General features: G+C 42.6%; 8 protein-coding genes and 1 long non-coding RNA gene across 12 annotated transcripts in view; 5 read left to right on the forward strand and 4 right to left on the reverse strand.

Moving 5' to 3' along the window:
• Positions 1–737: 737 nt before the first annotated feature.
• Positions 738–77,214, reverse strand: adgrl1a (adhesion G protein-coupled receptor L1a). 2 transcript variants are annotated; one of them, XM_029836342.1, is made up of 26 exons: positions 76,561–77,214; positions 45,898–46,076; positions 36,166–36,379; positions 35,098–35,207; positions 30,146–30,160; positions 23,250–23,457; positions 22,791–23,055; positions 21,891–22,218; positions 20,265–20,558; positions 19,033–19,136; positions 18,072–18,266; positions 17,909–17,947; positions 16,330–16,510; positions 16,072–16,194; positions 14,991–15,199; positions 14,742–14,915; positions 13,982–14,191; positions 13,472–13,692; positions 13,090–13,156; positions 12,870–12,961; positions 12,602–12,770; positions 10,832–10,987; positions 9,781–9,877; positions 7,736–7,858; positions 6,425–6,442; positions 738–6,301 (listed from the first exon to the last, which is right to left on the reverse strand). In XM_029836342.1, the coding sequence occupies exons 2-26, from the start codon at positions 45,965–45,967 to the stop codon at positions 5,415–5,417; spliced, it is 4,569 nt and encodes a 1,522-aa protein (XP_029692202.1). In that variant the 5' UTR covers positions 45,968–46,076; positions 76,561–77,214; the 3' UTR covers positions 738–5,414. The 2 variants fall into 2 exon arrangements, with proteins under 2 accessions (XP_029692202.1, XP_011602376.2); XM_011604074.2 differs by lacking the exon at positions 30,146–30,160 and having other exon boundaries at positions 76,561–77,213.
• LOC115249866 (uncharacterized) lies at positions 12,612–59,710 on the forward strand. Its single transcript, XR_003888494.1, has 3 exons — positions 12,612–12,670; positions 49,113–49,186; positions 59,249–59,710. It is a non-coding gene; the product is annotated as an uncharacterized lncRNA (long non-coding RNA).
• Positions 77,215–116,535: 39,321 nt separating the features above from the next.
• On the forward strand, positions 116,536–122,358 carry adgre5a (adhesion G protein-coupled receptor E5a). The gene is made up of 19 exons (XM_011604052.2): positions 116,536–116,754; positions 117,439–117,522; positions 117,671–117,841; positions 117,924–118,076; positions 118,192–118,338; positions 118,732–118,839; positions 118,964–119,004; positions 119,106–119,210; positions 119,388–119,541; positions 119,717–119,839; positions 119,964–120,154; positions 120,226–120,390; positions 120,482–120,676; positions 120,919–121,136; positions 121,219–121,279; positions 121,365–121,456; positions 121,621–121,789; positions 121,855–121,950; positions 122,128–122,358. The coding sequence occupies exons 1-19, from the start codon at positions 116,727–116,729 to the stop codon at positions 122,167–122,169; spliced, it is 2,343 nt and encodes a 780-aa protein (XP_011602354.2). The 5' UTR covers positions 116,536–116,726; the 3' UTR covers positions 122,170–122,358.
• A 1,291-nt stretch (positions 122,359–123,649) lies between these two features.
• slc27a1a (solute carrier family 27 member 1a) lies at positions 123,650–129,451 on the forward strand. Its single transcript, XM_003964742.3, has 13 exons — positions 123,650–124,080; positions 124,431–124,598; positions 124,690–125,084; positions 125,641–125,805; positions 126,648–126,717; positions 126,799–126,890; positions 126,968–127,077; positions 127,162–127,371; positions 127,445–127,571; positions 127,675–127,812; positions 128,037–128,201; positions 128,299–128,445; positions 128,552–129,451. The coding sequence occupies exons 2-13, from the start codon at positions 124,432–124,434 to the stop codon at positions 128,707–128,709; spliced, it is 1,944 nt and encodes a 647-aa protein (XP_003964791.1). The 5' UTR covers positions 123,650–124,080; position 124,431; the 3' UTR covers positions 128,710–129,451.
• A 35-nt stretch (positions 129,452–129,486) lies between these two features.
• trim35-13 (tripartite motif containing 35-13) lies at positions 129,487–132,064 on the reverse strand. The gene is made up of 6 exons (XM_003964743.3): positions 131,649–132,064; positions 130,805–130,900; positions 130,493–130,723; positions 130,384–130,406; positions 130,156–130,274; positions 129,487–130,091 (listed from the first exon to the last, which is right to left on the reverse strand). Exons 1-6 carry the CDS (start codon positions 132,048–132,050, stop codon positions 129,553–129,555), a joined length of 1,410 nt encoding a protein of 469 aa, XP_003964792.3. The 5' UTR covers positions 132,051–132,064; the 3' UTR covers positions 129,487–129,552.
• Positions 132,065–133,127: 1,063 nt separating this feature from the next.
• Positions 133,128–136,316, reverse strand: vac14 (vac14 homolog (S. cerevisiae)). Its single transcript, XM_003964713.3, has one exon. The coding sequence runs from the start codon at positions 136,162–136,164 to the stop codon at positions 133,807–133,809; it is 2,358 nt and encodes a 785-aa protein (XP_003964762.2). The 5' UTR covers positions 136,165–136,316; the 3' UTR covers positions 133,128–133,806.
• Positions 136,317–136,334: 18 nt separating this feature from the next.
• Positions 136,335–138,342, forward strand: LOC105416463 (zinc finger protein 239-like). Of its 3 annotated transcripts, none has more exons than XM_011604053.2 (4): positions 136,335–136,768; positions 136,874–136,992; positions 137,179–137,233; positions 137,331–138,342. In XM_011604053.2, exons 1-4 carry the CDS (start codon positions 136,477–136,479, stop codon positions 138,131–138,133), a joined length of 1,269 nt encoding a protein of 422 aa, XP_011602355.1. In that variant the 5' UTR covers positions 136,335–136,476; the 3' UTR covers positions 138,134–138,342. The 3 variants fall into 3 exon arrangements, with proteins under 3 accessions (XP_011602355.1, XP_029692389.1, XP_029692390.1); XM_029836529.1 differs by having other exon boundaries at positions 137,445–138,342; XM_029836530.1 differs by lacking the exon at positions 137,331–138,342 and having other exon boundaries at positions 137,158–137,219.
• A 546-nt stretch (positions 138,343–138,888) lies between these two features.
• LOC101078753 (zinc finger protein 26) lies at positions 138,889–143,041 on the reverse strand. Its single transcript, XM_011604075.2, has 8 exons — positions 142,688–143,041; positions 142,515–142,587; positions 142,319–142,409; positions 141,595–142,206; positions 140,642–140,941; positions 140,309–140,436; positions 140,115–140,220; positions 138,889–140,030 (listed from the first exon to the last, which is right to left on the reverse strand). The coding sequence occupies exons 1-8, from the start codon at positions 142,984–142,986 to the stop codon at positions 139,423–139,425; spliced, it is 2,217 nt and encodes a 738-aa protein (XP_011602377.2). The 5' UTR covers positions 142,987–143,041; the 3' UTR covers positions 138,889–139,422.
• A 173-nt stretch (positions 143,042–143,214) lies between these two features.
• Positions 143,215–143,379, forward strand: part of pgls (6-phosphogluconolactonase) — a 3,120-nt gene continuing 2,955 nt past the window's right edge. Inside the window, exon 1 of the mRNA XM_003964714.3 lies at positions 143,215–143,350. The gene's annotated coding sequence lies outside the window, so the exon portion shown is untranslated. The remainder of the gene's footprint in view (positions 143,351–143,379) is intronic.

The following is a 143,379-nucleotide window of genomic DNA, read 5'->3' on the forward strand; positions in this document are numbered from 1 at the left end:
ATTAGTAACCAATCAGATTCTAACGGTAATATGAGCAGGCAGGAAAACAAAACGCTGCAGCAGTGTGAGCGCTGATAGAACAGGGAAGCTGGTCGGACTGTCATAATGCGGATATGTACATTTTCCCTGTCTGATGTGGATTTCCTTTGTGAGCGACTCCGGAGTGTTCTGAACGTTGCCCTCTGTCATATACGGCTGTGGTTCCACAGACAGCTGCGAGCGGCGTTGTGATTGAACGTCAGTATGCTGTATTCCTTTGGCAGTTGCTCTTCCAGGGATCCCAACACACCATATGATTAATTAAGATACACGTGACATGGTTGAGAGCATCACTGCTGGTCTCCGAAGTATAACAACGAACACGAGCCCCGGCGTCTCAAACCCAGCAGCGTGTAACCCTCTAACATTCAGTAAATACTAGCGATATTGTAGACTGGTGCTGGACAGTATGTACCAGACAGTATGATCCTCACACACGTGCGCGGTGTGGTTCAGATCTGCGCACACGTGCAGTGTATGGCTCAGAGGGGATGCATTGTTTGTTTTTAGGCGCCTGCTGTAACCTGGATGGTCCATTAATATAAGATGGCGGTGCTTAAAAATAGGCTTTATTTTCTGTTTGAATCAGGAACATGTACGGTGTATTTGCCTTCACCACACAGCGACCGTGGCGTACAACCGCACAAAACCACCTCAGTAGCAACTGTTCGATCCAGAGAAACCCTGAAGGCATGGTGTATGTTTTCAATGCTTTTCTTTATTCATATGTGCTGATACAAGGTTGCTCTGACCTGCCATGACGCAAACACTCACAGTAAATCACGCCCTTTGGCCCAGACAGCTGTCAAAGCAACAACTGTGAGAAGAAAATAAATCAACTGAAACATATGAACACCATCTCTTTTTTTTAAAGAAAAAAATTAGAACAGGAGTGAGATGCATATGTTGCTGTTTCTAAATACAAGATGACTCATCCATTTAATAGAAAAATCACATAAGGCTTCAGCAAGGGCATTACTAACAGTGGTTACAGCTTTCTATGGAAAAACACACCCAATTATTTATTCCCCTATATTCTAAATTTCAGGCAGGTGCCACTCTGACCAGGTCCTACTGTACCGAGCTGATGAATACAACGTTTAGCCCAATATCCCAGTCACTCCTATTCCACACTGGACCTGGAGCCTTGCAGGTTTGTCCCACCTTGTGATTTAAAGCCTGAATTACTGATGTAGCTCCTGCATGAACATACCCGCCAACTTTTAATTCTCTCTCTCTATATATATATATATTTAATTTAATGGTTGTGAGCACCAACAAGAAACTGTTAACAAAATAGAACCACTTTTTCATTTTATACATTAGCTTTAACAAATCTGTTTAGGAAAATTAATTTGCATTTGTTAGTCGTGACAGAAAATGTGTTGACTGATTGATGTGGCAAAACAAAAGCCCAAATCCCAATCCTATAAATTCCTTATGCAGCAGATGATTTCTTCCACTAACGTTCTCATTTCCAACAGCCCAGCAGAAAGGCCTGTGAATCATCTATTCCTTCATCAGTAACCATGTTGGCAGCCGTAAGCACTCTTTCACCATGGAAAGGGATGATGTGGGACATCCGGGACGCCGCTGCCCTGTTCTTTCACCACTTGGAGCTTAAGTAAGTGTAAGTGAGTAGTGTGTTCACTCCAACCACACACCTGGTATAATATTTGAAACAAAACCTAAAAACTGGACTATGTCATGGAGTCAACTGTGAAAAACGGACCAAAGGTCTGCTGGGCCTTCTGCTGTCTGATGATGGGCTAAACAAGGCCACAGCTCACGTTCCGCTGACACGAAGCTGCAGGGCTGATGCGCTCCTGCTGAGGAAGTCAAAGGCTGTGCAACATATCATTAAACCAGCTTCCCACCTGACTGCGGGCTGGCGCACAGGTCGGTGGAACAGAACAGAGAAATGTGCGAAACGATTAGAACTAGACAGGAAAAAGGGCAGGATGTAGAGTCAGGGTGAGCTCACAACAGCAAATTAGTACCCACAGTGTTATTATTGTAATCAGAGGGTGTTTGGGGGGTTTCAAACAGGGAAGAAAACCCTATTGTTTGAGTCCCTGTCTACCAGCATTGACTTCAACAGTGTAATCAGAATCATTTACCACAGCCCAGCGCTGCTCTGTTTATTGGGATATTAATCTGGGATAAACAAAGCTTTTGACAAAACAAATTAACACTCTCAAAGATGTGCATCACTAATGGTGTCCGCTGAGATTGATATTAAAATCTGGTTAACACAGGAAGTGGGGGGGGGGGGGGGGGAGCCACTGGAAAAATGGACCTAAGGTGACGCACATGCACCCCCTCATGGGAGTGTCAGTCTAAACAGCACGTCTCCCTGGGGCGGGGCCCAGCTGAACAGTGCAGATCAGCATCAGCACATTGTGTCAAATGCAATAAGGGAAGGATGGAGGTAATGATGATGGTGATGAGGATAAAGATGATGATGGCCCTCTTGTGTTTCCCATTAACACTTCTACCCTGGGGTATTTTGTTTAGTATAATACATTCAACTGTCCTTAGATGACCACCGAGTGCTGCTACGCTACAGTGCCCCACCGATGAGCCATGAAATCTGCAGTTCACACTTTGTCCAGCACTGCAGTGGAGCGGAGTATATAATAACTATGTTGTCTTTTCCCTTTTCAGCCCAGCCTGCTCCCAGTGTCAGCTGTAATCCAAGTCTCCTAACATTAAAACTTTCCTGCCTGTTATCTCAATAGCTCAAGCAGCGATACTTATTTCTGAGCCTCATTGTGCTCCACGTCCCATACAAAGTTATTTGGAGAAGTGATTTGAATAACAAGAACGAATCATGAAAAAAAAAAAAAATCCATGTAATCCCTGTCTTTTATCAGCCTTTAACCCTCTTTCTTTCAGCCTCGGGAGCCTCAGCTAAAAGCTGTCCTTCGGGTTCTATTCAAAGGGGGACAGTCGGGCCCCGGTAAAATGTCACACTGCGGTAGATGCATTTATTTTCTGCTCACGTATTGTCCACATGCCCACCTCTTCTGCTGGGTGCAGGTTACCAGGAACACGTGCAAAGAAATAAAAATAAAAATCCAGTGTTATAAATAAATAAGTGTGCAACATATTCGAATGATACAAAAAAAGAATAGATATTAACAAATACAAATACAGCATCAAAGAAGGCAGACTCAGTCGGATTTGTAGGATAAAAGAGGCATCATTAACATCTATGTAGACAGCTCGGTTCTCAAATGTAGCACTTGCATAACTCGGCACACTATAGACGCTGCTGAGTGGGCTGCTTGTCACTTTCTGAGTATGGAGCTACCCCACTGCTCCCACTGCTCCCAGTGCTCCCACAGCGGTCCCATTTCTGCTGCCCTCCTTGTACCTGAACAACATTCGAGGCAGAGGAAGAATGGCAGCGCTCTCAGGTGAGCGTCCCCTTTGTCTGGTGTTCACCTCATATCACAAAAAAGCTGCACCACTCACACACACACAGACACACACACACACACACACACACACACACACACACACACACACACACACACACACACACACCACACATGCACACACGCCTATTATACACACCCATCCTCTCATAGCTACATTCATGCACACAAGAAATAATAAACCAGTCCATTTAAACTCTGAGGTGATGCTGAAACTGTCTTTAAGAAACAGTAAAATACAAATTTCAAAACAGATTTCATTATACATGCCAGAACCCATGTTTTTAAAAGTACTGTTTGTCATCTGGTTATATCTGCCAAGAAACAAAAAAACAAAGCAACCAAATCAGTCTCTCGTTGCTGTCCTCCCACAGTATTTTACTGGGCCTCTGAGGTCCAGTTTCCCGCTCTCCACCCCTGCTCTCTTTAGCAATTCCACCCGCAAAGGTCAAACATCAACAACATTTAAGGGGTTATATAACCAAAGAAAAAGTGCACCAGGATTTTTTTTCTTCTGTTTTCACGGGTGTGAATAACATCTATACATTCTAATCTGCATTTGTCTCTGCCTTTCTCTCTCCATTGACTGGCTATGGACTTCCCACCGAATGGTGCAGTGCTGGGGCACGAGAGGAGATATGGAGGAGAGAGATTCAGCATTCAGGTCATTCAGGTGGCAAAGTCTAAAACATTTTATTATTTTTTTTCTTTGTTGGATGTTTGCAGTACAAGAAGTCATCTTTCATAGTGTCTGTCACTTTTGTTGCTTTTGATCATCTGGTGTCTATTTACACAGTAGGAATAAAGCCGTTTCATGGGTGGTTCATATGTACACAGTTATATCAAAATGGCTGACCAGTCATTTTCCACATTTACATTTACGTTTTGCTCGTCACAACCGTATGCAGAAAGGTCCAACTGGCTAGGTTCTAACAGCAAAGTATAGAGGAGGGGGGCACTTGACTCATGTTGCCGCCCAACAGGATGTGAACTCTCTCTTCATAACAATAGCAACACAGTCATTTCACTTTTGAAATGGCAACAGCAAATGACCGTAGAGCGCCGGGGGGACTGGTCAGTCTTATGGATGCAGGCTTTGGAGGTCTGGAGTAAGGGGTGCAGCGCCTCCTCTGTCTCCATCTCTGCCTTTGTCCCAGTTCTGTTCACAGTCTTTGATTCACAGCAAGAGAAAATGAAGGCAACTACACTGAATCCCACTGCCTGCAAAGAACAAAAGCTCCTACTTCCTCGAACATGAACGGAGTTCTGTTTTCACCTCTGATGTTCAGTAATGAGCACTTCTGGATACGTGAGTGTATATATGTGTGAACGCATATGTGTGTCAGTGCTTGTGAATGTTCTAGTTTCTGTTCTGGCTCAACAATAGATATTTTTTGGCAACAATAAGAGCTATCAGACATTTTTAGGTTATAATAGTTTACTATAGCGTACTATCCCTGTCCCCATAGCAAAAGTTCTATCAAATGATGAGAGACTACTGATGGTATGACAAAGTAGAATGAAATAAAATATAAAATGATACACTCATCTCCAGAGGCTAGTCCGATGAGCGGTTACTTAAAGACCTCAAGAAAGTTGTAAAATATCTGAAGGAAAATGGGCTGTATTAGTACATTCAGAGTGCTGGACTTGACCACAAGGTAGCAAAAGAACCAGAGGGGACAGGGGCTTTGAGGAGCCAAAATGCTCTGCTGAAACACGCCCGTCACGCATCTCCAGGACAGGGAAGGGCTGAACATCCAGCCTGACTCTGCTGACCTCTCTTCGAAGGTCATCATGTTTACCGAACTGTCAGTTGACCAAAAGTCAAGAGGATGGAAGGCAACCGAACAAGCAACAAGTGAAGAGGTGCAAGAACTAGGCAGGCTAGGAGGTGGTGCTAAGTCCCTCTCTGTGTCCTTCATGTTCCAGTCACAGGCTGGTAACCAGCTGCATCTGTCCATCTCCCTCACTGTGGGCAGGCTCCTGAGGCTGGTGTACTTCCCCACTTGGCCTTTGTAGTTGGGCCTGGTAAAAGGTTTGCATGGGGGCTCCGCGAGAACCCAGGGCAGGTCTCCCAGAGCTATAGTACAGCTCCTCAGGGGGCTGAGCTGACCGGGGCACCACTTCGAGGGGCTCAGGACTACTGTCTGGGTATGGAGAGTCTCGTAGGTTGGTGATGCTGGTATACAGGGAGTCACGAGCAGGGGAGTCGGGTGCTCTGCTGCCCCCCTGCCCAGCAGCGCTCTGACCACTGTGGCCAAGGCTCTCTGTGAGATCAACCGTGTAGCTCTCTGAATCCTCTGGGTCGCTTTGGTACAGGACCGACTGAGCGCGCTGCAGCAGCAAGGGTTCTTCCAGAGCTTTATAAAGCAGCTCCACATCCTGTGGGGTCCGTTGGGCTCTATCTCTCAGAAAGTCCTCGTCTTCATCCACACAAAAAGATTGCTCTGGCCCAGCTGCAGCCGTGCCCCGCCCAACTCCACCGTGAGGACGCCCTCCTACGTCGCCTCCGCCTCCTCCTCCTCCTCCTCCCACGACGCCACCTCTCAGGTTGTTGTGAACAAGCTCAGAGATGATCATCTTCTCAAAGGCCGCAGCATCAGGGATGTTGCGTCGGGTGCCCCCAGCCAGGGTTTCTGAAGATCGAGGGTTGAGCATCGACGGCGGACTGTCTCTGCCCCCACCACTGAGGAAGTCACAGCTGCTCCCCCCACCACCTGCTGGGCCGCTGCGTAGGGAATAGCTGTTGTTGAAGTTACCGTTCAAGGGGAGAGTTTCCATCCCACAGGGATCTCGGGCCTTGGATAATGTACTCTCTGGACACAAACATAAACAGACAACTAAATGTTTCTAGCTTTACACAAGCAGCTTCAAATGCCAGAAGAATAAGCGTTGGATTTTAGTTTGCACTGATGCGACGTGAAGTGAATTACACTTACTTGGGTCACGAAATGTTCCTTTTAAAACCAGAGAAAGTCATGCGGCGCAAATGACAAGAAAAAACAACAGTAAGTGTTTTTTAATGACGTAACATTAACTTGATGAATTAGTTTTCAAAATATTTCAATAGGGAGACATTAACAGAATTAAAAACAACACTTGTCCATATGCTATATATTTTTGTCTCCGTGTCTTTCTCTCCTTGTCACCTTCAACCTTCCACACTTTCAACATCTCATTTACTTTGACTTATGCAGATTTACAGTCCTGCTTATTTGGCGTAAAAGTCCTCCAACATTTACATTCGATGGAAGGAAAATGCAAAATAGTTCTTTTAACTATTGTCACTAATGCCTACATAATTTATGCAGAGTCCCACACTTTAGCACTAATTCACTAAGATTTCATGTTGCCCCCCACAAATTACCACTAAAAAGTAAAGTAAATGTCACAGATGTCCAAAAAGTGGTTACTGTGTCTTTTTAATTAAATATGTAGCAGTAGGAACCTTGATACCTAATTGCCCATACTGCCTCGTTTTAAACAGGGGTGTGGATAATTACACATTCTAATGAAGAGCTCTCCAAACTTAGTCCCTTCTAAAAATGTCCTGGCTGCCAGGCCTGTGGCACATCATGCATGACACTTGGTGCAGAGAGTCTTTAAAATATTTAAGAGAAACGTTGTCTCAGATATCAGTTTAAGACGCAGGGCTGATCAATGGCATTCCATTCAAAAAAGAGTCGTCGTTGTTGCTTACAAAGCCAATAATACATTGGACGTAGTATAGAAACGGAGGAAGCAGCCATAAAAGGGTCTAAAAGCCCCGATCTGAGCTAAATGCAAGAGAAAACAAAAAGGCCCTGAGTGCTTCCTCAAACCCTGACCGACTGAGCTCCCTGGTCTGTCTCTAGGTCCCTCGTGATTTCAGCAGACTTTCTGATGTCTGGCTGTTGTGTTTCAGAAGTCTGGGAATAGGAAGTCTGTCCTCGACATTTCTGGCAGACGCAGCTGTTGCTAAACTCCTAATCAATTTGTGGCTGATTTCATGAAAATTCAGGATCTGACCAGATGGCTAGTTAGGCTAGGTGCTGTTTGGCTCAGTTTTGCTCAGCCTAGTGAGTCTGTCTGACAGTTACGCAGTCTGAAAAAACACAACACAGACAGCCATATGTGCAGGCACTCAAATGCACTGATGAATTTGTGAACATAGTGTTAGAGAAACATAAGGCCTGCCTGGTGACAGTATACAAACATGTGTTCTGTCAAGGGTGCATGCACACAGAAGGAACCATGTATGTGAAGCTAACCTGTAGAGTTAAAGACGCCAGGCGATGGCGGGGTGAAGCTCTCAGCCAGCAGGGTGTTGTAAGGAGATGTTCCCCCACGGGTCTGTAACACCGGGTTGGTCAGAAGATGGTTGCCCATGGTTGCTGCCAAACAAAAGAATGATCATGGACTCAAATAGGTTCCGAATGAAGCTTTAAATGGCTGCAAAGCAAGAACAGCTTTGCCGCTTTCCAGCCTTTCATAACATCTGAAATCATAATATTTCCTATTTATTCAAAGGAGGCTGTTCTGTTATGTTTGAAAGAGTAATGCATTTCACAGCGTTCTCTGAAATGTTCATGTCAGCTGATTGTAACCTTTGAGTAAAAACAAAAATGCAGTGAAACGCCTTTTTTTTCTTTCTTTCGGCTTCTTGCATTGTTTTCAGATGGGGAAGAACAGTAATGGATGCCATAATGTAGTCTAGGTTGCAGCCATTGAAACACAGTTAATTTTCTGGAGAAATGTGAATGCGGCTACAAAGTCAAATATAATTCAACGAAACGACGCGCTAAAAATGTTGTATAATGCCCAAGCATGGCTCCGGCCTGAGGCAACCCAAACAGAAATGCCATGAAATTAAAAAGAGGCCAGCATGACGAAGAGTAGACCACGGTAAAGTGCAACCTCCAGGTCTCACGCCTATCATTCATCACACAGCGGGAGAGCAGGGAATAAAGAAGGAAATAGAAATGCACTCACACGCAGCTATTTGTTTGTCAATTCTCCTATTTTTCTCTTTCTCTCTCTCTCTCACACACACACACACACACACATTTTCAGGTTTGCTCAACTGAACAATGATATTTTCTCTGTTGATGAATGATATTTTATATGGGCGCTGTCTTTCTGTTCTGTGTCTGTGTGTGTGTGTGTGTGTTTTGTTGCTGTGCTCTTCTTCAGAACATAGTATTCTGTGCCCTGTGAGTGGAAAAATTAGAGGGATGCCAGATGTCAGTGATCCAGTGATAACGACACAGCATCCCCCTCCCAAATTTTCCCTAATTAATGGCTCTGATTCTCTTCTCTTGCTCCATCCTGTGCTCCTCTTTGTCTTTTTCATTCTGCCAATGAGAAACTTTTTTCAGAAGCCCAGAAATAAAAAGCCCCACGTCACAGATGCTTGTGTTTGACATCGAGCTACACGCTTGTCATTCATCCAGTTCATTCATAGCACCCTCTTTCTCAATCTCTGCCTTCCTCCTGTCACTTTCACAAATTATAATAATTATTAGTTGTTTCTTCACACACTAATCAGTTTATTACAACAAAATAGATGAAATGAGCAGGGAGAATGATAGCTGATATTGCTCCTGTGGCACCTACAACAATCAACTTTACTCCCCCAAAATTCAGTCACCCTTCATCATGTCAGTGCTGCTGATGAATCTGTGGTGATGTAACTAGTCCCTGCGGATGAGACATCCAGTCACTACAAATACACTTTTCACTGCTTCAGGTCTGAAATAATTGCTACTGCACTATTAATGCACTCTATTTCTCTCTGTGTGTGTGTTCTGTGTGTGTGTGTGCGTGTATGTGTTTGTCTGTGTGTGTGAGAGAGTGTGTTTTTAAATAGTTGCGTCTAAAATAATCTAAAATAAGTGCTAAGTTTCCTAGTTATGAAACATCAATGACAACAACAATATTATTAGTATTATTATTAATAACATGGAAGTAATTCTGGTAGTAGGGGAGCACCTCCGAAGTACCCTTGAGCAAGTTACGGGACCCCCAAATGCTCACATAGGGCCCCGCAATGAACTGGTGACTCATTCAGGGGTGGACCCTGACTGGGACGGTCAAGAAAAGAAGTATTCTAATAATAATAATTATAGAATAAAACAATGATTCATTTCAATACAAAATAAGGACCCCCATCTAGGAAATGAAACCCGCCACCTAACAGTCACCATCCAAACATGTTGTTTATTGCTTTTCCTTTCTGCCATAGAGAGAGCACAGCAACCCACATCGATGTGTATTTATGTGCTCTCAATCACGTAAACCTAGAGGGAGGCCTCACCACGGTTGAGGGTCGGAGTGTTGTTGATATCTCCCGCCATGAAGGAAGATTCCGTCTGCTTCCGAACCGTGTCGTTCCACATCCTGCGGATCCGACTCTGGAAGAGGGAGCACAGCGCAGTTAGCTGCAGCATGAAGACAACAAGTTAAATATAGAAACATCGCAGTGGGTCGACTCTGTAACTCAGTGGGACTCCTCTGATCAAAACGGCGTGGCCCGCTCTAAGCTGCCGAAGAACAACAGGCCAACACGCCACACCACGGTTGGATTACGCCGCTACGTCAGCTTTTATTAGAAGCTCTAGTAACTTCCAGATATGGACAGCGTGACTGCAACTAGCTGAACCCTTTTTCATTTGGAACATGATTATTATGTGAAGGAGGGGCTTCATTTTGTTGTGTTGGTGCTGACACATCATCACAGAGTAACCACACTATAAAGCACTGTATTGCTCCATATGGTGCTAGCATCTGTTTAATGTAGGTTTAACTGACTGGCTCAACTATTCAGCTGTTAGTCATAAAATATGGAAGTGAACAGCAAAGTGGTGGTAATGGTGGTGGGGGGGTTCTGCAGGTTCACAGCAGGAACACTGAAAGGTCATAAAACGTGTGATCATTTAACTCTCTCACTGAGAACAGGAAGGACGTTTCAATCAGTTTGCAAATTAAAAAAATGTTGGGCTGAAAGGAACAAGTCCTTTCAGATGTGAAATGTTTGTTTTGCACCAAGGTTATTTGACAATAATAAAACATTTCATTTTTAAGTGCCTTTTGAGACACGCAAGGCCACTTTCCAAAGGCAGAATAAAACCCGTGCAAAGCAGCAGGTAGAAAAACAACATAAAATGTACACAACACATAAATGTACGTATAAATCAAGATGTCTTGTAAAATAAGCTGTTTTGAGGAGGTGGAGTTTGAGTTGGGATTTGAAACGAGGGAGGGAATCATATTTTAAAAAATGCTTCACAGCTAATATCCTTATGTGCTACACGTAATGTACGGAAAGAGAGTTTTGTGAAAAGGTTTGCAGAGGTGGGGTGCCGCACTTGTCTGTGGGCTGCTGCGTGGCGAGTTTGGCTGCTGCTGTAGTAGCGGTTGTTGGTACGTAGGCCAGAGTTTTTCAGGGAACCGTGGGAGCTGCTGGTGGAGGTGCGGCTGCAGCAGTAGGAGTGACGGAGACACTTGCTGTACTCCTTATGGACCTGTGAAACACAACAGCAGTAGTGGTAGGAAGGTGTTACAGCCATAAATACAAACAGTGCTTCAACGGCCCATTGTCTAACACATCAGTGTCTTGTTGCCAAACTTATTAGTCCTGGAAAAGGGCTTTGCTTGAAAATGTAACAATTCAAAATTAATAATCTGATTCAAATCTTCTCTGGGCTCATGTCAGTCTTGTAGGAACCCATGATTATCTCCAACATCTAAGCAAAAAAACCCAAAAACAACCCAGCACAAGGGTAATAGTTCCCACAGGACCTTGGTGCATCAAAGATAAAAAAATTGCATCTGAAAATGTACAATAATCAGTTTTGAAAGCCAAGGTTTGAGTCGGAAACCTGTAACAACTCCACCTCTCTGCTGTGGCCCACGTGGTTTAAAGGGGACGGGGTAATTTTGGGAGAAAATAATGAATAGTGAATTCATAGCGGACATTTTGTTGTTTTTCCTCATTTGATTACAGTCATTACTATGGAGATTGAGGTGTTCTTGTGAGATTAAAATAACATTTGTTTTTATTATTTTGCTACTCAAAACATGTGACACCTCAATATGTCATGGATGGATTCATTTGCTTTCACAGCTGACAAAACTGGCTCAAGGTATACTCGAAGGAAGGGAACAGCAGAACATTTCCAGAATAAACACACTGCTTTCGTTTGCATTTGGAGTCTGGCAGATCTTTGGATCCACATACTTGTGCAAGCAGGTTTTTCCATTTATTCACAAATGTGCAAGCAGTCACACATTCCATACTGGTGTATTTACAGCGCCACCCTTTTGAAGCAAGATAAACTAAGCATGTTCCCTTCATTTTAATCCTTAACATAGGCAAACGTGTCATCCACGACAAACTCCCCTGCACTCCTGGGCCAATTGGTTTGCTCCCCATTAATGGGGTTTGAACCCTTCCACTTCCTGTTTGCCATTTTCAGGAACTGCAGATATAAGGTGAGTGAATGAAAGGTTTATTTAGAACATTAAAGTAAATGCAATAAATGTGTTTAATCTGTCCATTCCTTTTCTTTTAGCATTAGGGGGAATACTGTATTTACTAATGACCTGATTTTTGTCAATTGATGTGAAAATAAATGAAACCAGTAAGCCTCTTAACTTTAGCTGGCAGAAAATCATTAGTATTTTCACAACAGTCGACAAATGAATCAACAATGAGAAAACACTTTAATGCTGAAAGCAGAAGTATTAAATGGAAAATGATTAAGTCTGGAGAATGCACGTGTGTGAATTAGACAAACTGACATAGACTGGTTAATAAACTTGTTTGCCCTTATAAATGAATGTGAATATGCTCCACCTTTCCTTTCCCAGTTTCAGAGTATGTTGCTTTATTTAAATTGTAAATTAATTAATTTTTTAGTTTACTTTATTGATTTCTTAAAGGTAACAGCCTGTAGTTCTCATATACAGCAGGTGTTTAAGGAAACTATATGTGCAGTATTAAGTGGTCACATGGGTTTATGGAGAGGGGTTTTAATATGGTGGGAAACGGGCCCAAACGGCTCTTTCAATGCTCCCCCCTGGTAAAGAAACAACCATCCACTCCATACTGTCATCCATCCATCATGCATTTTTACCTTCTTCTGCAGAGCACAGTGGAAGATGAAGATAAACATGCCTTGGAACGCATTGAAGATGGTGAAGAGGTAAGCCATGATGACAGTGTTCTCATTGATAAACAGAAGGCCAAAAGCCCACGTCAGCCCCAGTAAAAACAACAAGGTGATGGCCCCAAGAGACCAGGACCTGTGAAAAAGGAAAATGGGGACGTAAAAAAAAACTAAATTCAATTAAGCTGCCGTTCTTACAGACACATTGTGTGTTTATTTTAAGATGTAGCCTTACTTAATGTTGTCTAAGCGGCTGGAGTCAGGTTTGAGCGCAGAGGAGTTGCATATCATCTTGTGTAAAGTGACCATCAGGAAAATTAGATTAAGCTGAGGAGAGAGGAAAAGAAAAGAAACCCACGTCTATTAAGAATCTTGCAAAATATTAAATACTGTTAGTGTGACTGGTGTTGAAAATTAAAATAGGCAAGAATAAGATGTGACACTGAAGCTAATACCATAATAACAAAGGAAACGGGTCCAATGAAGCTCCAGATGAAGTAGTTATCCACTCTCAGCCAGCATCTGGAGTGAGACAGAGGAGAAGAGTCTTATAGACATGTGGATAGAAGCACGCACGCACACACACACACACACACACACACACACACACACACACACACACACACACACACACACACACTCACTCACTATTTTCCTGTCTCAGCGGATTATCTTACAAAGGCTAATTGTCAGGATTTAGCTATGTGTTCAGAAATTCCCGTCAGCAGGGAGGTGCCAGAGCTGCTCTCACAGCACTGCATATTACACTTCCAGCTGGGGGAAAAGCATAATCCTACTTCTCAATCTGCAGGTGCAAAAGCCTGTCTTCACACGTACGCTTTCTTGGTCCCATAGCTCCTGTAGTCTATGGCTGCAGAGATGCCCACCACCAGTGCAGGAAAGCAGTAGCCACACAAATAGTAGTATTTTTTGCGGGAGTACTCGCTCTCGAAGACTTCCACCAGCATGAGATAGAGTTGCACACCCTCCAGACACATCCAGGAGAAGGCAGCCAGGAAGAAGAAATGCAAAAGGCCAGCAAAGATGGGACAGGCAATCTGAGAGTAACAGAAATGATAAAAACAAAAGGAGATGATAGAAGAAAGGGAAGTGAGAGAGCAAATTTACTACCAGCTATTTGTGCTGGACACCTGAAGAGGAAAATGGAAAAACCGCAGCAATACAGTGATATAAGAGCTGAATTCTAACCTGAGGATTAACCCTCGATCATTTGAAGTAGCCAAAATGTCCTCAGTATTATAGTTGGAATGCATATTCTGGTACTCACCATGCAGCACAAACACCACACAACCATGACCATAAGTATCAGATACCAGATCAACTCACTTGATTGTCCGTCTTATCAATACCGATGAGGAAGAGTAGCTCAGCAACGAAGAGGTTGATGCAGAGGTTCTTGTGGATTGTGTTGCGGTCGGTCTGCAGGCCTCGCAGGAAGCAGAAAGTGGAGATGCAGATGGCTAGGCACACCAAAGAGATGACGATGCCCACCCAGGTGATCACAAACAGGATCAATTCATGCATTCGTCCCTGGTACTGAGGTCCGGGAGGCATCAGGGCAAAGAGGAAGTTGAGAAATAGAGAAGAAAACAAGAGAGGGCAGAGGACCGGAGACACACAGCAGGGTCAGATAAATGGAGAGGGAAAGATATAGGACAAGACACCAGAATGAGAAATGGGGAGAACAGAGATAGGAGGGAGAAAAAAGCAGTGGCATAGATAGAACATGGGGGAGGGGAGAGAAGACCAAATTTGCTTCATTTAATATTTGTAAATATATGCAAGGCATTAAAGCGTAGAGACAATTGAAAAGATTTCCTGGAAAAAGGGAGAAAAACACGACATTCAAAATCATGTGAATGTCAGCTAGAAGTAGCAGGAGAAGCATGTGCCTTCCAGAAAGAAGGAAAAGAGACGATTCAAATCAAAGAGCTTGCCATCCTTGAGCGGCTACATTAATGTGCACGTGTGTGAGGGGGTGTGTGACTGAAAGGGAGCAAACGCTAACGCTCGCACCACTGAGCGCCTGCATAAATTACCCTACTGCCACGCCGGGCGTGCATCTGCCACGCCCTTATTGACTTACATCGGGCTCGTGGAGCGCCATGAGCACGGCAAAGTTGGTGAGGTGGCTGCAGGAGCAGGTGGTGTGTGTGCTGTTTGTGTGCAGCAGCCTGCAGCCCAGCGACGACCACTGGCCCGTCATCGAGCGCTCCGAGTAGTTCCAAAAGGAACAATTCGGAGTGTGGTAATTATCCAGCTGCGGAGGGAATAGGAATGTTAAAAACGTCCATCACAATTTATCAATTTACATATAACAAATGATTGAGGGCACCTGTAGGTGTTTGAGTGTGAAGACCACTGGTTCAGTCAGAAACACTCTACTGGACTCTTTGTTAATGGAGGCGGCAATTATATGGGAATTAACTGCAAGGTGCCGTTTTTCACTCATTGGCCCTTCCACCTCCATTTTCACAGTGGCGTTCTCGGTGGACAGGAAGGATCCCAAATTTTTATAGAGAACAAACACCACCTTGACTTGTCCTAGTGAGAAAAGATGAAACAATAAAGAGAGATAAATAAATCAGAGGATTAAAGAGAGCTTGATTAAAAGGAGGTTGGGGGGGGGGGCTAATGTTGTGAGACAAAGAGATACTGGGAGAAAAATAGAAGGAAAGTGGAAGCAAGCGGGAGGGAAAAATACCCGCTACAGAAAAGGGGACATAATATGGTAATAGCAGCAAGACTGACAGAGATAGAAAGTAGGAAATGACAGGGGGAGCGAAAAGGAGACAGAGAGAGAGAGTTAGTGAAGGTTAGAATGATGGTAAGGACCGTTTCATTTTGACTGGTGGAAGAGAGCGAGATTTAATGTGGAGGGCAATGGAACATTCATCCCTCAAGCATTCACAGATCTCTTATTATTCCATATGAATATTTCATGTGCGTTTGTTTCAATCATTCTAATCTCGTTCTCGCTGCAGAGCAGAGCGGAGACAGAAAACAGTAAAGGGTGTGGGATGAGGGGGCCACGGAGGGAGAAGAGGAGCGGTGGAGAGACAGAGGAAACAGTGGGGAGGGGGGCAAGAGAAATGAGAAAGAGGGAAACATGGTGGAGGGACAGAGCTGGGGATTGGAATAAGGAAGAGCAAAGAGAAGGAGTGCTGAGATTGCTCTGTCAGACTGGGACCTGATTGTAATCTACACGCCTCCCCAGCAATTCTATTAAAAACGCTGTTAAGAAACCATCAAGAAAAGAAATCGTCTCAGCACTTTTGCTAATCTGATTAGCCTATTATTATGAACCACTAAGTTGGTCAACTGTGCACCAAATTGTTTTAAGCACGCATGAAAATATGAGAATGGGGCGTCACAGGACAGTGGAGTTTGGGTGAGTTGGAGTAATAGCTGCTGACCGTTGCGGCTGTACTGTTTAATTGTTGATGCAGAGAGCTGGATGGTGCTTTCGCTGGAAGAGTTCTGTGGGAAGGACAAGTCCTGCTGGTCCAGCTCTGTGTTTAAAACGTGGACCTCGAGATCTGACAGAATAAGGGGGGAGAAAAACAACCAAAATCAAAAACCAGCCAACAGACACTGAGGTCCTCAGCTTGAATAAATTTAAAACCTTCTGTGGTCCAAACCGTTCAGATGATCAAATGAAACGCTGTTCTTACCTATATTGGCTGCACTGTCAGAAAAGCGAGTTCCATACATGTTGTTGGCCAACAAGAAGGCCCCCTCTTCCAGCACGTCCAAGAGCATGGTGGCGGTGTGCGCCTGCTCCGTGCTGTTCATGTCCTTCCATGACTCCAGGGCTTCAGGACGGAGCAGGTTGTTCACTGTCTGCACCACCGCCTGGAACATGGAGCACTTATTACCATGCAGCACACTATTACTGTTATTACCTATTACGTCTAATGTGGCTATTTACTGGGGGGAAAAAAACAACCTGGCAGTATATTTGTTATTTAAATTTGAATGCCTCTACAGTGAGTTTGTGCAATATTGTACAGGGTAAAACTGACTATATAAAATGTATGCTCTTTCTATATATATAAAAAAATCCTTAAAAATTTGTAAATTTGGAGCAATTCATTAAGAAAGCTGCTTAGAGTGCAGATTAACAGATGTCTGCTCATACAATCATTAAACAATGGCTCATTTATGCTATGACTTTCATTGCCATTAGCTATTAATTAGCTTTTCGGTAATTAATAGATATTTCCTGATCCCTTATTACCCAATCCTGGATAATAATTACTCTTTTTGCGCCACACAAGCATTACTTCACAATAATTTCCTAGAATCTCATCACTCCCCTGCGCTGCATTTATTATTGTGTGATGTCAGACATATCACCATTCTATTTCACACTTACAATTCATTTAATGGCAATTTTGATGGTTATATCAGCTATCCAATTTATTGGAGTAACCTGCTTGATGAATCATGTAATTCTCTTTCTCTGGCCCCTCAAAATGAAGGATTGACTGCTGTGTTGAATAAAGAGCAGCACTCCTAACAGAATACATTTTGCAAGGGAATATACTCTCTCCCTCTCTTCCCCTCTCAGATCAAAAGAACGGGGGATGTCTGACATGTCTGCCTTTAATATCAACGCTGTGTTGAGCTTCCTTGCTGGGAGTTGCTTAAAAGTTACAGTCAGTTGCTCGCAGAAGACTTTATGTTCATTTCCCACAAACAGAGATCATAAGATAGGACTTCATATCACAGAATGCTGCACTGAACCTGAACACACAGACTGGTGTTGCTGACTCCTACATTTCATCATTATTTACTTATGGAAATATATAAGCAGGGTACGGTGGCTCCAAACTAAAGATATTGCACAAATATTGAAAAAGCACAGAAGGGTTGGCAACGCAAACTGTTGAGTTTCATGCTGCTATCAAATTACTTTCTCTTCTGAGCCTCGATATTGGACCTTATTGAGCAACGCAATAACATCAGGCTATATTAAATAATGCACAAACAGCTGACTCTCATCTTTACAGCATCATATAGATTACAAGGAACCTTTTAGACCTTTTACTGCTCCAGATTGTAAATCCAAATTTCCTCCTGTGAATACTTTAATGTAAACAGATTACTGTGAAACAATTTTGTGTGGTGGATCCATTAAGATTTGAACCATGAACCCTGTTTGCTCAAGGACTTGTCATCACTCACTAAGTCAAGCTGCAGTTCTCTACAAAGGACACATAAAGCAGACAGCTGAAAGAAAAATATTACCTGAATATAAGCTCGGCAGGTTCGCTCGCGCCTCTGCAGCTGGAAGGCAGCAAACAAAACCAGTAGATATAGTGACAAAAACCTACCCAAACCTGATGGCGTGCTGAATCAGGGGTAAATTCCCAATTAACCTGCTTATTTCAACATCATGAACAGGAAATACCTTGTTGTAGTTGTTGTAGTTTCGTGGGACGGACTCTTTGCTCCCAGGCCTTAGAGACTGAAGCTGCGCGTCCAGAATGTCCAACAACTGTTCAATCAGCCGCACGGAAGAGCTGACGTCTCCAGCCTGGATCCGACTCTGCGTGTGGTTCACCAGTTCTGTGGCTATGTTGGCAGCATTTTCCCCACTCTTTATCTTTATCAACCACATAAAGAAGACCACACCTCTTTATCATCTTCATTTACTAATAGCGATAATAATAAGAGTCCATCACAAGGTTGTAATTCTCCATAATTGTGCTGGAAAATGTTACACTTAGCAACCATTTTGCCAATGAAATTTTGCAAAAAAGGATCAGTCCATTGCGTTTAAAAGTAACGTGATGTGAACGTAGATCTGCTACCAGGCAATACAAAGTGCTGGTCAAGTATATACTGTACACGGCTAATTCCGGTTTTCTCCTGCAGCAGTGCAGCCTGGTTTATTTGTATTTGACATTTTGAGCACTTTTCAGAATTACTGCCATTAATGGGAAATAATCTGATTACTGCAGTATGTGTAGTTATACATTTTATCAGCTTACACAAAAGTGAGAGTGGACAAAATCGCGTTAGAATCACTGAGAGCCTGATGATTGGCTACTTTGCCAACATAATGCACTGTCCAAGACTATGGAGGAGAAATTGGCAGTGCAGCTTGCAAGCTGTGAGATGCTAAGGCTGATTTTTAAAAACATTTAACCTAGCTGTGATTAAAATGCATTAGTGAAAAAAGAGAGTTAATTAAGTATCCAGAGCAGATGCCTTGTAATAAAGGGCCAGTTTAAATGAGTCTGTATTTTAATCAGGCCAAACCCTGGAGATATGTTAATATGTGTGATGGTCGACAGGGAGGATGGTGGGGGCACTCAGGCAGAGGAAGAGGACAGGCCCTTGGCTATTTCTATGGCTACAGGTCTCACCTTCTGGGCCACCTGGTTGACCCAAGGGGAGGTGCAGTTACTTAGGTCGGGACCTCGTGGGTTCCACATGACCTGCTCGGCCAAGCACCGGAACGAAGCGATACCTGAAGAAGATAAAGAGAGTGGGTGGGGGTTATGGCGGGATGCTAATTCTTCGGTATCTGCAATTTAAAGTAGGAAGAAATGGGTGACCAAAAAACTGGTCTGAAAGGAATTTTAAAAGGCATTATTACAGAGGTCTGTAGACAAAAAAGTGAAGAAAGAAAGAGGTAGAAAGTCAAAGAGAAAATAGGTCAGCTGTGCTGGATAATGGAGTGTAATGAAGTGAGGATAGAGGAGGGTGAGGCCAGACCACTCTTTCATGCTGTGAAATCAATGTTTTTATGAATATGGGCTGATGCAACATAACAAGACAGAAGCCTTCAGGTATGAGACCCTCCTGCCAAAAAGCCCTCCACCAAATCTAATTTCCAGTTATTACCAGTTATACATAGGTTTTCCACTTTGGTAATAATGGCTCACAGATGACATGAAAGGGGTAAAAACCAGCAAGAGGTCTGTTGCTGATATGGAAAATCACTGACATCCAGTCCAGAAGACAAGGCGGTGAAAGGCAAATAAGAAAAGAGCACAGATCATTTAGAAATGCTTCAAAGATCAGAGCAGATGTGTTGGTGTATTTCTTGCTCTTTTTCGATTTTTTTTCAGGGTTTTTTCCTCCTCCTACTTTTCTCCATCAACTACTGGTTGGGTTTAAAAGCTACGTCAACGCTTGATAATTAAACCAGCTGCTGAATCAAAATTACTACCATTTTGAAGGAGCACACAGACAGTGAAAGGCGCTGGAGAGGAAGATGAGGAAGATGGCTTTTTGTGGGCCTGCAGGGAGCTTTTTGTTGGCTGCATATTTAGTGTTTTAGAACCTAACATGAAGGGTGGCGATGCCTTTGTTGTCTAGCCTTTCATTTCATTATTCGTTACTTTCAATCAGCTCTGTTTTATGCGGGAGATGAGCCTTTGATTTGTGGAGGACAGGCTTTCATCTGTGAGTCCTCTGGGACAGCGTCTGCTGGGGGACTGATGCAGGGACAGATGAAGACAACAGCGGAAAAAAACAGTGGAAGCACAAACTGGTCAACTGGTCACATGCCCATAGTTATAATACATGCACAAATACAAACGCAAGTGAGCTTCTTTGCTACAAAATAAAATCGGTGACTTTTTGTCCTCACCTAGAGATCCTTTGGGACATGGTCGCTCCACTGTATCTCCTCTCTGCGTGGTGGGCCACTGGACCCCCCGGACGAGCTTGGTCTCACAGAAATAAGGCTCCAGGCTGTGAGGAGGGTAGTGTGGCCGACGGGTGACAGGCACTGTGGCTGTGATCGGCCGAAGATCGGGGTGTTTGTTGATGGAACCAACTGGGCGAGAAGTGGAGGCTAAAGGGCGAGCGGTGGTTGGGCTGGCACTGGAGGTGAAGGGCCTGGCTGGAAGAGTGGTTGTCACTTGGGTGGTGGTCTGAGGACCTGAGGTGACACAAGAAGGATACAGAGGAAAGTGTGGGAAGAACTAGTAAAAGACACTTGGAAAAGGCTGTAAGGCATCTGTCAGAGAGCGACCAAACCTGATCAAAAGCTACAGAAGGGAGATCAAGCGAGTGATGGACCTACACATATGAATGTACAACATCTCTGAAGTTCAGCTGAAGTTAGTCTGACAATAATTAGGGTGACAAATACTTTCGTCTCAAAGCCTGCCCTCCAGAGAGAGGAGGAAGAGCGAGGGAGGAGAGGTAAATAATAGATCAAATGTATCCGAGTCACCACCAGCACTAACAACAAAACCTAATGTGAAGATTAAAGAATCACGTCAGCACGACACAAATTAGTGATCTAAAGCACGCTCGGCGTGCACGTCTATGAGCGCCGTCGCCTCTTCTCTTCTGACCCTAATCCAAAGGTTTGAGCCTTGAGAAAGGCATTTAAATGACAATATGGACACGCCGTTCTCACAAATGCCAAAAATGCACCTCGTGTTCTAGTTCCACCTTTTCCGTATATTCTGGAATGACTTTCCTTTGGTCTATAAGGTCAGAGACAGAAAACCAGTATCTGATCTTAGACTCCTCAACGTCAGATAAGACACACAAAACAAAATGAAACTCACATTATTCTTCACGCCTGTTATGATTTCATGTTTGTATGTAATAAATTAAATGATGCACTGCGAGCTGGGTTATAGATGACAAAGAGGGGATGATAAACAACTGAGCAAAACCTGAAGATCTCAATAAAACATAAATGCTTCAACAAAAATGATCACCCGAAAATACCCCGAAGCTCCAGTTGACATGGTGTTATTTCTGACAATTAGAATGAATTTTCACAACTGTTCCCAACACTGATCACACTCAGCCGTGACTACAAATCCCGAAAATCCTGAGGAGACTTCACACATATTATGGTGTCAGTATAATATAATAGTTTCAGATTTATTACATGACGAAAAAGTTGTGTCCCATTTGTCTTGTGGTCCTGCGTACACTGTGTCCTGCCCTTTATATATTTGTCTGCTCCAACTGTGAGCTCTGCAAGTGATCATTATCAGGCTTGATTATGGCAGAGCATCCAAATCAGGGGAGCATCTAAAACATGCAGGGCAGACAGTCCCCTGCACAGTTCCGGGTAAAGTACAAGCTGTTCGTTCTGCATCACCTGGGGCAGAGATTCACCATTTCAGGCACAAAAGGCGATTAACAGTATGGGACAACACGAGGAACCTGCTGGCCTCACAGAATCAGGCAATCGGCGACATGAATCTATAACTGATAGGATGAAAAGACTCCCTGGACTCCTCACCTGTAGTCGGATCTGGGGGACCAAACTCCAGTTCGTATCGTAGCACATTGTAATTGTTCCATACGTAAAGCTGGTTGTCTCTCGGATTGTAGTCCACAGAGGAGATGTACTGATAGGGGTTGGGAAAAGCGATGTGGACGGGTTCCTCTTGGCCATGGTTGGTATTGTAGGCGTACAACACAAGGTCACCTCCTGCCTCGCTGTCATCATCCTGATAGACAGAGCGAACTGCGTAGAGGACTCCACAAGCCATGAAGGCGTTAGATGCCATTCTTTTGTCAAAACTGGTCTCCCAGGTGCCTTCAAACCGAAGCGTGTAAGGGTTCACCTACGGGAAAAGGACATGTTTTTATTAAGTCAGAACACATTCATTTATTAATGAGGGTTTTTGGAAACTGGAAGAATTTATTGTTTTAAAACAGAGATAAAATGTTAAAAAACAGTATTAAACCCTTCATATTTTCTGATTATGTTGTGAGTACTGGATATAACGTGATGGATTACCCACGACTAAATTTGGATCAATCTCCTATGCATGAGTTTGAAAAGGTTTCCACTAATAGTATTCAAGTGAACCCGTAGACTAATACTGGCACACAACTAGAATTTCAGGTCAGTAAAGAAAGAAGTAAAATGGCTGTAGTCCAGCTAAACAAAACAAACCAGATATTTATCTTAATAGTAAGGATTACAGTTTAAATATGATGTGGTTTGTCTTAACATTTTGATGGGATTTTTATGTGACCCCTTTCCTCCACCAAAAACATTTCTTTATCTCATTTGTATAATCTCAATGTTCGTGACGTTTGATTTTCTGCCTGACAGCTCGGATTAGATTTGCTATAATCCTGTCTTCACAATCCCCGTCTCATCCCCTTGTGCGCAGCGTTGCTCTCCCACCTGGCTGACCACGAGTCGCCCGTTGTTGGCCTCGGTGGCGTAGATCACCCACAGGCCATTCTCATCCACAGCCAGGTCAATATCTGACTTCCCTCCCCAGCGGTAGGGCGAGGTGTCATGGTAGTTGGCATTTGTGATAATGGCTTCGCCGCTCTTGATGCGGGTCCTCAGGTCATACTTGACTATGTTCCGCGTGCGTTCTTTGTTGTAAAACACCGCACCATCGTACACCACAAACCCGGTGCCGTCGACTCTGTTGGGTAATCTGTGATGTAGAACCAGACATAAGAGAAGTGCTTAAATAAAACTGCATCTGCTCTGCCTGACCAATTCTTACACGCTCCCAATGCGAATATTACCACCTCAGTGGCACCGCCACCTAAACCAACACGCGATACCGACAAACCAACCAGGTACAGATCTTGTTTGATCAAGCAAGACAATGGGAGGAGCTCTCACTTGTAGCTGGTGGTGGCTCGGCTCTGTTTGAAGTCCTCCCAGGAGGCATATTCATACAGCATATCTGTGCGATAGGGGGTCCACGGCATAACATACAGTCGATCCCCCGACTGCAGTGGGTCCTTACACCACGCTCCTGCCTGGTGCTCGGCCTCCTGCAGAGAGCTGGCTGCCTGCACCCGCAGCAGCTTCCCAGGGCACACAAAGACTGGCAGGAGCGATGGGTTGGCGCAGGGAAGAAAAGGAGGGGGGGAAGAGGAAATACAAAATGAAAACAAAGCATTGCAAGAGCGAAAGATGTCATGGAGATGACAGGAAAGGGTGGATGGAAACGAGATAAGTTAAACTACCATGGAATTTAGACCAGGATGGAGGGAACAGACAAGAGATGGGAGGAGATAAAAGTAAGTTCAGGACTGAAAAGGAAACAGAATGAGAGTAGAATGGGGGTGAGCTAGAGAGGAGGGGGGGTAAGGTGAGGTACAATATCAGATTTAAAATGAAGGAACACATAATAGCTCATTTGTTCTCAGCACTGTGGTCGGAAAGTGTCTCGATATGATAAATGGGAGATTTCTGGCTGCCGCCACAGCTTGGATGTACCCTCTAATCTAATTCATCTTGGCTTTTGCATTTTCTGTTTCAGAGTCCTCAGGTTCTCTTTTCTACTAAATTGTAAAACAATTATTGAGGAGCTTGTTTTATTTGGAGTCAAATTTGCCTCTCAGTCAAGAGTATTGCTTTAAATTAAAAAAACAAAACCCCAAAAACACAGCCCTGGGGCAACAGTAAATGGGGAGGTGGGCTGAGCCTTGCCTTCCTTTGCAGTTGTAATATATTTTCACACAACCAACACAAACACAAAGGCCATACAAACACACATATGGCGAAGCACAAAAAAAACATATGGAACACCTTGAAACACAACATATAGCAGAGGATGGGGGAGGGGAAGCGAGAACTGGGGCTATTTTAAGAAGGTGGAGGTCATTCACTGGGGAGTTGTGTAAATTGGCTGGCTGACAGTGTGTCCCATTCTGACAGAGAAGATGCCAAAGGAACACTGGGGTGTCAGGTGATGTGTGAGGGATACCACTCTGACATCATCTGACGTCACAGGTACTGTGTGGGTGGGTCGGTGGTAGGACAAAGGAGAAAGTGAGAGCAACAGAAACAGAGCCATCCCTGCATATCCTCTGCCAGTAAATGTGTGCAAGGACCTATTGATTTTCATTTGCAACAGAAGAAGAATCACACAACACATGGATGAACATACACACACTGATTTGCCATCATAAGACTGTCCACAGCCAACGATGTGAGCATTATCGTCACTTGGTGACTGACTAATGAGTCTGGGTTCAAACCCTCTTGAACAGGGAGGAAGAGAGACACGTTGGAGTCATTTCAGGCCTTTGAAAATCCAGGTTTATCTTTTTCTCCTGCCTGCTGCATGGAGTATAGTTGGTGATCTGTGATGCTGGGCCACTTAGGAATTAGCGTGTTCTGTTTGAAGGGGTCCAAGCGGAATTGAGACTGGCAGTTTAACAGGAATCTAATCAAGCTCCGATATAAACAAACACTGTGAATACCAGCTCTTCAGAGGAAGCTTGTCATACATGAGTGTAAGACAAAACTGCTCTCTGGAAAGCCTGAGGTGTTTGTTTTGTAAATAAAAATATGGGGTGACTAAAATATTCAAAATTATTCAGGTGTAATTTTGGCTGTTTTTGACAGCTGTAAAATGAATATCTATATTCATAACAATATGAACTTAAAACTCCATTAAATGGCATCAATCTCTGTCACCTACGAGCATCTTTTAGTATTCTGTAGATTAACTCTGAGCTTCTAAAAATGCAGTCGGTGATGTACTAGCAGGACATGAAAATTGAACTATTGATGTATAAAGCAATGCCGATGCTTTTCATATAGATGGCTCAAAAACAAACAAATAAAAAAATGTATTAATATACTCCTGTGTCATTTTAACACTATTGTTGCAAAAACAAAGCCGTATTGGAATTTCCATGTTTTTCCTTCTATACCCAGTAATGGGGGTAGCCCAGAAACCTGGTATTATTATTGTTATTGTTATTATTATCGTTGTTGTTGTTATCACTTTAATATCACTGCAATCCATTATCTCTCAAAAACAAACCATTTCCATGATTAATTAGGTGTAATTCTGTTCATTATAACCTTCCAGTCTTGTACTGTTTTACACCATACTCCAGAGTTGGGCACAACACTCCACCAGCCCAATGCTGTCTTCTCCTCCTCTCCCAGACGTCCTGCCACACTTTATTTTAATGAACTGGGCCTTGGTTGGGCCCAGGGTCAAAGGGGCCCATCAGTGGCCTCCAGGCTGTCGACACACAGGCCATGAAAACATAGACATTCATACACGAAACGCACATTCAAGGGCCAAACAACAAGAGTAGCCAGCCTTTACACTGAACATAAAGTGCCTGGGGGGCTTAATTAACTTTGACCCGTGCACCCCATCTTTTCTCAGCCGCCTTTCTGTTTACCAGCTCTTTCTGTCCTCTCCTTGGTTCTGGCTGCGTCTCTGTCCCTCTGACTGTGAGGAGTGATTAGAGCAATGGGAAGCTCGAGGAGCCGAACTCTATAGTGGATTCTATAGTACAAGAGGCTGTTATGACCACAGTATGAATGAGGTATTAGGCATCAGGCATTAAGCATTAGGAGTAAATCTGGAGATTAGGCATTATCCTATTCTGGCTGAGCAGGTTAGTAGGAGAAAAGACCATCTGATTACATGAAATAGATTAATTCCTTCTTGGGGTTGGATGGAAATCTTGTCTCTAGTCTCAGTGAATTCACCAGGCAGCACTGACATGACACTCCTTTACCCTACAAAGTAGCCAGATGGCTAATGAAACTTACCTTATCAGGGATTAAAAACCAGGCTGTTGCTATCATATTCTAGCGTGCCAATTACTGCCACACATACAGGAATGCACTGCTATAATAATTGACTATTTATCGCTATAATCCCTTTTCCTAACCAGAGGTCAGTTTATACTTGTCAATATAAGACTGCAGTACAAAATGATAAAGGAAAAAGTGCTTCCCTGGAAACAATAATATATGCTGTCTCTCCCATTACTGTCTATAGCAGCAATTTGTGATCGACTGGTAATACAATTAAAAGAGAGCGCTGACAGCTTGGAGCTAATTTTAAACTTTTCATCTTGGTTGTCTCCTGCAATCCATGATGTTCTACTGTTTGATGTGACAGCGTCGTGGTGATGGGTGTTACACAACTTTGATTATCTAAAAACCACCTGTCAGTGGTTGTCAGATGTCCAGATGTGCTGCCTTATGGACTTCTTTTTTAATTGAATCTTTTACATACTACAGGGGTCTCAGAGTTATGTTACCCCAGGCCTTTGCCCAGTCCCCTGTCACAGCCAGTTCTCAGGAATCACTGCTGAGCACAAGCTGCTATAATTGAATACCACACCTGTTATTGGCTGGTACAGCATTTCGGCAGCAGGGGGCAGCCTAGAGTGGAATAGACCCTCTTGTCCTCTGGGCAGCTAACAAGCGTACACTTATAAGCATAAGTGTGCAGGGCTTCCCCAACTAAAAGCATTTCTTGGCATGTATTTCCTGTGAGGATATGAGCCTGTTGTGTGTAGGTATGCATGTGTGCAGCTCAGACAGACTGAGGAAGGACTGAAGGAAAAGCGAGGAAAGCATCTGCAGGGATGTGTGGTCTGTGAGTGCAAACAAGAAGGGAAAGAGGAGTATAGTAATATAGATTAAGTAGGTTATTTCCTGTGAAATGAGAATTCGGAGTGAGTTAATCTGTTTGGAAGTGACATAGTGACATTAAGAAGAAAGAAATATGGAAGAAAATGGAGAGGCTCCCAGTGTGTTTCCGCTTCCTCAACACTATAAGGGGTCAAATCATGGAAGAAAAATAAACAATACAGTTCACAGACATATACACGCAGACATATACCCTCAGGACACACAAACTCTGGCAATGCACACAAGAACAAACTGTCAAGTGGATGAGGCAGGTGTCAAACTGGCAGATTTTCAACCAAAACATTCACCCCAGAGAATACCCTTCACTGAGACCAACACCTGTCAATGAACTGATAGTATCCATTAAAAAAAAAGAAAAAGAAAGTGTATCAAACTGGGAGTGCAGTTGAAGCTGAGTGTTGGGAAAATTGGTCAAGACATGGCTGCTGAGCATACAGGAAGCCGATATAGTAGCCAAAAAGGGACAAATCCTGCTCTGAACAATTACTGTAGCTCATGGACAGTCGCTAAGTCTCCCTGCATGGCTGGAATATTAGCCTAGCAAATTTTGCCATCGTTTTGCATGTTACTGTCCTTCTTCCCTAACGAAATTAGGCCAAGAACGCTCCTGAAACCAGAAGTTGTGCTTTATATTCATGGCCAACTGTGCTTCTCACTGAGCATTCTGTTCTTTAGGAATAATAATGTAGGACGCCTGTATATGCAGGCAGTCCTCAGACTTTTCTCTATGAATGCTTCACTGAATATGCTGTCTGCACTGTCCTCGCCACATGACTGTAACTGAGTGTGGCAGGTCATCTGTAATTAGCTAATGTCACCTAAATTGTCGTGTTTATAGCAAGCACTTTCCCAATTATCTATTTCCAGTATTTTTTTTGGAGCATTTCCTGTCACATTACACCAATTTCCCAATTATCCATGCAAATTTTATTAAGTTAGGTGCTAATTTTTGTGAGCAAACAGTTTTGGCCTCGAAGGCTCCCTGTCATATAGGAGTTTTATATATATATATATAGCTAGAATATTAGCTAGAATATTTTGCTTTGGATGCGATCAACTGGAAATGTATGCCTGCTTGTGCTTGTCAACAGTAAATAATGCAGCCCAGTGTGTAACGTACTCGGGTTAATTTATCATTGAAACAGGTGGAAAAAAGAGACAGAGAGAAATGGGACACGTATAAAGAGCAGGCGGACAATGTGCAGGAAAAATCATTCAAGCTCTACTTCATCAATGCATACTGCACATCATCCAAATGCAAATTAGTCGATTAGCTGATCAATTAATGAGGGTTAATTAACAAAACATAAATCTGGAATGTTAATTCTGCCATGTACAAAGGAGAAGTGTATTTGGCAGAAGTGGGTAGATGGATTAAAGTGGGAAATGGCAGGAGCACAGACAGAGGACAGAGGGATTCATCTTCGTGTTGGTTGGAGGAAGAGTAGTAAATGATAATGACTATATGGGTAAGGCAAGAAGAGGACAGAGATGAAGATGGTTGCTTTTTAGCTTGTTATTTCAAAGCACACATGGAGGAAAATAAAATATCATCTTGTGTTGGGAACAAAATGTGACAATGTTCAGTGGTAAACAAAAGTAATGGACACATCTACAAAGGAATCCGTAAACCAGTTTGTAACCTGTATACAGGTTATATCCTCCAGAGGTCGTGACATATGACAGGTAGATAGGACAGATGGGTGGCTGAGCAAGGCTATAGAGAAGAAGTTGAAGCTCACTGGGAAGCTGCCTGATTTTCAGTGTGACCCCTGATATGGGCCAGGTCTCAGGAAGAGACTAGTGATTCAAGTGCCTAGCCATACTGATTGGAGCTCTTTAAGGGTGCTTGTGGGGACACCCTGCTGTATCTGAGACAACATTCCAGGAGGCTGGATCCATCCTTACAGGACTCACACCTCCCATCATCATTCACACCTCTCCTCACCCCTTCCCTTGGAATTGACTAATTTTGGTGGGTACAGAGCGGCACAAGCTGATTGCTTGTGCCTCAAAGAAAACAGAGGCATCGAAGTGGCAAAATGGAAAAGGAGAATGGAAAGAGAAGAGAGGGAGGAGAAGGATAAGAGATGTTCAAAAGAGCCTGCAGCAGTGATGGCCAGATGTGATCTGAGAGATAAACCAATCCGCGTGAGGTGAGAGAAACACAGCAGAGGAAAAACAAGGAAGAAAAGTAAACACACAGTGAAAGAAAATGAGTTAAATGGAAGTGTGAAGTTCATTAAAGAATCAAAAGAAAAAAGGACAGTGACACACCTAAAAATGGACCGCTGTAAAAATGTTTCTGGGAGCAATGTAGCCCGTTGCTGAGCTGTTGGAACACAATGTTTGCTTTGAGATTACAGCAGCAATAAACGCTGAACCAGTCCTGAGAAACTCAAAAACAGAAGAAAAGAGATATGGAGTATGGAGGAAAGGAGGAGCTGAAGAGCACAGAACGAGAGAGGTGTTTTTTCTTATATCTGGAGGGACAGATACTGTAAAGTGAAGAAGCAAAATGAATGGAGTGTTGTATTGACTGGTGTTAATTATCACATCTTTGGTTGATGTAATGGTGTGATGAAGAGGAGTTAGATGGACAGCAGACCTCTTAGCTTCTATGGGATGATATGAAAACACTTCTTAGTACTATGCTGTGAAGATGGTGTAGTCTTACTCAGAAAAAGAATGGAGGTAACTCATCATCTATCACTCCACTCACACCTCTAATAAATCCTTAGTGCGGCGTGTGTGTGTGTGTGTTTGTGTGTGTGCGTGCGCGTGTGTGTGTGTGCGTGCGCGTGTGTGTGTGTGTGTGTGTGTGTTGGTCAAATTCAGGCATCAGAACCAAGAACAAAATCTAGAAGGATTTCAGAGTTTTGGTTATAGTTGAAAGAGAGGTAGAAAGAGACGGGCAGAGAAGGCGATTAGAAAACAAGAGAGAAAAGGAGGGATATCGACATCAAACATGACCACTACACAAGGTGCTGGGTTAAGGGTTAGGGGTATGGGGGGAGGAAGGGAGACAAAGGAGGAGGAGAGGAAGGGAGGAAGGGGCGAGCTGTGGTTGTTATGTTCATTTTGGTCTTTACCTTTTTGATCCACTTCTATTCAAGCATCGGAAAAGGGAAAAGAAGGAGATAGAGAGATAAGAGTAAGACAGCAAGGTAGAGAAGGAGAGAAGGGGAAATAAAGAGAATCAAAGAAAAACAGGTGCAAGAAAAAAGAGAAAATTGAGATTAAATAAAATGTCCTTCCTCTCTCTCTTTTCATATAGCAACTTATCTGTCTGTGTTATGGTTGGCTACTCAGAGAAAGGATGGCTCTAATGGAAAATGAGGAGGGGGGATGGCCTGACTTAGGTTTGAATCCATTTCTGTTTCGTTTTAACTTTTTCAATAATCCCCAAACAACAGTTCACCCATAACCACATACACTCACCCCCCCACCCCCCACTCCACCCCTTCCTCCTTCCCACTTTCCCTCAGGCCCGGCTCCAGGAACCTGCTAGAGAGAGGACTGGTGAGAAGAATTCTTTTCACTGCCATCCACTTCATCTCTGTGGAAAAAAAGGTTGAGAATAATGGAGAAATACATGGAGGCATGGGGGTGGGGGGGGGGTGGGGGGGGTTGGTGGTAATTAAGCTGTCTCTGCAGCTCGTTGTAGGGGTCATGGGATCCTTCTCCTTCACTATGTTCCACTAAAACTGCATGAGAACTATTCCTTGATCAAGAAAATTTACTTAACCTTTAAGCTTTGTCCTATTTAGGGAGTCATGCCGCTCGATGTGTAACCATCAAAGGGAGCTCATCAAAAAAACGAATGGAGTGGAGCCACAGCAAGAAACGGTTTCGAGTAAAAGAGATAGGGGAGTAATAGCTCAGCACGTTTACATAAACAGGATGCTGTGTTGAGTCACACCATAATCTCCGCTGACATAAAACAGGTGAGGCACACTTGATGCCCGTGGCACTGCCATGCTTAGGGAGATTTATGAACAGCTGGGACTCGATGGAAACTAGAAGGGATTCAAGCTCCACTTTGCACATTACATCCCTGGCACAAGTCTTTTCTCTCCGTTTACTAAAGCCCAGGAAGTGTGCATGTGGATCGTCATGTCTCTGGGCGGGGACGTGTCAAAAGGCACATGGCTGGTGAATTCCCGCTGTGGCTGCGATTGTCTCATGTGTCGTAGGAGGTCTGTTTTGCCAGGGGAACTCTGGAAATTGATACCTTAGATAACTGGGTGTCAGAGACAAAAAGGAAATAAAAGGAGCAGGAGAAAGAACTAGACAAATGGCAAGCACTGGGAGAGGGGGAGCAGATCGTGGCCTGATATGTGTGGGGGACGGTTTAGCATCTTGGCAGCAGTACAGCACAGGCAGCATTGAACGCTGATAATTTATCATCTTAAGCCAAGATCAAACTGGACAAACAACATCGCTGAAGACCAGGGGAATGGTAGCCACATTCAGCCAAGGGGTAAATATGGCAAATGTGTGTCCTGTCGAGTTGTGGTAGGGCATTGCATAATCGCCAACTGCGAGTGCAATCACTAACACCGAGCTTAGGGAATAAGGGAGCTACCAGAGAGCATCTAGAGCCGTAACCCCTGAGAAAGCAAAGAGGGAAAAAGGATTTTATCAGCAAAAACCTCAGTCTGGTGTGAGGGTAAAAAAAAATGAAGAGGAAGATGTGTGTTGTGCAGAGCAATGTTATGAAGAGGGTGAGGAATGGAAGGAGAAAATGGCCGCCTTCGTTGCTGCAGAAAGGAGAACGGGGAAGGTCTAAGACTTCTGCTGCCTCCATTTATTGTGATCTGAGCTTCCCTGAAAAAGAGACACTGAGTTAAGACACCAATCATCACATAGACAAACACAAACACGGAGAAAAGAGACAGAAACTCATCAAATGTGTCCTCACAGCGAGCTGCTTATTTTAGAGCCACCTTAGTTGTTTGTCTGATTCATTCAGCAATTCTTTTTCAGGGGCCTTTTGAGAAATAAGCCCCTGCCCTCTCTCCTCTTAATCACTCTGCTCAGCACTCTAGACAACCCTATCAATTACTCCCACACTAATGAATACAGCTGCAGAACACACAAATACACACCCTGCATCTACACACATTTACTGTTCAGAGAGCAGTTGGACGACAAATTCTGCCTAAAGATTCTGAGAGTTACTGTGTCCTTGCGTCTTTTCAGTTTTGTCCCCTCAGATTTTTGGTTTTTGATTTACCCTCTTCTTACATTTTTTATAAAATATGATCTCATATGAAAACTTGTGATCACTGTTGGAATGTGATGATTCTATCGTATTAACACGCTATTAAAGCCATGTGATTTGAGACAGTGTGGGGAGATAAAATGGCTCTTCTGTTACTTGTTTTACACATTACCACCTGAAATCACAGCTATAGAAGGAGCAGAGGAACATCAGTGATTGAACTGATCTAGTGTTGCTAATATGGATGGCTTAAATTCAGAACATTAGCCCTTTATGATCGTCACTAAATAATGAGATCCTGCTAGTTTCCCTTGCACAGTTAGGACTACCGTCCAACGTGCTTGGATCTGTGGTCCCCTAATGGAATCTGAGCAGGTTTATTTTCCTCTATAAAGCCTGGCAACATTAATCATAGGTGACAGTAAGGACCTTTCAAGGTTTATTTTTTGTTTTATGCTCAATCAGATATGATTTGACATTTTATTGGTTGTATTTTACTATCCACAGATACAATTTATGCATGTGTGTATATGAGAAGTGTTCTATATCAGCTGTGCTCCAGCTGCCACTTTGCTGGCTTTGTGACTGGTAAAATGACAAAGAATCCACATGACGTTACAGAATCTCCCCTGTTATTACATGTTATGGTTATTTAACATCAATCTAGATTCACCTTTTCATGTGGACATGCCTCAGGTGATGCCAGAGTGACCGGCATTCCTATCCAGATGAAAATAATGGGACATCACCAGAGCGATTAGAGACATCAAATTCAATTAATCTCAACAAATCTCCACTGGGCCAGAACTGAAAAGAGCAACACACCCGCTATCCTGGTAATTAAATGTGGCCATGATGAGTGGAGTGTGGTGCGTCTGTGACTGTTACAGTTCTGAGACTGAACGTGTCAGGTTATATTTATTCTGTCTAATGATGGCAAATGAACAGGGGCAAGCAACAGGATGAGCTCTCACATCCAAACCCATTTCCTTTTCTATACAAGTGTGTGAGATTGGAAGGAGTGATCTGGTTTCCACAGCAGAGGAGAGCAGCAGGACAAGAATAACAAGCTATTCTTTGTCACCTCAAACAGGGATCAGCTTCCAATTTTCTAATATTTTAGAAACATCGTTGTGGTTTTTTTTTCTGAAGTGCAGGAGGAGGGAAAAAATACAATTCAGCATATATTTAATTAAATTGGTATGTGGAGAGAGAATGTGCCCTATTGCACTGTAGGAAAAAAGAAATCTTTGGTTACAATCGTTCATTAAGAGTCACATAGAACTTAAAATGGCACATTACAAATTACAGCCCATACCAAGTAGAGGACTAACAATTGTACTTATATGAATGGAGAAGGTCAATCTGACTGCAAATACTGATTGAAATACAGGTGGAGAGCAACAACTTTACTGCCATTTATGTATAATCTCTAATATTCCTGATACCACTAATCTGTGACTGTGCCTGTGACCTGACTCACTATAGCTGCTCAAAAGCCACTGAGCAGAGTTGATGGAAAAGAGAGAGGTGGAGTTTTTCCCCCCACATAAGAATATTTGTTGTGTAAAAAGGCAGTATTTCCCGAGAACATACTGTAGAGATCAATAAGAATAATTGCAGGTGTGTATTTCTAAAAAGTGGCAAATAGGAACAAGTAGTAGACACAAAGAGAGTGGTGAAGAGGTGAGACCTTTGTGTGAAACCTGAAACCTGAGACTGAGAAGGAAGTAGGTCAGGGAAAGGAGAAATGGAGAAAAGTAAGTTAATATTCTGGCATCGAGGTGTGATCAGATCCGATCTGTGACTGGCCAGCTCCGACCCTGAAGAAAAAAGAATCACACCAAGTCCCAGACAACGAGAAAGCCTGCGTACCCAAAGATCCAAACCACTAACCCTCAAAGCTGAGAGTAATAACATGAGAGGGAGGAGACTGAGCAGAGATTTTCACATGAACAAGGGTCAAACCAGAACCCCCAACCCCAAAACTGATCTGTCCTTGTTCCTTTCTCCATTTTGTGAGTGTGTGCGAGTGTCACACCAGTGAAACCCTTGAGCAGTTAGCTGTTTCCATGAGGATGCTTAAATGTGTGGCATTCCAGGTCACATGGTCAAACCTAAGCCCTTTGCTGTTTGCATTAACATTGCTGTTGTGGTGCAGCATACTCACAATGACCCCTGCCTCCAAATCTCACTGCACCCAATTTTAATTTTTATTGGAAATCAGAGGGATAGCAAAGGTGTTTGGTACCAGATAAAGGCAGTGGCATGCCCCTGGGTCAATCATTGTGCTTGTGTGTGTAGGTGCGGGTAGGTATGGGTGGGCGTATGGGGCAGGGAAAGTGCTACACCTCTGTGATTGCCAATAAAGGCTGGCCTTGCATTTGCAATGGGAGTGCAGTGCTTATCGGACCATGTGTTTGTGAAGCACCTTCTCCCATGTGAAAATCCCTCTCAGCTGTTGGTGCATTGCTCTGTCAGTGGCAAAAAAAAGCCCAAACAGTTTAGAGCTTGTTGTTGCAGTGTGCAGGTGTGTCTGTGCCATGGAAGTGTACATGAAAAAAAAATAAGTGAAGAGAGATGGAGAGAAAGAAGAATGCTACTTCGGGGTAGCTCTAATGTTTTACTTGTGTTGAAAAATCCAGAAAGAAAGTGCATAGATGTCATTGGGTGGAGATTTTTGTTGTTGTTGCGAGACTTCAAAAGTGGGTGGGATGTTCATGTGCACTCGGGGAGGGTAAGAGGAGGGATGTGAAACAGGCAATAAATGGATGACTGGGACTGGAGGCGAGAACAGGTGACACTGTTGGTACTCACTGTAGGGGACACACTCATACTGGATCTCCAGATACTTGTAGGTCCCCGGGCATGGGTCTGGAAACACGTCAGACCCGGCTACGACCACACACTGCGTGCGGTTATTACACCTGAAGGAGGAAACAAGCAGAGGAGAGAGAGGGAAGGAAGGAAGTAAGCGATAAAAAATGACAAGTGCCTTAGTAAGAAAGACAAAGAGGAGTGGTTTCAAAAAAATATCTTCAGGCTCTGAAAGATGGAGAGAATAATACAGAGGAGAGTAATTTCACACTAGACTAGATCATGTGACAGCTGCACCCGGGGGTTGCTGGGAATTTGGTGTGTGTGTGTCTGTGTGTGTGTGTGTGTGTGCGCGTGTGTGTGTGCGTGCGTGCGTGGTAAGAGAATGGGTGAATGACGTAAAAGCCTCCTCTCCTGGGTTACTCTGAGTGGGAGCAATTAGAGGTGAGACAACATGTAAGGATGAAGTGGGGGGGGGTGTCAAATACTCTTGATCACACGGGGGAGGACGTCATACAAGACCTACGTCCATCTATCCGTTTTCTGATAATCGCCCCATCCCAGCAGTTACAAGATTGAGAGTACGTCTGAAATTTGTTGCCGCGGACACTCTGCATTCCGAGTTCCGAGACCCTGCGGAGCACAGACGCACGTGTGCACGGGACATACACTCACTAATTTTCCCTTTCTACCGTGATTTTAGGATTTCTCCTTGTTCATTCTCCCAATACATTCATGCTGCACATTTATGCGCCCCCTCTATTATTCTTCTCATCATTTTAGTTGCCTTCCGGCTCTTCTTAACCCCTGAAAGCTCTTCTTCATCCCATGCTATTTCTTCATCCTCTCGCACTCTGTTCCCAAGATTATTCCTTGAGCTTCCATTACACAGATGATAGATTGCCGAGAAAGAGATTCCATTGATTTAAGCTTGAGAAAGCAAATGCTGAATACAAAACACTGAGAGGAGTTACAGGAACAGTGTTTGAGATGAATTCATTTCAGAAATAATGTGCTTTTAAGACAATAACATCTGCCAGACATGAGCTCTAAAAAGCTAAAAGTTACCTTTGTGACATAATTTTGAATGCGTCTGGCAGGTAGCACTGAACGTTCTCCATCTGGAACGGATCTGCATCACAGATCTTGTCATCTGTGCGGCCGTAGTTGGCTGTCTCTACCATGATGACGTCGCTTCCAGGACATCTCAGCTCGATCGGGTAGCCTTCACATGCAAGCTCTCGCCGCATTAAGCCAAAGGGCATCATTGACCGGCTCAGAGCTGGAGTGGAGAGAGGAAAGAAGAGAGGTGGATATTATAGACAATTCAATAAACTTTAGTGCTTTAAGTGGGCAATTTATTACTGGATCACACTGTAAATATTGCATATTAGCTGACAAAACCAGGAGTGGAAGTGGTTCTTTTTGTCTGATTGTGAAATGGGGAGAAACCGCAATAAGATAACATCATTTTTTATTCAAACCAACCATTTATGTTAATAGCAGTGTGCTTTAACAATTGCTGAGATCATCTATAGTAAGTAAAAAAAAAAACTGTTGGCCCCTTTTTGCTTCCGTAATTTGAAATTCCAGATCACCTCTGGAGTTTCCATACTTGTATTATTGTTCATCAGAGTCTAAGAAGCTCATCAATGATTTGCTCTGGAAAGCAGCAATGATCTGTGTGGAGACGGGTCAGTAGGGCGAGCCTCGTGTCCAGGGTTAATCACTCAGCCTGGCTGAGAGGCTGGAAAGAGGACTGCAAAGAGGAGCCAAGAGAAGCACTCCTTCCCTCTCCAGCTCTCTTCATGTGCACAGGCCTTTTCTGCTGCCGGCACATCCAGCTCGCAAAGAAAATAACCAAACAACATGGCTGCCAACTTCATTTGAAACATTGGAAACATGGCAAAATGCTCTGAGTAAAGTTTTCTGCTGAGTTAAAGAACATTTTGGGAGTCTTCTGCCAACAGCTGTGAGTTGCAGTTTGCTTGCGCCTGGATGTGAAGTAAAAGGCCCTTCGTGATTCATCCTCAAATGATGATAAATAAACGATGAATTAAATAATGATAAAAGTGAGGGCTTTGGAAACTGCAGCATCAAAAGGTCTCGATGCAGAGAGCATGTTGTCTTGACCCTGCAACAGGGGCAGTACGTTAGACGAGTCAAGGGCAGCAGATCAGTCCCTATCCACCCCTGCTGTTTGTGTTTCCTGATGCAGACCAAGGCTTGGTAAGGTTTCAGCCACTGTCTATTCAGATGGAGTGCACATCTGGGTCAATGTCAATGCCAGTCTTTACAGTCGTGCAGCGCAGAGACGTGCTATGTGATTCACTGCCACTGGACTTGCTCATATTTCTCAGTGCCATCCATTTATTCAGGAGGGATTTGAGTTCAGTTGTGTAACGAGTGCCATTAAGGCTGAATTACTTGTACAGACAGATTTGAAATCTTTTATGCCTTGCCGGAATGTAGTTCCACTGCCAAATCACAAAGCCGTGCTTTCAAAAATGCATACTAATTAAAATACTGAGTTCCCGACAACAGGCAAGGGCAGTCAAACAAATCCACATGCAAAAACACCACCCAAGCAAATTATTACAGAGCCGTGTTTACCATGTAGGCAAATGTGTATATTTACATTTACTCATGCCTCACACAGATGCAGAGAGTTGTGGTGTCTCCGTGGGATACCATTGCGTTGTGTCAGTGTGTGTCCTTGTTTCTGACCGCCCTGCAGTGTAAGAAGGGTGCAGCTGGTCAACAATTACCCACAGAGAGCCAAAAGGAGTGGAAATGTAAACCAGGCCTCTGGGCATAATCACATTTTGTCCACTTAAACTGTGGACCAATGCTACAACAGCATTAACTTGACTGATGTAATATAGATCGCAGCGTGACGGGAAAAATAAAGATTTGGATTTTTATTGACTGACAATAACTTAAAGTTATTTTTTTTCCATGCACCTGCCCAGGTGAGCATATATTTAGTGCATTAAGTTCCAGTTTAAGGAGGGATTCATCATGTAAACAGATGCTGCACCTCTCACATCATTTTAAATGTTTATAAGAGCATATTCATAAATAACTGTGGAATGAGTGTTTGTGTGAGTGTGTGTGCCTGTCAGTGTGCTTGAGACAACGTGTGTTTGTGGTGTGTGTCAGCCAGACAGCCTGGAGCTGGTGGGCTCTGAGCTGAGCTGAGCCGAGGATAAGACTGGACTGGCTGTGGGCTACGATTGTCCTTCACTCCGCAGGAATCCATTAAGGTTTCAGGGTCTCTTCAGCTAACACACACACACACACACACACACAGATACTCATAAACACATATTTTGTCATTTGCCATTTTGTCACACTCATAACAGCAGGAAGAAAAGGGTCTTTCTGCCTTGCACCCGTATGGGTGGTTCTGACTGGGCCTCATCACTAATATACTGTATGAAACTAAATTAAAATCTTACATCTAGAAGAAATATTAAAAGCAATAAAAACTTTATTAAATGGTTGCTTCAATATGCTTTAGTATGCTTTAGCATTCATATATCATACATATCTTAATAAAGCAGAACCAACACACATACAGACACGTAGAGGATCAAATGACCCTCCAGGACTTTCGGCATCAGTATCTGAAGCACTTTGCTTCCTAATAAAAGCTTCACACAAATTAAGAGGTGGAGGAAGAGTTGATTGGATTTGACTCATTATGTTAACTCAGTAATGAAGATCTGAGGGTGGGGTAATGCCCAAGACCCTGGAACAAGAACATTCTTATACTTACACATCAACTCCATACACCCACACCCTCATATCTTGTACATTATATACGATTCAACAGCTTAATTGTGCCAAGAACCACAAAGAGAACCTACATTTATAAATCTGGTAATAGAAACAGTTTCTCCTTGGGTAAACATACATATTTTCAGCATTTAGCTTTCAAATACAGAAACACAAAAACAAATACAAAAAGAGAACTTTCAGTGTACCTGAATCCTTGATGTGGTTTCGTCTTTTCAGATATTATGTTTGTGAGTTTTCACACAAATATTTGAGCTAGGTGGGTTGACCTTGCAGGTATCTGGGGACTGCAGTACCGACTCACAATAGGATATTAGACCAGTGGTGTTCTGTGCCCCTAAGGCAGGCTTGTTAGCTGGATGGTCGACTGTCTTTTGGGGGCCAAAATATGATCTTCTTTTAGCTTCTCAACCTGATACTAATGCTACTCATTAGCAATGCACTGAAGCACAACAGCAGAGTAAAATTGCTAAGCAGCAATATTGCTTGAGAAACCAAGCATGTTGCAGTGGAATTGGACATTAATACGCCACCTATGGTATTAAAGCTAATAGATTAACATAATGTTCCTCAGTGTGGAATATAAATACTTCATAGATTAGGATTTTCAGGTTAGTTGTGTCGTAAAACTGGCAAAGAAGAACAAGTAATTTTACACTTGTTGGAGAGAACTAAGAGGTCTGAGTGATGTAAATCCCTGTCTAGCAGATTCATCGTGAACAATTTCTCCAGCACTTTATCAGCTTAGTGTTGTATCTTAGCAACTCATTTAGCTGTGTGAGTTAGCATAATGACTCGCTGGAGCATGGCCTGTCACCGCGAACGAGCTGAGGCGATGTGGCCAGAACTGTCACGTTGAGGCAGCCTTCAAGCTGAGGGGTTGTGATAAAGTGACATCCAAAGATAAACTTAAAGGCCTGGCAGGAGGAAAGGAGGGGCTGCTAGTGGGCTGTGTGAGTGTATGCGTGTATGAGTGAAAGGGGAGTAAGTCTCGCCTCCAAGCTCAAATGCTATCTCATCTCCACTGATTCCAACAAAGATTAGATGTAGACTGAGTGTATGGGGAGTCACCAGACATGTCAAAAGACCAAAACAGGACCAGAATGACATATAAACGGTGATGGAACAGAGCTACTTTAACCCACATTGAGGCAGAAATGGGATGATAGAAAAGGGGGAATGTTATTTTGATCTGCTAAAGAAAAATAATCCTTCTTCTCAGCAGCCAATTTCTCAAGCTGAACTGAGTAACAGGACAGCCCAAAACATCAAGTCATTAGACAAATAAGTGCACTCCCTTTGGAACAGGGACACAGACAGCCTCATTCAACATAAACAGACCTGCATTTTAGATACTGAGAGGGAGAGAATAACCACACTTTTTGAGACCGAAACGAGTGTGCCCAAACAGTACCACCCTCAAGAACAGTCAGTCAGTGTGTGCTGACAAACTTTGCTTTTGAGAAAGGCATAGAATAGAATAAGACAAGCAGTTAAATAGCATTGAGACAAAGAGCCTCACACACACACAGAGACACACACGGAGGCAAGACAAGACGTGCTCTTACTGTCAAACTACTTCATTGCTGGTCTTGGAATCTAATTATGCTACAATGGGGGAAAACGGCATTGCCCAAAATAAAAATCAGCCTGTCTGAAAAGGAGATACACAGTGTAAAATATTCTTCCCCCCGCCCCACCCCACCCCCACGGGATGGCGGCTGAGCTTCACCCCCACCACAACTCTGTTTAGCTTTCGGACAGACAGTGAAGCACACCAAGATTCGTTTGAACACTTTGGCGTACTGAAACTAGAGGCGATCCAGGAACCAACCACAGGGATGTAGAAGAAATGGAGACAGGAATGCAGCAGAGGTGGTGAGACAATAGACAAGATTAAACGTGAAAGGATAAAAGATAAAGAAGGGGTGGACTGACTGTGCTATACAAAGCCAATTTGCTTAGAAAGTGTGTGTGTGTTTGGAAGAGAGTTGTAAAGACACATGCGTGCCAAAGCATAGCCCTGCTGTTGCATTAAACACTTAATTAACCCCCCCATTCGCCAGCCAAAACGCCTGGGCGTGTGGTCTGAGGGTGCTGGTGTGTATTTTGTCTGTGTGCATTTGACAACTTCTGTATGAGCGTGCAGCGTGCAGCACTGCTGAGAGCAGAACAACATCATCACCACATTGTTATTCACAGCCGACAGCTGCGTAGGGAGAGTGCCCCGGGAAACCAGGGACAGCTGAAGGAAATCAAGATTTTAGTGAAAGAATATGCATCTTTTTGTTTTTGAAAAGAAAGGTTGTACTAAATAAAATATGCACATTGTGCACCTGCGCTCCTGTTTACTAAAGATTACTTTTTACCCACACAGCTCATATCAAGCTCGAGCTTTTATCCTTGTGTTATGAAGGGAATTTATAATCCATTCCTTTATTTAGTGAACAATCGGCATTATTCCTCCACATCCTCTTCACCTTCCTCATCGTTTCTCTCCTTGGTTCTGCACTCCCGTTCTGACCCTCCAATGCTCCATTTTCCTTCCTTCTCTTAAGCCTCTTCATCCTTTTCTTCCCCCGTTTCTCTGCTTTATGTAGGATTTCTGCCATTAGTGGCTGATTTATCTGGAACCTGCTGCTACGGATTATCAACCTGCGTCCACAAGAGGTGCAAACGCTCACATCCTCGAGCTCATGCCACATATAACGTGCTCAGCATACCCGCATGAATGCGAAGCATCACGTGTGGCTTGTGGGTTCAAATGTGACCGCCCCAACAGCAGCTTACCCTAACACACATCCCTTCAAATAAACTCCCATTTAAGAGGCGGTGCGCATTTAATCAGCACTTAAATATAAAACATTGTAAATGAGTCAGTACAAGGGTGCATGTGAGCACTGTGCATCGTCCTAAGGCTTGAAAAAACACACCACCTCTGTGCTGTAACACCCCCGCCGACCACCCCCAACTTCCAATATATGTTCAAACAGCCATCCATTAACCTTTGACTCAGGTGGGCTTCTCTGTAATCTACTGCTCTCTGCCACAGGCTTTGAAGCAGAGCAAGCAGGGAGTCAGCCAGCAAGCAAAATGCAGAGTGGTACAAGAGGGTGAAGGAAAAATGGCAACGACAAGTAAGATGCAGTTTTAATGGTCACTATCCAAAGAGAATGAACACAGAAAAACTGAGGGAGGAGAGAGCCTGGAAATGAGCCTGCGAAGCTTCTCTGAGGCGGCAGGTCCGAGAAGGAAGGTTTCAGGGAAAGGATATGGCCAGGCAGAGAGGAGGTTTAATAGCTGTCAGACAGAAACTATCAGATGAAAGAAGGAGTGAATTTTGGAGGTGAATGATGAGAGGAACTCAATGAAACATGGAATAAAAAGGCACAGAGAGAGGAACACTAATATGTCTTTGATATTCAGCAAGCAGAGACTGTTGAGTCCATAAATTGCAGCTTAATGGCACAGAGAAAACCATAATAAGGTAATTTTCAGACAAAATGATTTTGGGTGGCTTTTATGAAAACAGAAACTTATTAGTAACATCAAATCTGTACAGTAGAGTAGGTGCCTATTATTGTAATAGGTGGGCATGTTGATTTTCATTTTAAAAATCAGTCACAACAGTGTCAACAATGATAAATAAAGGATAACTCAACATACAGTATGTTAATGATAACGAGTTTAAGCCTAACTGCATTCTCGACCTTTCATGTTTCTGTAGGTATGTTGAACCTTGATAATCCAGACACTCTGTGTTGTGCTGATTTCTCTCTGAAAACTCTCCTCACAGTGAATTTAAGTGAGATTTAAACTCTCAAGGACATTTGAGAAATGCCAGCGCTTCAGAAAAACAGGATGTCTTCAGAGATGTTTCCTGGTCCCCACCATCATATCGGCACCTTGCCTGCATGACCACAGAAGTCACGTTACACTGGAGTCATCGGTCATGCTAATTTGCTCTCATAAACACATTTCAAAGCGTTAAGCACCAAAGGGTAAAGTAAATATAATGCGTGGGTTTATAGTGGAGTAGAGGGAAACATTAGTGGTTAATGTGTCCAAGTAGATGCTCATAAACATTACCATTCCCAACTCCCTAAGATGGGAAACCACCATTTATTGTGATGACAATTTTGAATAGATAAATGTCAATTTTACATGATTTATATGTATCATTTTCATAAACATTCTGGCATCAGTATTTTAGAAATGTAATAACTCTTAAGGTCAGGCTAAAACCCTGAGATGCAGCTTCTTATTGGTATAAAACAAACTGAAAGCTTAACATGGAAGTGGCTTTAATATTTTCTGTTTGAAAATCCAAGGACGCATGTGTTTTAAAGGTTTTTGAGGTCTCTACAATATTTTTCGTTGATCGATTCCTCACTAGATCAACTATTATGTTAAATAACCGTAGTAATGTTGCGGTGATTTCTCTATCAAGTCCAAACCTCATTGTTTCGCTGCCCAATGTCGATGCTACATTTGTATAAAAGCTCTGATCCTGAACCAAACCACCAGTCAGTCGAAAAATAGCTCAGAGATTTAGTCTACAGTATACGCAGCACATTAAAGCATTAAACAATATGCTGCGCAGCCCATTAAACAAGAATTAATTAATGCATAGCTGCTTTAGTGGCAGTGTAACTTTATTGCTTCCCTCTGAAATTTTATTACTTCGAATAAGAGGAGTCAGCTCTTGTGAATGAGTAAATAAGTCATTGTTTAAGTGAAGTTATTTTTTGGTTGTTTTATTCTGATATTAAGAAACTGAGGCTCATTTCTCTTCCAAACTATTAAAAAGGTTATTGGAAAAAGGGATCCACTAATTTGAAACCAGACCTAACGCGCATACATTTCAGTTGAAAAGATACAATTTAAACAAATGCCCGTGTAAAGATCTGAGGGGATTCGACCTAAGAGCAGAGGGTTAAATATTATGAGAACTGAAAAGAGATCCCACCAGTTAAATGCCGGCGACCTTCTGTGAGTGGCACAACAAATGTACAATGTAACACAAGAAGCCATTCAGACTGTTAATGGTACACAGCACACTGGGAATATCACACCAGTTCGTACACAATTCACAGCGACCTACAGGAGCATCAAGTAACCTTTTGGAGTGTGACTCTGTGTTGCTGTGGATAAATGCACACATAAACATACACTCTGCGCTCAATGAAAGGCCTTCATCATGCACAGCGCAGTTGGCCGGAATGCCTCTATGAGGCAAACCTAATGGGCTTCCAGAGCAGCACTGTATGGAGGTTTATGCTTTCACATTCTGCAGAGGTTCATCACAGAGCAAAACAACTATTTTGTACATGGGGCCACATACATTTATGCTTTTTATTAGCTTTCATATACATTTACATTTCAAAGTCAAACAGGAAATTGCACATTAGCGTCACCAGATAAATAATAATGGTGTGAAATGGATGTGAACTGTGGACCAGAGCAGGAATGAATGTCTCCAGAGCTCATGCTGGCTGAAATTTGTTAAGGAGCTGTTTCCTGCCGAGTACAAATGTGTGTTTTAGGGATAAATATTATAATTTGCAGTTAGGAGTGGGGGGAGGTTGAAATATGTTAGAATAGTAGGGACAGCGAGGAGGAAGGGTGTGTGTTCGAGTGTGAAGCCATGTGTGATGATCCTGCAGGTTTCCAAATGAACTCTGATTAGCCTGGGAGTCATCCTAGCAGCTCTTGTTACATTTATACTTGGTCGGCACCTTTCAAACTTGTCTTTGTTCTATTTTTTCCTCGGAAAAAAAAGTTTCATCCGGAAACTCTGGCTTCCAGAATTAGCACCAGAATGTCTTTTGTGTCACAGCCTAATTGATCTTTTTTTTATTATTTTTTATTTTATCACACCAAATGGCACTTGTGCTTTCAGTATGAACACATAAATTGATTATTAATGCATCATTAATAAATGCCAGATAGTCACAGGCTTGTTTTCTTACAAACACACACACCCACACACAAAAACAAATAACTCGCCAGGGGCCTCCACTGGAAGAGAAGATACACCAGATAAATCCAGTTTTACAAAATAATCCAAGTTAAATTTGGAGGAAAAAGAGACTCCCAATCCAATTAGAAATGCATTTGCCATGCAGACGTTTCTGTTACCAGGCCTACACCAACAGCTCCTTCATCATTCATCGGTTCCTCCTGCACCATTGGTAACACATCCCAGTGGTGACTTTGTCTCTCTCTCTGGTGCTTCGCCACCTCCTCCTCCACCTCCTCCTCCTAGCTGTCCATCACGCAGCACCTCATTGGCACAGACTTGACTGAGAACATACAGCAGATGGTGGGCTGCACTCTGTGTAGAAGGCCACTAGCAGGACACCCAACAACCCCTCCTTTTCCTTATCAGCACTCCACCTTCCTCTGCAGTCCCTGCTGCTTCCTCCCTTACACATCCTTTAGCACACACACCCTCCAGCATCACTCCAGCCCAACCAGGTCACCTACTGCCAGGCCTAAAGCAGCTAACACACACACAAGGACACACAAATGTAAAAATGAAAGATCTTATGCTACATGGCACATTCAAGGAGGTCACACATATGGCATCATTACATGCACGGATTCCCCCTTATACTCTCGCTACGCTCCAACTAACAGCAACATGTATTGACATTCACATAGTCCCTCTGCACATCCGCCATATGCACTCGCTCTCCTGGAGAGACAGTTTGGTTAATCAAACATAGGTTTAGCCTGGTCAGCAGGTTTAAATGCTTATACCCTCTATTCTGTACCCAACACACACACAGACAGTTTGTCTTCATTTACAATAATAACTGAGGAGTGTGTGCAGGAAAAACAATAGTCACTTTAATGCAAAATTACCCAGTTAGGCAAAGCCATAAACCGTCTGCAGCACTGTATTTACATGAAGTATAAAAGCAAGTGCAGGTGAGCGTGTCACTCATGCAGAAATACGGCAAATACTGCACAGCATAGATGTTTGTTACGTACCTTGTGATGATGGAGAAATATTACAGAGAGACACAGCAAATGTGAAGATTATCCAGACTGCCAGAGACATTTTGGAGGCTGATGGCAGACGAGGGGTGGGACCAAAGTGTAAAGGTGGTGTGCAGGCACAGGAGACCGGGGCAGCACTTCCCCAGCTTCCACGCTTTCTGAGGGGAATTCTAAATCAAAAATAAGAATGGGATTTATATATTAGACATGGTTTACATCACAGAAACGCAGAAACTTGACTCTTGCTTTTTCGATTGTTTTCTCTCACGACGTCTGCATGTTCAGGCAGCATCAAGAATATGTCGCTTGCATGTGATAACTGTCTGATTGGCAAACATTTACTTTGTTTTTTAAAAGAATGAGAGAAAATAGCAGCATGATTTCCTGAGTGAATCTGCTGTGTCATCCTACAGTTTGTGTAGGATGACACAGCAACAGCTGTTAACCATCATTCCTGAGTGTTTGCGATGCCAGTCAGACACTCAGACATATGTTTTGGGGCTAGGGGCTGTATACAGCACGTAAAAAGCGTACAGGCATTTTATACGCGCACCCTTCACTTTCACATACAAGCACACACAACGGGAGACGGTTAAAAGTGATGTGATGTCAGTGGGCTGTGCTGCGGGCCTTACGCAGCTTATTTAGTTAATGGAATAAATCACAATCTGGATCTTTAGCTCTGTGTCAGAGACAGACAGACAGCAAACCAGAGACAGTGTGTTGGAGTTAATATGTCTCCAAATGAGCCCTGATAAAACACACAAATAACATCACTCAGCTCTAAGCCTTCTTGATTCGATTGGGCTTACAAAGTAGCTGGGTCATGTCGGAGGTCGTAGCTTGAGCACGCGGCCCTCACATACAGAGCGGCAGCACGCGACAGAGATTCTTAACGATGTGTTTAACTTTCGGAGTGATGAGATGAACTGAGTTTAACCCCGATGGGTGCGTTTGCTCAGCAAGTCAAAACACATCGCTGTGACCGAGCTGTGATCTCCTGGCAACAAAGAGTCCAAGTGCAATGTAGCATCATCCTTTCTCATCACTATTTTGGCATTTCTTCCTACCAGGCAGCCCCTCCTGTTTTTGACCTTCTCTGATATTTACCCTACTCCCCTGTGGCCACATTTGGTCCACAACCACCAACCTGCTTGGGTGTCACTGTGTGGATAAATATGTCAGTATAGTAAAAGATTGAGAGCGGGGGAGAAGGCTAACAAGCTTCAATAGCGGCATCTATTTCTACCAAATATATCACTATCTATTCTTTACTATATTAATAGCAACACAGCACCAGCGTACATTTACGCCTCCACTCTAGAGAGTCTACTTTTGTTCGAGATTGTTTGCGACCACCCTCTATCCACCCACAATAGAGAGAAAAGGACAAGCACGGAGGGGGGGCAGGTCAGGCAAGGGGAGATTGGAAAAGCAGTAAACAAATGTGAATCGACATGTGATGAGGAAGTAAAAAAAAAAAAAAAAAGTAAATCCTTGGACTGCCTTGTCTAAGGTTTTTCTCTCAAACATCCCTTTCCCCACTGCTAATGATCAAAATACAATATGTGCTGCAGAGAGACAGACTTTCAGCTTTTATTTCCTTCCAACTTTGTGGTTTTAATAAGACAAGTGTGTCTTTGCTAGCCTTTCTTTGAGCGTGCATATACATCCAATTTTCAAAACAGCTCTCCTGTGGACTCAGAAGATGAGGATGGCCAGAGAGAAGGATCCGGATGGCACGTTTTGGACTGAACAGTGTCAAGCTGCTATTTTTAAAATAAAGGACGTGATAAAAAATAGACATTAATAAGGAAAAACGAGTGAGGAAAACTAAGCAGCACAGCAAGGTAATCAAAAATGAAGTAGTGAACAAGGAAAGTGAGCGAAGTTGCTCCAAATAGGATGAGAATAAATTGAGTGTAGGAGGATAAACTGCTGAAAATAGCCAACTGAAGAGAGCAGGAGATTGTTTAAAAAAATAATGGCAAAGGAGAGTGTATTCTGTCTTCTTCTTGTGAGTGTGAGTCTGCCTCTGGGTGGAGGCGGATTAGGAGTTTTTGGAGTTATTCAGATGGGTGTCCTCACCCTTTTCACCCTTCCTGCTTGGAGGATGTTACATGCCAGAGGGCAGTGGATGACCTTTTGTACTGATCACATCCACACTTATTATCATCACTGTTTGTCTTCTAATAGAGCAGAGCATTATATCCATGTGAGACACAAGCCTGCAAAAAATGGATGGCAATTTCAGTGCACTAGCAAGGTGGAAAGTGGACTGAAAACAGACAAGTGTGTTGTCTGCAGATTCATTTAAATTTGTGATTTAAACTGAAAAAATAATCGATGTGCCCATTTTCTAAGTCTCTACGGTCACTTCAGTGACCGTGGGAATGCCCATCATCTTCAGGCATTCCCACGGTCACTAAAGGGAACAGAATGCTGCCAAGAAAAGAAACAATATTTAGAAATGAGATGCTGGTTTTTTTGCTGGGTTCTGTAATGTGAGACCTCAACAAAATGCTGCAGCTTCATATCATCCTTTTAATGGAATGTCAAATGTATGTGCTTCCTGTAAATTTGCAAACCAAAGCTCGATTTTGTGCTCAAACAGGATCATTATGCAAATCGATATTAAGTCCTTTTTAAACGGGTCTATTGGAGTTGGGGGCGGTTGGTGCGTGTGTGTCTGTTATTCCAGTTTGTCCCATCATACAAATCATGGCTCTACAGAAAGAGGCATTTAGGGAAGATTACCCAGCAAAAGAAAGTAGAACAAAGGATTTACAGCCATTTTTTTCCAGCATAATTACAAAAGTGTGACTCATACGTGCTGCAGCTCCAGACTTTCTTTTTTTATTTCCAGAAGAAACGAATGTGTATGCGTAGATGGCTCTAGATGCACACTGGCTGGACCAGTGCTGCAATATTAGAATTACCTTTCCTATGCTTCTTCGATGATTTTTTGACATATATAATGCAAACAGTGATTTAGGATTTCAACATATTTACATAAAGACAAGGTTTGTTGTACAAGGTGTCTTCATGCAAGATGATGAGGCTGGAGCAGGAAAATACAAACTCGCAATTTCCTTCAGTCAGGAAAGATTTGATGGTCATTACTTCATGCATTTCTTTGCATCGTGTGATGTCGCACTACCGTTCCGCTATTAGGATTGATGTTTATGTCTCACATGTTTCAACAGGAAACGCTGGTTCGCTATGCTGAAGGTGATTGCCTCCTGGAAACCAACACAGTGGGACTGTGCTAAGCTGAACGGTAATCACACCTCATTCACCAATCATAGAGCGACAGAGTCGACTGCTTTAAATATTTAGAATCAAGGGGAAACCTCACAACACCTGCTTCAATTGAAAATAACTGCAATCCTCTCCCCACCTTTGGGATTCGGTGGGAAGCAAGTCTGACATTTTATTTCTGAAAAGAAAGCTTCTCGGGACCTTGTCAGGACCAGTAATACAGTCCTAAAGTTTGATCAGACAGCAGAAAATGACATAAAGATATGCTGTGCCTGAGGGTCCCTCAGCAATTCTCACTCTGACTCATCGCTGCCGAGGATTTGTCGCACTCTTTTGTACTTGTTGAAGTAGACAAGCCGAGCAATACAAGGACGTGTAACAATCAACGAGAGCGGGTATTCATTAATTACTTCTTCACCTCCATAAAACGTATTATTCTCCAGGTGGAATATAATTACCCAAAATTTCCTTTTGAACATAGCAGACGTACCATGAAATATTGTACCATCAGCATCTGGGAGTGAGCTCTGCAGAGAGCAAAGCTAACCCCAGGATGTTGAAGGATCGCAATGGAATTTAATTTGGTGATTATTCAAATTAATAATACTCCCTCTTTCCCTGTGTGTGTGTGTGTGTGTGTGTGTGTGTGTGTGTGCGTGTGCGTGTGGGGCAAGATTCAATATTCAATTCAAATGCAAATGTTCGCGTTTAAACGGAAACATCACACAATTATTATCCCAAATAACTGAAATGTTGACTCTTACAAGGCCGAATGTACATTTTAAAGCTGCAAATATATAAAAGTCTCACTCATTGTTTGTGCAGGAAATCTGCAAGGATATCAGCTCATATACACCGTTTCCCTCCTAACCTAGATCACCGTTATCTTCCAGTTGGTCTGATCACTAATCTCCTTAATCCAGTTGGTGTGGTTATCATGACCTAAGTGGACACAATAGCATTAGCTGGTGCTCCTTCGTAACAATCTGATCACATTACAGTGATTCTCAACCGTCTATACAGATTTGGTCCTTTATAGGAAACCAACTGTTAACAGCAGAACATTGGCTTTATAAAAATAGTCCTGTTTATCTGTGGAGTGACGACAGATTATCCCTGCACTTCTCTATTTACTGAGCTGGGTCAGTTAAGGCCAGAATTCTGGTGTGCTTCTATCTCAGTGGCTCCAGCAAAAGGGCCATTAATGACACCATTGTGCCGACTATGTGCAGATGGAACATCAGAGCTCTTGTAATGGCTGTGTATTAGGGCCAATGTGTTTGATTACTGAATCAGGGAGAGTGGGAATACGCTATATAGTCAACAGGGAATAAGGCTCCCTCCAAAACAGCAACCCCAGGCATAAAAAGACCTATTTGAAGTGGCAGAAGGAAAAGGGAATAGGAAAAAAGACAGGGAGAGACTTAAATGGAATTGTGCTTTAAGGGAATGCAAATGAGACAAGGGAATCTGCAGAGTTGCAGAACACAGTGAGGGGATATCAAAAGAGGCTAGTGGGGCTGTCAAAGAGGTAAAGGCAAGGGAAGGAGAAGCGAGGGGGGAGCCCCTCTCAGTTTACACAATAAATACTGCAGAACTCTTTTTCTTCTGTTATTCTCTCCTCAGCCCAAGTCCCAGTCTTCCTCCTCTCTGGAGCTTTAATATGCTTCCCAAACAGTAGGTGTAAAAGAGTAGAGTATTCCTGAATGGCAGACTGTGATGGGAAGGGACCGTGCAGGGGATAACCGTGCCAGATCCGTGCATGAGTACAGCCTGTGTCCAGCTGCTCCTCTTGTTTGTGAGCAGTGAAACCGTACAGGAGAGGAAGCGTGCTCCCTCGCATGGTCTTCGGGGCTTTCAGTGTAGCTTGTGATTTATTGCAGTGACAGAGAAATTGTCACCGTTCATTATTACTGATGCAACAAGAGGCAATGCCACCGACCATCAGCGGTGCTCTGTGGAGCCAGCTACAGCTGCCAGGAGAAGCAATCTTTGCAGCCACCTGCCTCCTTAAACAAACAATGGCTGAACCTGCGCTCTAATGAGCTTCAATACCTCGCCGGGATGGAACTCCATGCAGCCACCTCTAATCAATTAATAATGACAGATGTAGCTGGTGGTTGAATCTGATGCTCAGGTCATCAATAGATCTGGTCTGATCGGCCCACCCAGTGTGTGACTGTCTGCACTCTGTCGTTCTTCACATTAAAGCAGAAAAGTTGTATTTTTGCTCTTTCAATTGAAACATATTTTTGTGGGAAAACATCCTGAAGACACAGGCTGTTGAGCAGTAAAATTTATGCCTCTTCTGTCTGCACGGAGACATGCTGTACATCTTTATTTTGTTTCTCTGCTTGACTTTTTTCCCCTCTCGCTTCAGACTTGCAGACATTTTTTTTTTGTTGTTGCCGCGGCTTCTCAACCTCATACTCAAATTAGACGTGCTGCAAATCAGTCAACCTGCGCCGTCAAGACTGTCAGCATGAGCCGCTTCGCAAATCAATAGTAGGAAATGAATAATTCGCTGTGACTATTAAGTCTACACAACAAGAGCGATTATTGCCAGCACTGACATTAATCTTACCAGCCACCAACAATAGATTATGATATAATATGATAATGTTATGAAATTACACTCTCTGGTGAATCACGTAACCTCCCACCCTTTGCACTGAGCCGTTCCCAGATGTCACTTGGATGTGACTGGCAGGCTGCCACCCCGAGTGCCTGTGTACCGCCAGGCCGGGCTAGATCCATCTTCATTAAGGACAGAACCACTGCGAGTTGTGTGTGTTATTATCGGTGTCTATTAATCTGTGAAGGCTCCAGCGGCTAACCCCTGCCTCAGCCGCATTACACCAGAGCCAGGCATATGCTACACACAACAGTTACACTACGGAGAGACAGAGGCCTCATCTTTGTGCTCTCCAGAACCTCAGCTTTGTCAAATAATAAGTAGAATTAGACTTATATGATAACTTGCACTCGCTCCAGATTGGGAAAGGTTTCAGTCATTGCTAATTGGAGTCATTTTAGATCACACAAGGCGAATGGATGCAAAGCTCCTCTGAAGTTTCGGAGGTGGTAAAACGTATAAAATCATGGCTCGAAGCCTCCGCTCCCATGTTCACACACATGCATACACTCGCACGCACGTGCATGGACAGAAGGGCCCAACGGGGCACCACATGTGATGTTGACCCAGTTTAGATCTGTGGCACAAAGTAGAGCAGGGATTCAGAACAAAAGAGAGTGACATTTAAAAATAGGTTGACATTCTTTTCATCTCATTGCTGAGACCCATACAATAGAGGTAGCCGTCTTTTGTGTCACTCACACCATCTACTAATTATTCCGTCACATCTTCAACTTGCCGCTGGAGAGCTCTGCTCTTTAAACAGCCACATGTTCGAGGATAGTTTTGCACAACTTTTAAATATTTGTTGTTGCTTTTTTTAAGATATCGATATTGACAATTCAATACTGTGTCATCAAGTGTGTAGGGATGATAAAAATATATCTTTCCTCTTCTTTACATCATCTTTTATACATGCTTGCATTAGGGCTAAGACATGCCTTGCAGGCCTTTCTGTAGAGGTACAACCATTGTTGCTGTTGCTTTGGTTTGGTATATTTAATATTTGCAAATTCACTTAGACAACAGTGAGATTTTTAACCCCTAAATAAAAAAAAATTCTCTGGGTTGTTTTCAGAATTACATTTTTCTAATATTGAAAGTAAAGCTTGAGGGGTTCCTTCATGTGCAACACTCTGAAGGTCAGTTGTTCACAAAAGCATATTAACAGAGGAGCCCAAATGTATTCAGAATAATCTATAAGCATCTTTTAAAGACCCTATGGCTAACATTAGAAGACTACACCACTACAGAAATATTAATATTAAAGACACTGACATTTAAACTCTGTATATTTTTTTAAAAAGCATAAACAAATCCAAATTATGCTCTTTATATAGTTTATTTTTCCATATCTGAATAAATTGCTACCACGGTGACCTGCTGAGTTGCATCTAATGCATACGGGTGAACGTGCGTATTTGTTGCAAAATTGTTTTTGAGTGTGTCTGTAATTTAGACCGTTTACATATCTTACAATATATTGATGAAGGTTCAAAACATTAATTCTCTCTTTGTCTGTGTGTGTGTGTGTGTGTGTGTGTGTGTGTGATGGGTGGGGATGCTGAGTGACAGCCATGTTTTAGAGTTGGGCATGTCAGTGAGGCCTGGCTGCTGTGTCAGAATATCCTGCTGCCGACGCTGGCCATTGTAAATCTAGATAACCTTTGCAGGCAGATTCGGGTCACAACCATCAAATTAGATGTATCACACACACACACACACACACACACACACACACACACACACGCACACACACACACACACACACACACACACGCACACACACGGCCCACCTCAAGAATGGCCAAAATGAAACCACAAAATTTATATTACATAAATGTAAGTATATAATTATGTAAAATAACAAAGGCTAAAATATACCTAACAAAAATCAATAGTTTGAGTAGAAATACTGTAATATGAGAGGCTTTTAATATGAATATCTCAAATCAAAGCAATAATTACTCATTAAAGTCAAATATTTATAGAAATATTTAGATAATGGTAGCCAACAGTGCCAGGGGATACCGACCGCTGTTTGAGACACTTCATCAATGCAGTTACCAGGAAAACCACAGGATTCCCAAAAATCAAGCTGTGATGATGGTGGAGGTCTCTGAGCTCTCTGGGTTTGTCCGTGTGTGCCATAACTGCATGGCCGAGCACTGCAGGGGCTGACAGAATGTGCACCTTTTGTTAAAGGACAAAGAGAGCCTCAAGTTCTTCACGGACATAAAGGCCTGGAAAGAAAATTCAGGGTTCCTATACAATATGTGCTCAATATGGTAATCTGACCCATGCGATCCCATTTATGTTTATTCTCTTTCCTGATTTAACTCTTGAAGCATTTAGCGACTGACAACACAGCAGATGGGTAAAATGGTAAAAAAAAATAATCTGTGTCTTGATCTGAGCTGTGCGTGTACCTGCACACACACACACACACACACACGCGCGCACACACACACACACACACACACACACACACACACACACACAGCCCAGAGCTTTGGTCCTCAGACTGTCACACTGTAGCAGGTGCTGCTTTCCGCTACCTGCATTCATTAATTACCAACAAAACCATGTTGGAAACATTGACAGAAGCCACAACAGGTGAACACCCTTCAGAGCATGGAGAAGCTCCAGACACTGGAGAGCACTGAGCTCAGGCAAAAAAAAAAGAAAATATGCACATGCGACTTGAAATTCTTATTTTCCTATTATGCAAATTGTTTTATATGCTAATTGCTTTCAAATAATAAATCTAAATACTTGTTTTTCCCTCAACCTCCTCCGGTCTCTGGCGACTCAAGTGCATCAGTTTGTCGACACATTTTGTTCTGCTCGGTGGTCTCCATGGAGCCTCCTGTTTCCTGTAACCTTTCGTACCCTCTGTTTTGTGAGTCTCAGGCGTCTGGTCATTCTGAATCACTCCCTCCATCTGCCTTTGTTCCGAGAAAGATTCAGCAGAAGTGAATAAAAGGATATGAATAAACACAGATCTCATGGCGCCTGCTGCTGCCGCTCAAGTGAAGGATAGTACTGTTTGTACTCAACCACCTTATCACCCCTTTTTCTCATCACATCAGCATTCATCCTCCCATCCAGGCAAAAGTAGAAGATACAATCTAATATAATTTTGCTTGCCAACAGGAAATAACCTCGAGTGGCTTAAGTGAGGTTAATAGGAAGTTTGTCCTTTTTTAATCACAGGAATTTTAACTGAATTTAGTCTTTTGCTGTGAATTCTGAAAAACTATAACAGTAACCAGTATGTTGAAGCATTTCCCCCACACCTTTATACTGGTGAACACAAGTAGGCAATGATTGACATAAGAACTTGTTCTCAGATATTAAAACACTTGTAATAATAACCCAAATATATGCAAACTGTATAGATGAATATGCAAATGACCCATTATTTGCAGAAGTCATTTAGATGATAATTGATAGCTCATTGTGTGTGCAGATATATAACACATAAAAACAGATAAGGTAGGCAGCAGGTAATTAATATCCATCAGTGAGATTCTTTCCCCCCACATTCACTAAAGGAACTGTCATTTTCAGTTCACGAGACTGAAAAGAGCTTTGAATATCCACGTTGAGAGGAGCTTCTGTCTCCACAAAGAATGAAACAATTTAGCATAAAAGATCTAGCGGATTCACTCTCCACTGTCTCTCACCCGCAGACTTCTGGCCCTCTGACGTACAGGGCTCATGTTCCTGATTCCTCTCTTGGCAAAAAAACAATCAATAGATGGATCCGACTCTGCCTTGGCTCGATAACCCCTCGTGCACGTCCCCCTTCTCCCAGGACGGAGTGGACTTGTACACATTTAAGTGTGTGTGCCAGTAGAGAGAGGGTGGGTCTGAATGTGTGAGACTGGACTTGCAAGGCATGGTTTGAGGGGCTTGGCAAAGCTCTGCATGTGCGTGTGTTTGTGCATGTGTCTGTCTGTTCCAATTTCTCACCCAAGGGCCCAGAAGTCACTGCAGTGAGAAAACAGATTGATTTCTCCCCTCCCACGCACAAACAATTAACTACATGGTGCTCAATTAGACACACCGTGCATGATTCTTTGCCTTGACCTGGTAGCTCTCTTCAGTAAACCAACCTATAGCTCTTCTTTATGTCTCCCTGCATCCGAGGATTGGAGTGACAAGAGCTGGTGAGATAAAGCAGGAAAATCCTTTGTATGTCCTGCTTTTACAAAATTAGCTCTTCCTGGTTTTCATTTTTGCAGCATTTTAGGATTATGTGTCCCATTATGGGATGAGCTGAGATGATCTATAATGATGTCACCAGCGTGCTGCCTCGTTATCAACATTATTCACACACAGCTCCCCACTTGGACAACTAGCTGAGTAAGCAAAGCCAAGGTACACATTTGAATGTAGAGGGATTCCTGTGAAGCATGCTATCCTTGTTGTCAGCCCTCCAGTACCCACCTTTGGGACCCATATCAACGTAACACATGTTGATCTTCCAGTAAAGGACAAACAAGGTTGTCATCCCCCTCTAAACTTTGTGTCTCCTTTTATTTTTCTATGCTAAACACTCCAGTGAACATGTCTTTTTCCTGTATTTCCATTTCCTTGAGCCATGACATGTTTATCAGCATTTCAACAATGTCCTGCTCTTTCACTAAAGCGTGCAAAGTATGTTGACTGGAAGAAGATGTCCACCCTCTATGTTATCTTGTGGACATAAAAAGCAACTGCCATTTACCATCCAGATTATACAAAGGCTGATCTCTTTCATTTTTTGCAACATTTTCTTTTTGTCAATAATGGAACATTTTAGCAATTGTACAAAATACTTTAGTGAAAAAAACTTTAGTGAACAAAGACAAGAAATTGCGCGGCTGTATATACAGACATTCATTTAAAAAGTTATTTTTATTTCATTTTAGACGTGATCTCAAGCCGCTCCCAGCTGTAAGGATATTGAGAGATGATTTAGTTTGAAGTTGTATATGTGTGCATGTAAATGTTGAAAATGACACAGAACAAATGAGTGGGAGAAAGAGAAGCTTTCTAATTATCCCACTCTCACATCTGAAAACAGTTACACCACACACACATAGACACACACACACTATCATACTGTAGCAACACCTTGGTCACTTATGATGTTGAGTGACAAGATCACCAGGAGGGAGAAATGATATCCATACCTTTTATATCTTCTACCTCTTTCGTCCCTCCTTGGTATATTTCGAGCTTCTTGCGCATTTCTTTGTTTTGACGTTGCTGTCAGTCTTTTGTCACATTTATCCTCACTATCATCACTTCTTCACTTGTTTGAACACAGGAGTGTCCTCCACACACTTACACACTTTCAACCACCTGACTTTCTAGTCATCCTTTCCAGTTTCTCCCGTAGTGTGATTCTGACAAGGTCGTTTTCTTTATCCTTCCTTATGTTTGCTTTACTTCTGTTACTCTCACAATCACCGTGTGAGAAACAAAGCCAGCATGTGCATGATATTGAAATTAAAACACAGTCTTATGTGCAAGAAGGGCCAACAATGTATTCCATCTTCCGACTGATCTTTATCCCTTTCTTGCCCACTGAACCCAACTTATGCCCTGTGTACGAGCTTAATTCCCATGTAGAAGGGCCTGCGAGTTGTTCCACTGATCAGGTAAGCACCAGAGAGGGGGTGGATTTAACTGATTTTAGTCACATGCATGCTACTGTACATATCAGGGGGATTTGCATTAATACTGTGGGCTTGTTCAGATTCTGCACACACATAAACGTAAAGCTCTCTTGCCTGAAACATAACATGGAATTCAGAATACATTGCTCGCTCTGTATCACTGGCTGCCACAGTGTTTCCTTGAGATATGATAAAATATTCACACATTTTTACAGCAATATCGGCTGCCATGATACTTTTTAAGGTCAATATTCACCGCGGCTTCCTCCGGTAAGGCTTTGCTGTTTCCCCCTGGATGCTCTGCAGATGGCCTACAGGTAGTCATTCTCCTGAGCATTGCTTCTCTCCATCACCTGGCCAACCACTTCCCTGATGGCCTGTTCAAATACTGTCAACCAGATGAGTTTTCCCAACCAGTGCTACTAAGGACAATAATAGTTTTCTGTCTTCAAGATTATTTAAAAAAAAAAAAAGTTCTTTCACACAAAAGATTCATTGTCATTTATGTTATAGGGTACATACCGGTAGTTACATTTGCAAAGTTAAAGAGAGAATGCCATTTTCAAGTTCAGCACACACAATGGACACCACCCTGGTTTACCCCCTCACAGCTCATCACCTAATCCGGTGACTCTCTAGATGCTGTGTGAGCTGATCATCTCCTGTCTCCAGCTACCTGAAGGTAACAGCAGTGCTTCGCTGCGGTTTGATTACCCCTCCCAGCTTCTGTGGAGCCCCGAGTTCTGTCGCTGTGACATCATAGTCAGACCCTGATTGGTCACCAGATGGCTGCCCTGGTTGGATTCTGGCCCAAACTGTGCAGGCTGAATCACTGGCTAAGCGCTGCTCTAGATACTCATCCAGCCCACCTGTGCAGCCTAGCAAATGTATACACAAACACACAGAATCCTATTTACAGCCCACCCTTGGAGACATGGTTAAATACCCGTAAGAAAAGACACACAGATCAAATTCTGAATCCATGACATCCAATTAAACATCTTGATTCATATAGAAAGCCGCTTAACTGGCAATAATGGTGTCTTGCTTTCAATCTGTCTTTACCTTTTCTACGTCTTGTCAATTGGTTTTAGAGAGCCCCTTTATGAAGATTATGGCCCTTTAAAATCTAAGTGCCCTTGTTTAACTTGGCTTAAATGACTGCTTCTCTTTGCTTCATGAGTTAGGCCCCATTTTACCATTTCTGAGCGCTGTCCTGGGAGACATAAAACAAATGAGAAAGCAAAGGTATTCAAAGGGGAGAAAGAGAGATGGGTTTACTGTATGATGCGTCAATCTTTGAGTATATCAAGGCTTTTTTTGCATGTGCATTACTGTATCTCCTTTTGCTTACCCTTTGTATAAAACCCTCACGAGAAAGCATGCTCTTTTAAATACACTACAAATGGCCGTTAGTCTCTACTTCAGACTTGAGAGGTGCTCCAGAAGCCTTCCTTGACTGAGACATGAAACCAGAGTACTCTGTTATTCCCTCTTATTTCTGCATCCCCAAAGGGATGCTTCCAGCACGCCTCTCTGAAGTTATGTCGAGTACACACATTTGCAGCAAACACTTGCCTGTGGACAGCTACAAATGTATTTCATGCAATACCACACCTCGATTCAGAGGCCTTACAGCGCACAATATTTTTAACAGATCATTGTTGTCTGCAGTTACAGTCCAAAAAGGTCCATGTGAAAGTGTCTTCAATTTTTTTAAGTATATTTTGATCTTTTTATTCATTCATCTCCCCCATTTTCTCCGTGTTGGCAGCAAGCTGATCAAACAGTGGCATCTGCAGCTTTTTCCATCCCCCAATCCTCCCATAAGCCCAAAGGAAACAGCATCACAACATTTGGCCATGGCACAGAACCCTTCTGCACCTGTGGATGTTCAACCCGATCAGCATTTTCCTCGAGTTGCATGTTGCCCCAGGGACACTGAGGGATATGAGGGAGGATTTGAGAGGCGGCCTTGGACATGATTCCTCACTCTGCATGCCAGCCTGACAGTATGAGAAGACATTCGGTATGTTAGCATCAGATGAATGGTGCTAACATACATCTGGTTGGTGTTCTGCCTTTGGGCTGTGCCTGCTCATACATTCAACAAATTTTACTTCAGGCTTAAAAAGCGAGGAAACCAGGGCACTATGATTCTGCATGTATTACCGGTGGGCAAGTGTTTGATTTGAATGGTAAAAGAATCTACACACTGTAGGAAAGCCAAGACGTCAGCTATCAACTAGAAGAGCAGCAAGGATTCAAATTTGTCCTATTTTTATATCCTAAAATTTTCACAAGAACCAATCTTTTTTTAAATTCAATGCCAAACCTCTCCCCACTTTTCCTCCCATATTTATGAAACTGATGATCATACATGTCTTCTCTTCAGTCTTGAATATTGGAATCATAATGAAGGCAATATGACAGAATGTGCTATCTACTCAGAAGCTGTGGGACTGTGTTTCTATGGCAACGCTCCACCCATTCTTAAAGGCTTCATGGTGTTTAAAGCCCTTCCTGTTGACATAAAGGCAGTGGCTCCTTGGAATTATCCTCCCTGATCAATAGTACCGTGACTCTAGCTCTAAACTGTCCCAGGTAAAAACAAACAAACAAAGGAAACAAACAAAAAAAAACCACACTAGGTTAATTATCTAATTTGCTGGGGATCTTTTAAAACCCACATAGCTTTGTGAAGTGTGGAGCTATCCGTGATGAGTAGGATTGGTCAGACAGTTGGGGCAGATCAGTTTTCATGTCGTGAAACTAAACACAGGATAGTTCCATCTATTCTCAGACGTCTGGGTAATGGTAGGAAATATGGAAAGCCATAATTCAAATCTTCAATCTATATCCCTCTTTTTAATGAGTGAAAATAAAACAAAACTGTGTAAAAATACTTATAGAAGAGGAACATTTCATCCATGGTGAAACAGCAAGACTGTTCCTGCTGGTGTCCTCTGGGGATGTTGAGCTAAATGGCAAAAAAAAAAAAGCTGTCACTGTGATCGATGCAGCCCATTATTGATCACACACTGATGATCACGGTCCCCACCTCTTCTCTGTCATTATTGACAAAATCACCATTAATGAGCCTTTGTTCAGGCCTAACTATATTCTGACACTCTTTTTCACTCACAATAGGAACGTTTTTATGATTCCTAATGTGTGATTACACACAGTTCACCCATGATGAGTGTAGAAAATGTGTACCTGTACAATTTCAGTACACAATGTTCAGGGGAAGAGAAGGAGCAGCAGTATGAGATGAAAAAGGAGGCAAGAGATGAGCACTAACTACAAAGTCCCTCTTTCCATTTTGGTTCCAAAGCTTTGCTGATATGAAGGGAAAGGGGAATAGAATGGGACTGGCCTCTCTCTAAAGAAATTCAGAATTAAGGGACTGGAGGGTGCCGTAAAAAGAAAACTACATGTCCTCTTATAAGAGCCATGCTGCATACAAATGTATATGCAGGCACAGTGAAGCTGTAAGAACAGACAGTAATGGAGACGTGAGGGGAAAATACAAGAGACAGCAGCACAGGGGGGAGTCTGATGGGAAAAGACAAAGAAAAGAGGAGGGGAGCAGACGTAGGGGGGATTGAGCACGTGAAAAAAAAAGTTGCCTAAAGAAAGATGTAAGAAGCAGATCATAGAAAAAAAATAGGTTGCATGTGAAGGAAACAGTGCTATAAGGAGCATGTTGGTGAAGTAAAAAGGTGAAAGGAAAACCTGCAGTAAAGAACAGGGGTCAGTGAAAGCGGAACTGAAGAAAATGGGGGAATGACAGAGTGGGGAGGGTGGTCTTTAATCAAAATGTTTTTCAATTAATTTTACAATTAGGGCGCTGCTCGTTAGCTTTGGCGCACACAAGAGATGACATTGCTAGCAGTGCTATGCATGTCATTAATATAATGATGACAGATTGGCACTCCTGTGGGACTGTTTCAGCTCGGTGACAGCTGGGCTCCGCACACAACGTCACCTGACCAGCATGACATCACCTAACCTCGTTCAACATGGCTGCCAGGAAGGCACATGGGCAGTCCACGTTCGGTACTCCACCCACCGGCTGTGCCAGGAAAGGCAAAGACAGCGGCTGCACTGCCTTCACATCATCCCTCCCTTTGTCTTTTAATCAAGGACAAAAGACAAAAAGGGGAAAGCACACAAACTGCAGTTAACCTTTATATAAAACAGGTCCGAGCTGCACCTATACTGTATGCTGTAGCACTGTATGTTTTCTAAGCCATGTTCAATAATGGGAGGAGCAGAGCACTGTATGTGCTCCCTCTCTTTCTGTCAAACACACACATACACACACAAACAGCACACTGCTGAAACCTGACTCTCTTACACACTGTTGTCATGGCAACCCTATTAAGGGAGGACACTCAGACTGCAACTCTGGTGAAATCAGCCTGTCTTTCTTTTACGCCCCCTTCTCTCTCTCTTTCTCTCCCTCTCTCTCTCTCTCTCTCTCTCTCTCTCTATCTATCTATCTATCTATCTATCTATCTATCTATCTATCTATCTATCTATCTATCTATCTATCTATCTATCTATCTATCTATCTATCTATCTATCTATCTATCTATCTATCTATCTATCTATCTATCTATCTATCTATCTGACACACATGTATGCACCTTTTTTTACTTTCCGTGCCAGCTATTTCTATTTGTCTCCCTCCATTATATTCTCTTTCTTATCCATTGTCCTTCTCCGTCTATCCTTGCATCACCCTTGGCACACCTCTCTGACTGTCTGCCTCCATTACTTTGTTATGTTTTTATCATCTAACCTCTTGCCTTCCACTTCCCAGGCAAATGCAAATATGTCATCTCCCTTCTTAGACCTTAATCACGTTTATATGTCTGACTTTGGTTGCTCTCCCTTCCTTAACACACATACACACACACATTCCATCCCTGGTTGCTCCAGCCAGAGTACATTGGTGATTGAGGTAGCACCTCTCCTCTTGTGCCCTCTCCAATTAAAAGGGAGATTTACAGGGGAATCAGTCAGAGGGCAGCCTTGGAGGACAGCTTTAATAAGGATCCATACTGCAGCCCTCCTTTTCATACTGGCTCACCTCTCTTTTTGGAAGTTGATTTGGCATTTAGAATAAATGTGAGCTGGAAAAGGGAAAAAAAGATACATGATAACTCCTTTCTGGCAGGAACATTAAAAATTTGCACAGCTGATCAATGTCAATTTCAGGGTCCCCTGGGTGGATAAATAATCATATAAAAATGAGCTCCCAAAGTTTGGACACACGTTATTGAATTGCGTGCCTTGAAACGCAGCTGCCACATTAGTTCCAGCAGCCATCCCATCCATCTTGCTGTTGCGAGCAGTTGGTGGGCCCTCTGTGTAGCTTCACAACGTCATGATATTGATTTACGTTTGAACAAACAATGGCTTGTTTTTAAGCAAAATTCCGTAGTAGAAACACTTTTACGGTTATTGCTGTTATAGAATGTCCCTAAAGGCCATCTTCACCAATGTCCAACCAGACTAATTCAGTATAGTACCAGACCCACAGAGGATCCCCACCCTCAAGAGGAATAATCTGGAGATAAAGAGAACCATGCCTAGCAGGTGTCCTGCATGATGAGAGAAGAAGAAGACAAAAAGACAGCATGTCAGATACGGAGGGAATAGAGAATGTTAGACAACATAGAGACTGAGTAAAGGACGAGGAGGGGATTTATAGAGGAATGAGTAGAGCAAGTGTGGTATAGGCTTCATTAAAGGAGTGAGTAGGAGGTTCAAGAGATGTAAGTAGAAAGAAAGGATGGAATAGGCAATGGCTTATCCTCCACAAGGAAGTTTGCTGAGCCTGCGGCTGCAAAAGAGGGCCTAACTTTTGTCCGTCTCTGCACCTGCATGATTGTGTGTGCATCTGTGGAACTAATACTGATAAATTCCATTAATACAGACTGATCACAGAGCTGCTTACTTGGAGCCCAGGAACCATGCTCAGCAACAGCACGAGAGCTGCTTTTTAAAGTGGGGCAGCGGCAACACAAGGCTGAGAGCTCTGTGTTGCAGCATGGCTGTTATAAATATTTGAAGCAGCCATATCACTAGGCTTCTGGATGTTGTTGGGGGGTGGGGGGTGGGCACAGAGTGGTTGGCAGGGTAAAGAGACTGGGATGGAGTGGGTGGCAGGCAGTGACAGAGGCAGTGGCCCATCCTGAGGCTGGCAGCAGGCGGCTCGGTGAATGAAAGCAGGGCAGGTCATGTGTGGGTGGGGAGGCGGGACTCTCCTGCTGCTGAAACAGATGCCATGGTTGTTAGGCTTAATTTCTCCTGCCAAGGACCACCTCCCAGCACTGGCCAAAAACAAACTTAAGCACTTGTGGTCAGTGTCTGTGTTTCTCTTAGCATCAGTGCAGAGAAGGAGTGCCTTTTGACTCGGTAACAGGCTCCACCGTGAGCCGCCAGTAGGATGAACAATTATTGTTTACTTCTCAGCTCTATCCACCTTCAGTCTCCTGCTCTCTACTATGAGTCCTTTTCACACCTCTTCCATTTTTCACCAGACATCATCTTGACTCTTTCTAGTTGTTCTCTAGCCATCCATGCTACATTTTCCCTCTGCAGCAAGTCTGAGCTCTGCTGCAGTGGAAACAGAAGATGTGGTGAGAGGGTGGGGAGCACAAAGAAACTGTGAGCAGCAAAGAAAGAGCAGCATAGTATTGGCTCAGTGTTGCATTATTGGCTCTGGTTGATCTGATGAGACGATTACAGGAATACAATAGCAACAAATAACTGTTAGGCTTTTTGAAGCTCATACCCGACTGCAAAACTAACACATTACAAGCACACACATGGACACACACATGGAACCACACTGCCCAGAACAAAACCCCACACCTATAGTCTCTCCAGTATCTACTAACATTTCATAACATTCATCCATCTATCCATCCGTCCATCTTCTAACCAATATTCCTTAGTTGGTTTGGGGGTGTCTGCTGGAGTCTATCCCAGCTGCCTTCGTGCAAGAGGCGGTGTACACTCTGGATGAGTTGCCAGCTTGTTGCAGGGCTGACTTAGAAAGACCAACAGCCATTCACAATGGCCCCAACGTCTGAAAGCACAAATCCCTCCCCACAGCACTGCCCTCCCTGATGACAATCTCTCATGCACCCACAGATAATGACCTTGTGACAAATAACCATGAAAATTAATTAATACAGCAGCAAAATATTGAGTTCTATAGGCTGAGTACATTTCAATTAAGCCTTCCTATGTTTTCATTCTGAATCAATGTTGCATTTCTTTTTTTCCTGACTTCAAATGTAGCATTGTTGAAAGCTGTTGTGTCGTGTGTGTGTGTGTGTGTGTGTGTGTGTGTGTGTGTGTGTGTGTGTGTGTGTGTGTGTGTGTGTGTGTGTGTGTGTGGGTGTGTGCGTGTGTGTGTGTGTGCGTGTGTGTGTGTGTAAGGGGGGATGCACTCTGTTCCAGAGAAAGTGCAGCATGTTTTGACTTTTTAGTTACACATTAATTCAAGTATTGATCATGTTTGTGTTAAGAGTGAAAAGGGAGAGCAGGAAAAGTCAGAGAAAACCCAAGTGGAATCAATGAACACCAACAGCATTGCAGTTTTAGAGAAGCAGAAAAAACCTCAAGCATGCACACATCACTCTGCTCTGAAGGATTTTTCCTTTTGAGGTTTATATCTTTAGCACAGCATGTCTTGGGATGGCAAACCATAAAACAAACTTCAAATTCATGTCCTATTTCCCCATTCTTTTGTTTAGCTAAAGCCTGATAAAGGCGCGTAGATCTTTTCTCTACCGTCCTCTATGACCCATTGTGCAACTCACTTCCATGCTTTTGTCTATACGAGGTGAGCACATGGAAGGTCAGGGATGTGTGCTCTCCCTGAACAAATCTTCCATGAAGAACTGTAAACATTGCCAACTTACATTCATAGAAACTGAATAAGTCCTAAATTTTGTTAAACTGCAGGACTTATATATTTATTAAAACAGTGAAATGCATACTTGTACATATTATTATGTATTATACATATATATTATATATTTTCCTAAATAGAACAGAGCAAAAACTACATCAGTTTTTTTTATTGTGCTCTAAAAAGAAGCTCATGTGCATATGCATCACATTACAAATGCTAGAGTTGCTATTGTGCAGCACAGCAGTAATCTTAAACACACACATACACACACACACACACACACACACGTGCAAAACACACAATGGTGAAAGCGCTACCAAATCACGTCATGGTGTCTGGGTGGTAGACACACTTCTGAGACAGACAGGGAAAATTAAATTCTGTTTAAGACTAATCCCATTTCCAACCTCCATCTTCTGTTGTGACAATCAAGGAAATGTGTCTCAAGTGCAACATTGCAGGAACTGATTGTGAAACACGATACAGCATAAATGGTGGAGCTTGATCACCAAAGCCCCGGCAGAGACGATCACATGGTCAGACAACTACGCTAAGGTTGTAAAAAGGCCAGGCCAGAGAAAAACCAGGCAAAAAGAGGAAAAAAGACAGTTTGAATCATTTGGATAAAATGTATTTAAAAGCAGAATAGCACTATGCATCCCAAAGGAAAGATTAAATGAATATCTAATACTTTCCCTGCCTGACATCCCCAGTCTAATTAGGCAATAGATATTAAGTGTTCTCTATCTGTAACAGTACATATATTTACCGTTATGAACTTTTTCTTGGTAGACACACGTGTTTGTAAAAGAACATGAAGTGATGTGTTCGGCTCTTGTGTGCAACTACTGTAACAGAGTCGATGGATGCTCATTCCATTTGCTCATCTGAGATGATAAAGAATTGTGGAAAAAAAAGCCGTCACATAAGAAGAGACGTGTTTAAATCACCCACCAGTTTTGGAAATTTGCATTTAGTTTACATCCAGCTCAGAATTTTACATTCATGCTGGCACTCACAACCAGCTACTTGTGCATGCAGCCTGTATGTGCAGGTCAGTGTGGTTAAAGCTGACATTTTCTGTCAACACACCCATCGCTAACCCCCATTACTCGCTCACTTAGTTTCGTCCATCATGCCTCACTCGTTCATTTTCCCGCACATGCACAAGCACCCTGATCTTTGCAATCCGCGAAACCGCATAGCCCTCATGCACTTGTTAGTTCAGCAGTTTGTCCGTTTGCTCAGGCCTTGTCTTGTACGTGATGATCTCACCCACTCATTCATCGACGTCCATGGTCCCGTCCACTTGTGATCTCATCTGTTCCTCTCATCTCAGCCGCGGCTGCTGCATGCGATCTCACCCACCATCACCTGCCATTGTTTCCAGTCACATATTTTCTCTATGGTTCTCGTTCTCTGTTACCATCATTGGCAGACAGTGTACATCCAGTCTGTCCCATTAACCCCTGCAAGACACAGTCCATCACCTCACTTCTGTATACACCCTCCATTACTCTCTTTGGCTCGGAGAGCTTTTCTTCAACTGTATAGATCTTCTTCAACCACTCCAATAAAAGATTTAAGAGCCCCTTTAAGTACTAATCAGGTTGTCATCCATGCAGCCAAAATCAGAGGCTTGATAAATAAAGGCTTGTCTCTATTGGCGAGCAGCTCACTGTGTTTAAATAGGTGACACCAGAGTGCATTCTGAGAACACCAGGTCGATGCCAGAACCCCTGGGGTCCAATGAAACGGCAAACAGAGACAAGGCTTAGCACTTGCTAATAACGCACAGATAGGAAGCTTGCTTTCTATTTTTGCGGGAACTTTCCCTGGGGTTGTCCAACTATTTTTGCCTCATCATAAAAGGCTTTTACCACTCAAAGGCTTCCCACAACCTATCAGAAGTGCATAAACACAGAATCCTTATTTTCCGGCATTACACAGAGGACTAAGCACTTGTGGTGAGGGAAGATTACTATAACCACCAACAGATGCAAATCTCTTTTTCCCACAATCACATTTGTGCGATCCACTCATCCTGTCAGGACCTTCATCAGCTAATTTTCTGGCAATGTTAACTCTGCAAACTGCTTTTTGTCTTGATGCAGCAGGCTGCTGACACTCTTATATCACGTCAGTTCTTGCCTTCTACAAATATGTCTCGCAACAAAGCCCAACTCAAGAGACACATATACTAACTAATAAATGACCCGTACTGGACATTTGTCTTTTTTTTAATGCTCTTAGGCACCCAACCCAATCAATTCTCCTAAATTTTCCCATGAAACTGTTCCTCGTGGCAAAGGCGTATCCAGATCCACTTCTTTCACTTCCCTTTGCGTTGATTTTCTGCCCGTCAAGAGGGCGTGGATTTTCAGTCTCTTGTTTATCTCTTCATCAGTTTTATCTATCTATCACTAAGCCATCCGCTCTGCTGCAGTAGCCTCAGCCCTACATTAATCCCCTATCAGCCAACCAACCATCCATCACCCCGCTGTCTATCACGTCAGATCCATCATCCGCCCATCTGTCTCGTGTTCCCCATGCTCTGAGATGATCTCCTCAGAGAATCCCACTGGCGGGCAACAGAGGGTGGATGGAACAGAGGGGGAATCAGGAAATTACAGGGAAATGCAAAAGGATTACATCCTTTCCCACGGAATGCACTCTCTTCATTTGACTACATGGTTATTAACTGTCGTGTTTGTTTCTCCATAATTTGTTTGTTTTCCATGCCTGCTAATTCTAGCCGGTGGGAGAAGAGCCAGAGATTGTGGAGATAGCTGCTGGGGAAAAGGGTCATAAATCCCATGAAAGCCAGATGCAGTGAGAAACCCTGGCCCCACCTTTTCCTGCATGTTGGAGCAAGAAAAGGATACTGCAAAATGTCTCCAGGCTTAAAACAGCTCAATAGCAGAGCTCATGATGGGTCATTTGTATTTCCATCCATATCTACTAAGACCTGAAGGTGAGGGAAGGGTCACATGAGCAGACAGGAGCACAGGGCCGAGCCAATACCAACAGATTTAGAAGGCCATCCAGGCACCCCCAGGAGCAGGGGCAGTGACAGAGGAAAAAGGCTCCTATTAGGAAGGCTAGTTTCCACTGTGGGTCTAGACTGGAACCTGTGGCTAAGTATGTTTGTGGGCAGAAAGATTGCCATTATTTAACCGTATTTTTCAAAGTGTCTGTGAGGGCATCATATGCTGTAAGAGAGGATAACAGATAGATCATACAAAAGAGGATATTTTTTATTTGGTGTGATGCAGAGAATAAAACAAAGATGGAAAATGGAGTTATGTGCAGTCCCTTTTACAGACACCTTATTTGGTGCACATTTAGCGCTCAAAATAACTCCATAACACTCAGCCCTATCACTAATGTGAAGGCTGCAATGCTTTCATCTCCCTTTATGCCCAGCCATGGTGCACGGTACAAAGACACAGGTTAACACTCAAAAACCCAAGAGAGCACAACAAATTATTGATCATGGGTAAGATAATTCAATTACAAGTACTTTGGTTCTGACTTTAATTCATCTAAGATAATCCTTTTAGTATGTGTTCATGACAGCATTAATCTGGTTTTAATCATGTCATCAGCAGCAGCAAACTGTAAAGTCTTTCTGAGGGTTTAAAAAAGGTGTAAAAAGCCTGATGCCTAGCAGTACAAGTACATAGTTCCCTGATAGGTCTTTACTTCAGGTTCGACTGGTAACAATATCAATGTGAAACTTTAACAACAATAAACACTGACAGTGCTCAACAGTGTTGCACATAAAAGGTTTTACATTCCCATAAACCTCTGGTGATTGGACAATAATGACATGTAACTATAACACCTGTAACTTGGATTGCACACCATATTTCAGATAAAATGATGGCACTAATGTACATGTCAGTTGTCTTGCTGCCCTGTTGTTAAGAGCCTTCTGGAGTTTTCAGGGCCCCCAGTCTTCTCTAAATGCAGCTGGGAGGAAAAAAAACCACGTTGCTTTTTCTATAATGAACTAAACAAACATCTCCAAGCCAATGTTATACTTTCATATGCAGCTAAATCGGATAAGACAGCCGTCAGAAAGAATACTTATCTCTCCAGAATTAGCTCTAATTGGAGAAGTACTCCGGTCTCCTCTGGCTCTGTTTGACAGATACTATTCAATCAGCACACCGGCGGTGCCCGCTGCTCCAGCCCGACAATATTTGGTCTGCAGCTACAACGCATATCGCTGTTAAACAATCATCCTCACCAGCTGTAGACATCAGAGCAGAGTACACAGAAAATGCATGGAATGTATTTTGTTTGTGTGTGGATTTGTATGTGAGCGAAAATGCCCCAAAGATTAATGCTGAGCTAGCATGTGCTGAGTTAGCATGTGCGTCATTTTATAGCACATTGTCATCGTGTTTACCTCTACATAGAGGCTGTGCATTGTAGAGCTATTTCTTCTGCAAAAAAAGATGAAATCAGTCTATTACTCTTGTTATTACTGCTTTAAAACTGTGAGGTGGGAAAGGAGACAGAAACCTAAATGTTCCCACTACACCAACCTGCAATATTGTGTACACAATGAATTAATCAGGTCTTAGACAAATAACTGAATAAATACTGTGGATAACCAGATCAATAATGTACACTCAATTCATCTGAGTTCACAGAGGTGTCAAATTCTGCATAGTTCCATAGCCCACTGATTAAGCTGGCACCACATTAATTCAGTAAATCAATAAAACCAATCTTTCAAATAAATCAAGTCGCTAAAGCCAATTGGAGGCCAGAAACACATTAAAATTCCTTCGTTCCAACCGCATATCTATGTCAAGCAGGCAGCGTGCTGATTTGCTGCGTGGATTCCACAATTTGTGGAATGAAAATGATTAATCCATGAAACAATAACCACAGTGCCAAGAAGACACATGGTAATTCTATAATGATCAAAGACTCAATTAAATTCCTTTCCATTTTGTTCCCTAAATGCCTGTGCACGTGTGTGTGTGTGTGTGTGTGTGTGTGTGTGTGTGTGTGTGTGTGTGTGTGTGTGTGTGCCAAAGTCCATATTCTCCTTGCAAAGTTTGGACATTTTTGGGACATTTCAGCCAGTCCTTACAGCTTCAAAGGACTGTTTGAGGGTTAAGACGTGGTTTTAAGGTCGAGGTGAGGATTGGGATCAGGTCAGACCAAGGTCAAGGTCAGGTTTAAGGTCAGGGTTGGGGTTAGAGGTGTTAGGGTTAGGGTTAGGCTAAGGAGCTGTGTAATGCAGCATGCCTATGAAAGTCGTCACAAAGATAAATGTGTGAATGTGTTTGTGTAGGCATGCGTGTCTGTGTGCACGTGCGTCTGTGTGTTATTGAAGTGTGAGGTGAGCAGAGGTTCAGCTGTGGTCTGGTCTGGCATTGTCTTTTAGGGTTACTTTTAGTTCATATTGTAGCAGCTTGGTGGGCATAAAAAGATAAAATGGCTGTCCACGATGATGACCAAGCAGCCTGCTCAGCACGCACGGCTGTTTTATGCAGCCTCGTCACAATGTTGCACCTGGATGCCAGTGATTAATAACTGTATGAATCCAGTGGAGGCTCTTTCATCCTCCCATACACGGTATCATTGATATTATTGCAAACGTGTGGCAAAACATACTAGTGTTACCTTAAAAGTGTTTTTGTTCTGGCACGTTTTCTAAAATTCAAAATGTAATATAAAAAAAAAGAACAACCTCCATTGAAAATGCCCCAGTAAAATCTTTTGATCAGTGTTTTCATGATAAGACCTAATAGTTAATGCGACACTGCATTGGGGAGACGCTTGACTCCAGCACCTCCTGCAGCTTTGGTTTTGATTTTGCATCTCTCAGCCGATTGTTTTCGTCTCCTATTCATTCGCACTTGTGCCGGAGAGGTGAGAGGATGATACCACTCGCAGTGATATTATTTTCCTGTGGTTTTTGTACCAATGTGCAGAGGAGCAGAGGGCATGATGATTGGACTGGAGCAGCGCAGGGCTGCCTCAGGTGAGATCTGTGCAGTCCCAACATAATTATAATCTTTAATTAATCCACTCTGGATGCCCCCCTCCCCCCTCCCTCTTCCCCTCTCTCTCTTTCCTAAACTTCATTGCCCTGGGTGTTTAAGGGCTTTTTCCATCATGGTGCAGCACCTCCTCCTTTCTGCCTCATCTGGCTCTACCTCCTGAATGCATTATTCTCTGGGTGTTTTGGGGGCTTTTGTAGCTGTTTATGTCTGTATTTGCCCTTTCACACTTCTGTGTAGTAGCTTCACTTCCCCCCTCATCCTCCTCATCCTCTTACTTCCGCCCTCTTGTCGCTGCGTCTGACTCTCATCTCGGTAGACGGGCAAACAAACAGCTTTTTTTTTTTTTTGTGAGTAAGACACGCAAACACGCGGGCGCTCACAGTCACGCCACTACAACACCAACAATAGGGAGCGCTCCCGACACCAGTATAAATCCACCAGAGCCGTCCTCTGTGGAATGACTCAGGTGAGTCCCAGGTGAGAAATTCTGCTTGTACAGGCGAGACAACCAGGTGCACAAACACACAGACTAAATTCCTGTTTATACACATATCTCTCCTTATTCTGCTGCCTCATAGCAAATCTTGTATGATCAGAATCTAAGCTGCTAGCGACGGAGAATGAGAAATGGATCACGTGCACAGCAGAAGGTAGATCAGAGTCCTGCAGCACCCGATGAAGGGGCCGTGCGTGGCGCTGGGCTGAAGGTAATGAGGACAGAGGTGTCAGTATTGATGCTGCAGGAGACGCGGTGCCAGGTGTTAAGAGGAGCAGACTTTTCCTGCCATTATCACTCAGCCTGCGAGCTGAGCCAATTAAAGGGGCTCCTCTGAAACTTTGGTCCGTACCCACAGTCAGCCATCAGAAAAACATAAGGATTGACCAGAGAAGCTGGCAGGTCAATCCATCCCGGGTTGCTTTTGTCTGCGTGCTGCTTTTCAGATGAACTGTTGGGGAAAAGTGATGACCATTACCTGAAGGACCAGTTATAACTAAGGGTGTAGATTGGATCTTCCTTTTGCTTGTCCACTCGACCGCTTCAGGGTCATGCTCTTAATGTGTTAAAGTTATTTAACATTGAAGTAGAAAATGAAAGCCTGCACATAAATAGGCTACCCTGATTGTCGGCGCTCAGCTAAGATCATTGACACCTTTAGAGTTGATGTCGTAATGTGTTTTTGAAACTGCTAAAAAAAAACAAAAAACAGGACACTTATAATCATTTTAAATTCTGACTTGTAGCCTTGGAAACACACTAAACCATGTTGAGCAACAACAACTGACAAACGGGGCTGATGACAAGAATTTGAAGTTGCTTTGAGCCGCATAAATAGGGAAATCAGAACCGCTCAGGAGGGCAATCAAAGCTGACAAATGCTGGTTAGAATGTGATTGTTGGAACTACGGCGGTGTTTTTAAAACAGCAATTTAGAGCCCCTTTGCTCCAACAAATCTGTGTAAGAAGGAATGAATTGCTGGTGAGGCTGATTGGTCACATTGATTAGGCATCACTGAGTCTTTTCACTGCTGTACACCAAGTCGTCTCAGTCGATAGACACAACCCAAATACACCAGGCACTCAATCCAGTGTGTTGCTACATGGGCCCATCCAGCTAATTTAACACCCACTCCATTTATGAAAAAGAGTCCTTATCGATTTTTTTTTCTTCTGTCCATGCACTCTTGTTGCTCCTGTTCAGTTTCGACACGCCGGCGCCTACACATGCTCAAGGCTGGCAGCAGCTGAATTAAATTAATGTGTGGTAAGGTTCCCATAAAATTGGTTTCTCATAACCCACACCTTTAGTCTTTCTCAGGATGACCACAGAGCTGCGAGCAGCACTTAGATGCTGCTGTGTGCCGACATCCACGGCGAACTCGGGCCCAAAGGCCACAGGCTTCAACACGCATCCGTCACAGGCGCACCTTTTACATGGATTGAAAACAATTTCCATTAGTTGCCAATTATTGAACCGTCAGCTCCTGGTACTCTGTATCCTCAGCTTCTAATTCTAAATTTATTTAAGCATTTATTCAAAATAAAAAAGAGACACGGTGCACAATAGGAACTTCAACATCAAGAGGCATATTAGCTGATTGGTGTTTGGTCTAAAGAAGTAAAACACTAAATAATACTGTCATTAAAGTCATAAAGGCTTTCATATCCAGACCAGTCTGATCGAGCGCATACTAATCCGATAACTGCCAAAGATGGGTACTTATTGTTGGCGATGAAGGAAATCAGAAGGGGGGGAAAAAGATTTGAAGACATTTCAGTCAAATTATTTTGGTTTTCAGTGAAAAACCTTTTCCAACACACGACAGCGAGACGTGACGGCTGTTCGACTGACTAAAGGCCACATACGTGCATTCCACAGCAACGCCCGCATTGAATACGATGGCAAAGAAAAGAGCACGTTATCAGGAATACTCAAGCTGCAGTCAGCGATTGGCATCTTCGGCTCATTCTAATAATAGCATCAACTAATGTGTGTCCATTTTCTCAAAAATGTCAGCCAGTGTGTAACAATAAGAGGAAGCTAAATGTTACTGTAAAGGTCAGAAGCACAAAGATGCTCTCATAAACATGACTTAGATGCAATGTCAATACGACATTTTGAAAGATAGAAGGAGTGTCTCATCTCCCTAAAGGGTGTGTCGAGTGGATTTTATCCATAAAGAATCAAGAGAATTACAATAAACCATTGTTGACCTCAGATGTGATTATTTCAAATTAATTTCGCTGCACCACGCCGATGTTCCCAAACTTGCATAGCGGGTAGTTCTAATCATTTCTGGGATCCACATCAAAAGGCAATGATGGGATTTAGAGCGTGTGTGTGTGTGTGTGTGTGTGTGTGTGTGTGTGTGTGTGTGTGTACAAGTGTGTGTAACTGTGTGCATCCATGAGCGTGAGCGTGCTTTAATACATGTGTTGGAGCTTGTGTACTAAGATATAAGAGTTAATGTTTTTTCTTTTTTTAAAAATGCATCTCTCTTTTGCCAAAGGGTTGAGTAGATCCTTGTTTTCCCCAGCCACACATTTTGCAATGTGCATATGCAAACACATTTTTTTTAAACTCCTATAAAACCCAATCAAAAGGCTGCAGCATCCAATATATTATTACACCACATCTCAGTGTGTAACCTTTGAAAGAGAAACTACATTTTCTTTGTTTTCGAGAAACCTTAATGGAGCTAACATCACCCGATGCAATTAATCACAAATTGACTCTTAAATTCTGAATATAACTTGTGTATTTTGGAAGGCATCACAATTACGTGCACAACATTTAGAAATTAATTTTGCAATTTTACCCCCAGATAACCTGCGTAGAGTCAGTTAAATCAAGTCTGAACACAGACGTCATTCCCTCACTGATATATAAAATTGAATATTTGTCCGATTAATTAACGGCCTGAGGCCAATATCTTGATAACGGTGCGTTATCACGATAGCAAAAGCTTCAAATATCACTTCACACTGGTGGATTTCTTCAATCAGACATTTAAGCTTCCCTAAAGGTGGAAAACATCACAGGCCCTCTGAAGCTCACGTCAGTGTTCTATTTTCAGCTCTTTTATTTATATAGTCATTAAGTCTACAGGAGACACACATATAGTGGCCACAGCTAAGACACAAAATGTTTGTGTGTGTGTGTGCACGTGTGTGTGCGTGTGCACGTGTGTGTGTGTGCACGGTACTTTTTGAGTGCATATCAAAGCAAGAAGCTGTATCTGCACAGACAGTCGTATTTTCTTCACATCTAGCACAGAATTAAAACCCGTCAAGTACTCGGCGAAGCTCGTAATGATCATTAATGAAATGCTAATGCCTGATTATTATTCTCCACCCATTGAAAGCTAAGAATAATTTTATTTCGGCTAGTGATGTGACACACAGACAGGGGGAAATAAATCCCTCTGTCTTCTCAGGGAGGGTGTTTGGCAGGGAACCAGTTCCACGTCTGGCTTTTTGAATTCCCACATAATACAATCAGACAGTTGCAATATTGCTGCGTTACCACCTGAAGAATTTCAAATTCATTCAGCCCCATTAGAATAGTGGAGATGCCAATTTTTCCCCAAGAATTGGCAGGACAAACACAATGCACCCCGGTGAAATAAAGATAGATGCTTACCAGACGAAAATAACTGTTTTCAGCTTCCCCCCACCCCTTTTTTTGAGCCTCTATCTCAGGTTCAATTTTATCATAACAAAGCAAGAGGACAAAATGAGATTTGATTTTGTCCATCATAACTACAATGTAGGCTTTTATTATTGAATTGGGAATTGGTTCAGCATAACAATATAGTGAGCAGAGGCCTGAGTTTTAATCAGGTGAGCCCCTCATCATGGTGGGGTCACATTAGATGAAATTTGAATGTGAGGTTTTCTGCTCAGGTTTTTGCTGTTGTGGAAACACGGAATTCACATGGAAAACTATGTTCGGCGTGTGTGTTTGGGGTTTCGGGCGTGTGGAATCTAAGAAAAGTTCGACGGTGAGAAAGACTCAAAAGTCTTCACGCAGAGCAGGTCTGACAAACGTAGAGGATTAAATTTGGACCTGAGGACTGAACAAAGCAGTCCGTCCAGGTTGTGCGTCCAAGCTGTGCATTTTGATAGATTTCTTGTGTTCCTGTTAAAAAAAAAAAAGATGTGTACTAACCGGAATGTGGCTCCTGTTTAAAGGTGTTCAAACACTTTTTTTTTTTCAGAAAATAAGTATTCCAATATAAATATATATATTTTTAATTACAGGCATTAAGATACACATATTCTGACTTGCATTATTCCCCGTTTACATTCATTTGCTTCCAGACTGTGACCGTTAATTAAAATTTACCAATCCCATTACTGTGCAGGTTTCCAGCGTGCACTGGGAGCCCTCATGCCGCCAAATCCGACCCGGTTAGAGCATCTCACATGTCTTTTACATATAATGACTGTTGTTGGCGCATCGTGGACGACCTCCCGTCTAAATTATCAATAAATATATCTGCTGACGCGTCTCAGCACCTCGCGCATCCTGATACTGGGCGCCAGCGCGGTGCCATTATTGTCGCACTGCTATCACGTGTATTAATAGGTGGACTGTAAAAGCTCCCTACCTTGATTTCTCCAATCTCCTTGTCTTTAATTGCTCGGTGCCTCATTCATTCTGCTTCCCTCCTCAGTCGCGTCGTTCTCTCCTCGCTGCTTATCACTCGTCTGCTGCTCTCTGCTCCCGTCTTCGTGCGAATGCATACGAATTAAACATTTATAGCCTGCTATCTTACAGTGGAGGGAAAAGATGGAAGGGGGAAAAAATCCAGCCGACTGTATGTGCGATCAAGGAAAACACAGACGAGATCCTCACGGACGTCGCAGATTTCCGTGAAAACGCGCCCGTGTGGGCTTCAAAATAAATAACAGTGTCATCGCTGTCATGCTCGAAACAAGACAACGTTCGCGTTACTTCGAGGTTAAGGTCAGATTTTAGTTGGCGTTTTCTCAAAATGAAAGTTGTAATCTTCCGTTCGACGCGGAGATCAAATACGCCACCGTCGCTAAACGCTCGGCTGAGAATCTGACGCGCATCTGCTCGCAGCCCGTTTCTGCTTTACAAAGTCTGTTCTGTTCGTCTTCATGTGGTCTCGAAGAAAGAAGCCGGCTGGTCTGAAAGCAGCAGCATGATTTCAGGGAGTCTGGCCAGGCGATCTGCGGTTATCTTGTGCGCTCTGACGCACCGAGTGGATGTGACTATATAGTTTGCCTCTTCGTCGGCAGGCAGCGCACACTCTCATCAGGACCGTTTTTTTTTTCTTCACACTGCTGTTCTGCATCAGGCACCATTACAACGCGCACATTCATCACTGCCGTTCACATATCTGGGAGCCCAAAGGCAGCGTTCATGCAGTTTTTATAACCTCTCCCGAATAAAGGCTCGGAAATGTGCCACTTCTGCTGGGCTTGTTTGATTTTGTCTTCCGCGTTCTCTGAGATTTCCCTGCAAAATAGAGAATGAAAGAACTTTTTTGACTTTTCCCCAATCAGCTCAGTTGAGTTTTGCATTGTTTGACAGATGCTTAACAAACACAAATGATGATGTCTCGATACCAACTTTTAGCCTTTGCTGCTTTTATTCAGAGGCACAGGTATGTTTGGCTAGCACCAACAGACCCTCTTGGAATACTGCAAAATATACTAGCAGTATATGCTAGCAGTACATAGAAAAGGTACGAGCCTGTTCATGTGTTTATTCGGCTGTGGAGACATGAAAGCAGGCAGAAACGGTGCCAGGATGTCAATCTGACCCACTTCAGGTCACCTTGCATTTTCCCGCCCGCTGGACTAAATTGTTCAGTTACGGTCAGTTTTACGGGGAGCCTGTCCAGCATTTACTTCACAGAAAGTCAAATGTTTTTCATGTGTTTAAAGGGCCTGCAGAAGGCTGAAAGTACTGCAGATTTGGGGATTGGCTTCAGTGTTAACAGTTTCTCTACACAGTGGTGTGAACGAGTGTGTGCCCCTCTCTCAATTCTTATTTTTTAGTTTCAGATCATTAGACAAATTTGAATATTAGACCAGGATAACACAAGTAAGCACAAAAGGCAGTTTTTGAATGAAAATCTCAATCGCCCTGCGTGAAAAAGTGATTGCCCTCTAAACCTAATAATTGGTTGGGCCACCCTTAGTGGCAACAACCGCAATCAAGCGTCTGTAATGGAGACTATTACAACGCCTTGGAGGAATGTTGGCCATTCATCTTTGCAGAATTGTTGTTATTCAGCCAAAGTGGAAGGTTTTCAAGCAAGAACAGCCTTTTGTAGGTCGTGCCGTGGCATCTCAATCGGTTTCAGGTCAGCATGTTGACTAGGACACTCCAAAGTCTCCCAAATTGTTTAAAATTCCCTCCTTGCCAAAAAGTGCTAATTTGGGTTTATTTGGGGCAGGTTTTGTTTCCCTGGTGACCAGACAGAAGGCCACACCGCCAGATGAAAATATTTAACTTCATAACCCACAATAATTGCACCAGTGCACAGTGCACGTTGTTTTTTCCTCTCCGCTCTGAAAATGCCTTTGTCACTTTCTATTATGATAGCTAATATTGGCTCTATTGAATGGGGCTCCACAGGCCTTTGCCACTTAGCCTTCTGTCACACTGTACCTGCATTGTTATACTGCTCTCCAATCCAGTCAATTGACCTTCATGGGCTGCCTGACTCATAGCACCAATAAACATCTCGCACAATGTATTTGGTGGCTGAGGATGGTCACACACCCCCTGGGATGTTCTTTAGGTGTTTTTCAGGCAAAGTCATCGAGCACTCTCCGATACTGTACAAGGAGATATGAGAACCACTTCTCAACCTCTCAATCCAGTACAAAATGTTGACATATATATGGTATCCGCTGTTGCTTTACTATAGTCTGAGATAGTTAAAACTGTGGTCTCATAGCAACAGTAGTGGGATAACGCACTGCACGTGATTAAGTGTTGATCGGTGCACTGAACGCCAATGATTTGTTGTGTAATTTGGTGCACTATTCTGTTATTTGTTATTAAAGAGTACAGTAGCTTCTGTTTGATGCAAGTTATGCAGGATTAATAAAAGAATTAAGAATGTTGATTTAATTTTTAATAACCCTTTCTCATTGCATTTGGAAGCCGATGCATTTAAAGAAATCTGTTCATTCCCAGTGTTGTTTTTTTTTGTTCTATTATAATTGTTTCTATCCAAATGTGGTACAGATGTTGCCATGACTTCCGTGTGTGGTTTTGTCACAGCTGCAGTTCTGAGACACAGCTGTTTATTCTCTGCCTCTGAATGCAAAAGGCTGGTAAAGTCATTTTAAAATGTTGGTGTCTCTCTGAAAAGTCTATTAAATTTCTGGCTTCATTCATAACACTGAATCTAGTTTATGAATATATAAAAAATAGATTTCTTATAAATGTATTTATGTTTGATGCTTTTGGACCAAGTCCAAACTGCCTTAAGCTTTATCAGGTGTGGTGAGACGGGCGGAACACCGTAACTAAAGAGATTGGCGGTGGTCTGGGAAGATAAAGCAAAGTCCGTGTAATGAATTTTCACTTTGTGCAAGTTGGGGGAAAAAATGGCCTAGAAAGAAAAAAAATGTTTAATTAATCCAGAATATATTAATTGTAGTGGAGAAAAACAAAATATACATTTCAAAAGATTAGGACGATTTTATTTTTCTTAAATAAAGCCTTTTTTCACCACTCTGCAAACAGGCATCCTTCCAGGTTATGTTCTGAATGTCGTGATGCCGCACAGCATGCAGACTTGAGCAAGAGTCTTCGTGAGGAGAAAGAAATAAGTCATGCAGCTGGCATATTTTAATTTGTTCTAGCTCATGTTTGATTAATGCAGTTTTTCATCATCGACGCTCATGTTTATGCAGCACCTTTATTTACATAGCACCTTGCCCTATTTGCAAATAGCTCCCATATTTACAGTTATGCATCTTTTTGTTTTGACTATTATCTCGTATCGCTGATTAAATAAACACATTTTCCTTCCTCGAAACTGAAAATGAAAATTGCATACTCAATAATCACAATAATATGAGTATTTAAAACCGGGAAAACATATTTAAAGGATCAAAAAGTGTATATGAGTGATGATAGGTCCATCGCTTGCTTATTTAAAGCCTCATTAAAGTTGAATTGCTATTGAAAAGATGATTATCAGAGTCACAGCATTAATCAACCTGCTTTAGTTAAAAAAAAACCCAAACAATCTGTTGTTTTATTACATGAGTAAAGTCAATACCCTCCTGATGTATGAACTCGATAGAAACTCCAGCAGAACCAACATCACTGGAGGAAATATGTGTTATAGTCCACGTCTGCCCTTTATGTGCAGTGAAGTTGAGCAGAAATGTCTGTAGGCGTAGATACGAGCACAGTAGCGGGAAGGGAAGCCGTATGGCATTTCCAGGAGTAAAAGGGAAGGGAACAAACCAATAAAAGTCAAATAAAGCCAAGCAGACATCAGTGTGTGGAGCCAAAAAAAAAAAAGGTTTGCGTAACACCTCAGCTTTTATGTGGTAACCCCGTGACCACCGGAGCATTTTCCCATCATGCTCTTACCATTGGATGGACGGCAAAAAAAAAATCTCTTTTTTGTCTCTCTCTTCTTCTCGTCTCTTTCCTTTTCTCACCCACTCCCTCAATCTTTATTCCTTTTTCACTCACTGGATCTATGTTACTCTTTTTTCTTTTGCAATACGACAAAGTGCTCTTAGTACTAATTGGTGTATTAACGCCATGCTGTGGGTGACACAGTTAGAGAGAGGATGTCAGAGAGAGAGAGACATTTGGGATGAATATGGATGAGGAAGAAGCTGGGTTAGAGAGAAGCTCTGGGGGAGGCGAGGCAGAGTCATTCAGCGGGAGTGAGAGGGAGAGAAAATGGGAGGCCAAGGTAAATCTTTTCAGCTACACAAGTGGTTAAGAGCAGCAAGGCAAAATGACGAGTGAAGAGGGAAAAAGTAAACCATCCAGTAATGGCTTGTTGGGGGTTTTTTTTAGTTTTTTTTTCTTTAGTTGGCCTTCTCTGTATCCCATTCTATCCTGCTCTCACCATCACCACTTTCAACCCAATTATCCACTCTCCCTGGCGCCACTGGCAGCATATGGAAATGTAAATTGCAGCATTTTATTCCCTCTTTTCTTTCCAAGCTGTGGACGCTACGCAGCTCTTGAGGAGGAGAAGAGTAGGAGGAAGAAAAGGAAGAGCTGACAAACAAGTGAAAACAAGGGAGCGCCTTTGGTCCCAGTAACTTGTCAGCATTACTCGATCAGATATCCGAGCCCACCCACGAAAGAAACTTTAGCAGACAGGTTGATGTATGCGGCCACGCACATTCGTAAAACCCAAAAAGTTAGGAAGCCCTCGCATCAGCTCTGACATTCCATTTACAAATGTTCTAAGATACTGGACACTTTCAGCACTGTTAAATTGAATTGAAAGCATATATAGAGCCATATATGCACACACTCCCTCTCAATCTGCCAAAATCACATATTAAATCTTATACAGAGACTCAGTTTTAACACACCTTCCTCTGGGCTCCCGGGCCTGTTCTCAGACTGGGGCGGGATGTAAAGCCTCAGGCTGCTGAAGATCGGCTGCAGCTGAGGATGCAGAAATCAAAGGTGCTGATCTCCTCCCGCGCTCCTGACACCCAGACACGCAAGGCTGATTATTCAGATAAGCCCACTATCCTCCGGGGTGGGGGCAAAATGGAGAGGAGTGTTTTGTTCATTATCATTAAGATCTGGCTTTTCCTCTGTTCACATCTCTCCTCTCCACATGCTCCTATTCCGCCCCCGGAGTGCTGATGAAGCCAGCGTCTTAAATCCACAATTTGCTCAATTATTTTCAATTATGCTGCCTTCACTGTTTCCATCATCGCTCCAAGTTTGGTGGTGAACAGAAATCACGTGTTTGACGTGATTGACAGTGTGGGCCAATTAGTCTGTACAGTAATTACAGCTGATTGCTGCCACACAGACACGTTGGAGGTCCCTCCCACAGAAGAACGCTCCTCCACTCCTGATCTCCTCCTCACCAAAACGCAGAATTCCCAAAGGCTTGGTTGAAAGTCTGCGCGATTACACAATAATACCCTTAAATATATTTGCACAGTCCTTTCAAAGTTGAGACGTGATCTTTTATTTTCGAAGTGTTCCATATCTGCGCTGCCTTTAGCATATGAACTTCAAGGTTGCGATGTTTCAAGGTTTCATAAAAACTCCTCAGCGGCTGGTGAACAGCTTTTCAGACGGCAGGCAAATAACCTGCACAGAGTCGGGTCTCCATTTAAAAGTGGATTTATTAACATGAGCACAGCATTGTTGGAGTTGTCTCTGCAGCAGTTTACACCTCAAGATCTAATCACTTCAAATGTCAAACAATGAAATCCTTCTGTAACGCTGAGACAAAAGTGAGAAATGCTGTCTGTATTTTCCTTCCAGACGGCTGCTTTACTGATTATCACAGGCAGTCGTGGAAATGTTCTCCGTCATCTACTCTATGTTTTTAGAATTGCTGCTGCAGATTTCTGTTCCTCATTTGCCCTGCAGGAAACACAGGCCACCATGACTAAATTGCCCTTTGTTTGTGACAAGTGGGCTGCTGCTGAAAGGCCTGGTTACTCAAGAGTCCCTCAATAACATTATGGGCCTAATGAGTTTTAATTGGAAGGAGATCTTAACTTGCAGGCCTAATTGCATCTGATTAAAGACAATATTAGTTTTACTGCTGGCAAATTGGTCGGGGAGGGTGGGTGCAAGGCAGGTTTGGCAGGATCAATGATGTCCTTGTGGAAATATTCTAAATATCCTCCAACTGGTGATGAATAGATGGGATAAAAGCATCGCAGGCCTGGCCAGATGAAGAAATATGCAGCATGAAGGGACAGTGGGCTAATGTGGAAGTGTGGGTGGAGACTCCCAGTTAAAATTCACTCCTGAACCACACTTTGTCTCATCTCCACATGAAAGGCACAGTTTTAGAGTGATAAATGAAGTGAAATATCAATGGCTCAATACCTCACAGAATGGTTGTTCCATCTGGTCTACTTCCCTTCCCAGGAGCTCAGATAAGTGTGATTCATCTTTAGATAATTTTAAGTATATCGTGGCGTGCACGTCTATATGTGTGAGTATTTTCATTGATAGCTAAATTAATATTTGATCCTATGAAAACCTCAACTTTTGAGAAAACAATTAAGACGCTTTTATTCAAGGAGTTGGCTGCATTTTAATCTAAATATCTTTCTAAATCTAACTGAACTTAACTTTATTGTTTTTCCTAAAAATATCTTTCACTTCTATTTTGAGACCCTCCAAAATGTCCAGAGAATCACCCCTAAAATGTAATAAAATGATAGCACTGATGGTTGGAACAGTGTTTAAAAGGTTCTGGTTGCACTGGGAGGGCACACGTCCTGATTATGGAGATTGTAGTGACATCAATAAATAATTCAATGATGTGCATGTAGGCATTGTTGCAAGGCATTGCCCTTATTATCCATACACACCCATTTACATAGACAACATGTGCACCTATGCCTGCAGACACTGATTACGTGAATAAGCATGGAAACACAAAGACAATGCTGCTTTCTCTCTATGCCACGTCTATAAACATGCTTTGAATCGGTGGTGATTTAATGCCAGACACCAGAGAGTGTACTAAATTATGCTTGTATGAGGCTTCATTTCCTCCTCTTCTTAAGTACTCGCTTAATTGCCATTCTCACCTGAGCAGTTGTATAATTTCCTTTATTTTTCTCCTCCTCTGCCCAGAATATGAGTCTATAATGAGCTGTGGGTGTCCCCCAAAGCTAAGCCTGGCGCCTTGAAATAGGTTTCACTAATTTACCAATTAGTCATAAGATACAATTAGCGTGCAAGTTCCCCGAGTCCATGTATGCCCCCACCACTGGCCTCCATACTCTGACTGTTCAATCTCTGCAGCGATCATCACTCTATTACTCTGCTCATCCTCTTCCACTCCTTTGTTGAGCTTCACTAAAAAAGAAGGTCCCACCTGCACTTTGGATATTACTCTATCCCTATGTGCCTCAGAGGGAATCGGTAAGGGAGTGGGAGTGTTTGAATATGTCTACGTCCGCAGCTCTGGGTTTCTGTTTAAGTGCAGCTGGGACCAGTTTCACTGACCAGAAGGATGAGAGCTGAGGAGGGGAGTGGGCTGTCTGGAGACTACAGAACTTATGAGAACAGAGACAAGTTACCAAAGTGAAAGTTTGCTGGAGGTGCAAATCTAATTTATGGTTGGAGAACAGAGTTGTGTTTCTCGCATTGGTCTGTTGAGCCATTAAAACCAAACCTCAGGACAAAACAAGATGTATATTTAAAACTACGTCAAATATCGAGGCAGTAGAGCTCCATCGTGGATGTTGTGCTGCGTGTGAGGCTCTGCTTGATCAGCTATTAATGTGTGAAAGATGACTTATTAATGCAGTTCTCTGTCAGGACAACGTCCTTTAAAATGTCTTGGAATTATAACTGATTCAATGGCTTTGCAATAAAGGCCATTTGATGGGCAGATAAAGAGTCCACACTTCAATATATACCTGCCCTGGTTATTGCACTTTGGCATAAATTGCTGTGTTAAATTTTTTAGATGACTGCAAAAAGTTTCTAAAGACAGTAGTGGCGTGATATGGTCACTTCTTTTTCACATTAGATTTCTCTTCATTGGCAGAAACTGAGGCTAGAATTTTGTCTATTGTCATTGCTATAAGCAGACAATGAAGAGTGCGATCACACCAAAGATGTTTGGAGCAGTGTTCTCAAACAGTGGGACAATGGTTCTTTAAGACGGGCTAGAACACAGCAGTCAATCATTCTTAAAGGGAAATGCAGCCATGGAGGGAGGTCTGACTTTAAGATTTTTAGAACAATTGTAGGATTTCACCGCTCTGAATAACATGTCTGGAGGATTCTCTTGTGTGTGGAACATTATTGTGTGAAATGTTGTGATTCATTCAACACTTTTAACTTTAATACTACTTTATAAAGATTTCAGAACCTGCGGTTTACATTTAGAGGAGGATCTTTTGATTTCCATTCCAGGCTAATAAAATAATAATGATAATATGTGCAAATGCGCTTTCTAACTACACCCCTGAGGAGAGGAAATAGTAAATCTGAATTCAAGCACAACCAGTTTGTCATGTGGTCGTCATGATTCCCATTAGAACATTCCATCATAATCCATTTGGATTATTGCACACAGCTTTAGCCATATATTTTCCCATATTATTTGTGTATGCTCGTGTATTACATATTAAAATTAGGCCTGTTTACAGTAGTGCTAGTGCTGCAGCCTCGCTCACTGTATAAATCCAACTTTTCCCTTATTGTTCAAGTGTTGATGAATGCTTATGTGGGTGTTGCCACTGGCTGTAACACTGTCAGAAAACACGCCGCGACTGGCTTGAAGCTCCCATCATCTCATTTGCATTTTTCTGAATACATTTTGAACAAGGAACAACCATGGAAAAAACAATGTGTCTGAATTATTACAAGTAATCCAAAGTATCATGGAAGGTATTTTCTTTACTTTAACCAACGCAAATCTGTCTGCATAATTGGAAATGTTTCAACATCGTCGTAAAACCCAGACCTGTTGGTTCTACGCTATAATTAAATCAAAGAATTTAGTCAATTAAGCTGCAAAGCTGTTTGAATTAAAATAAAATCTCCAACCCATTAGTGCGTATCAAATATGCATATGCATTTGTTTACTTGCCATCTCCTTTACAGTGGCCTCTTCGGCTCATTTTCTCAGTTTGTCTCCCTCACTGTATCATCCCCCCTCGCTTGCTTCCTCTCAAAGGTTCATTCCCTTCATGCTAATGGAGCCCCCCCCCCCCCCCCTCCACCATGTCTATCTAATCAAAAATCAATTAAAAACACCTCGCCGCTTAGTCTCCAGAGCCAAGGCTAGGTCGGGGCTGGAACAGAAACGCTTCCCGCACTCTCTGCCACTTTCTCTCACTCTCACCATTTCTTCCTCCCTTTTCCTGCCACGGTCTCCATCTCTCTCCCCACCCCTAAGCTCCGCCCTCCTGTCTACTGGAAGTTGGCAACATGATTTACGAGAACGGAGAACTTAATTTATATATTTTTTTCCTCTTGCATCCTCTCATTTATTTATTAGATTTTTCTCCCAGCCGCCTCTTCCTGTCTCTGGTGTGGAGGGAGGCAGAGGATAGAGAAAGGATAGGATTAGATGGAGAGTGGTCTAGGGGCAGACCAGCAGACTGGCAGGCCTGCAGACATGGAACAGATCTGTCCCACACTTAATGGCATTAGTGCCGTCCCTGAGTGGGGGAGGGGAAGCCAGCAGGGAGGCAGCCTAACATATTAAAACCGCTCCTATACGAAACGCTTGTCTACTCCACTCCAACTCCAACTTCAGCCCCCACTCTCTTTGTTTCCTGGTGTATTTACGTGATACACTTTATCAATTGCTCTATCAGAAATAAGACATTAGCTTATGCAGTTGATACTCCCATCAACCCATTTACACGCCATATTTTTTAAAAACTCATGCATCAAGATGCAAACATTTACCGTATGCAGATTCCTAAACCATATTTTCCATCATTTCAGGTGCAACCATGGTCCCCTGCATCATGTGACATTTTTCTCACATCTGTCTGGGGATACATTTATAATCCCTTATTTCTCAGCTTTCTCTTCTTAACTCATTTACACTCAGCCTCTCCCCACCACTATTTTGCACGTCTTACCAATCTGTGAGACTTTGGTGTGATCGGTGCCAGATTGCTGACTGTCAGCACACCTTCCAAAACAAGATCCAAACCCCATGACATCTTTAGAGGCTCAAATTACCCTCACTAGTCTGCCTGGATGGCACGCCAATACTACACACCCGCGCTGTTCCTACAGCACCGAGAAACCGTATACACACTTCACATACCAGCGAGAAGAAAGATGGAAGATTGGAGTCAGCAACAAAAGACCTGCGACGGAAAAGTGTCATGGAAGACAAAGAGCAGAGCACTCTCCTTAAAACATGCACATATCAAGTATAGGAGAGCACGGTGTGGCTGGGGAGAGAAAGTGGCTGGGAAATGGGAGAGGACAGTGACAGACAGGGGGAGTCCATATACTGTGTCTTTTGATTAATGGAGTGAGAGTTAGTAAATATACATGGACCCCACCCTTCAGCTCTTTCAGCTGTCTCAGCACCCCCAGACATGGATGAATGAGGAGCTTTTTCCCCCATGCATTTAAAAAAAGGTTAAGTCACAAAACATTGTCGCACACCACGACAATATTAGCAGTCGTTTCCTTGGTCACATCAGTGTGATTTATCCGTCGCCTCTCTGACTCAGGAAGGGAGGAAAGCGAAGGGTAAAAAAAAACAAAAGAACAGTGGACACTAACAGCCTACTGAGTGTGTTCGCTTTAACTTTGTGTCACAGAGGCCACAGAGTGCTACAGTGGTGTCTGGGAAGAGAGCTATTGATCCAACTGTATAGTCCTACAGTTCATAACAGCAGATTGCTCACAACCCCACACCCATAGGGAAACTATAAGAACAGGCCATTATAAAGGTCACATTCTCGTGAAACTGCCTCTAACACATATTTAGTCTGTCTGGAAACACAGTTTTAAGCCTTTTTTCACACACACTTTCAATTCAAAGCTGCTACAGTTTATAAGGGAAGTAAAAATAAGGTGTCTATTTCCAGATTTTATTAGTCAAAAGTTCACAAGCAAAGAAATACAATAGCCACAGAAGACTGCGCTTGCTCGTAAATGTTATGAATCATTTATTGACTGTGTTTTGTTACCGCTGCTGAAAATGTGGGACAGTCACAAAGGTTTTAGGGACACCACGTGCTGCACAGATGTGTTCAGCTCATGCTTAATTCTGCATGGGAGTGAATGTCCATTAAAAGTAATCTTGTTTTTTCAACCCCTGCACTCAAACCACAACTTCAGAGGATTGGCCACTGATGAAGACATCATCCATCATCCCACTGACACACTGCCAGAGTGCTCAGAGATAAATGTGAAGGGGGGTTTCACTGTATACCTGGCTTTGTAAAACCACACTGTCATAAACACACATAGGGCGCGAATACACATCCTATCTTCAGCAAATCAAGCATTAGAAAACTCTTCCCGAGTCTATTCATTAGCTGCTGCTCACTCTGTCAGCTGCAAATCCCACGACCTATTATAAGACATCATTATTTCACATCTCGCTTGCTGCCGTACAGCTGAAGGTGTATTTAAGTTCCTCTAAGCCTCATCTTGAAAATGTCTTTTTAAAATACAAATACACGTGCACGAAAGCTCAATGTATGAGGTGATGTAATATTTATCCTCCTAATTTAATATTTAAGACCGATATAGCGCTCATCTCAGCATCCTCATAGATGCAGATAATTATATTGTGAAGGCTCCTAAAGCTTTAGGGGCTCCTTCAGACTGCTATGCTATAGGTTTAGACTGGACGTTGAGGCCCAACTGCAAGTCTTTCTGTGCTTGACTGGCTGATAAAGTCCAGACACTCACCAACTTCCTTGAGCTGTTACAAACGAGTCACTATTGCATGATTTAAATGAATGTTTCAGTGTAAAATGCGTAATGGTGCACAATTTAAAATAGTGTGCTGTAGTATGTGCTAAATGTATTTGCACATATGCAGTTACACATTTGTAAACGCTTTGATTTGCTTTTGTACTCCTTTCCTGAGTGTGTACACCTACACATTAGTCCATGGACTCACAGAGGAATTCATTTATCAGTGGTTCACTGTGCCCCGAAGCAAGTGAGAGCTGCAGCAGACATTGATCAAACTGACTTCTAACATGAAGAAGTTCAAAATCACACTTTTCAAATCCCTTTACTGCCAGGAACCTTCTTCTGGTGAAATAAAAGAAATCGCACACAAAGAGGCACATTACTGCACCCCGCTGTGTATAACATCAGCACAAAGACACGAAACCCTGTTCTCACACTCGCAACAGAAGTCTTATCTTGCACCTGCTTTGGCTGAATGGCAGACAAAGTATTTAATTAAAGTAAAAAATGTAACAAACTGAAAATAAATCAGAGATGAAGCTTTTTATAAGTTCAACCCCATAAAACTCTTCTTGCAATTGTTTACTGAATATTTCCGTGGATTTTGATGTTATTGGCCTTATCTTCTTCTTGATGTTAAATTCAGCATTATTTTCAGCACAATATTCACAGAAAAACATAGATAAGATAAAAGGGGGGAAAATGGCACCCACTTTCTATTATGCTCGTGTTACTTTGTCACTGAAAATGGAAATCTCTCTCCAGTTAGATAAGCTCTATAAAGTAATCAACGTTAAAAGAAACCTGCATTCTTCTTCCAGCAACAGACAATCTGTTTGGTTGAGGAGTCAAGGAAAATCAAGCATTTTTATTTTCCACAGCAGTTCCAAATTTATTAGCCTTTGTTCCAGCTGTTTTGCATATTCAGCCTTCCTTCCAGCCCACGTAGATTCTAATGCACTCCCACACAAACACATCGGTGTGAACAGGCCAAACATATTCTCCATCTCGTCATCTCTCTTTCTCTCTCTCTCTCTCTCCCACACACACACACACACACACACACACTCGCTCTATTGTAACTGTCGGCTGTCTATTCCAGACAGAAAACGCCAAGCACAAAAGCACCAAGTAAGATTTTGTTGGTCTGGCAGCCATCTTTCTGTGTGCTGGATCAGCTGAAATGGGATCCATCCCTAAGATCCCAATGTACCTCTAACACACACTGATGTAGCCTGATCTCCTGTCAGTGAGACGGTCTGCAGGGAGCAAGTTACAGGCTTACAGCGCAGCTTTCAGAGAGCGTCTCAGCCAGATGCTCAAAGGCCAACAAAGCGAGGAAACAGCAGCTACTACACACGTCCAGAGACACTGTAAGGCCAGGGATTCTGTGCTGTCCGCCTGTGCTGCTCAAGGCATTTGGTTATGACATCACCACACAGCTCACATCTGGCAAATCCCCCCTGTTTTGACAGGGTGCCTTAGGACTCACTTATGCATGTTAGCGCACTTGTGCACAATTGCATGAAAGGCTAATAGTCACAGTGGTTCTCAGTGTCAGCAGTGTCACAATATGGGCAGCGTGTCAAAGCAAATCAAAGGATGTATCACTTCCAGATGAAACCAGAGCTTGGACACTGCTGAATTACAGGCTACTACATAACATGGCTTTATTTATTGATTTACTTTTACTCACGAGAGTGGCAAATTTAGCTTGGGTATTTTAGAATTGTAATGTTTTAGGAGAAGCGGGTGCTTAAGACTATATTTGCATTTGTTCTGTTTTATTACTCGACAACAGAAGGCGTAAAAACAAGTTATTGAGAAATTGATTGTTGGTACAAGCGTCTGTCTAGTGTGGCCATCCAGCCATTAATCTCTCCTGGCTGCAGAAGAAGCTGTAAAACTACCCCTGGCCTGAGTTACAAACAATTTTCTGAGAGACTCTTTCCATCCAAAATAAAGCAGAAGCAATGTGGCTCACATAAGCATAAGGGAAAGGAGGGGTAGGGAAGGACAAAGAGAAGAAACAGAGCCGACTGCTTTCTCTCAGATCATGTTATCAACTCATCAGTAGTCAGTAATCAATATTCATGCACACAGAAAGGGGCCTTAAAGCAGCTACTTGTGAATACACAGTTTTTCAAGAAAAGCAAGGTGGCGCAAAGTGTGAATAGAAAGGCTGAGGATGAGGAGGTGGGCAGGATGAGGAGGAGAAGAATACAACAAAGAAGAGGAGAAGCAGTGGTGACTCATGTGCAAAGACAGAGCTGGTGTGACCGGGGCTGCTGCGGCGAGATGGTGCTGAAAGAAAAAGGAGAGGCTCCGCGAGGGTAGAGATGTGTTGCAGCGATGCTGAAAAGCAGGTCAACAAATGGAAGTTACGAGTCACAGAAATGTCAGATACAGACGGAAGAGAGGGGTCGGTGGGAGATTAGAACATGTTGGAGAGTTTTACAGCAGCACATAAAAAATAGCTTGAAAGAACAACACTAAAAGGAAATGAAGATGGGGAGCTGGATGTTTAAGTAATTTTGAAACTGATACAATTTCTTGGCAGGAGAGAGTTGTGTGAGGGTGGTGAGACAGAGATATTGTATGGTGTGAAAAGGAGAGAAACTGAGGGGGTGAGATGGAGATAGATAGGCTGCCCTGAAGTCCAACAGATTTATCGGACGTGATCGATTCGGCAGGCTGATGGCAAATTGGGGGTGTAACGATGGGTAATGATCTGAGCCTGGAAGAGGAAGCACCATGTGTGTCCAAGCATGTATGTGCACGTGCGTCTCCATGAACGCACAAGCGGTTGCACATTCAAATATGGAGCCAATTCATTGCGCTTCACAGAAAGGGCTTGATGCACGTCCCCATATCAGTCTCCATTTACTGAGCGTGTACGTCAAAGAAGCTCCGAACGTCTCAAGCTTCCCCTCTCTAACCACTTGTTCCTCCTCCTCTTTCCACCACACCACACGTGCTTTTCTTTCCTCCCTCCATCATGCATCTGCTCGTTTTTAGAACATCTGCAGAATTCTTTCTCACCCATGAAGCTCCTTGAATTTGTCCATCTGGTTACCACACTGACCTATCCAACGTGCTGCGCTGGCTGCAACATCCAGTTGATGAAACACATCAGAAGCCCGACCAGGCACGCGCACGCACACACACACACGCACACACAGCGACATGTTTATCTGCACACTCTTGGCACACCTACTGACTCTTAAACAGTTTCCACAGCAACGTGAAGTGGCTGACAATAATGTATTCTGTTATGGCTGGCAACGATAAGCGTTGCCCTGTTGTGCATCAACATCAGTCTTTCAACATCTTTTGCTCTCCCACCAATGTTTTACAAGCAAAAAAGGGGAAAGATTCACGGTGCACGAGTGCTGTAAGCCGTAATTAGGTTTCCTCTATTCTAATGTAATGTCCATTTTAATAAGACAGTTGAATACAAATATTGATGACAGCGCTTGGTGAAATAGACATTTTGTGACTGTTCCTGTGCAAATTATATCCTGTCCAAATCCAAAATGCTGGCCAAGACCACCTCCTTTTGGAGTGAACACTCACTGTACTGAATGCAACTCGCACTCAAGCTGTCTGAATCAGTAATCAACAGAATCATAAAAAGCTTTTCACACCCTCAAATTCACATTTTATGTCAGGGAATATTTCAGATCAACACAGTTTTATTTAAAACATTGAATGAATATCCATGAATAATCAATCAGTGAAATACAGCCTTGAAGATTCTAATGTACTACTATAAAACATTATTACTTATCTAATCATTTTACCTTGAATGGATTTACATTGTGCAATGTTGGGGGCCCTGAAATAAACCAGAACACTCCTGTAACACCTTCAAACCTGTGGACATCACAGAAGAAAGGGTGATCTCAAGGTGGATAGCATGAAAAGGTAGAGGGGAAAAGGGCAGGAAGCGGCACTAACATGGTGAAAGACAGCCTCTGGGTGTCAGTCAGGGCAATAAAACTATAATGTAAAAGTAAGCTGCACAATTGAAACTGATGTTTGCATCAGTATAATAATCTTTTTCCAAAAAAAAACATATGAGAATGTCATCTGGCACAAACAAAGAGTAAGGCTGAGTCTCCCTGGAGAGAGTGGAGACATTACAAAACCCAGCGCTGCTGCTCAGGTTGAGACTGGGACCTGAAAATAAATTAAATAAAAGGTGACGGATGGAGGAAAAAGAAGTGGCAAACCTAATTTGATTAAAGCAAACGCCATCAGTTAATAGCCCAGGTCACGACACCATCAGTCAGTGTTGTTGGTGTGTTTGACAAACTTAGAATCATCACTGTTGATGTGATGTTAATGGAGCTTTTGACAAATTTAATTACGGATAATTCTCCTGATAATCACATTACTTTATTTTGTTATGTGCATGGATAATAATTAAAATAATTCATAAAATACCTCAGTGGTTGATTCATTGTGGGATCTGCGACACTCATGAACTCTTTTATTAGTCAAATTTAGCATAAAGGATGATAAAATGGGTTGGAGAATGGGTTAATTATTAAAGTGAAGGGTAAGATCTTTTGCCGTCACTCTCGTGTTTCAATGCATAAAGAGATGACTTTTTTAATGATTAGAATGCTGAGATATATTTCAGACTGTGAAATCTATTGAGCGTGGGATCCATTGAATGTTGGTGGTTATATGTTCATGTAAAGAGTGTGTGTTCCTGAGCTGAACAGCCCTTTTTTGCAGTGGCATCTCTTTGCACGTATAAAACAGAGGATGTATGGTGGGGACGCCCAGCTCTCTCTGGTGACTCTGATGCTGAGGCATAAAATAATATTGTATTATCCGTTTTCTGCAGTTAGACTGAATATTACTGTGGGACCGATGTGTCAGCAGGGTTTTGGAGTCAGAATACGTCTGCTCACTCCTTCTTTATGCAGTCTAAGATGCAGACATGAGTGAGAAATAAAGGAGCGACTCTCTCTGTAGTGTTAGAGCCTTGCGCTTGTTTATCCCATCGGTGCTGCTTTTCTCTTTTTTCTTCTTTATTAAGATCATTTAACAAATTGGGCTCCTTCAGACACCATTAAACCTCAATCTGTCAGTTCTCAACAAAACATTTGCCTCGCGCTGATGTGTGTTTTTGGTTTTAAAGAACAACAGAAAGCCGGTCAGAACGGCTAAGCTGGGTGTTATATTTCAATTATGTAACTTGATTTGATGCAAACTTTATACAGCTGATAATTCCTGAGATGACAAGCGTCTGATGAAAGTCTGTCTGAGCAGCTGCGAAACAATAAATGGACACCGAGCTTCGGTCCATTATCTGTTCTTCGACAACTGCTCCTCACAACTTTCTGGGCTGCAGCTAAAACACACATGCACACGCACACACTCACACACACTCTCATGTGGACAGACTGGCATGTGAGCAAAGGGAAAATAAATGAGAGGGAAAGGCTGGTTAATGAGAAATGCTATTTTTGCTGCTTTGATGTCCCCCATCCACACAAGTACACAGTTTAGACAAAAACAAATTAGAGATGTCGAATACATCCCAAAGACATTAAAAACATATTAGCAAAACCACCATTTGAGACTCCGTCCACACAGGCGCATATGGCGAGTGCGTATCTGCATTACAAATTTTAAAAAGTATCCTCAATGTAACGCTTACCGCCTGGCCACACTGACTGTCATTATGCATATGACTGTTGTTGTTCCTTATGGCTAGTAGAAGACAAAAGATGAGTCTAATGACAGCAGACTTTCTGCATGGTTAAGCCACTCAGAGGCATAGTATCATGATTCATTTCCCCTGCGAGCTGTATAGGATACAGACGACAGCAGCACATCAACCGTAGGTCCCACCGAGTCAGGAGGCACTTTGTTGTTGTTGCCACTTCAGAAATGTTTCCTTTTTCTCACTTTCTCCTCAGGTCTCATCCATATTAATGATGAACAGATTAAGTGACAGTAGGAGGGATTGAGAGCCTGGACACATGAGGAGTTTCAAAAAGTAGCAAAAATAAAGGGCTTTGAGAGTTCTTCTTTCTTATGATCCGCAACAAGAATTTCAGCTTCGCCACCTTCGCCACTTCTTGTGTGGTTCCGGGAATGTGTCACCAATCAGGAGCTTTAGCAAACTTTGCTTGTTAGCGGGCACTGAGTAAATAGACAAATTACCACAGCTTCTGCATGATTTTGTGGTAAGCAGCATTTCATTTATGTTTTTTTTTTTTGTGGCAAAGGTCATCCAAGGTAGCTATTGAATATACAATTTTCACAGCCAGTGTTCTGCTTTAAAAAGGGAAAACTTTAGCCTTCATTTGTTATCCAACTGAAGAACACATTCAGAGCTTTTTGTTATTCCTGAGGGCGTTAAGACCTCATTCATTTGCATCCCAGTAAGGATATTGGAGGTCTTCACACTAGATTCTGATACATGCAGCCTAGATACACCTGATTTTAAAATGTGGTTGTGTTAGTGAAGACTGTGAATAAATACTGACTTCCATGCATTTAGAACTGGCATCAATCACTTTTAATCTGCACATCACTTCAAAAGTGACCTGTTAAGTTCCTCTTCTGTTTGGACTCCTGCTTGCTAGTCAAAGTGGAATAAGCTGTCGTCATCATGCAGAGCAGCGAGGATAAACACCGTGTGATCCTGGCACTTATGCACATCCGCCCACGTTGTTGTTGTTGCATTTGACATCATTGCTCATGTCAAAGTATAGAGCTACAGTGACCCACGAAGGCACCACACCACTTGAATCACACGGTTAATCTGCATGCAACCTAATAAAACCCACTTTTTAAAATGCACTCTATAAATCACATGGACAAGTCAAAAGGCGAGACAACAGGTGGAACGTGCTGACTGGTTTTCATGTTGTGATTTAGGGAATAATAGGTGACACCGGAATTCGGACTGTTTGAGAAAACAGAGAAGACAGAACAGATGAGGGGAGATTAAGTATTATGAGTAAAATAGAAATGTCTGCAGTAACTGACCAGTGACTCCAGACCAGAGTCAATATTATCTAAATGGATTTTAGCTGTGCTGCGAAAGAAGAAACACACACACACACACACGCACACACACACACACACACGCACACACACACAAACCAGAACAAACTCAGAATTAGTTTAATTCCACCAGCTGGGTTTGAATGTGAGAATAGAAACTGACATTATACACACACACGGCTACATTTCCGTGACTGCCTGCAGCTTGAATGGGTGGGTGGGGGCAGCAAGGTTGCAGGCTGCAATATTAAACCATCAATCATGCCCCAAATTAGGCATTTTACATCACACAAGGACTTAAAGCTCTCTCTCCATCTCCCGCAGGTGGGGTCCAAGCCTCTGCAAAAAAGATTACATCACGAAAGCAATGATGGTGTAGAGAGACCCATGAATACATTACACCATCATATATAAGCAAATCTGGGAGGGGAGGAGGAAAGAAAATGCATTAAATAAATAGTATTGAATCAATAGGTTATTTCCGCACTTTGAGATACACAAAGTGCACATGTGATGATCTGTGTGGCAAATTAGCTTGTGCAAATCACGTGAAATTGGTAGAATTGTGAGAAAATGCATTAAGAGCTCTCATCTGATTCATTACCTTCTAGGCTTTTTTTACTTAGTTAAATGCAACAAAGGGCTCTCTGCGTTCCGCCATGGTGGAAAAGTTGGCACAACATCTATTCTCCCATTTCTCATGTTTTGATTATCAAGAAAGCATATGGAGCACCGACAAACCGGGAAGCTGTTAACAAGCAGGAGGAGCGTCAGAAAACGGAGAGGGGGGAGACATAGGTCAGAGCGGGAGGAAGAGGGAAGAAAATGTGAGCGGAAAAGGCACAAAATAATAGAGAGGGTGAGCGTAAATGAAGCATGGAGTTGCATTTATCCCAATTAGTTATTGTAGCAGTGTTGTGTGAGAAAGGGAAGGGTGTCCACCCCCATTAGCAGTGTTTACTGACATGGCTGCTGATTATAAACTGAGAGTGGAATTTGACTGCACAGCTTCTCTCTCTCTCTCTCTCTCTCTCTCTCTCTCACTTTTTTTGTAAACATCACCACAAGCACAACACACCATGAATAACTTTTACTTGCAAAATTCTCTCCACCCTGAGTTATCACACTCTGATTCGTTGCTTTACTAAGCCTGTATCACCACAACAGTTCAAGGACATTTAATCCACATTAGCCATGGCTACAGTGCTGCATCTTGCTTTCTTTTTTTTTTTAATTTTCCAGCAGCGTATGATCTTTGGGGTACCTCTCAGATTTTATGCCTTTGCTGAACTACTTAAACTAAAAAGTTGCTTTGTACCTAAAGAAAGTGTGAAAGTATTCAAAAGTGAAAGCCCCACCTGGATAAATGTGACAATAACTGGTCGACACCTGATCACTTCATTCTGAACAGTAATACTCTAATACTCTCACTGCTACATGTCACTGTCTTGTACATGTTTTATTACTGCTTTTCCACCTGTACTTGCCTGTGTGAACTTTTTGGAATGGAACCTTTGTTCGGGGTAGCTGGCATTGTGACGCAGCACAAACGCTGCCTGTACACGGCATGAAGTCACACAACCATCAATGATGGGTTTTCTTTGTTAGTTATTTAATTATTGCTTTGATATGTGGTCCTTTGCCACCGGCTTCAGTATCTGTTCATGGAAAAGTGGAAGAGTATCAAAAGCAAGTAGAGCTGAGACGAGGCGAGGAGGAAGTCCACAATGGAAATTTAGCTCACGTCTCGCTTGTCCTTTCTCGGCGTGCCAGCGTGCACAAGTTGGAGGGGCAGCAGATTTTTGATTCCCCTCAATTCTCACTTCTTTCATCACTGTCACTCTTTGTTCTGTGGAAATGATAATGGAAGTAATCACATATTTGTTCCACATCACAACTACAGCGCGGGAGGGATGGGATACCATATTGTAGCTACCCAGACTGGTCCTCACACCACATCTGCTGCATGGACTGCACACCCAAGGATACTCAGACGTCAGGGAATAAAATGGTGTTTGTCAAACTGGTGATAGAAAGCTTTTTATTTCTTTTTTTGAGCCGTAGTTTTCACCCCTATTCACTCGGCAAGTATTTTACCAAGCTTGAATGCATTATGCAGTTTCAGTGGGATTTACTGGAATCTAGTCTATTGGCATTGCTGAGATAAGCTGCCCGTGGGCGAGCATACCGCTGCTCCTCTAACCCTCCAATACAAAAATCATAAAACCTGTGTAGCACAGGATTGCAGCTGATACAAGGGAATTGAGGAGGAAACAATAAAGACCAGGGAGGAAATGTGAGAGTTACTTTTGAAGAGGAGGGAAGGACAAAGGAATGAAAATTCGGAGCTGCGTATCTCCACAAAACCAGAAACAAGACAAAGACCCTGCATTCGCCACAAGGAAAGGCGGGGTGTAGACAAAAGAGGATGCATGCGAAATATATGGCACTTATTTCATAAATGACAACATTAAAGGCATTTGACTCCTTTATTAGTTCGTTGATCAACTTTATGTCTGCGGAGATGTTATGGTCAACACTTCTGCATATCACAGGAGGTGACAAACAGTTAATAAACCCGACTGCATCTGAAGAACAGCATAAAAACTAATCAGCCCTCAAATCCTCCATCGCTCTTTAGGCGTGGAGAACACAATGACTGTGGGGTGCACAGACAGAGAGAGGAGCAAAGATCTCTGAAGTTGCCCCTGCCTCCGCTTCGTCTTAACCCTCTTCTGGGGGTCAGACCGCTCTCAGCTGCATCGACCCTCCATCGGGGCTGCACCCGCATCTCTGGCTCTGCCCGCCTGAAGAGAGACACCTAGTGGTGCGCACCAAAGCGCTGACGAAGGACACTGATGGCGCTCTGAATTAGCATTGACGTTAACTGCACAGCATCATTACCGGATTTCTCTTCTTAAAGAACCCATTAAGAAGTGGCATTCCTCAAATTGAGCTATGTAATTATCTGTGTAATATAATCAAGGCCCACTCTCCACATCTCATGTTTTCTCACTGTGGCGTCCAGGAGCGAGGACAAACCGATAGACAGGTTGGCATGCGCGTGTTGGCAACCACATTACTGATCTAGGATGATTAAAATGCACCTCTTGCAATTATAAATCAATCAAATTTGGGTAAATAAAGTTAATGTTGAAGGCTGAAGGCTGCTAATGTGCTCAAATCTTACATTTCTCTCTCTCTCTCTCTCACCTGTAGTGAGAGAGTAGCCAAAGAGCAACAGATGTTTCCCAGCAAGTGAAAAGAAATCCCAGCTCATGTGTGACGAGCATATTGGCCCTGTCAATATCAAAGTGCAAGTTTTAAAAAAAATCACAATTTAGATTAACTGTAGCGACTGTGATAATGAATAATCACACCTTTCACACCTTTGCTCTTGATTGGGAAATAACACTGTTATAATTCCTGTCATCTATTGTGATGTTATTTTTTCTCACAAAGAAAGTGGTACCTGAGCTTTAGGCTTGTATGGTACAGAAGGATGATTTTTCTCCAAAACTCAGGAGACAGGAATATTGCAATACCCATTTTTAGTAAAAAAAAAAAAAAAAAAAAAATTTAAAAAAAAGAATCATTTAAATCATCAAGCCTTTGAAAGACTGATCTGTCATGGCTGCTCAATTGGCTTCTGTGATAAAGACAGACATGGTGGTATTACACCAGTGAGCCCAATCAGCGGGGCTGCAGTCGATCTGTCATTGTGTTATCTGTGGGGGAGGTATATTACCTGAGGCCCAGGCAGCCTTGGGCACGCACAGATGTATGGTGCCGATAGCAGAGCCGGCTGTCATCCCAGTGAGCTGATTAATGTGGAGCAGGGCCTGGTCTTTTTAATATGCTTAATATGGGCCGGCAAAGAGGCCATGGCACTGGTAGAACCTCCCCTCGTCCTGAGTGATGGACTCACCTGTGCTTTCCTTTCTCTTTGCCAGACGGTAAAATGGAAACAAGTAAGAGAAGCCATCCTTTATATGTGCCATCTCAGCCAAGCGAGGAGTGTTTATGGACAGAAGTGTGCTGTTTTTCATTTTATCATCCCATTATCAACTCGTGGAACATTGTACGTCCCGGACTAGCGTAATGATAAAATGGTAGACAAACATGGACTTGACTACTGAGGACACACATAGTAAAATGATCAGCATCAACGTTTAAAACTACCTTTTGATGGTGAATGAGAAAGGAAATGTCAGTAAAGTCTGTTGTTTTAAGAGCTGTAGCTTTTAAATATAGACATTTTTCTCTGTAAAATCATTCAAACTCTGCCCATTAAAATGCTGAAATTAATCTACTGCACCTCCTTGCCCAGGAGGCTCCCTTTCCTCAATGATTGATATATCACTTTCTATGTTATAGCTATTCTTTTAACAATGCTTCACAGTCTTTTTCCTTCATTTAAGCTCCACCACTCCCACAAGCAAATTTTCACACCTTTTAGTCTCTATCTGGTACCTTCCCACTCCTGCCCGGCACATTTCTATCTATCTATCTCTCTCTCTCTTTTCATCCATCACCTCCTCTGCAATGCTCTCATTTAATCATAGCCTCAAGATATATATTCACTTCTGAACAACCAAGCTTTTATTAGATTGCATACTGTCATTACAGCTGTTATTAGTGCCACTTCTTGTGCAGTCAGGGTGGATGGAGCCTGCAACGTTAACAGCTCATTGTGAGAAACGCAAACAAAAAGAAAAATAATGCTGCATAACATGGGACTTAATCTATGTTATGTAAGCGTGTGTGCCAGCAGGATCCTGTGAGCCTAAAAGTATAGATTCTACTCTCCTTTGGTCTCCTAACCAGATAAACAGGATGAGTCTACTGAGCGGTAATTTAATCATTAATGTCATTTAAGAGAGAGAGAGAATCTCACATAGGTAACAGGTGTATGCAAAGTCATCATGGAATTGTGGGGATGAAAAGCATTTTGTACATATTGAGCATTTCATTACAGACTCTTGGATTACAGACTCTAATGGATGAATTTATCTTGAGCACACGGTAAGGGGGCCGGCGTCATCGGCGGCGTTCGGCCATTCTCCGGTTGATGCATGAGGCCCTTCTCCATTTTGAACCAATGTAGCTTCACAAAGGTTAGAAGCTGGAAAGTGACAATCGAAGCCATTTGGAGGGAAGCCACAGCTCTGGTGTTCTCACCTCCTCACAAGGTCGTTTGACAGAGATCACACAATATTGCAGTAATAAAGATCAATTTTAATGACTCCCCGTTATGTTGCTTTATATAGTGAGTCGGCCTTGTAAAAACTCCTTTTGTTATGTGTCTGCAGGCTATTAGCTGATTTTGAATATCCCACTTGTGGGTAACAGACAGTCTCATGGTCTTGTTTCCTACCTTTTTCGAGCACACTGCATTCATGCAGTACATTTTTAGTGCTGCCACCATGTCAACGGTCATCTGAAGAGCTGAGACTCTCCATTAAACTCGCAGGGTGCTTGTACAGGCCTGTGTATGTACATTGTGCTCCGTCTTGTCCTTCTTGCTACTGTTCTCTGAGCTGTGGGCACTCTTGAGGCACTGGACCCAAAAGGAAAATGATCCCACTGGCGCTTGCATTACAAAGTAGATTCTTAGCGAGTGAAACAGCGTAGCTGGAGTCGTGACTCAACCCGCAGCAGCACCCACAAATCCAGACAGGTTGTTTCTCTGTGGCACTACAATTAGGTGAATTCACTAAAACACACATATACTCCAAACCCGTCATTGGGATTCATTTTGAAGCCTTTATAGCTATTTCAAGACTCGGTGTGCTATTAGATATACACAATGAAAGGTGCATATTGGTTTATCAAGCAAACCTTCAAGTGAGAGGGGACATGTGTGATTTGAAGGCAAAATATCAGTTTTCTAAAATGAGGTGGGTTTTTTTTAAACAAGCCTTGTACTCCAAAATTAAACAAATCCCTCATATGAATGGACCATGATTATGGTGAATTTCTGCTCAGGGAGCATGAACTGTTGCACAGCATCTGCTCTCAGCCCACCACCCAGAATGCTAATCCTAGTCGTGTCCACCAGCTCACTACTACTTACAGTCAAGCTCCTATGATTTCATTTCCTTAAGCAAGATGTTGCGAATGCTGACAAGGCATTTATTTAGTCAAGTAAGTGTGAAAGGTTGGTGAGAATCTGTCGTGTTAAGAAAAATGTGCTAAAAGGGAGCATGAGCTGGTGTTTTTTTTTTTGGGGGGGGGGGGGGGGGGTGAGGTGAAAACTAAGCTAAAATCACATTACAGTTATCAGATAATACACATTTACCACTGTGATCACAACGTATAGGTGTGCATCGGGCTGCCCAGAGGAGACTCTTTACACAGACGTTTGAAAGGTTTAAGCTGTATATTCTGCAAAGATTTCACCATCTTTCAGTCTTATCATTAATTGCTCATGGGAAAGATCTGTGCACGGTAGTTCTCTGTCAATTAAGAGCACAACAGTGGAAACATCATCTCATCTCATCAGTGGTCTTCCCATTCAAGCACAACTGTTTTGTTTTTTCTTTGTCTTCTTCGGGAATCAATTCTCAATGGTAGACTTCAGTAAGCTCATTAGGCTCTCACTAGGCACCAGCACCATTATGCCTGCATAATTACCACAGCTCTGCCTTCATCTCCCTCTCTGAGAGAAACACCTTCATTCTGAGTCTGACAGTGATTATTGTTATGATCCATCACCATGGAAGAGGGAGCGGAACCAGGCTTTACACACATGCGCTTGTTGACTTGGATGTAACACATATGCATGTGCTTAACGGAAATTACAAACTCTACATCCTTGGAAAACCTGTTCGTTGCTGTTAACAACTCCTACGATCATTGTTTTCCCAGTCCTGTTTCATTTGATAGCTATCCTCAGTTCCACTTTTTGTTCTTTTTCCCCCTGACAGCACACAAACAATGAGTCTGTAATATTATGCATAAATGACTATACATATTTATTAAATTTACAATGTATATATATTTTATGATCTTCTATCAGCTCATACAGAGGTATGCAAATGAAGAAAATAATGAGGAAATGCACAGGTGGAATGTGGGTGACGAGAAGAGAAGAAAAACAACCATAATGATCATTTTTTGAAAGTTATTAAAATCAAAAAAAAAATCCAAGAGCACAGAACCTGGTAACATTAGGATTTGGACCATAATGTAAACTTAAAACGAGTGTTCGCTTACCACCCTGAAGGCCGAAGGAGGCTTTAAAGAGCTGATATTTCATTACTTCAGTCTGGAGAGACTGAGTGTGCCCCACCGCCTCGGCCCCATGACTCATTTTGTAGCAGCTTCATGTAGAACTCTCCGTGGGACCATGGCTCATACTGTGCACTCTCACTGGATTCTGGACATGCTGAAATGAATCAACAAGCACTTAGCCCTCGAGACCTGTGTGCGTTCTTCGTGAACATGCAGTAATAAAACGCTGCCCCAAACTCTGATTTTTCACACAAGAGAAAAAGATATTACCATGAGGAGATTGTGATTACTGGCGTGGCATAAGTCGGTAAATCAGGTCTGAAGAATACTGAAATGGGAACAGTGAAATGTCCATTGAGCCTGTCTTACCTCTGTGCTGTCTGCTCATCTGCAGCATCATCTGTTGTTGTTTATGTAACATTAAATCTCTAACTATGATTAACCTGTGTGACACTCTCTTCTAGCCTACAAAACTGTTTTTCTACATTTAGTGAAGTTTATTAATCCACCTTCGGAGAGAGGTAACGGTATCTATTCATTTCCATTCTTCATTTTGTAGCAGCAATTAAGAAGAAAGGTCATCCCATTTATTATGTTGAGATGATCTGGACCAAATTCTTTGATTTTCAGTGAGAGCATAAGAGCCGCTTTCGTCACGTTAGCCTGCGCAATGCAACGATGAGAAGGTCAAAGCAAAAGCCATCAGACGACCAGAGCTGCTGCTGGACAGACATCTGTCTGCACCAGTTAGCCTAGCAGAGACAGAACAGAGGAACAGAGACGGCGTGACAGACTGACCGGCAGAACATCGAGGCAGTGTTGGGAGGGTGGTGCTGAAAACAAATGAGCATTCTTCAATTTCAGCTGCAAAGTAAAGAAAGGGGACTAAAGCCACACAGCAAATGATGCAGCAGCATTATTGTGCTGCCTCTTGTATTTTACATGGTGATATATTACCTCTTTATAAGCTCTTTCTGTGGGATGTCTGCTTCATTTAGCCAGCTTGCCCATCTCACTTGAATGTATGATTTCATTGTATCTTTGAGCAACAGATCGACCATCTTCACCAGCTCGGTGCGTGTGTGAGGGGACCGTCTCTATTAATGTGGTTGTAATTCTTACTGGATGCCGATAGAGGTCGATAGAGGTCATAGATTACCTAACAGACCTTTGAATCAACCTGCTGCCTGCTGAGGTGAACCATTTATCATAATTCAGGAGAGTTTTTTTTCCCTGTTTTCGGTTTTTCTTTCCTTCGTCTGCTAACAATTACGTTAAAGTGCTACATAGATTTCATCAAACGGTACAAAACATTTTCCTTGGGCACTTCCAGTGACAATGGGCTAACAACAATTCAGCAACACCGACTCAAGAAGAAACACGTAGAGTGTGATTTCTGTCTCCTTTTTTTTGAGGGAACACTTAGGGATGGTAGCAGCGAGAAAAGATTTGAGTTTACACACTGGTTAATTGCAACACAGAGGCGTGTTGCTATAGAAGCAAGGGCAGATTTTACAAAGGGACATTATACACCTACACACTAAAGAACTGTTCACTTAATGTGTTCCTGAGGGACTTGCTCACTATACACTCACTATTCATCCCTCCCTCCCCTGCCTTTCATTTATCATCTCTCTCTCTCTCTTTATTCATCTCACTCTCTTTTCGGGGTGCATACAGGTGTTTTATTCTGCGTATTAAAAACTCCCCGCAGAGTTTAATTGTTGAATATTTAATGCCTTTTAATTTTTCCCTTGCACTTAAAGCAGCTTTACCTTCTCTCCCTTTTATCTCTCCCCTTTCCCACCACACAGCGGAGGCCCATCAGTTCTGTCTGCAGCAGTGTTTCACCATGGAAGCGCCCCCTACTCTCATTACAGAATAAACCATCCTTGGCATTTTTTCACTGAGCAACAACACGACAAACCAACAACATGCCTCCTCCCACATGCTCTGACTGTACAGTGTGTCCCTTCAAATGAACCGCATCGACAAAGCATTTTATGGATGCGAATTGTATGCTTTATTGTGACATTTCTGACTTCCACTGTGGTCATTTAATATTCAAAATAGTCAAAGTTAAATCCCACAATGGCTTGCCTGGACTGTGGAGGTTCGCTCTGCGTGGGTGTGCCAAGGCCAAGTATTCATCATGACCAGAATGATTAGCAGAAGAGAATCAGTGTTGAATATTAATACACAAGAAACTGCACAAAGGAGGGAAAAGCATTTACATTCCGCTACCTCGCTGCCCCTATAGGGAAAAAAAGCCCATATCAATCGTTTTTGAAAATGCAATTAAACAGTTGGCCTGTCTTAATTGAGCTGCCTGTAGATACCCATGGTTTCATTTCGGATCTCTCTAATTCTTTCCATCATTCTCTCTTTGACTCTGACTAATTGAAAGTGGACATTTAACCCTCAGGCTTTGTCTACAGGTTAAAATGCTATTCATGGGCCATTTCAATTCTCCATTTACAGAACACTGTTGCCCCCTCAGGTATTTCACAGTCTCTCTGAGTTCAATTCCATCCTTTCTTTTCTATCAAGAACCGGTGGAAACGAAGGGTGGAGGGGGGAAGAAGGATGAGGTCTGGGGTGTGTATAGTATACTCCTGTTGTATGAGAAAAGGCCCAGCCATTACCGGACCATTACCAATCATGTGGGACCACTGTGATTAAGACCTGAATGAGTCTGAGAGGTTGTCGGCCACAGTCAATCTTTCACAGGTCTCTGGGTCCCTCATTACTTATTGATCGGTCACCTGGAGCCGCAGCAGCATTCTGTAAAGTGCACTGTATAATTACACAACAAGAACATTTCATATTTTAAACATATGTGAAAATTCACAAGCCGCCTGTTCAGGCGCCAATAATACTGCGGCCACTTCCAGAGAGAGGAATAAGGGGCATCCATTTAAAATAAATACTGCAGGCAAGAAATGTTTTTTGTGCTCGATTGTCACAGTCAGTGCTATTATGTTGTCTCTGCAGCCTTCTTTTAATATGGCTTAAATTGCGGAACTGTTTGTCTGCATGTGCACTATATAATGGATTTTGTCACTTACCTGAAAAATATCGCTGGGAAAAAGAAAGATTAAAATTTATTGTGTATTGTGTTGCAATTGAAAAATAAATCATTTACTCATTAGATGATAATGAGCAATATTCTGCTTAAAACTGGCACTTATGGGGCTTTATTTAAATCATTTAAACATATTATTACCATAACTGATACTGTTAAATCGGTGCTGTAGTTCGAAACAATGCAAAGATCTTAATCATTGCATAAGTATGAGTGCAACAGGAAAGAACGATACAGATGACTATTTTGTGAGATAATCAACATTTAATTTCATTTTAATGTGTCTATATCTCTGGCGGATTTTCTCACTTTGCATTTAATGAGAATTTTACAAGAGGTGACACATATCCATTATTAATGACTGGCCTGTGCAGCTGCAATACATCACCTGTGCCCTCAACACAGCTAATTACGTATTCATTGGTCATAAGTAAGCAGGACAAATGAACACTCTCACTAGCCCGATGCTAATTAGTCTATCATCCATATGGTTAGGCCAAAGTTACTCAAAAATATAGTTTACCACCAAACCCTGCTCAAATAGCCACTGTAGATGTCGTGTATAGGGGAGGTTTCTGATGCACCATTCAGCTGAACCAGGGTCAGTGCTGCGTCTCTGGGCCACTGCCTGGTGGTGTAGCCGCAGAGAGCCAGAGCAAAAACCTCAGGGATGAAGAAGTCAGACAGATGAACCGGGTCCTTGACATAGCAGCGGCCGGTAGGATGGAGCAGAATTTCAGCAGAATCACAGAAACATCCAAAATGAGGCCGAAGCTTTTAAGTATCATGCATGAATAGTACATCTCAGCCGCTGCTCAGCAAAAGAGCTGAATACCAAATGGTAATAGAGCCAACTAACACCAGGCTCTATGCGTCTTTGTGAAACTGTTCTTCTCAAAGCATCACTCATGTGGCCATTTAAACCAATCAAATTGTATATACATTCCTGTATATCCATAGGTGGGGAGCCCCGAAGGTAGAAGCTGCCCCCCCTCCTCCCCCACCCTCCAGCCCTCCTCCGACTCTGCTCCCAATTGGAGCTTCAGATTTAAGCAGTTGCACTCTAATTAAATATTATACAGATTTCTTCATTTCCTGTGTGAGCAGGTCAAGGCACAAGGGAGCAGTAATTATTTCTCCCATGTGGCCATTAGAAAAAGATAACGATCAGGCACGGACCTTTGCTGTTATTTCATTAACGTTTTAAAACCTTTACCAATACTGCTACTCTCATACCTGACAGGCGTCAACAGTAACCCTGAAAGTGGCTTTACGTGTAAATTTAGGTTGAATAACATGAGTGAAATTTAGTCCATCATTTGAGGCCTCAGAGGAGCTAAAGGAGCTGTTCCAGGGTTCATGGGGTGCATTAATCTCCTGACGTGTGGTTATGGAGGTAAAACACATTTCCATCCTCATGCTCTAAAGCGTGCTGCACTGGTGGCTTAGGCTTCAAGCAACAGGGACGGAAAGATTTGGTCTTTTTTTTCTTGAGAGAAAGTTTTTTTTTCCATGTTGTGCTGTTGGATGCGTGTACTTTGGGGATTAGTGGCTTAATCGACCTTGTAATGGGGAGATCAGAGCAGCATGCAGGCATGAAGAAAAGAGCACACATACTCGCGGATACACACACGTCATCCTCTCACTCAAACATTCATATTTATGTGAATACACTTCACAAATCTTTGCAACCTTGCTTTATTAAAAACACAAACTGGCCACCAAGCGCTCCCTTTTATTTCATAGTTCACCGAGTGAAATCGGCTTCTTTATACACACCCAAACACACGCGCAGATACATACACAATCACAGAAAATAATCCTCCAACAGCCAGAAAATGTACACAGGCAACATATAATGTAGTGTAGTGTAGTGTAGCATAGCATAGCATAGTGTAGTCCAGGGTAGTATATTGTCGTGTAGGGTAGCAGAGTGGAGTGTAGCATAGAGTAGCATAGTGTAGCATAGCATAGTAGGGTAGGATAATGTAGGTTAGCATAGTGGCGTGTAGTGTGGCATACTGCTGTGTAGTGTAGTGTAGCATACTATATTAATGTAGCACAGCATAGTGTAGCATAGGGCAGCATAGTGTAGTGTAGGGTAGCATAATGGATTGTAGTACAGCATAGCATAGTGTAGTGCAGCGTACTGCAGTGTAGCATAGTGTAGTGTAACATACTATAGTAGAGCAGCATACTGAGCGTAGTGTAGTGGCCACCTCATGGAGGCTTCTGTTCACATTCTACTGCAGACCAAAGAATCAGGAGGGTTTGGTTGTCTCTGTGAACAATGGCCACTCCAGCGAATGCTTATGTGGAACTGGAAGGTCGTTGCTGTGACTCACAATCCCTGTCTATGAATTTCTTATAGTCCACAACCATCTCTCCAATAACACTTACTTTTGTTCCCCGAGGGTTTGACTGTCCATCCTGCTTGGGTCAGGAGGCTTTGTCACTGGTGTGGTGGAGCAAAAGGGATACCAGAGGATGGGCTGTGTGGGAATGATGCTGTGTGTGTTATCTCACATCAGGATACTCATGGAATCCAGTGCAGTTCAACTGATAAGATGAACAAACAGTTGGGATCATTAGAGCGAAGACATTGTGTAATCACTGCTCTAATCTCTGTCTAATCCCAACATCTCTGACCAGCCAGAGGGTCCAAACCACACACGCGCCCATGCAACTGACAGCTCTGTGAATATATACAAACACACACTATATCTTTCATATATGACACCGATGGAGCAAACACAGCACATTCATTCATGTGCAGACTAAAACACACAGTCAGCAACTCTCAATGCTACACTCTTTTGTTTCAAAACCAATAAGAGACTGTGCACATGGCCAGACCAGAGGGAAAAAAAATCAATAGTCTCTCAGACCAAATCAAGATTTCTTTTATCCCTCTATTTATTCTGTTTGTCTTCCCCCCATTGCTTTGTTTCCCCATCTCTCTCGCGCTCTCTCCCTTTTCTCAATCGACGTCTGCCACTCCTTGATCTCTGCCAGAGCCCTTCAAGCAACAGATTCTAGCCAGTGCACTCAGGAGAACTTTGACGGAACCGCACCCTTTGAGCTAGATCGATTCAAATTTTGAGCTGGTCTCCCTGAACGCTCGCTGTCTCCCTGTGGTCCATGCTTCTGGCACGGAGCGGTCCTTTCTCAGTTCATTTCACAACAATTTCCACATCGCCTGTTCGAGCCAACGTTGGCAACCGGGAGGCTCCGGCTCTGCACGTGCCCCAGGACAGAACCCCCGTCCACAGTGAGAGGTCAGAACTGAAGCCCTGAAGATGCTGAAAGACCTGCTGTTCTACGCAGACACATCAAGACAAAGTAGACAAGCAGAGTGAAGAGAAGGATCGTGGTAAAATGCAAGATAGCATCTAATTAATCACTTGAATAGAAGAGAATAAAAAACATCCTGCTGCATTTTCTTTAAATCAAACATTACATAAGTTAGTTCCAAGCCAATTAACTGAAATAAAAGAGGCAAACACTAAGACAAGCAAACCTCATCAAAATCCTTGTTTATTCATGTGAAGACCACTTTTTTTTCTCCCCTCCTAATTTTTTTTTTAATTATGTATTTGAAGTTTCTTAATGAGATCCCTCTGGTATGGGGATATCTAAGAATGCATAAAGCAGAGATGGAGGTAAATAAAATTGCCGCCAACTAACCAGGAGAGAGACATTTAGACGAGCAGATAAATGATGGAGGAAGACAGCGGAGAAGTTTTAAAACGACACTATTACCGCCGTCTGTGGCGGCTGATTGAAAAGCAGCGTCTCTGTGAAACAACTGCAAATAGTTGCTTTTTTATGTCCTTGTTCTGCACCTGTTACCACAAATATACTTCCAAACTCCCAGAAAAGTAAGACAGAAGCATGTTCAGCCAGGCTTAAATAAGATGAAGCCCAATGCAGATTGCATACCTCAGTGCTGGACCAGAGCGATTGGCTATGGTGTGGCGGCACCCAGCCAGCTCTTTGTGCCCAGAAAGGAATGGAAAACAGATGCCACATAAAATGCCCTGGCATGGGGGCTGGATATTGATTCATTTCCTGTATTTCCACTCTTTAAACAATGCTGCTTTATTACTTAGTTAAATATGCTGTATGGTTGTGTGAGCATGCACACACTGTGGAGTGTGGACAGGCTGCGTTGCTCCTATTGGTGGCACAACATCCCATCCACACAATTAGCTCCCACCACTGTGTTCGTGGCCAGAATGTCAGAAATTCTGTGTAATCTCTGGAGCAGCAGCAAAAATAATGCCTTGTGTGTGTGGGTGTGGGTGTGTGTGTGTGTGGGGGGGTGTGTGGGTGTGTGTGGGTGGGTGTGTGTGGGTGGGTGTGTGTGGGTGTGTGGGTGGGTGTGTGTGTGTGTGTGTGGGTGTGTGTGGGTGGGTGCACACTTTACTTTCTGAGAAGAGAAGTATATTTTTAAAAGAGACTGTGGAATTGATCACTGTAATTTATGCTTTAGGTGTTTCTAAAAGACCTTGAAACTGGAGCTTCACTGGTTCTTGGGAGCCTTTTGTGGAGTATCAGGAGTGGGTGGAGGAGCCTTGTGAGACATTTTACATTAGAGTTGACTGGAATAGCTGTGAATCAGAGTGTAATAGAAGCACAATTTTTGTCAGATATGCGCCTCAGTCTTTGTACTAATATCACTGAAATATGAAGCAACCTGTTTGTTATCACATCATAATCCAGCAAAGTAGCTCTTAAAAAGCTCTATTCTCTCTCATTTCTGTAGTGCTTTGTTATTCAGTAAGGATGGGGGTCCAAACGCGGTTTGCAATTCCTGGGTGGTGACTCGAGATTCATTCTGTTATTTGGTGTGATTGGAAGAGGTGATGAAAGGGGGAGAGGGTGTGGAGCCATGACGGGAGTAAAAGGTGCAGGACCAGTGAGGGGGAAAGGCAAGAAAATGCAGAGATGAACATTTTGGGAAAGCAGAATCAGCACTTATGCAAACACCGAGTAGCTCGGCACACACTCACTAATACACCTGCTGTAGCTTTTCCTGGTGAACCTCTGTGTGACTGCGCTGTGGCACGTCTGTTGCAGGAGGTCGCGCTGGACAGGTCAGCTCTTGGAACAGCGACTCCTTGTTGCACTGTCAAGCTATTACATGGTCCAGCAGAGCTCGACTAATAACATGGACCGGATGAGCCACTTCCCACTCCCTCCTCAGATCATCATGTATCATAGGAATTTGGGCATTTTTGCCACCCACTCATGCCAGAGACCTTTCACAAACCTGATCCTACACATAGAAATAAAGATGCACAAGCCGAGAACTTGTCCACTTTTTTTCTTCCAACCCTCCTGACCTCCCGTATACTGCATATATTCCATAAAACATAAATCAATTCTTGCCACCAGTCAGTTGGCAGCCGTCCACACTTGGTGTTTTATTGTGCTTTGTTTGGCTGTTTGTTGCCGTTAATCTGTTTGAATAGCTGTGGGGGCCTTTCCAAAGCACTTGCTGCTGAATTTACTGTCTTGGTGGCTGAGCGCACATCTGTCTTTTCCTCAAACACAGTTTCCGCCCAAATTTGCAGTTCAGATGCGACACACATAAACACCTCAATAAACTCCAACTCCCTGTTTAGTAACTGCGCGAGCGTGCACGTATGTGCACACACTGTGGAGCCGAAATGTTTGCAGCTATAGGTGTGAATTGAGTCAAACTGCTGAACTGGTTTCTGACTTACCCGATTTTGTTTCGTGCTTTACTGCTGATTGAATCAATTCTATTGAATGACCCGACTGTTAAAGAGAGATGACACGTGAAAACCATCGTATTAAGCACCAAGGTCTCCTCATAATGTTGAAATTGCACCAAAGGAAAATGTCTCCCTGATTAGCTTTTAGATCACAAGTGCTGCTACCATTGCATTAAAATGGATCTTTAAGGTTCCCTTCAATACTCGAAGAACAGAGGCATTTGCCGGGCCTCCTCTTTAAGTTTAAATCCAATCTCCTTCCACCACCAGACAGAGCTGCTGAAGGAGGCTTGAACAGGAGACGCAGCCTTATGGGTCGCTTTGTAATTGTTCCCTACGTCTATGTGAGTTCCAGGAAACATACACGTCTCTAGGTGACAAACTGGAGCTGGAGACTGAAGCTCACCCTCACCCCAACAGGACACCTCAATAATAAATCATGGACCCAAATGAAGACAAAAGTGTATCCTTCTCCTCCTCCTCTGCATGGGAACCATTGATTTGGTGGCTCCTTTTGAGCACTACAAAGTGGGACAGTCGCGTGAATTCATCCACTACTGTGACGCCTCATTTTCAGCCGGCTGGCTGCACACTGAAGACGCAGCCGGTGGATTTGGGCGGAGGATGGAGGATGGAGCGGAAACACACAACAACAACTCACACAACAACAACAAGGCAAATGCAACTGGTGTAGTGTTGGGATCAGGAATGCTGCGGTGTGGTTTTAGTGTACTGCTGCACCGACTGTCATCACAACACGTGCTGCCAAATCCATATCAGCATCATGTGTCCAGGCTGGATCTCACGACAATAGGTTCTTATGCACAACACACATACACACACACACACACACACACACACACACACACACACACACACATACACACACACATACACTTTCCTGTCAAAGTCATCCCATAACTCAGTTCTCCATTTTTTTTCTCTCCATCAACTCAGTGACACCCAGCAGTGGGCCGTGACATTAGAGGAAAAACAGAACAGCAGGGAAAGAGAGCTGGGGTTCGGGAGAAAGAAGGCGAGGAGAACTGCAAAAAAGGAGGTATAGAAAGTGTGAAGGCAAGAGGGAGTTATTTAAAGAAAAGGTTAGGAGGGTGAGAGCTTGAAAAAAGATTGAGAGGCAGCAAGTGTTGAAGTGAGAAGTAAGTGAGGGGCATGTGAGTGATTTCCTCAATGCCATGAGGCAACATGGGGGAGGCTTCAGCCACGGGTGAAGGAGCGGTGAAGCAAGCCTGATGGCCTACACATCTGATGAGAGGAGCTGGTCCCCTTGAAAGAGAGAGCTCAATAATTCAGAGGGAGGTGGAAAGGAGAGGGAGTAAGGAGCTATCAGAACGGGGCACTGGCTGACATGTGTTTAAGGTATCGAATATTGTATTTAAAGAAATGGAGGGTATAGCAGGAAAAGTCACAGGTCAGGAATTATCAGGGAGCACAGCAGCGGTTCTGCTGCGTATGGCTGTCAGACGTGCCACCAAAGTCCTTGTTGGTGTGCCAGTGTTTACCTGGCATAGTCGCAGTGCATCAAAATGTGTGGCGCTTTTGTTCCCAGGTAAGCTCTTTGAGCAGGACATCACTTTGGAACAGTTCATTCACACCGACTGCATTTCTGAAAAGATGGGGATTCATTCAAAGCTGCATCCAACAACCCAACTGCTGCCGACTCCCTCTGCCTTTCAATAGCTGAGACACAAAGACTGCGAATGAGCACGCAATAAAGGTGGGAGGGTGAGAAAATGACTCTTTTTAGGGTAAATTATTGTTGAGGAGGTTGAAGTTTAAACAGAGGTTGCAGCAGGTGGCATAGAAATCCTCACACGCGGCACCAAATTTTGTCTTCAACTAAGTTGAAAACTTTTTAAAAATCTAGAATTGTTGGGATGGAGGATAAAAGCTAAGTTAATTAATGTCTTTCTTCAATTAAGCAACGTGATGATCTTCATCATTCCATTTCTCCAGCTTCTAATGTGAATATAGATAATCGCTTGTGTGAAAAATGGTATTCGTCTTTCACATTATATGAATATTCAGTGCAAACTCTGAAATTGTGTTTTTCAGCCTGATCGGCTCACGTTCATGGTCCTGCACAGCGGGGCTGTAGTGCCTCCTGCTGGTTGGACACCAGAACAACAATCCCACCGCGCCGCACTGAAACGGAATCTTTGTTAAATGAGGACTAATTAAAGCTAAATTGCGAGGGCAGAGGTGATTCTAAACCTCAAAAGAGCATTCCCAAATATCTGCGAGTAGGACAGATCTGAGAGCGGTATGAGCCTTTAAAATATTTTAATTTGCCGATGAAAGTGCTAAATTAAGCTTTCTCAAATATACTCCTTTTTTAATGACTAACATTTTAGACAGTGTGAGTTCCTGCATAGACACATCAAATAGCAATTATGATCTTATGGGAATAGCAGAGTGTAATTACTCTAATGTTTTGTATTGTGATTTGATGATTAATCTGTAAGGCCACACAGCTTGTTGTTTATTCATAATCAGGGTGTGTGTAGGGGGAGAAACACTTTCATGCTGTAAAATGCTGGCAGCTATGAACAGAAAAACCCAGTTCAAATATGTTTCATGCCATGTAAAGTACACCAGTAAGCATTTAATGACTTCAAAGCATTATTGTCCTGTTAAAATTATTATATTGGAGCGGCGTCAATGTGTAACCATCTAGTACCATTTGTTTAAGCACTCTCTTCTACTCCTCTAACACATGGTTGATTCAGCATTTTCAACAAGAATTTGAAAATATGCATATTCTGAATAATTGAAAACCTGCTATTCTCATATCGCTGTGTAAATTTAGATGCACATTTCCTTACAAACAGCAATAAACCCAAATAAACATTTGACATTGTCCCACATATTTTGAAAAATGTTATAGTTCAGACAAAGATGTGCACATGTAGAATTAAAGCATCTGACCTTGGGAAAACAACTGAGATATTTAAAGTTATTTTAACTAATATTTCAGTGGAATTCAGAGCAGTCAAATGAACGAGAATCAAGTGTGAAGTCCTCCATTTTGGACATGGGTCTTTTTCACATTCAAATATCAGCACATAACGTGGCTCCTGTGCCCTGCAGCAGCCCTCTGGCTTTGGAACTCTCACATGTAAACGAGTACAAAATGTTGGAATCAGCATCTTCGAGACATTTCTTCAAAACTGCTGAACTGGCTGTTTTTCTAGGTCTGCTTTAATGTCCAACTCAATAACAGGTGAATTGTTGCCCACGCAGAAGCGGATTGGAATGTTATCCAAAGTAGAAAATGATCATGGCCCGAAAGGCTCCCTATCAGTGTTCTCTCCCACATTTTATTTAACACTAAACAAACATTTAAAGGTCATTTCATAAGAGATCCTGATGATTGCATTAATGGCAAATTTATGGCCGGAATGTTTCTTCATAACATCGCCTCAGGAAGTGTTGCTGCAATACCCATGGTCTCCACTAAGTGTCGCTGTTTTCCTATTATAAACACATGACGTCATTGGAAAGTGTGCGTTTTCTATCCCTGCTCAAAAAAAGAAAAGAAAGGAAAAGAAACTTGGTCTAAAAACATCCAAAATGTTAATCTTCATGAGTCGTTATTTCGTTTCAAGGCTCTGTTCTTGTTAGTCATACAAATGAACTATTTTAAGACAAATCTAAGAAATTGCATTTATGTGTGATAGTTTATTGACATTCTTTGAAAATGAAAATCCTTTGAAATAGCTGGATTTTAGTCATCATTGTTGGGTCACCACTCAATCTCCTCTCTGACCTTTTTGTTCAGGGTTTGTCAGGAAACAGTTGAGACAGCTGGTCCACATTCAGGTCTGTCCTCATTGTTTGATAAATCTGACAGAACCCAAAATGGAAACAAACGGAGACCACACAAAGCCTCCAAAACTCTATATGTACACTATCTTGGTAGAGACAGAAAGAAGGTAGGGAGATAACAGGATAAGACCTGGACGCGTTCCAGCTTCACAAAACCCCTAATTCTCAACACCAGAGGCAGAGTCATGTCTCCGATGGTGAGCATTGGTATCAGAAACAGACCTGGACATTTCTTTCATATGCTTGGAGTTTGGGAAAATTTAGGCTGAGGTCTGATGGTGTTCTAGGACTGAAATTCTACATATCCAAATGTCCATTAACAAGACAGGAGCCAAAATAAATAATCTATATAAGGTCGGCACCTTAGAAGGTGTGTCTGTTAACATTTATAACACTCTGAAGACCTGTTATCTGTCACCAACCTTTTGTACAGCTGTGGAGCACCGAGCCCATATCATTGTTCCGACGTGTGAAACCATACCAACAGCCGCTCCGCCTGTCACAGTCTTGGCGCGCTGCGTCCAGACCCAGGACTGACCTCGTCCTTCTGAGCGGCAAACAATTCAGCTGCTGAAAAATTGACGGTCTCTTTTGTTGAATTGTTACATCAGTTTAATTTTATACATGCTTAACATTTGCACATAATTTCAGTGCCCAAAGTGGCACCAATGTGAGAAAGCCACATTTCATAATGCGATGACTATAACAAGAGTTAGAAAGGGATGTGAGAAACTGTGAAGCAAAGAACACCATGTCTCATCCTGTAGCAGGAAACATAACTGCAAATAAACAAACACTATTATAGCCCATGTCCCCACACATACTTCATCTGTCTGCTGACACTCAACTTTTCTTGGGAAAATGGAACGTTTTTTTCTCAACACCATTTCTATTTTCACATGATAGTCCGACAGTACAATAATTTTGCGCACATCATCAGAATTTTCATGGGAGGGACGGCCTATAACTACTTCCTCTGAGCATCAGCCAGCCCCAACAAGGGCATAAATTCTTGAAAAGAAGCAGTAGTATGTTTCAATAAAATTTGCAGCTGGAAATCAGAGGTTGGCATACGAATAACAAGTATGTTTTTACACTCCTCCTTACAGTAGTAGGCTAGGATTTGATTTTAATATATTCCTGGACGCGAAGACAAAAGAGAACTTTTGAAACTTTTAAGATCTGGAAAGTGTTTTGTTTTGTTTTTTTAGCACAATGAGCCGATGGGACTTACTGATGATGGGTGAGTACACAGCTGTTGATGGGGATTCATTCTTTAAGGCACTTTAAAAATGTCTTCACAATGTCTTCTTCTAATTATCTGTGCGGGTCTGATTTTAATGCAGATATATGGAAGTACTGTTACAATTTCAAAAGATCTCAAGAACTGACAAAAGCCAACCTTTGTTTCCGCATAGTACATTTTTCGTATTAAGACTTTTATTCACTTTTATTTAAGCAAAAAAGTGATTCTTAATGCAGCAGAATTTTTTAAACAATGTGCCACCTGGCCCTCACAGCATAAAATAGCTTCTATGATATTTATACACGATGAGTTCATCATGCCACAGCTAATGGAAACCACAGCTATACTGGGAGGATCAACATGACAGGGATTCTCCTAGAAATGCTTCATTATTTAATCAACTGATCAATTCAAAATATTGAATTTATTTTAAAGGAATTTGTGAACTTAATACATATATATGCGTGTGTGTGTGTGTGTGTTCTATTTTTGATTTTTTTTTTAAAATGTAAAACAGTTGCATATAAACATAAATAATTATCATCTCTAATAAGACCTCACTTTTATATCGACTTTGTATCTTATTTTTCATACAGCATCGCTGTAACTCTCAAATCAGAAATGTTTTCAGAGTCCACTCAAACATAAGTGTCAGCTGATGGTTGATTTCCTGCTTTTCAGTGCTGAGCATCTGCTCTGCTGTGGACCTGATGATGAGTCCGGCCTGCCCCCCTGGATTCAACTCTGTGGCCCAAGAATGCTCAGGTACAAAAAAAAGCCATCTGAACAAATTCAGTTAAATCAAATGATGAAAGATTAACAGATCAATTTTGTGTCACGTTATCACAACACTTTAAAGACTGCATATAAATTTGACTTTCTTTTTTTGGCCATTCTGGGGTTTTTCATGAAGACTTGGATGAATGTCAAGCCAATGAAGACAATCCTGATGAGGATGAGATCTGTGGTGAAAACACACAATGTTTTAACACAAATGGCAGCTTTTACTGCCAGTGTTTGGAGGGTTTCCTGTCATCACAAAACTCAGTGAATTTTTCTGCTGATTCCGCTGCAGTGTGTCGTGGTAGGTGACGCTGCAACAACATCACATCGTTGCTGCGCTTTAAAACTATACACGTCCTGCCCTTAACTCCTTTCTTTCAAAGATATTGACGAGTGTAATGACAGTCCAGGATTGTGTGGAACTGATGCAGAATGTTTCAACACCGCGCCAGGCTATTCATGCATATGTGACAGTGGTTTCATTTCCTCTACTGGGGTGGAAAAGTTTCATCATAGTGACGGTGTGACGTGCACAGGTCAGTTGTCTGTCAGCACTGACAAACCAGCATAGTTACTATCTCCCTAGAGACCTGTGCAAACACTGAGGCAACAGTTTGAGCGCTTCATGCTGCGAACCGATCCCTGATACAGATATCGACGAATGTGAAGAGGAAAACATTTGCGGTGGAAATGCAACTTGCATCAACACACGTGGCAGCTATCGCTGTGTCTGCAACTCTGGATACAGACTGAAATCTGCCAACGATGGCTTCTCTGGTGCAGAGGAGCAATGTGAAGGTGAAGATAAAGATATGATGTGTTTAATACAACAGCACTCATTTGACCTTAAACGGTAACTGAACTTAAGTCATAAATATTAAGACAGCAGGGCATGCATAGGGTCTCTACTGACTGCTGAGAGATGCACCCCTGCTGACCCTGATTAAGAATAAGCAACAATGTACAAATATAAAATATGGATGGATTGTTTGACAGGGGAAAATGTTCCTTAGCTGTATATAATGGTTTCTCTGACAACGTGATTTAACATGTTTAGAAAGTTGTCAAAATTTAAATACAGTTGGTTCAGAGCAGTAAGGTTAGGAAATGGCTCCTTTGATCTGTGTTTTGTTTCTCTATGAACATGGTAACAGATAGTAACTCAAACAGAATAAACATTTTCCCTTTCAGACATACGCCTGAGCAATAACACGATCTGGCAAAATGGGAGTAACGGCCAGTTTTGCACGTGCCAGGAAGGATTTACTAACTATGGCAACCAAGAGTTCAACTGCACCGGTGAGAACATTGAAATGTTTCCAGTTTACTAGAATCAGAACATCATAGGTCACCATAATCTAGAGGTCATCACTATCATCTTCTTCAGCAAGCACATTTAATGAAACAAACTTCCTTTCCTCAGCATTGAAATGTGATGCTTTCAGTTTGAACAATCACAATGAGGTAAAGAAACACCCCAAACATTCCAGTCACCCTCCAGTATGAATGTAAACCAGCTCTTTATTCAATCTTCTTACTTTCGTCCTCCAAAACCCTTTTCAAAGACCTTTCAGGTAGGGCATGACTTTGTGCAGCACCTGGAGGAAGCCTGTTTGATGCTGACAGGATGTGAGAATCCAACAGAGATGAATGGAGACAAGTTGCTTCAGGTATTCCTGCAGAGAAAACTGGAATATTCCTTTATGGAAGGACCAGTGGTACTTAATTAGGTTCTATCAGAGTGGTGAAACATGAATCCAAAGCTGTTTAAAGTGACCTGAGGTGTTTGCGGGATGAAAGTTGGGCCTGGGTCTGACTTTGCTTCTCCCTCTGCCTCCTCCTTGCAGAAACTGTTGTCTATGATCGACAACCTCTTAGCTAATAGAGTCCTCAGTGACAACAGGGAAGTCTCTGCTGTTCTGGACATGGTGGAGAATTCACTGAGGCTCATAGGACCTTTAATTGACCCCCCTGGGGCAACAAGAACCTCCACTTATACAGGTTAAATATAAGTTGACACAGTGAAAGTCTAAGTTTTCTCTGCTTTACTTCCTCTACGCTTCACTCAAAGATCTTTCTTCACTCACCCAGATAGTTTGTTCCCTCTCTATTGCTGGAATTTATAATATTAACAAGGCAACCATACGCGCCTTTAAAAATGCCTGTTTACATACAGAGGTGAAGCTTCTGGTACATAAGGGAGCTGATTTACCTCGGGGACCCTTCAATTTATCATCCAAGCACACCAACCTGGACATCCAGTGGGAGACAGTTGCTGGAGATCCCGCATCTTACCCTGGTAATAGCTGTGCACACTGTGCAGTTTTGAACCACATGTACATTTACATCATTTTGAATCTAATTATTGCTAATGCAATATTTACATTTGTTTTACTGATGTCATACTGCCTTGCCTCTGAAAGGATATGCAACTCTGTCCCTGTTGAGCTACACCAATCTGGAGGCCTCTGCAGACGGCTTCCTCAGTGGGATGAAACCAAAACCTGATCAAACCTTTAAACTCAACTCTAAAATCGTGACAGTCACAGTCAGTAACAATGACACCAGCCAACTCAGTGAGCCCATCAAACTAACTTTCTACCACCTGAAACAGGTAAAGACCTTTATGCTGTGAGAATTCTGTTTTCTGCAGTAAAGCTTTGAGTGATTATGTTTTGTTCATAGTCAAACGAATTGAACCACGTGTGCGTGTTCTGGGATTCCTCTGAGGAAGGAGGGACGTGGTCTCCCCGTGGCTGCAGCACGGTGGACTCCAACTCTGAATACACCGTGTGCTCCTGCAGCCACCTGAGCAGCTTTGCTGTGCTTATGGCACTCTATCAAATGGAGGCAAGAAATCTAAACAATGAATCACATAAACGTATTGCACGGTGTCACAGTTTGAATTAAGTTTTCAAACATAACCTTTCTTTTTCAACAGGACCACTTTGAGCTGCAGATGATGACATTTTGGGGCCTTTCCCTTTCACTCATTTGCCTGTTTGTCTGCATTCTGACATTCTCAATGATCCGCTCTATCCAAAGCCCAAGAACCACCATCCATTTGCACCTGTGCATCAGCCTCTTTCTTGCCTTCCTTATCTTCCTGACATCAATTTCTCAGACCAAAAGCCAGGTAAATAGTTAGCCCCTTCTGCTGAGATGCCCAGCAGAAGTGGCCCAAATGTGGGCAGCAATATAAATACATCACAGAGATGCTGAGTAACAGCAGAGCTTGTGAATGATTTATGTGCCTGTATTAGATGAATAAATAACAATTCAGCAAAGTTCTTCCTATTTCCTTTTCATTACTTTTCTGCATCCTTTGTGCCCTTTTTGCTGCATGGCCGTCCTCATCCTGATCTTTTTTGACAATAGGTTGGCTGCGCTGTGGTAGCAGGGCTGCTGCATTTCTTCTACCTGGCAGCATTTTGCTGGATGTGTCTGGAAGGGATACAACTCTTCAGAATGGTAGTCCTTGTTTTTAACACAAACTTTAAAACACTGTATATGATGTTGGGAGGCTATGGAGTCCCAGCTGTGATTGTCGGCGTCTTTGCCTTAGTTCATCCTAAGGGATATGGAACAAAGAGATAGTAAGTCTTCCGATGCTAATAATGCCTTTTTTGTGAAAGAAGAGACAATTTTAAGCCTATAAACTCTGATTATATGTTTCAGTTGTTGGTTAAACCTGGACTTTATTTGGAGTTTCTTCGGCCCCGTCTGTGTCATCATTACTGTGAGTAATATGGGGGGATATCACTGTCGAAGGAAAAGTCCTGAAAATAGCTTGTTTATTGAAAAAAAAATCTGATGTATTTCAGATAAACATTTTTTTCTTTATCATCACTGTGTGGAAGTTGGCACAGAAGTTCTCAAGTTTAAACCCTGACCTAAACAGTCTGCAGAAAATTCGGTGAGTCAACACTAACTCACAAGCTGCTTGTGCATGGTTGTTGAACGTGTGTGCGTGCGCGCGCGCGCGTGCGTACTTTTTATATAACTGCCTCTCGTGGACATAAACACTGCTCCTGTTCAAGCCTCCAAGTTGAACATGTGTATCTTTTCTGCCCCCTGCAGGGCATTTGTCATTACTGCAGTGGCCCAGCTGTGTGTGTTGGGTACCATGTGGATATTTGGCTGTTTCCAGTTTGGAGAAAACACAATAATCATGTCTTACCTATTCACAATCTTTGGAAGCCTTCAAGGGGTTATGCTCTTTGTCATGCACTGTCTGTTTTCCAAACAGGTGGGTTACAATCCTCTTTCTAGTAACGATCAGGTTCCACTTCATTGGTGTCAATTTGTTCTTAGGTAAGAGAAGAGTATGTAAATATCCTGTCCAGATTGTGTGCACCAAGAAAAAGAAGCTACACAGAATACAAATTCTCCAGCTCCAGCAAAGCAAATGTAAGGATATTGTATTTTATCATGTGATTAATGGCAATTTCAGTTAAATTCAATCTTAAGATCCTGTCTTGTAAATGTTTGTGGGGGAGGATTTTTTACTGAACACACAGCATTTCATTTTTCTTTCATCCTGAAACTGTCGTGATGAATGAGATTCTCCCCCTCTGTGGTCCCCAGGTATCCAAGAGCACCCAGGACACAGGAGTGTCTCCCATTTAAAGAGCTGGATGACAGCAGATGTTGAAGATGAAGACTATGACCCCCTCACACCTCTCTCTCTCTCTCATATCACTGAATTACATTCTTGTCTTTTTGTCTCTAACTCAAAAATATGTGTGACTGTAAGATATTGTGAATTATATTATATTATAAACCTTTTAAGAATTGATTTTCATTTTAAATGTATACATGCATTTTAACTATATGTGTGTGTGTGTGTGTGTGTGTGTGTGTGTGTGTGTGTGTGTGGGTGTGTGTGGGTGGGTGCACACTTTACTTTACTTTCTGAGAAGAGAAGTATATTTTTAAAAGAGACTGTGGAATTGATCACTGTAATTTATGCTTTAGGTGTTTCTAAAAGACCTTGAAACTGGAGCTATTTTTTGCACTTGAAATAATTTCAAATAATTTTGATTTGACTAGGATGTGGAACAATCTGCTTTATAAGGCAACTCTTTAAAACGTTTTGTCAGGTTTTCCTGGTACTGTGTGTGTGTGTGTGTGTGTGTGTGTGTGTGTGTGTGTGTGTGTGTGTGTGTGTGTGTGTGTGTGTGGTTAGGGTTCTCTTGTCGCTTACATTAAACACATAACTTTAATGTAAATATGTCTCTTCCCATGAATGACTTCAGCTTTTCCTTCACTTCTGTTCATTTCTCTGACACTGACACATTCTGGCTACTGGTTACTAGTGGCCTGCAGCCACCGGAGTTATAAGACATAATCTGTTAAAGCATTCTACTGGGCTGCATAACACTGGTTTATTTTGGTATCCGCTCTGGTCACACAGCTCTGGGCAGTTCAGTCCATGTCTAACCCTACTTTTGAGATTTCAGTTCCTGAGAGAAGCTTATTTCCAGTTGACCAGGAGGCCTTTGCAGTCTATCAGACTGGGAAGCCCACAGACAAACTTAGTCACTTCTTTGGAGCACATGTGCTGTGTATTTTTAAACCCAGAGGTACCTCGTCAGTGGAGCAGAGTGACACAGCCTCATGTGAATGACATTCTTTTATCTCTCCTTCCCAGTAGTGTTATTGTGATCACACCTTTACTACTGTGACACATCCTTCAGGGCTCATGTAGAGACGTTTGGGAGGGGGGGTAACCACATGCGGCCCCTCGTTAGAGACACATGGGCTCACTCTACAATCACCCTGCTGCGCTTTAGCCCTTTTGACAAGCAAGATAAGTTTATTTGTAACTAATGAAGACGTGAAATGTTTGCTGTGCTACAAACATAACGTCCCTGTTAGCGCTAAACCTATTTAGAATACAACGCAGCGACATGAATTACTGGATGGCGATAAACTTTTCACAGCATTTAAAGCAAATACAGTAGTTAGTAGTCTGTGCCGGTACGCGATGAAGAGCCAGCCCAGGCGCGGAGCCACTACCAGCACGGCAGTGGGCGGTGTTTGGTGTCATCCAATCAGGATAAAGAACACTTTGACAGGCGTGTTTTTGGACAAATGGCAGAGATGCTAGCGAGGACTCACACTTCGAGTAGGCGGAGCTTCTTTGGCAACGACTCAATTCAATATGGAGTTCAGAAAATAGTCTGATACATAGCGCGATTTTCAGCCCTTATTCAGATAAGAGCTGGCGGTCGTTGGAATACCGTTAACAAAAGCTGAAGTATTTCCTGTAGATAAGAGCTTCGGAATCATTCGCGTACGTTTAACATCGAGTTCCAGAAACCGTTTAATGCATGAACTGGCAGCAGCAGCGCGGAGGAGCTGTTCTGTCTTAACAACTTCTTACCTCACTCAGAACGTTATATTATATGTCACCACGCTCTTGGCATCCAGTCAAAGGCATCAGCGCTGCTAACTTTTCTGCTGCGGTTCCCCTGCCACCAATTGTGCCAGTTTGAGAGGTTATTGGGTGAAAGGTGGACTTCTGCACACTCTGAGGTAAGATGTCTGCAAAGTTGGACTGATGTGTGTTTACGGGGGACAAGTTCGTGGCTATGTGATAGCCGGCGTTTGTCTCTGCGTCTATTTGTAAAAGACAAAAGTTATAAACACATTTTCAGGAAAAGTTGATAATGGAACAAAGTAAGCGATGAGTTAAGTTTGATGATGTTCCAGATCCCTCAGAAACATTTACCTTTGAACTTCCAAGGATCAAAGCCAAGGAACTTTGTTCATAGAGCAACCTATATATCCTTATGATTACAGCCTTACATGCTACTGTATATTCATACATTTTTGGCATAAAGGCCTATGATACAGTCACTGTTCTCCCGTCTGTTCATGTCTAGAATGCACTATGTTACAAAAGCCTCAGCCTCTCTGGGTTCCATGGGTATGTTGCGGCTCATTGGGGTGTCCTGGTCCTGGAGTCTGGCAGCAGGCCTTGGGGTCTATCTAGGCACAAAAACCTGGAAATACTTCTACATTGCAGCACGCACTGCCAAAAGAGACCTCAGGTAAGGTAACTGCACAGTTGTCAACATAATTGTGGGTCTACATCCTTTACTGACTTTGTTTCGTCCTCTGTCTTCCTCTGACCTTTTCCAGTGGCCTGTGTGTGCTTCTAAGAGTGAAGCTGTCTTTGTGGCGATACATGCGCAATGGATGTAACATACTTTCCATATTTGCCCAGACAGTGAAACGCCACCCAAATAAACCAGCACTGATCTATGAGGCTACAGGAGAAACATGGACCTTTACACAGCTGGATGAGTTGTCCAACGCAGTGGCCCACTGGGCCAGAGCTCAGGGATGGGTCTCGGGTGATGTGGTGGCCCTTTTTATGGAAAGTAGGCCTTTGCAGGTGGCACTTTGGCTGGGTCTTGCCAAGGTTGGAGTTGAAGCTGCACTTATCAACTTTAACCTTCGCCATGATTCTCTGCTCCACTGTCTTGGGGTGTCGGGGTCACGTGCTATTGTGTTTGGAGCTGAACTTGCAGATGGTAAGAAATTTTCAACAATCCTCTCTTCATGGTGTCACTCTGACACAGTAGATGTGAGTGCTAAATAAAGAGTGATTAATATTTTGCTGGAAACGCCAAATGAGCATTTTCCTGTTGCTGACTCCAACGTGTCATGTGGCCTGGCCACACTGTCAGTGATCACATTGCCTGTAAAACGTCATCTTTGCTGCATCTTTGTTGTTGTTGTTCAACAGATTCTCTTTGTTTTCTGCTAATTTAACCATTTCCCTCTGCTTGTGGTGATATTCCAATAAGCTGTTTTCACAGCTTTTTATGTGGCACACACGTTCAACAACCATGCACAAGCAGCTTGTGAGTTAGTGTTGACTCACCGAATTTTCTGCAGACTGTTTAGGTCAGGGTTTAAACTTGAGAACTTCTGTGCCAACTTCCACACAGTGATAATAAAGAAAAAAATGTTTATCTGAAATACATCAGTCCATCAGTTTAAGTGTAATTGTTTCTGAATATTTGGGTTTTATTCACTGTTTATTCACCTCTGCATACTCTTGTCCCCCCCCCCACTGAACATCAGCCATGCTGGAAATCAGTTCTTTCCGCCAGTCTATGGTGCCTTTTTGCACTGGAACCATTAGTGCAGAAGTTCTGACCAGTTTGGGGGCTCAGTCACTGGATCCAATTTTAGCCTCTGCTCCTAGAGACCCCCCTGCACCTTCCGGTCCCCCTAAAGGCATGAACGGTAATTATCATTTAGTGACCTCGGTCTGAGTCACTGGGGGAAAAAATGTTTTAGTCGCAATTTTCAGATCAGTAAGTACATGAGACAAGTATAGTTACACCTACTTTAAAGTCATTAATTTTACAGTGGGTATGGAAAGTATCCAGCACCTCATGTAAAAATCAGTCGGCACAAACCCAGAGTTTCAGAACATTTCACAAATTATTCGCTCTGCTGTCCCAATCATGTAGTTCATTCAGGTGTGCTGCGTTTCTTTCTTCAGCTGTTTTTCAGATGGTTCTATATTTTCATCTGTTTTGCATTAGATGGGTTGGACCTGATTTTTATGACCCACACCTGTCTAAATTGGGCCTGAGATCAGAGCAAAAATTAGATCCAGGAGGTCAAGAGTACTGCCTGAAGAGCACTAAGACAGAGCTGTAGCAAGCCCAAGATCTGGACAAGGCTAGAAAAACAAAATCTGCCGCATTTATTGTTTCTAAGATTTCAGTGGTGTCTATAACTCATATGAAAGAAGTTTGGGTCACCAAATGAGGCTTCACCATAACAAAATAATGAAAGATTTAAGAGGGTTTGAATACTTTCTGTACCCACTGTATCTTGTATTTTGTACAGTGGTCTACCCCCGTGTTGTAATTTGAATTCCTGAATGACCTTTTAACAGCAGTCTGGTATTTCTGATATTTGAACAACAGTAAAGGTTTCATGGAGGATATGATAGAAATGTCTCTGTTTCTTCTCTCATGTCCTTTGGGTTTACTTAAAGCAGTCCCGCAGCCACTCCATGGGTGTACTTTCCTGTTAAGTGTCGTTGTAATAGACTATTACATTCTCTTGTGCAGATCGACTATTTTATATCTACACCTCAGGCACCACAGGATTACCAAAGGCTGCCATTGTGGTACACAGTCGGTAGGTTCCTCATATAAACAACCCCTCTTCAGTGATGACAGGGTTGCTGCACTAAGAATCTCTTCTCCTTTCCTCTAACAGTTACTACAGAATTGCTGCATTTGGATATTTTGCCTTTGGCATGCGCCCCAATGACATTATCTATGACTGCTTGCCTCTCTATCACTCAGCAGGTATGGTCCCCTCCAGCTCCCCAGGTTTCCATTTGTAGGGTTTGCTGAAATGAATAGTGAGCTGTCTCTTTCTGCAGGTAATATCATGGGAGTTGGTCAGTGTCTGATGCATGGACTCACTGTGGTAGTAAAGAAGAAATTCTCTGCTAGCCGCTTCTGGGAAGATTGCATCAAGTACAACTGCACGGTAAGAGCTTGAGACTAACCGTTCTAAGCATTCTCGTTAGTTTAGTGTAAGCACTGCCACAATATTAAGACCTTCCCATACCAGGTGGTGCAGTACATCGGGGAGATTTGCCGCTACCTCCTCTCGCAGCCAGTACGACCATCAGAAAAAGGCCACAAAGTCCGGCTGGCTGTGGGAAACGGGTTGCGTCCAAGCGTGTGGGAGGCTTTCACCGAGCGTTTCAGGGTGGGACAGATTGGCGAGTTCTATGGAGCGACTGAGTGCAACTGTAGCATTGCCAATATGGATGGGAAGGTAAGCTTTTTAACTATTTCTGTTGTTGTCAGTAATGCAGTGGGAAGTGGGTCAGTTGATTCTCTCCTGTCAGGTTGGAGCATGTGGATTCAACAGTCGCATTCTCCCCTATGTGTACCCAATACGTCTGGTGAGGGTGGACGAGGACAGCATGGAGCTCGTTCGTGACAGCCGAGGCCTCTGTGTGCCTTGTCGCCCTGGTAACTTATACTAATTCTACAATCATGACATTTTTAGATGTATCGTATCACTGTGCCACATGTCTTCTACAAGACGTGCCAGTGTGGTCTGCCTTCTCTACAGGGGAGCCAGGTCTTCTAGTGGGCCGCATCAATCAGGAAGACCCATTACGGCGTTTTGACGGTTATGCTAATCCAGAAGCTACCAGAAAAAAGATAGCTCACAATGTCTTCAAGAGAAATGATTCCGCATACATATCAGGTTTGCTACCCGACATTGCAAAACAGATCTCTTCTTTGCTTGTAATGAATACATCACCTTTCAAAAGCGATTTTAAAAGATAACAGGACAAGATGGACATTTATAGTGTCTAAAGCATGAACTCTGAAACCCTTAAAACAAGAGATGGTGTCAAATTCCTGAGCATTGTCTGTGAGCAGTAGGGCTAAAGCATCTGTTGTACATGCTTTTCATGCCTCCTTTAGGTGACGTGTTGGTGATGGATGAGTTGGGCTATATGTACTTCCGTGACCGTGGTGGGGACACGTTCCGCTGGAGGGGAGAAAATGTCTCCACCACAGAGGTGGAGGGCATTCTCAGCAACCTTCTGGAACAGACTGACGTAGCCGTCTATGGCGTAACGGTGCCAGGTGGACATTTTGTTGACATTGTAGTCAGCTGTCTTTTGTGGCATATTTCCTTTGCCTGTGGTCCTTATTTTCCATTTCTCTCCATTACTCGCACCAGCTGTCGAGGGGAAGGCGGGTATGGCTGCAATTGCAGACACCACAGGGAGGTTTGACAGCAACAGCTTCTTGCAAAAAATCCAAAAAGCTCTTCCTTCTTATGCTCGCCCTGTGTTCCTGCGCATCTCCCCACATGTGGACACTACAGGTATGCTCACGGTAGCATCCCTCCTGAATTTCCCAATGTTGAAATCAGTGAGGATCTTACATCAACACATCATCTCCTGTGTGTGCATCTACTTGTTCCTGTTCAGGTACATTTAAAATCCAGAAAACCAGGCTGCAGAGGGAGGGGTATGACCCACGTCTCACGTCTGATCAAATCTACGTTTTGAATGCACGAGCGTCACGATATGAGGTAGTAGACGAGGAGCTATACAGCGCTATAATGGATGGAAGAATGCCGTTATGACATGGAGGTCATAGAAGAGCAGTCCAATTGCCTCGGTTTAACCGTGCAGGTGAGCAAGGACGAGCTCTCGCATACATTAGTGAGGGTCATTATGCACCAACTGCCTGGATTTCACCCTTTCATGGGGTTGAAAAGACTACTTACATAGGTGGAGTATGGTTACAAATAATGTTTAACACTGTATGCGGAACAAACGGGGGCATTTACCTCCAGTTTAAAAAGTAATTTTTAATGAATAAAAAGACTTTAAGATTGGTAATATCTGCTAATACAGTAGTGTAGGTCAGCAGGTGCAATGTTTTACACTCTGTTAGAGAGTTTGTACAGGAAAACCATTTATGGAATTTGCTGCAGGACTAAATCAGCAAAGTTTTAAGCAATAACTGAGAGGTGTTCTGTGAATTTGAATGAGAAGCATCATTTTTAAATATGCAGATCATATGGCAACTAGATCAAAAACTAGAAACCTAAACTCACTTGTCTCATGGACTTCGGAACAATGGGGCAAATAAACAAACGTGCCTTACATGAACGTTCAGATCTGTGTTCAAATCTTAAAGTTAAACTTAAACGACTAATAATGTGATAAATCCCAGTGGTAGGTGTCCAGCAGTGTTTTTTTTAAGTTGTGACCTGTGTGTAACAATCCATGTCTAAGAAATATGTAGACGTTAAAAGTCGAGTTTAACATCTGAGTACCTTGTTGTTTGTAATGAGAATAAAATCTAATATTGTAAAGCAACACGTTGCGTCTTTGAAAGAATTGCTGTGCTGCAGTTTTACTATTAAAAAGTGTTTTATTTGGCAGTTTTAGCAAAAGCAGAACTATCTAACTTAAGTTGGTCAATTTTCGGTTGACAAATATATTTTTGTGGGCAGAATTTTCAGTGGATGGTCCTTGCAAGCGCTACAAAAATAAGGGAAGGCCCTGGGTGTGATGATGTTTGTGAAAGTGTAGAGAGGTGTTCTTTCTCTAGGATCATAAAAGGTCACCTTGGCTCGGTCCATGTCTAAAACGATTCTGATCACATCTGGATGCTTTTTCATGTTCAGCGGCTCCCACGGTGCCGTGCAAGCCTTGTGCTCTCCGTTGCGAAACCTTATAGTCCAGTATCCCTCTGCTGGAGTCAGCACATGTTTGCCCTTCCTGTTGATGGACTCGCTGGCTACTCCCAACACCCAGTAGGTGTTATCTTTCACTTCCACCTCCCAGCTATGACGTCCAGAGGAATAGCCCTCTGCGGCCAGCATCTCAGCACTAATGTCAAAGCGTTCTGGGTTGTCTGGCAGCTTGAACAGTTGGGTGGAGTTCTGCACCTCGGTGAGATCCTCTGACAGGATGAAACAGCCTGCTGCTGTGTTGGGATCCACAATCACAGGATCTTGAAAGGAAAGATCGGTTTTAGACCATGGAGCAATACTTGGCTGACTATTTTAAAAACTTACTGTATTTTATTGTGCTCTTCATCTTCTCCCAGACTTGATATTTAAGAGAACCCAAGTGTTTGGCCACATCCATCAGAGCCCCAGAAATCATTTGTGGACCTGAGGAAGACTGCCAGGTTCTAAAAAAAACCACCCCAAAACATTACCCTAATTAGCTGTTAAGTCCTTGTTGAGTGATATCATCATAAAAACATCTGATACGTGCAGGCATTAAGAAAGAGCACTTACTTCCTTATTGTCTCCTTGTAATTCTGAAAGAATTTCATAGGTTAATAATTTGGGCCATTTTCCCAAACTGTTGATTTTCATAATTTGAATTATTTCAAAATGTCTTTACCTTCAGAAACGGGACATCTTGAGCGTTCATCTCCTGTTCCACTGTTCTGATTGTGTCGCAGAGGCATAAAATCTCATCGTTCATTTCTTCAATCTGCTGATTAATCATCAGATCCTTCAGTTCTCTCTCATCTCTTAAAGCAGAAATTCTGGCAGCCTCCTGCTCATTCAGGAAATGGTGAAGGGCTTGAAACTCCTCCCTGATTTGTGTCTCGGCGTGCTCGGTTTGATTCTGCAAAGACATTTTTGACAGGAGACCATTTCCCTTTATTAATATTGTCTGTTTGCAGTGACGTTATGGAAACGAGTGTACCTTAACATGTTCAGTCATTTCTTCAAGGTTTATTTTTGCCTTCTTGTACTGTTGTAACGTCTCTTTCAAAGGCAGCAACGCGCTCCTCAGTTCCTCCTGTAACGTCAGTGACAGAACATCACCTTCTAAAAACAGTTTCGGGTTGACAGGTGGTCAACCTGCCACAACAATGCAGCGCTTTCATCGGCCATGAACGCCCATGGGTCAAAAGTTCAGTTACAGACTAGAAAATTATTAAACATTCTGCAAAGTTGATGGGAAAGTCAGCCTTTTGCTGGGCATCATGTCTCAGCACTTAATCTGTTTGAATTATTTCAGATTATCAGGGCGAGGAGGGCACGAGTCCATGAATGTGGCGATACAGAAACTTTGTGGGAGTCAAGTTTCAAGCCTCCCTCGGGACTGGAATGGCAACAGCAGACCAAAAATATAAATCTATTATTAGAATAATAATGAAGTCAGCCACTTTTGTACATGTCAAAATATCAAGAAACACAAATTATGTTAGAAATTGTGAGTAAAGGTGTTTTCATGAGCTGAAAATGCTTTATTTCATGAAATGCTACTTTGCTAATTGGTTAAAATCTAGCTTTTCATCAAAATAGTTTGAATTGAATTGAAAACATTTGGATTTGTATTAGGTAGAACTCTTACAAATCTTCAAATTTAGCATTCAAACCAGATATTTGAATCAATAATGTTTCAGCCTTTGTTGCAGCTGTAATCCTCAGAGGAAAAAAATCTTAAATCAATTTATCCCAACAAATCCAGGTTCCAACAATTCAAACGCGATACCATTATCAAACATGGAGATAAGCGACCCCGCTACTTTAACTCAACCTACCTTGCAATCATGAGCACCTTCTCTAATGGGATAGAGCCTGTGTCCTGTGTGTGCAGCTGATTTACCACACAAACCACAGATTGGCTCCAGGTCCTCCAGACAAAAGAGTGTGAGCTTTTCTCCGTGTTCTTTACAAGCCATTGGGTCATTCCTGCATCTGCTCTCCCTGAAAGATTCACAGGACCTTTGCAGCACAGTGTTCACCACCATCTGATCCATGGAACTGCTCTGCCAGCACACAGGACAGTAGTGTGACTCGCCACTGTTTTGTATCCCCCAGCTGTCCAGCAGGCAGGCTTTACAGAATCTGTGTCTGCAAATGAGCAGTACTGGCTCACAGAGAATATGTCCACAAATTGGACACGCAAGGTCATTGTCAAGCTGTGTGCATCTGGTGGCCATTGTTTTTCACGGGGCTTAGATGACAAGGCAGAAAGCCAGAGGATCCTCCCACAACTATCAGCTGGAGGGCAACTTGTCTTAACCCCAGCAATAGGTGTTAATACCTCAGCTGCTAAAGGAGTGTACTGTGTTATCCCGCGCAGCGCTGTGTGAGCTTGCACATTCTCAAATGAGCTCGACATTTCAGGAAAAAAAGCAAACAAACAATATCTTCATTTATTGTTTTAGTTTAGAGGGAACTGCACATTTCATCTATATTTCATACATGGCATCTATAAATACCCACATACAGGGGGATGTTATGTATCTGGGCTCAATATGGTGTTTTCATTAGAGTACCGGTAATGCTATAATCATCCAACGATCACCTTTTAGTCACTTGAGAAGTCTGCTGAAACGGGCTGTTATTGTGTAAGAGTTCATGGAGAAACACCATCCAAAATCAGGCTGGGGAGATATATACATAGACAGACGTGACCAATCTGGACTGAAGTTATGTCTGTAAAAATATATCCTGTTTACCACTGATACAGTTCCAGCATTGCCACAGCTTTGAGTACTCTTGGTAATCTCTAAATATACACGGCAACTTTTTTTCTGTTTTGGTTAGAGTTACAGAACACATACCAAACGGTTAATATGTGGTTGAGTGTAAGTTCAGGATATAGAAGGGTGGTCACCGTAAAGGGATTTTATCTGGACAACATTGGAGTAACTTTTAAGCACTTTTAATTTTAGAGAATCGCTTTTGAAGGCAAGACAGGAATGTTTGGATCAAACAGAACCTGCAGATCTCACTTGTTATGTGTGTCCGGGTAGAGTCTGCCCAACAACATGCTGTGCAGTTCATTATTTATCTGTGGAAAGCTTATTTTTACTTAAAGTTCACACATAATAGTTATAGCATATAGCTAATAATTATTATTGATTCTTAATGTAGTGCATTTTATATTGCCATTAACTTTTTTTTAATTAAATAAACTTACATACTCATAAGGTCTTAAGAAGGCTGTTTACACTAACTTGCAACTGGTTTTCTATTGACAGACTTTGATTTTGGGGGAATGTATGAGACCGTTTTTAATCATACACTTGACTTTATTGGTTCCAATGAAAATGTACACAAGATTTCTGAACATAAAACAATGAGAGAAAATCAGGAGGTGATTACAGGAAGGTTTCTAATCAGCAGCACGACAACTGAAATGAAAGTGGAGCAACAACATCAACTTGCCCTGAATTTACTTCAATGGACTCCACAGTTTTAGCATCTTAATCTGGGTCAACGCTTCACAAGAGAGGTTTTGTTTCTTGGAGACAAGCGACTAAGGCAACACTGAGTGAACACATGCACTATTCTCACATAATCCAACCAAATACTGTGATTTTGACGTGAACAGTGAATGTTTTAAATCGGACACTGAACATTCCTTTAGGCTGGAACAGGTTTGCTGGTAGCTGCTAACAGACTATCAGATCTACATTATGTATTCTTACATGAGAAAACTTACAAACAAATCTACATGTGGCATGTATTTTTCTTTTTTAAATCTTTCATTTCTTATATGACAGTTTCTGTTGGTGCAGATAAGTGCACAAACACAATTTGTCTTTTGACAGTGTATATACTGATATTTATAAATCATATATAATACTTCATAAAGTGAAAATCTTAATTTTAGCATGACTATATTTAGTCCTTGACAACATAGGTTTAACACTATTCACAGCAGTCAAAGGTCAACATGGGTGAACCTTACATAAGCTTCCTCTCAAGGTGATCGGAGGCGCGTCCGGAACGTTGGTGTCGCACCTCTAGGTGTTTACTCTGAACGTGATCAAAATGCTGGAGCAGCTCATTGTAATCAATTTGAGTGTGCGAGGCACGTTTGGAGACCGGTGGTTGTTTGGAATCCATGTATCTGGATTCATCCACTGTCCTCATAAGTTCTGGGTTGGGGACACAGCGCAAGCGTTGGGACAGAAGCTGAAAGGCCTGGCTTTGTGGTAGAAGCATTAGAAGGCCATATAGTGCCTTTATCAGATAAGGGTTGTTCTCCACATCTAGAAGCTGGAGACGCAGGTAGGTGAAAATGGGGCTTTCAATGAGCTGTACCAACTTGTCCACCTCCATCAGGAAGTCCACAGTGACCTCCAGATCTCCGAACTTCTGGATAAGATCATAGGCGTGTTTATAGTTCTGTGTGAGAAAACAGAGTGACACAGTGGCCACGGGGTTGTGGCACCAGGAACGATACAGGCAGCAGAACAACGTGCAGCTCTCTTGAGTTCGCAGGTCCTTCAGCTGGTTGCGTAGCTGGAAGAGCTCAGCCGAGGTGAGCAGGATGGTGTTAAGTGTTTGAACCATAGTGGAGGCAAATTTGAGGTCCTCCTCCTTTAGCAGGATGTCAGCCATCGAGTGGAAGATGTTTTCCGCGTGAAGCAACAAACAGAGTTGTCTGATGATGAAAGCTCCTCTGTTCTCCAGAAGCTTCCTCTCTAGACTGAAGCGTTTCAGCAGATTGATCATGAACTTGTAAAAATAGGAGTTCATACTAGGAGTTGAGGGAGATGAGTCCACTGCTTTGCTGGGCTGCTGACCTTGCTTAGCACTCTCTGGGACCTTGAGCACCAGTTTGACATCAGTGCTGTCACAGGACCCCACCTGGTCCGTCTGGCCAGCAGGAGATGATGCTATTTCAGCCAACACCTCCAGATCTTTTAGGATCACCTCATCAGATTCATCAGACAGTGTCTTCAGCAGCATCGGAAACAGGCTGTCAGTGTGACGGAACATTTTGCGTGGCGTCTTGATGTAGAGGTGGTAGACCCATTTCAAAACAGCTATGCGTGTCATCATCCCAGTAGAGGAGTCGTGGAGGTGCCTGTCCAAAACCTGTACAATACCGTCCAAATCCAAGGTTTCCTGAGGCCTGTCAGTACTGGTTGGTGCAAAGAAACTAATATTACTGAAACCAATAGATTCTTGTGAAGCATTCAGCATATCATTGCTGTCAACCTCAGTTTTAGACTGGTCATCTGCCTTGGGGGATGTTCCAGTACTTCCGCATTTCTCATCATCTTCATCATCTTCTGGAGTGACCAGCTTCATCAGACTGTGATTACACGCACTGGCAGCTTCTTTTGTATTCTTTTTTCTGTCGTCATAGGAAAGGCAAGGCAGCACTGCAGTGAGGATGCCAGAAGAGTAGGGCAGCATAACTCTTCCTGCAAGTTGGATAAATTCTCTCATCCAGGTCATAGCTGCCAGCTGGATCAGGTCATTTGTGAGCTTCGTTTCATCTGCGACCTGGCAATGAATGACAAGGATGTTGGCCATTTCAGCAAATTTCACACTCGATGGTGTTTTCTTTATCTCCTTCAGGAACTCTCCCAGCACCACTTCACACGTCCTGCGAATCTCCTTGCTGTTGTCTCCCAGAATCTGGAAAAGTCCATCTAGAATCTCAGGGAGGTAATCTAACAAGTTTATATCTGGCACAGACTCCAAAACATGGATCCAAGAAATTATAAACTGACGAGCATATTGATTATTGGAATATATTCTCTCCCTAAGCAGTGGAACAAACGCCACCAGGTCAAACTTGTTACTCTCAGTCACGATGTCTTTAAGAAGTCTGTCCAGAAGCTCTGACCCACTTTTCACATTTGGGTCTGGGTCAGCTGAAAGCTTGCTCAAACCGTCAAAAAGCAGATTAAAATGGGGTAGCACTGCTCCCCTGGCAACTTTAACTATATTGTAGAGGGCCTCGCAGGCGTAGTAGCGCAACCGGCTATCGGAGTCATTAAAGCACGTGAGTACAGGCTCGATCAGCTCTTTCAGATACAGACCCGAGTCCTTGCCGAGAGCAATGGAGCAAGCCGCTAGTCCAATAAGACCCCCTTTCCGACTGTGCGGGTGCTGTGAAAGCGCAAACTCCGAGGCCAGGATCTGGATAACATGTCTGATTTGAGTTGAATTATTCTGAGCAACAAACTCCCGAACCAGTTTCTCAATTTCCAGAGCGGCGACTTTCCTCTTCTCGTACAGTTTATCATTCAGAGCCCTGACAATGTTGGGCGTCAATGGCGAAAAGTCCTTTTCCGTGTTCATCTTCGTAGCTGCAGTTCTACCGGGAATATCCAGTCGAATCTTACGGCATGCAAAAAAGCAATTGGTTTTAATTATATTTTTTAGAAAAGATACATGAATATCCCTTGCGAATGAGGAAGTCCTGTAACGCTACGCAGCTGACTGGATACTTCCGCCGGAAATACGTCACAGACGCTACATTTATTTGGGTCCCGTTAGGCAGGAGTCGCTGTAGTTAACATCGTCCAATGCACAGTGGTTGCGTATTATATTGTTATACTAAGTCAACATTTCACAATTTTTACTCACCAGCATTTCCTTTACGTGAGGAGGATGTTGTCTGCAATGGCGAACCGCAGCGATTTACACTCGCAGCTTACCGCCATTGTGCAGACGATGGCCAAATCTGTTTTGAGTCAGGTCTGCAAAGTGGTGGAAGAAGACTCGGCCGAGCTTCGCTTGGAGTTGTCTCGGCTCCTGGTTGTTAACTCAACCTTAGCAGATAAGGTAAATAGTTTAGAGAGCGAACTTACAAATGTGAGAAAAACCAACCAACCCCAGTTTCGTCAAAGTCAACGCAGCATAGGTGTCCAAACAGTGAGCACCACAGATGGCGATGCTTGTGGTATGTCTAGCAAGAGCAGCGCTCAGATGATTTAAAACATTTTTTTTTTAAATCAGACATGCCTCTGACTTTAACCATTTTCCCGTTTGCATTTACACTTCCCAGTATCTACCTCTCCCACCATAGCGGGAATCTTTGGAAAAGATTGGTGCATGAATCTATGGAAAGATGGAGAGCCATACAGCCAAGACAACGTCCCAGAGTCACCGCAGTCCTCATACAAAGTAAGAGGAAGCTATGTTAATCATCCTAGAGCACGACAAAACACAGTGAGCAACTGTAATTAACGAAAATTCTTTAGAAGAGTTTTAGGCAATGAAGGCTTTATTGTCAGTGATTATAGATACTTAATAAGCAGACTCTTTCATTGCTGTCAAAACATACTGCAGTGAACAGATATTATGTTGCAGCTTAAGGTGAACATGTCACAGGACGCATCCAGCAACAGCCAACAAGAAACACAAGGTGAATGACTTGAACTATACCCTAACAATTTAGCAGCAAGGTGAGTCAGTTTGTTTCTTTTTTTAAAAAAAATCTTAATTATTTTTTATTGTAACAGAAGTGAAAACAAGCTTGCGTGAGAAAATAGAAGGGATTCCAGTTGGTTACCTGGCAGACAGCAGCATGTGCAGCCCGGCATTTGATCCCTATGCTCAACAAGCTAGGTCTACAGATGGCACTGAAGAATCCTCTGTGCAACTCTTGGCCAGTGATGAAGAGAAGACCCTCAGTTCTTACATCATAGCAATCGAAGAGGATGACGATGACGTAGAGTTTGTTCAAGAAAGCCAGCAGGAGCCAACAGTGAGTGCTTCAGATGGCTCGAGTCTCAGCAAGCTGCAAACATTAGCCAACACCTTTGAAAAAACCGCTGCTCTTAACAAAGTTTCAGACAGTGCGTCTCATAGCATTTCTAAAGAAACTACCACAGAAAGATTAATTTGTCACATATGTGACAGGACATTTTCCCACAAGGTTACTTTAACAATCCACATGCAATCACACAAGTCAAACTTCTGTGGTGTCTGTAAGAAGAGTTTTCCTGACAAAGATGCGCACATATGCGACCCTTCCGCTGGCCCTGACGGGGACGGTAGGTTGTGTCCAGTGTGTGGAAAGAAATTTGCAAATCCATCAGCTCTGAGGATTCACAGCGTTGTCCACACTGGTGAGAAACCGTACAGCTGCAACATGTGTGGAAAACGATTTTCTCAGAAAGGCAATTTAAAATGTCATCAACGTGTTCATACAGGAGAAAAGCCATATCATTGTGTTAAATGTGGAAAGAGCTTCTCCCAAAAGATCAGCCTCAAACAGCATTTAATGGCACCCCACTGTGTTGAGAATGACAAACCCACATGAAAACTGGAGCTGAATGATCTCTGTAAATTCTTTTTTTTAAAAAAACATGCATTACATCTTATAAATGAAGTTCTACTTCTAATGCATATAATGGCAGTTATATTTGAGATTCGTTTATCTGTTGTATTCATTTTAACATGACAGTTGAATTTGGATTAAGATTGGGATGTTCTGATTTCTTTTTAATAAAAAGGGATGTTTTTACTCGATTCAAATTTTATTTCATACAAGTTATTACACTCAGACATGCAGGTGTGCATGAAAAGGGGCAGCTTTATAAATAACACTTCAGATCAATATGAATTAATCCCACTTTTAAGTCGGTACCAATACATTTCTCATTACATAGACATCTGTTTCTTAAACAGAAGCAAATATTTAAATAAAACTTATTTGACCCACTACAGCACATTATTTCATAACAGCCATACTAATAAAAAGCATCCAAAGACATTTTCATTTAAATATTTTGACATCAAGATTTCACAGATTTCCAATTTAAAAAGCCCTGCTTATGTCAGGTTTAAAACAAACAAAAAAATTACAATAAACATGGATAACATAAAGCTGTGCTGAGGTTTTTAGATATGAAGAATGACTTGTTTTCCTATTACATTGTTGAAGAGGTAGTTTGACATGTTTGTGCTACAATCTTGCTGGACCACTTGTAAAAAATTTTCATTTTGGCATTAGAGACACGTCCCTTTAATCTGAAACTGACAGAGGTATAAATAAGTATGTACAGTGAAGAATATTCAGTATTTGAGCATTAAAACCACAGTTAAATGTGCACACCAACTAACTTCATGTCCTCTCTACATCCAGGTTTGCTGCCTGGAAGTTCTATCCTTAGCATCCTTTGACCATATATTCACTGTCCCTCCTCTATGCATGTCCAAAGCACATGAGCCTCTGGATTTATCGTCTCACTCTTGATCCTATCGATCCTCATCACTCCCACAAAGAACCCCCAACATCGTCATCTCTTCCTCCTTTCTTCTTTTCAGTGCAACCACACAGCATTGCTGGTCTCTCTTGTGAACCTTTCCCTTCATTCTTGTTGACACGTTTCTCCATCTGTTGTAAACTGCTCGCACACGCTCACTGTGAAAAGGTCACTGTTATTTGTTTTAGGCCGCTGCAGTATTTAAAAAGTCAAACTACACTGTTAACTGTGTGCCATTGCTATATTGGCTAGATGTGTTGTCAGTTTTACATAGGTATTTTTGGCATGTTGTAGCACGGCTATTATAATTAGCTGTTTTGATCAGAGTATACTGATTGTTGATTTAATTAAAGCACTGATGGTGATTTAAACCATACTTGTATGCGTAACATTTTCCACAATCGACACAGCTGTAAGGCTTTTCACCAGTGTGTGTTCGGAGATGTATGTTGAGAGAGCTTTTCTGGGAAAAGCTTTTGCCACAGCCTTGACAACTATATGGTTTCTCCCCAGAATGAACACGCTGATGAAGCTTCAGATATGTTTTTTGTGCAAACTTCTTGCCACAAACTAAGCAGCTGAATGGCTTCTCACCAGAATGTCGCCTGATGTGGACTTTTAAACTGCTCAAATAATTGAATATTTTTCTGCAAAACAGGCACTCAAACTGCTTTGCTGGCTTCATTGGTTTTGGTTGAACCGAGGCATTATTATTATTATTGTTCATATTATTTGTGAAGTCTGAATATTCTGAAGTGGCTGAACAAGGTTTTGTATTATCCACCAGGGCACTCAAGGTTGCATCCTCTATTATTTTGTCCATAAATGTCGGCTGTGAGCGTAGCGGTGTATTGCTGTCATCCATCATGGGAAAATTGCCCAATTCTGGGTCAAGTGGCAGCGCATTAACGGATCTTTGAAGCATGCTTTGCTCGTCAATCATTCCAATAACTGTTGAAGGAAAAGCAACTCAGTTAAATCATGCATATTCATTATGACATTTTTTCCCCTCATTTAAAAATCAGACAGACATACTTTTTCTATTATCTGAAATGCTCATCTGCTGTCCAATGGGATGGTCATCGTAGGCCTCTTCCTTTATAAAAATGAGTTCTGGCTCTGTCTCCAGCAAGTTAACTGCCTGTTGAAAGATGCCACAGACGTTTAAGCAAAGACTAATTTTTAAAAAAAAAAGATAAATAAAAGCTAACGGTAGATAGAAAACTGACCTGTGACCCCATGCTTGTTGTAGCCCCAGGCTCCAATGTCTCCTTCCTCTGAAGGGAGAGTTTCTCATCTCTCCACAGATCCATGCACCAGTCTTTTCCATAAACCCCATCGATTGATGGAGCAGGTTCTGCAACGCAGAGTTCAGGTAAACACTTACCTCAATATTAAATTTAAGAGCTAGGAATTAAATGTAACTCAAATGTAACATGGCGAATGCCAATCAAAAGGTCAAAAGTTCCACCCCATTAATTTGGGCGTAAAACAATGGGATAGCCCCCTTTTGGCAAAACGACCAAGATAAAAACGGACATGCTATTTGAGGTGGTGCTCACCTGCTGGCTGTCGGCGGCTGACACAGCTGACATGTGAGGGGTATGTCTGCGCTTCCCTCGCTGCTTTCAGCTGGACCTCCAGTGAGTAACATCTCCTTTTCAGGGCTTCATTCTCCGTCTTGTGAAGAGATATTTCGGTGAGCAGAACGGAGGAACATTCATCAGCCAGGTTTCCTATTTCTATCAAAGCCGCCTTCGTTAGATTTTCAAGGACAGCCGCTAATTGCATTCGGAAGTTGCGGCTTGTGGTGTCGCACATCATCCCTACAGAAATGCTGAGTATCCTAAAATGTGAGATTTACAGTCTAGCGACAGTTCTGTCTGCCGATCAAATATTTTTTTGTCGAGGAATATGTCGCAATGAATTGTGGGAAAAACGACAGCGCTGCGGCCTCGCAGGCTGTATGACACGCCCAATTTGATGCACGACACACCCCCTTAGAGCTTTGTGATTGGTAGTGCCTCCTAGTGGCTACAAACCGCTAATGCAGCCAGTTAATAGTATTGGTGAATACATTTAGATAAAGAACAAACATTTTTTCTTTTTTCTGTGTAGGGTTCCGAAAGTTTGATTGACAGCTGCTTTTACCTTCTGCTGTAGGCACAGTTTCCAAATCTGTGAACATAGTTCCCGACATCATTAGTTTACCGACATCGCTATTATAAAAACTGTGCAGTGCTCAAGACATTGTGGATGGTTGGTTTAATATTGACAAAAAACAACAATAAAGATAATCTGTTTATTGGTTTAATGTAAATTTACATACCTCAACTTGAGTGCAGTAAAAAAGAAACATACTGATGTTTTGACATTTTATATCAAGACTGTAAAAAGCAGTTGATACACAAACTGGAACAAAAATAAAGAAACATAGGTTTTTCCATTACTTAATGTCCCACCAACAGTCAGAGGATTTAATTCAATAACATGCATCTTCACATTAGAATCTATTCTAGATGAGTTGCAAGGTGTTTTTTCAGATTACAGTTTTTAGTAAAACCCTTGCCACATTTCATACAAACAAAGGGTTTTTCTCCAGTGTGAGTACGTAGGTGCATATCAAGAGTACATTTCTGAGTAAAGCCCTTTCCACAAATAGAACAACGGTATGGCTTCTCCCCTGTATGTGTACGCTGGTGTGTATAAAGGTGCCCCTTTTGTGCATATCTTTTTCCACAAAGTGAGCATCTGAATGGTTTCTCTCCTGTGTGACTTCTTTGGTGAATTTCAAGTTGGCTGAAGCATCTGAAGTTTTTACCACATTGCAGGCAGCCCAATCTCTTCGTTACAGAGTTCCTTAAATTATGAAGCTTCACATTTCTGTGCATACTAAAGTTCTGGGAGGCAATATTTTGACCATAGTTTTTCCCAGCCTCGTGGTTTGTGTTTGTCTGTGTAACCTCTGAACTCCATTGTGTTTCCATCGGTCCCGTTCCACTTAGATGTGACTGAGTGCTCAGGATGACCAAGCTGTCAGGGAGAAGGGACTGCTGATGCTCTCCACTAGATTTAGGACATGACCTTACCTCTGGACTCTTCTCGGTGCCTGTGACAGCTTCCTTCCCTTGTGACAAAAGAAACAATGCATGTTAACATCTGAAACACCTTAACATCGATGAACTTGGTATCATTTTCTACAAGTGACAGTGTAGAGATTCCCATATTTTATTACTCACCAGTGTCATGTGTCCTGTCATGCTTGATGACTAACTCTGATGGTTCCTCCTTCACAACTAATACTTCAAGCTCTTTGGGAGGATTTGAGAGCTAATAAGAGATAGATGTTGTTTTAAGTTATCTACTGCGAACAATTATAAATAATAATAATATAAATAATTATTAAAAAAAGACTTAATGTAAACAGTGATTCACCTCCACTGCAGGATCTTCACTTTGCAAACTGCTACTGTCACTGGACCAAATTCCTCTCTCTTCTGGGTTATCTCTGAGATGCCAAAACTTGTATTAATATTTCCATCAGGACATGCATCAGAGGTTACGACAGGTTTGCTTCTATTTTAGCAACACAACACTCACGACAATACCTTCCTATGGCACGTCCTGTCCTGTCTGGCTCCGCCACTCTGTCCTCCAGACCACCCCTCACCCTCAAACATGCTGCGGCCGCCGTGTCCTGCCTACTCCCCTGTGCAATATAAAGCAGTTTCTCCATCAGCTTCAGTTTCTCTGTTAGCGACGCGATCTCGTTTCGCCCCCGTGTGATCTCTATTTTCAACATCTTTGACTCGATCTCTACCAATTTGCTTATTTCCATTACGACCGCTTTGGATAACGCGTCCATGATGGAGACGAGATGTGTTTGAAAAGAAAAAACCGCCGTCATGATTTTAAGATTTGGGTTTAGAAAAAAAAAAAGAAATGCACAAGAATAGTCAAATGCAGGCCGGAGTTTGTTAACTAGTAAATAACGTTAAAGCTATATAGTAACACTACAGGACCCACGCGTGTGTATTCACGCAACACAAGTAAGAATCACTTTCGTCGTTGCATGAATCCAGTGGCCCCCGCTAGTGGCTGGTATATGAATTACAACTGTTCAGGATCTTACGGACCATAATGCAATGCGATTGTAACTCTGAATATGATTGGCTAGTGGGCGCTTGTGTCAGGAAGTGGAGTAGCGTCTGCCGACTAAAAACCTCACCATGATAATCTCTTCCTCTATTTAAGACTCTTAGGAAACAAAGGTAAATTTAGTTTTGTATGATTACTACTA

The sequence above is a fragment of the Takifugu rubripes genome, chromosome 5 (genome assembly GCF_901000725.2).
Source record: "Takifugu rubripes chromosome 5, fTakRub1.2, whole genome shotgun sequence".
Classification (NCBI taxonomy): Eukaryota; Metazoa; Chordata; class Actinopteri; order Tetraodontiformes; family Tetraodontidae; genus Takifugu; species Takifugu rubripes.

Excerpts from the sequence above, each read along its gene's own strand:
- slc27a1a (XM_003964742.3), top strand. The coding sequence starts at position 124,432 with ATGCACTATGTTACAAAAGCCTCAGCCTCTCTGGGTTCCATGGGTATG. Across the intron at positions 125,085-125,640 it reads TGGAGCTGAACTTGCAGATG|CCATGCTGGAAATCAGTTCT; the intron begins GTAAGAAATTTT and ends ACTGAACATCAG. Across the intron at positions 125,806-126,647 it reads TCCCCCTAAAGGCATGAACG|ATCGACTATTTTATATCTAC; the intron begins GTAATTATCATT and ends TCTCTTGTGCAG.
- LOC101078753 (XM_011604075.2), bottom strand. The coding sequence starts at position 142,986 with ATGACGGCGGTTTTTTCTTTTCAAACACATCTCGTCTCCATCATGGAC. Across the intron at positions 142,207-142,318 it reads TGACAGGACACATGACACTG|GGAAGGAAGCTGTCACAGGC; the intron begins GTGAGTAATAAA and ends TTTTGTCACAAG. Across the intron at positions 140,437-140,641 it reads CAGCCGCCGACAGCCAGCAG|AACCTGCTCCATCAATCGAT; the intron begins GTGAGCACCACC and ends TCTGCGTTGCAG.
- vac14 (XM_003964713.3), bottom strand. The coding sequence starts at position 136,164 with ATGAACACGGAAAAGGACTTTTCGCCATTGACGCCCAACATTGTCAGG.
- trim35-13 (XM_003964743.3), bottom strand. The coding sequence starts at position 132,050 with ATGGCCACCAGATGCACACAGCTTGACAATGACCTTGCGTGTCCAATT. Across the intron at positions 130,901-131,648 it reads AAGGTGCTCATGATTGCAAG|GAGGAACTGAGGAGCGCGTT; the intron begins GTAGGTTGAGTT and ends CTGACGTTACAG. Across the intron at positions 130,724-130,804 it reads AAATGACTGAACATGTTAAG|AATCAAACCGAGCACGCCGA; the intron begins GTACACTCGTTT and ends ATGTCTTTGCAG.
- adgre5a (XM_011604052.2), top strand. The coding sequence starts at position 116,727 with ATGAGCCGATGGGACTTACTGATGATGG. Across the intron at positions 120,391-120,481 it reads TGGCACTCTATCAAATGGAG|GACCACTTTGAGCTGCAGAT; the intron begins GCAAGAAATCTA and ends CTTTTTCAACAG. Across the intron at positions 121,137-121,218 it reads GGATATGGAACAAAGAGATA|TTGTTGGTTAAACCTGGACT; the intron begins GTAAGTCTTCCG and ends TATATGTTTCAG.
- adgrl1a (XM_029836342.1), bottom strand. The coding sequence starts at position 45,967 with ATGTCTCTGGCAGTCTGGATAATCTTCACATTTGCTGTGTCTCTCTGT. Across the intron at positions 23,056-23,249 it reads CGAGCCACCACCAGCTACAA|ATTACCCAACAGAGTCGACG; the intron begins GTGAGAGCTCCT and ends TCTACATCACAG. Across the intron at positions 14,916-14,990 it reads TCACACTCAAACACCTACAG|CTGGATAATTACCACACTCC; the intron begins GTGCCCTCAATC and ends TTCCCTCCGCAG.
- LOC105416463 (XM_011604053.2), top strand. The coding sequence starts at position 136,477 with ATGTTGTCTGCAATGGCGAACCGCAGCGATTTACACTCGCAGCTTACC. Across the intron at positions 136,769-136,873 it reads CACAGATGGCGATGCTTGTG|TATCTACCTCTCCCACCATA; the intron begins GTATGTCTAGCA and ends TACACTTCCCAG. Across the intron at positions 137,234-137,330 it reads CAGCCAACAAGAAACACAAG|AAGTGAAAACAAGCTTGCGT; the intron begins GTGAATGACTTG and ends TTATTGTAACAG.